This window comes from Pinus tabuliformis, chromosome 9 (genome assembly GCF_031772625.1).
Source record: "Pinus tabuliformis cultivar Carrire ecotype Pingquan chromosome 9, CPIR1, whole genome shotgun sequence".
In the NCBI taxonomy this organism is placed as follows: Eukaryota; Viridiplantae; Streptophyta; class Pinopsida; order Pinales; family Pinaceae; genus Pinus; species Pinus tabuliformis.
In genome coordinates, this window is record NC_142307.1 from 863,026,484 (window position 1) to 863,170,662 (window position 144,179).

Consider the following 144,179-nt stretch of genomic DNA (forward strand, 5'->3'; position numbering starts at 1 on the left):
TTGATGAAAAGACTTTTGGGGAAGAACAAAACCTAAAGGCATTGCAGGTTGCTAATATTCATTATACTGGAACAAGGGTAGCTTTAACCTCAGAGTCTCTCGATTTTGATATCATCAATTCCAAGAGTACTACAAGATCTATTATGGAATTATTTGGGCAAATAGTAAATGAATACATTTATAAAATACGTAGCATCCATTAGGTCAACTCATGTTACTTGAGTCACATGAAAAATTTAACATAAATAAAAGTTTCACTTCTATTCACGAACATAATCAAGTGGTGTGTCTAGGTTGAGTGTATTAAACAAGGTCTCATATCAAATGTAGCATCCATTTTATGTAGCACAAAATTTCACCCTTTTTTTAAATTAATTATTTTATGTAAACAATTCCAATATTCCACTTCACATTCGTTACATATAACCAAGAAAGTATAAACTAACATTGACAATGATATGATTTTATAGTAAATAACTTACAATACACTTCATTCCATCCATTTACATATGACAAAGAATTTATAACACAAACATTTTACAATAACATTCTGATTTTATACATAAACACCAGTCCTTAAAAAATACTCATCGAATCCAATGTCAAGTTTAAGCTAGTCAATCAGTTTAAAACATAATTCACCCTAGTGAGTGTTGAATAGTCAATATAGGCTAGTCACGATCCTCATTCCTAGCATGAAGAAAATCCAATGACCACTTCTTTCACAAATCCCAACATACTAGACTGATGTTGGTGACCTACTCTATTATCCACCCTACCAATTCCAAGGTATTTTTCTTCTATTTGGACCCCCAAGATGTAGTGGGGTTGTATGAAGGAGAAGATATCAATTTTAGTTTATAGGAGTTGGGTAAGAGCCCTGATCTCACATGATCAACAAGTTCCTATCCACCACACTATCCAACAATTAATCAACATCACAATTTCATAATCACAAGAATACAATATCACAAGTTCTGAAGAATACATAGAATGTCACTACAACCCCTCATCCAGCATTAGAGTGAAGAGAGATCATTTTGCATAAGAATGCATTCCTTTTATAGTGTCTTTTATGTAATGATTACATGTGACACTTGCTCTTACATGCAAAATAATTAATTATTTAATTCCATAAATTTGATTATTCATCAAGACATATGTCTTATCCACAATTTGGTTCTCATGTAATTTCCTCTTATTTTATTTTAAATTTGAATTTCTCTGACCCAAAAGTCACATGTTCCTAAATGTATTCCTGGTTTCTCCCTTATGTCCCTTTATCCTTTCTTAATTTTTGCAATTTGTTTTATTAAAATCATTGTTACCTACCATAGGTCCATGTCAGTTTTAATTACTTCCATAAATTTCTCCATTTCAAAATTTAGTTATATTTTCTAGTATTTTTTAATTAGCTTAGGTTTCTTGATTTTAATTACTTTGCATTATCTATTTAAATAAATCAATTATTTTAATGAGATACATATCCAAATCAAGAGATAGAATGCAATTCTCTACTAGGTTTTCTACAAACCCTGCAACCCTTCTAAGTACCTTCTGATTTTGGCAGAGCCAATGCGATAGCTATAGGCCTTGATGGCAGGGATGAGCACTCACGTTGGGGGGGGGGAAGGGGCACTCCTAAAAAAACGTTACAGAAGGTGAAATAGGCATGCAAGGAGAATCAACAATGAGAAACAGTGGAAACGGTGGAGTCAATGGAATACCAATACTGCGGGTTTAGTGGCAGAAGAGATTCAGAGGACAATGCATGCCCAAAGTTGTTAAGAAACCTATATTTGTAATCTCGAATAACAAAATAGAAACATATTGGAATTATATCAAATACCACGCCTTAATATACAAGTTCAATGTGGTATGGCCTTTAGAAAAGGATTTGGTGAAATGGATACAACAAAAATGACATCTGAAAGGACATAGAGATGTAAAGTTAGGGACTAGAAGCTTCTTTATAGTGATATTCACCAGCCTTGAAGACAAGGAAAGGATATGTTGTAGATTATATTGTGTTTAATCTTATTTATCACTTTTATCACAATGTGTGGTCTAAAAATCATTGCAGGGGTTCAACCTTAATGAAGCTCTCTTATTTTATTTACATCTGCAAAGTCTAAGGGAAATGAAGTATTTTGTTTACTATACATTGAAATCGCAAAAGAAAGAATTGTAAAAGAATCGGCCCCGATGTAGCCAAGGTTGATATACGAACAAATCAAATCACAATATAAATGGTTATATGGAGCTAGACCCGATATATATATATCTATATATATATATATGTGTGTGTGTGTGTGTGTGTGTGTGTGTGTGTGTGTGTGATAGCTGCATATTGAAACAAGAAACAAACAAAGTAATATATCGGATTCGCAAAAGAAACAAGTGTTAAAGTGTTTAAGATATAGACCTAAAATATATATATATATATATATTGTGTTTTATAAAGTTCGGCGGGTTCACAATGTTATGAATGATTAGTTCCGCTGATAGCACCGATTGCAAATTGCGATTGTGGGCCAAACTTGAAACATATATATATTATGTTTAAAAGCTCGGCAGGTCAGATGTATCCCATAGCACCTCAGCTTTCACCAATTGCGATTCACGATAGCCAGACCCAAAACATATATACATTGTGTTTAAAAGTCTCGGCAGGTCCACTGTATCGAAAATCCCTTCATATACATGTATATGGGTTCCGCCGATTGCAATTTGTGAGGTCGGACCTGCGATAAAGTTTCTGGACCCGATAGTCTATATATTATGTTTTATAACTCCGACGCGTCTGTCTTGTCTTAGTTTATTAAGGATTGGGTTGATATGACAATGGAAACCGCCGATTGCGATTTGCGATAGGAAGTCAACTGAGCACTAAACAGGCGGATTTGATATATTTATTAAACAGGGTTAATTCCTTTCAGTTCCACTTTGCATGTTTTGCGTCAATTTTGTTGTGTAAAGGGAAAAACCAGTATTAGAGCCGAATTTGAAGAGGAAGGCAATTGGTGTTGTTTCCTTTGTATTTTGGCTAATCAAAACGCCTGATACATACATAAGCCTAGATTTATGCACGGCTAACACAGTTTATCACGACTAAAATGGATTAATCATTATTTAATCATATACAGAAGAACTCAGCAGTGGATTAATAGAGCAAGCCAGAAGTTATCGTCCTCTTCTAAATTCAATTCTTTTCCTATTATTTCATGTTCTTTGAGGTTTCTTTTACCCTCCGTACAATTTTTTAATAGTTTTACTTCAGATAGTTAGGTAAGCAGTTAAATAATTTGATAGTTTTAGAAATCAACAACTATTCCACAACGTATAAAAGGATGAAATTTTACAAAGAAGGGGTTAGTGGTTCAAATTTTGGAGAACTCGGAGACTAGACCACTATATTCCTGATATAACTGTTGATTAATGAATGAATCAGAAGTTTCCATGAATTGTTGGGTATAATTTTGTAACCTTCTCTGTCATGTGTCATCTTATGTTTTCTTCTTTCAAGTATAGTAATGAAGCTGCAAGTGTTTATTTTCTTATGTAGATAAAGTTAAAATCCCTTAAAAGAGTGCTCCTATACTTGAAGTTTTCATATTCCTTTCTAAGTTATAGATAATAGAAGTTTTCATCTTCCTTTCTAAGTTATATATAATAGTTTCTGTGTAAGGCAACATATTATCTTTAACTTCTCCAAGGGTCATAGATAATAGTTTCTGTGTCAAGTTGAATATTGTCTATGATTCAGTTCTCATTTTCATAATTCTTCTAAGTGACAGATAGTAGGTTCTATGTTAAGCAGCACAATATCTTTAACTTCTACTTCAAGCTTTCTTCATTCATCATTTATATCTAGCAATAAATGGCATTCTGAGATGTTCTGGTCATACATGTATTAAGGGTTAAAGACCAAGTTTTCTAGGTCCTTCATTTGAGAATACAACAAACAATAAAGTGACAAATAAGTGACAACAAACAATAATCATTAATGTATTAAGCACAATTTCTCCACAGCCAGGAAATTGGTTTCTTAAGGTACAACATTAATTGGCGTCGTTGCCGAGGAGAGAAGACAAAACCACTTTTCCCTGGGTTTTCAATATTTTCCTCTGGTTGTTTAGTGAGGATGAAATGTTTGGCTATTTTGAATAAAAGCAATTGAATAAGAGCACTTTTTCTTGGGCTTATTAAGTTTTAAGCTGATAATGACAAGTTTCGGCAGTGGGTTGTACATTCACACCTGTGATTTTCACTTACAACATTGATTGGCAACTCCACTGCACTTTGAAGTTTTCTTTTCTAGGTTTTAATGGCTCTCCCTTCATTTTTAGCCATAAATTTGATCCATTTGATTTTACTTGGATCACCGGATATCCTCATGATATGCTTGCATTTTATGTCCGGAATTAGTATCTTCCAAAATTTAGTAGAAAACAATATGAAGATCCAGCTCAGCACCTCCAAGAGTTTCATGAATGCATGGAGCAGTAGGGTGTCATTCATGAATATGTGAAGATGAAGTTGTTTTTTCTTTCTTTGGACCTAGAAGCTAGGGTTTGGTTCAGGTCTCTGCCTCGTTCAAGCATTTCATCTTTGAAAGATTTCCATTCAGTATTCAATTCTTATTGTAGAACTTATTATCCACACAAGTTTCTTTTTGAAGGTTTTTGTGAATATTATGATGCTAAAGAAACTTTAAAGGCTCAAGATAATGTTTTTGATGAAACTAATGATTTTGTTGGTAATATATCAAGCATTTAGAGAGGTTATAGCCAAATTAATCAGATCCAAACAAATGCATTATAGATAGAAACAAATCTAGTGGTTGCAAGAAAAGCACTAGAGACACAACCTATCCAAGACAAGGGAAAGGAAAAGATGGAATCCTCTCAAAGTCAAACATTGGAGGATATGTGTAATGTAATTAAAACTTTGTCAGATAAGTTGAATAAGTTAGAGTTAGAAAATAAGAATTCTTAGAGACCAATGTTATATCCAGTAGATGAATATGAACTTGGTATCGAAGGAGAAGAGTATGAATATGATGAAACAGATGCCATTCATGATGAAAATAAAATTGATGAATATTGGAAGCAATTCTCTGATTTTATGCAGACTGAAGTACATAAGAAATATGACTTGAGATTGAGGAAAAGATCAAGAAGTCAAGAAAATGAAAGTGAGCAGCAAGTTTCAACTTCCTCACCAAAGGAAACTCCACAAGAATCTCAGCCTACGAAACAAGTGAATAAAGGAAATCAAGAGAGTATTCAGATGGAGGAAAATTCAAACATGCATCAAGAATTTTTGCTCAGCAATCGAGAAGAGGAAGAAATAATTAAGTTGCAAATAAATCCTCAGAGTTCCTATTTTGTTAAATTTGATGATCCTCCTATCTATAATGAAAATGGTTTAAATGGGGAATAGGACAAAGCTCTTCAAGTTCATCAGTTGGGTGTTGAACCTACAGGAAGAAACCAACAAGTGGAATATGTTGGACAACAATATATTGAGCCATCTATCATAGCAAAAGAGGCTATCTTATGTGAAAAGAAACTTGATAAAGAGATTGTATATCATTGCATTGAAGAACATAAGGATGCCCATGGATTAGAGGTAAAAAATCTATTTGAAGTTGATCATATGTCATATAGTAATGTGAAAAAAATTATTTTTCTTCCTGAGGTTAGAATTACAAATTATTTTCAATCAAAGCTTAGAGATGAAAAGCAGAGATATGAAAGTGACCTAGATCATTTTCTTAAAGACGTTACTGATTGTTCTGTTGAGAATATTATCCCAACAGAAGGTTTATTCGAGCAAGAACCTTCATACATAGAGAATTTATTTTTTGGAGCTGATCAAGAACATATTTTTTCTTATACTTTTGAAGATCCTGTGGTAGATTACATGGAAGAATTTATCAGCAGTCTACACATATCATTTTGTCGGTATACTCCTAATTTTTTTTCGTGAGTTTCTTTTATCCATAATTTTTTTTTTTGTTCAGGATGAATTGCAATTTCAAGATTCACTGGAAAAATGGTTCTAGATTAAGCACCCAAATGCTAACCTGGTACCATTGGAAGATTGAATTCACTTGATGGAGATCAATCATGTACATATGTAAGAAATTGTGCATAAATAAGCTCAAGTGTTGAGCATTTGGTTTCCAGTTGCAGTTCTTCAATTTAATCTTAATTGATGAATAAGGGTGACTTTCAAACTAGTTTGCAAAGCTTACAGACTTCAAGATTGTTAGGTTCCAGTTTGTCAAATTTCAAGGTTTTCATAGTTTTTGACTCCATGCCCGACTAAGGCTACTTATCTACGATTCTCAATATTTTTCTATCAAAGTGCAAGCATCTTATCACTGCAGATATTGGTGTGGGTTCGTTGTACAAATTTTCACACAATTAAGCTTGGCGAAGCAATATATGACTCCATGCCCAATGGATAAGGCACTAATCTACGATTCTTAGTGCTTTTGTGGCAAAAGCACTATCCCCAGTTGGAGCCAGATGTTGTAGCTTATATTGTGTTTAAGCTTATTTATCACTTTTATCACAATGTGTGGTCTAAAAATCATTGCAGGGGTTCAACCTTAATGAAGCTCTCTTATTTTCTTTTCATTCGTAAAGTCTAATGAAAATGAAGTATTTTGTTTGTTATACATTGAAATCGCAAAACAAAGAATTGTAAAAGAATCGACCCCGGTGTAGCCAAGGTTGATATATGAACAAATCAAATCGCTATATAAATGGTTATATGGAGCTAGACCCGAGATATGTGTGTGTGTGTGTGTGTCTGATAGCTGCATATTGAAACAAGAAACAAACAAAGTAATATATCGAATTTTCAAAAGAAACAAGTGTTAAAGTGTTTAAGATCTCGACTTGAGATATATATGTATATTGTGTTTTATAAAGTGCGGCGGATCCACAATTTTATGGATGATTGGTGTTGCTGATAGCGCCGATTGCGATTTGCGATTGTGGGTCGGACCCAAAACATATATATATTATGTTTAAAAACCTGGTCGGTCTGACGTATCCCATAGCACCTCAGCTTCTGTCAATTGTGATTCACGATAGTCGGACCAAAAACATATATACATTGTGTTTAAAAGTCTCGGTGGGTCTGCTATATCGAAAAGCCCTTCATATACATGTATATGGGTTCCGCCGATTGTGATTTATGATGGCGGACCCAAAAAACTATATATTGTGTTTTATAATTCTGGTGGGTCTGCAAGGTGTCTTATGCATATGTGTTAGTTCATTCAAAGATTGCGATCTGCGATAAAGTTTCCAGACCCGATAGTCTATATATTATGTTTTATAACTTCGACGTGGCTGTCTTGTTGCAATTTATTAAGGATTGGGTTGACATAGAAATGGAAAGCACCGGTTGCGATTTGCGATGGGATGTCAATGGAGCGTTGAACAGGCGGATTCGATAGATTTATTAAACAAGGTTAATTCCTTTCAGTTCTACTTTGCGTGTTTTGCGTCAATTTTGTTGTGTAAAGGGAAAAACCAATATTAAAGCTGAATTTGAAGAGGAAGGCTAACATAATTTATCACGACTAAAATGGATTAATCATTATTTAAGCATATACATAAGAACTTAGTAGCGGATTAATAGAGCAAGCCAACAGTTATCGTCCTCTTCTAAATTCAGTTATTTTTCTATTATTTCATGTTCTTTGAGGTGCCTTTTACCCTTTGTAAAATTTTGTAATACTTTTACTTCAGATAGTTAGAAAAGCAGATAAATAATTTGACAGTTTCAGAAATCAACAACTATTCCACAATGTATAAAAGGATGAAAATTTATAGAGAAGGGGTTGGTGGTTTGAATTTTGGAGAACCCGGAGACTAGGCCACTGTATCCCTGATATAATTGTTGATTAGTGAAAGAATCAGAAGTTTCCATGAATTGTTGGGTATAATTTTGTAACCTTCTTTGTCATGTTTCATCTTATGTTTTATTCTTTCAAGTATAGTAATGAAGTTGCAGGTCTTTATTTGCTTATGTAGATAAAGTTAAAATCCCTTACAAGAGCGCTCCTATACTTGAATTTTTCATCTTCCTTTCTAAGTTATAGATAATTGAAGTTTTCATCTTCCTTTCTAAGTTATAGATAATAGTTTCTCTGTAAGGTAGCATATTATATTTAACTTCTCCAATGGTCACAAATAATAGTTTTTGTGTCAAGCAGCATGTTAACGCTTGAAATTTCACCTCAGGCTGAGAAAGGTAAACCTCAAGGCAACATCAAACCATTTAGCCTCGTAGCTAGCCCTACGGGGCAGGAGAAGGCTCTCTTCGGTCTATCTCGTGAAATCTTCAATAGATGAGATGACCAATAAGGTAACACTGATATTAGGCTAGTAAACTTATCAAAAAGTTTGATTTGGGGTTTTTTGGGTTTTTGGTGGCAAATTGAGGAGAGGGCAATTTTGGGTGTGGGGATTGGACACAGTTTCTACAGGGGGTTCCTTGGGGCGAGATAGGAGACAGTGTTGATGCCTTTAACTGAGGTGGATGGTTAGGAATGAAAGATGAAGAGCTAAAGAGAGCAAACAATAACTTTGAATTCTCTTTAGACAGAAGAAAACATTGAAATTAAACAAACTTAAAAGCAGAGCATGGCAGGCATGAATTCTTACTTTAACACTTCATTCGTTTAATGTGCAGAAGTAAAATAAAGGAAATGAATCACATAACAAGCTTACAAGTACATTGAGAAACACACCATCAACACATGAGTCCACAAGAATCCCAAAGAGGACTGCAAAACCCTGGTCTTCCTTAGCCAAAAATTGCAGAGATACAGTGAATAATACAATGAAAGCTTATCCCTCAAGAGTCCAACCATGAAAATGAGCAACAAAGTACATAATATAGATGATCTAACCTCTTTCCTTGCCTCCATGGGTCGAGATCACTATCCTAGGAGCTGTTTCAACCACTTCTAAACTAAGCACTACAAACTAGGCAGTCAAAACAACTTGCCTCTATAAGCTAGGAAACCAATTCATTCATTTAATTTTCACCTTTTTCATGAATGAATCTTCTAGAAGAGGTAGATAAGTGTAAAAGTGTCATAAAAGTACATTAATTACATCAAAGAAGATAATAATCCACCCCAAAAAGTCAAGCAGGGTCAAACTGCGTTTTTCTGAGCTGTACACTGAAATTTGGAGAAGTTTGCCTGACGGGTCGCGCGCCTCTGCCTGACGGGTCGCGCGCCTTTGGGACCACATTTGGGGCACTTCCCGGTGTCCAAATTGAGCAAGCGTAGGCTTGTTGGAAAGGTCTATGAATCGACTTTCCAACCCAACTGGAATTTTTGAATTTGGAGTTCATTTGCCCCTCCAAAATTGCAATCTCCCAAGACTGCTTTCTGTGTCTCAAAAATGTGGCAGAAAGTCATTTTTTGCTCCTTTTTTGACTTTCTGGAGGCTCAAAACTTCATAAAATCTCAAGTTCATTGATGAGCATATGTAACTTCTCATGAAAAATCTATAAATGCTGAGTTTTTGCAAAATGGAGTTTCCAAGATGAAGGGTCGCGCGGGGGGTGAGACCCGTTAATGGACAAAACCTGTAAATTGCACAAAAAATTCACAAATGACAAAATTTTCTCCAAGTTTCTTGAAATTTGGGCTGGGAGTCCCCAATCAAGTACCATGCTCAGTTAAAGAGGCTTTGACCAAAATTTGGAGTGGATCGGGCCTTTTCCGTCGTTTTAGTGCCTTGGCCAACCTCCTTGGATCCGACGATTGTAATGTTGACATTTCTCTAAAACCATGACACCTGTGCAAGAAGTGAAGGAGGTTTTTCTTCTTTGGCATGTTGTGGACAAAAACCTCTCTCAGTTTTGCAAAATTCATATTTGATTTCTCTGAAACATCATTTGAGTGAAACTTGCCCCGATGTGTGAAACAAGGAATTTTGTCGAAATGGAGCGAAATGAAGGGGATAGGGGGCTTCTAAATTCTTGGGGAAATTTTTGAGAGTGGGGAGGGATGTTAGGAAGCAGGGGAAAGTGGAATCTCAGAGATTGAGTGAGGGGAAGGGGTCCAAAAGGGCAAAACACAGGCCAAACCTAGAAAATTGCCAGGTTGTAGCTAGAAACTAGGGTTTGTGCAAAAATGAGGAATTTGGCGGAACTAAGGGATGGGAAGTGTTTAATAAGGTACATGAAGGATAGGGGAAGGTGTATGAACATTTGGATACAAGTTTTGCTAATGATTTGACCGTCCAAGAGAAATTAGCTTTCAAAACCCTAGGAGAGGGAAATGACCTTGCCTAGGTGCAACTGAAGCATGAACAAGGTGTAAAATGACTCATTAGACACTGACATGATAATGACAACCCTATGAATGATGATAGACTCAGCTGAATAGTGAAATAGATTGGCATTTGGGCAATTTTGAAAGGAGTGAAAGCAAACCCTAGACCTAATGCCTAGTGACCAAATTTTGCTTGAAAACTCTTTGAAATGACAAAATTTGACTTGGAAACTCTGAGACCACTTTGTAAGAGCATATTTGATCACTGGAGGAAGGCTGGAAATACTGACACTAACATTGGCTCCAATGGGGATGGTAGCTCCTTGGAGGTGCCAAGAACCTCAGACCTCTGGGAGAGCAGACCAGTGCTTCCAACCATTGGGCGATGGAGTCATTATTTCGGCAAACGACACAAGACTTTGACTCATTTATTTACTGAAACTTGACTGAAAGCTAACTGAAACTTAATTGGAACTTGACTCAAACCGACTCGATGGCAAACTGAAATAACTTGAAAAACTCACTCAACAGACCAAACACAAATGACTCATGACTGACTTAAATAAAACAAGAACTTACAAAGCTTATTGAAGGGCAGTAGTCCATCAAGATTTGAAATCATGATGACCACCACCTGTGTTTCTAACAAGACAATATACATCAAACTATATCAAAATGCCAATGCAACCAATCAAGCAGATGCCTTCTTGATTGATTCTCCCAATCAGATCTCATGATCAACAATAGATACTGGTAACTGGGTATCCAAAAACATAGCTGACCATAATCTCCTTCATCACTGAATACTGCAATAATCACCTTCACTGTTGACTGCAACAAATCTACCATTGGATCCTGGAAAACATGAAGACTTGACATTGCCACCTCCTGCCGAAAGAACAAGGTATCCTTTGTTTCAAAAGCTGATCCACCTTCATCATGTGCTTCAGAAAGAGTATGTTCATGGGCTTCAAAAAACTCTGAACAAGTAGATGAGCAGATCTCCTCTTGAAATAACATTTCAAAACATGAGACATATGAGGAAGAATCTGAAATGGAATCCTAAATGGTCTGATCTTTTGTAGTTTGAATATATGGTAAGTCATCCTCATATGATATGATAACTAGATTCTCATTACATTCATCAATCATGAGAAAAGAAATTTCAGATGTTTCGTGAAACCCAACACTAATATTTCTATCAGCTATCATAGATTCATCCAGAGAGACCTTTTCACTTACTTGAGCAAAGTTCTCACCTTGCTGTTCATGAGCTGACTGAATGACCTCCTCATGAAGACTCGGTTCTATTGACACACTGCCAGCACAACTGAGAACATTTGAATCCATACTGCTGTCTATGATCTCAACAACAAAATTCTCCTTTTCAGGATTCAGCACAAGGTATTCTTGGTCATCATGATCTGAATGTTGATCTGAAGTAGCTGTCCTAACCTTATCACACTCTGCAATTTGATCTCCTTCTGTGGGCAGATCTGAAACAAGCTCTTCTCTTTCATCATCTTCCACTATATGACCATCTTCAGCCTGTTGATCTTGATTCTGCTGCAAAATTTCCTGATCATCTTGATGGGTATCCACTAGGTTCTCTTCATGTTGCTGAAATGGATTCTCATACAGAGCCTCCATGATCTCAACATCCATAAAATTATCATCTTCATAATATTTCTCAAGGCTTTCAATAAAACTATAAGCATGCTTGCAACAGTCTTGAACTAAATTTAATGATGGATAAGATGCTTGATATCTTTCAATGAACATAGCATGAAAATCCTTTAAACAGTAAATACAAGCAGGCGGCAAACTTTCATACCATGATTGGGCTTTACCTTCCAGAGTGGCCAAGAATATCTTCATCAAGCAATCTTCAGGAAAATCCACCTTCAACTTGCGAATATGCATATGAAATCTAACTAGATGAAGAGCAGCATCCTTCTTACCATCATCATTAAATGTAGGCAAATTCCTTGACCAATCTACCTTCGGAATTTTATTTGGAAAACCTGGAATGTGATCTCGGCTCAAGGGAGCATATCTTCTTGTGATTCGGTCCATCTTGAAAATCTCAAAGCTACTGATCTCTCTGCAGTGAAGTCACCATGAAGCATTGATCTCTGGAGTTTTCAGTGATGGAGTCGCCATTGAATGATTTCAGCCTTGTCAGTGTCTGATCGTTGTCCACTATCAACAATCAGATCTGAACTTGATACATGTGCTGGGGTAAAATGCAATCGAAGTGTTGTTTTCACAAGCTCACGGAGATTGACTGAAGCAGCGTTTATCTACTTCCGCTTATGCAAAGCAAAAGCGTTTCGAAGGCTACCTGGCGTAACTTCAGGCTCCGTCTAAGACTTATGAAGAAAACACATCAATCAGCAGACAAGTTGTTCTTCCCCAGTATGGTCGCCAGTATGTTAGCGCTTGAAATTTCACCTCAGGCTGAGAAAGGTAAACCTCAAGGCAACATCAAACCATTTAGCCTCGTAGCTAGCCCTACGGGGCAGGAGAAGGCTCTCTCCGGTCTATCTCGTGAAATCTTCAATAGATGAGATGACCAATAAGGTGACACTGATATTAGGCTAGTAAACTGATCAAAAAGTTTGATTTGGGGTTTTTTGGGTTTTTGGTGGCAAATTGAGGAGAGGGCAATTTTGGGTGCGGGGATTGGACACAGTTTCTGCAAGGGGTTCCTTGGGGCGAGGTAGGAGACAGTGTTGATGCCTTTAACTGAGGTGGATGGTCAGGAATGAAATATGAAGAGCTAAAGAGAGCAAACAATAACTTTGAATTCTCTTTAGACAGAAGAAAACATTGAAATTAAACAAACTTAAAAGCAGAGCATGGCAGGCATGAATTCTTACTTTAACACTTCATTCGTTTAATGTGCAGAAGTAAAAGAAAGGAAATGAATCACATAACAAGCTTAAAAGTACATTGAGAAACACACAATCAACACATGAGTCCACAAGAATCCCAAAAAGGACTGCAAAACCCTGGTCTTCCTTAGCCAAAAATTGCAGAGATACAGTGAATAATACAATGAAAGCTTATCCCTCAAGAGTCCAACCATGAAAATGAGCAAGAAAGTACATAATATAGATGATCTAACCTCTTTCCCTGCCTCCATGGGTCGAGCTCACTATCCTAGGAGCTGTTTCAACTACTTCTAAACTAAGCACTACAAACTAGGCAGTCAAAACAACTTGCCTCTATAAGCTAGGAAACCAATTCATTCATTTAATTTTCACCTTTTTCATGAATGAATCTACTAGAAGAGGTAGATAAGTGTAAAAGTTTCATAAAAGTACATTAATTACATCAAAGAAGATAATAATCCACCCCAAAAAGTCAAACAGGGTCAAACTGCGTTTTTCTGAGCTGTACACTGAAATTTGGAGAAGTTTGCCTCATGGGTCGCGCGCCTCTGCCTGACGGGTCGCGCGCCTTTGGGACCACATTTGGGGCACTTCCTGGTGTCCAAATTGAGCAAGAGTAGGCTTGTTGGAAAGGTCTATGAGTCGACTTGCCAACACAACTAGAATTTTTGAATGTGGAGTTCATTTGCCACTCCAAAATTGCAATCTCCCAAGACTGCTTTCTGTGTCTCAAAAATGTGGCAGAAAGTCATTTTTTGCTCCTTTTTTGACTTTCTGGAGGCCCAAAACTTCATAAAATATCAATTCCATTGATGAGCATATGTAACATCTCATGAGAAATCTAGAAATGCTGAGTTTTTGCAAAATGGAGTTGCCAAGATGAAGGGTCGCGCGGGGGGTGAGACCCGTTAATGGACAAAACCTGTAAATTGCACAAAAAATTCACAAATGACAAAATTTTCTCCAAATTTCTTGAAATTTGGGCTGGGAGTCCCCAATCAAGTACCATGCTCAGTTAAAGAGGCTTTGACTAAAATTTGGAGTGGATCGGGCCTTTTCCGTCGTTTTAGTGCCTTGGGCAACCTCCTTGGATCCGGCGATTGTAATTTTGACATTTCTCTAAAACCATGACACCTGTGCAAAAAGTGAAGGAGGTTTTCCTCCTTTGGCATGTTTTGGACAAAAAAAACTCTCAGTTTTGCAAAATTCATCTTTGATTGCTCTGAAACATCATTTGAGTGAAACTTGCCCCGATGTGTGAAACAAGGAATTTTGTCGAAATGGAGCGAAATGAAGGGGATAGGGGGCTTCTAAATTCTTGGGGAAGTTTTTGGGAGTGGGGAGGGATGTTAGGAAGTAGGGGAAAGTGGAATCTCAGAGATTGAGCGAGGGGAAGGGGTCCAAAAGGGAAAAACACAGGCCAAACCTAGAAAATTGCCAGGTTGTAGCTAGAAACTAGGGTTTGTGCAAAAATGAGGAATTTGGTGGATCTAAGGGATGGGAAGTGTTTAATAAGGTACATGAAGGATAGGGGAAGGTGTATGAACATCTGGATACAAGTTTTTCTAATGATCTGACCGTCCAAGAAAAATTAGCTTTCAAAACCCTAGGAGAGGGAAATGACCTTGCCTAGGTGCAACTGAAGCATGAACAAGGTGTAAAATGACTCATTAGACACTGACATGATAATGACAACCCTATGAATGATGATAGACTCAGCTGAATAGTGACATAGATTGGCATTTGGGCAATTTTGAAAGGAGTGAAAGCAAACCCTAGACCTAATGCCTAGTGACCAAATTTTGCTTGAAAACTCTTTGAAATGACAAAATTTGACTTGGAAACTCTGAGACCACTTTGTAAGAGAATATTTGATCACTGGAGGAAGGCTGGAAAGACTGACACTAACACAGCATATTGTCTATGATTCAATTCTCATTTTCATAATTCTTCTAAGTGACGAATCGTAGCTTTTGTGTTAAGCAGCATATTATCTTTAACTTCTCCTTCAAGCTTTCTTCATTCATCATTTATATCTAGCAACAAATGGCATTCTGAGATGTTCTGGTCATACATGTATTAAGGGTTAAAGACCAAGTTTTTGAGGTCCTTCATTTGAGAATACAACAAAAAATAAAGTGACAAATAAGTGACAACAAACAATAATCATTAATGTCTTAAGCACAATTTCTCCATAGGCAGGAAATTGGTTTCTTAAGGTACAATAGGATCTTTGAGAATGGCCCATATTTATATTGCAATGTTGGACTCTTTACTACGTCACTGCGAGGAATGTTATAACCCCGATCAGGACAAGCTGATGGCCGCCCCAGTTTGGGTTAGATTGTTTGGACTTCAGGTGGATTTTTTGGATCTAGAGATACTGGAAGTCATAGGAAACCCAATAGGGAGTTTTTTGAAAGTGGCATGTTCAACCAGGAGAGGAAGATACACCTCCTACACACAAATATGTGTATACATGAATATAATAAAATCATTGTCAGAGTTTATAGAGCTAGAGTATCAAGATGAGGTATGGCAGCAAACCCTAGATTATGAACACATTTCGTTTCGACGCAGACGATATCACAAGTGTGGACACCTGTAAAAATCATGCCCTCTAAACCAAAGTGAGACGACAGATTTTTCAGAATCCAAAGACAATGGGAAAGGGAAGGAGGATAAGGAAGGATTTCAAGAGGTCCAAAAGAAGAAAAGGAACACAAAAACCCCAGTAACCTCGACACAACAACATCCAAAGAAAGGATCAAGCCAGAGAAATCAGTTCAAGGTCTTGACAGAGGAGGAAGAGGAGAGTGTTAATGAATCCAGGGGCCTGGTAAACCCTGATAACTCTTAGAAATAGTCAAAAGGAGGATAGAAATACAAAAGGAAAGCAGAAGAGGAACCCCAAGAGAAAGAAGCCCCAACAATGCAAGAGGAGCAAGAAAATATGGAAATAGATGGATCGACAGGAGAATTGAGTATAGAAGAATAGATCATGAGAATTTTATTGAATTAATGCAATAATTTAGATGAGAGATTCATTCCTGAAGAGAAGAAACAACTATATCAAGAAAAACTCCCATGTTTTAAATCTAAGTAGGGCCCTCTAACTCCAGATCTGCTAGATCATTTTGGTTCACAACTAGGACAGGGGATGGAACTAACCATAGAAGGGAAAGGAGGAAAGAAACGAGGACACAAAAACTTACAAGAATCTATTCAGATGGTGGGAGATATGTTGGTAAATTCTGGAAGGGTGGTACCACTATTAGTCGTTTTCCACCACCTCAACAAACCTTCCCAATTATTGTTACATCCTGCAATGTTCAAAGCCTCAACAATATGGGAAATCAAATGTACTTGAAAGATAAGATTCGAAAGTATCATCTGAGTATAATAATCATTCAAGAAACAATAATTTCAGAAAGTAGACTGATAGAAATTGTAAAAAGTATGAAATTGCAATATGAAGTGGTGGCTCAAGACTCTAATTGGAGCACGGGTATATTGGTTATCCTTTGGAACCTGATGGAGGTGATGTTTGATGAATGGTTGAGATTTCCAAGGATACTATCAGGCAATTTTCATCACATTGGATCCAGAGTTTGGGCTTCGCTGTCAGGGATTTATGGGCCTCATATTCGAGGAGAAAAAGTGGTTTTCCTACAAAATTTAGGAAAACTAAAAAGACTATATGAGGAGGATTTATGGATTCCATGAGGGTATTTTAATGTTATCACCTCGCTCAAGGAAAATAAGGAATGAATCCGCAAGATGGATGCAGATATGGAGGCGTTCAAGTACACAATAGAGGGCCTACATCTAGTGGATATACCCACAACCAATGGTTCTTTCACTTTGAACAACAAGAGGGGAGGAGCACAACAAGTAGCATCAAGACTAGACTGGTTCCTGTTGTCTAAATAGGTCCTAATTCATGACATATTTTTAGAAGCCTTTATCCTTCCACACATGGGATTGGATCATTGGACGATCAGGATGGAGCTAGATCTAAAAGTAGGCCCAAAAAACTGACCCTTTCACTTTGAAACCTTTTGGTTACAGGACTCGCTATTTATGAAAAAAGTGGAGGGTTGGTGGAATGGAAGTGAGGTGTAGGGGCACAATCACATGCATACCTTTCAACTCAAGCTAAACGACCTCAAAATCCAAATCAAGAAATGGAACCAGGAAGAGTTTGGGAACATTTAGAAAGAACAAAAGAAACTAGAAGAGAGCATGAAAGACGTGAAACAAAGAATCATATTAGAAGGTAGATCAGAAAGTCTAGTAGATATTGAAGATTGATTGCTAAACCAGCTAGAAGAAATAAGGAAGCAAGAAGAAATCTTTTGGAAATAGAAATCCTACATCAAATTGCTTCGGGAGGGAGAATGCAATACACGGTTTTTCCATAAGGCAATGATGGAGAATAGAAAACATAACTTCGTATTCTCACTCGAGAACAAGGCGAGGAATCGACTAGTATAGCATGAAGAGATGGAAGAGCCAGTGGTCAATCATTTCTAGAACCTACTCTTGGAACCATACTAGGAGAGATCAAATTCCATTACATGAGTCACATGACACATCCCTCAGCTAGTCTCCTAAGTACAGAACATGTCCCTGATGTGGGCAGTGACGCTGGAAAAAGTAGAGAGGTTGTCAAAGGAATGGCAAAGAATAAATCTCCAGGACCAGATGGGTTCACGGTGGAATTATACCAACCTGCATGGAAATTTATCGGTAAAGATATTTTGGAAGAGGTGAAGTAATCACGAAGAGATCAGAAGGTATGTCCGAGTCTTAATTCTAAGTTCATTTCTTTAGCTCCTAAATAGACCAAATCCAAAAGACTCCTGGGGGTTTAGACCGATTGTGTTATGTAATGTCATCTATAAAACTTTCTCTACTATGATTGTCAAACACCTGAAACATCTACATTCAACCTTGATTTCCCCAGAGAAATCGAGCTTTGTGAAAGGCTGCCAAACCCTAGATGGTATCATTACCTCTCAAGAAATGGTTCACCCCCTAAATCATATCAAACCACCTGGTATGATTATTAATCTTGAACTTTCCAAAGCCTATGACTATCTGAGTTGGTCTTACCTAACAAGGGTTGTGACATCCGTCAGTTTCGAGCGTCAATGGGTAAACTGGATTTTATCTCTAGTGTCAGCCCGAGTGTGTTCCATTATGCTCAATGGCTCCCTATCTAGAACCTTTAATCCTGCTTGGGGCCTTCGACAAGGGGACTCAGTCTCTCCATTCCTTTTCATTTTAGCTATTGAGGGATTGGGAAGATTCTTGAAAGCAATGGTTTGCTCCTCCCACCTAAAGAATCTTAGACCTTGGGATTCTAATTTACCCATCACCCATCAACAATTTGTGAAAGGCATCATGCTTTTCTGCCATGTTTCTTTAAGGGAAGCCCGGAAGATCAAGGATATTCTCCAGGAGTTTATGATGGCTTCTTGCACACTGATTAACATTGAGAAATCGAGAATTTTTCTTTTTAATACCCCTAGATCTACTCAACCTTTTCTGGACCACTTGATGAGGTTTTGCATAGGGAGAATTCCTATGAAATATCCGAGTATGCCTTTAGTGTTTATTTCCCTAAAGACCTCCTAGTGGCAGGACCTCTTTGTTAAAATCCAATCGAAGTTGAGTGGATGGGCATTCTGTGCTCTCAACATAGTGGGTTCAACTGTGCTGCTAAAATTTGACCTTCAATCTATCCTGATCTACTATCTATCTGTTATGGTGGCCCCTAAAACCTATTGTTCTATCATGGTTGATATTTTCAGGAAATTTTTATGGAAAGGGGCTCAAAAGGTAAGGAAATGTGCCTTGGTATCTTGGAACACATTAACCTTCCCTAAGATGGCTAGAGGCATAAGTCTCAAAGACCCGTACATATTAAACCAAGTTATGGGATCTAAGGTATGGTGGAGATGGATAAAATGTGGCCCAAACTTATGGAAACGAATATGGACCCAAAAATATGTAATCTCGATCCAACCTAAATATATCCTTAGATATATGGATCCTCCTTAAGGATCAGCCACCTAGAACTTAGTAGTAAGGAAAAAGTACCTGATTAATCAACACTTCTTCTGGGACATTAGAAATGGTAACACAACCTACTTCTGGAAGGAAGCTTGGCAGCAAAGAGAAAATTGTTGATTCGACAGGATCTTGGAGATATTTTCTTGTATACAACTAGCAAGAATTACTATACAGCAGAACGGTTATGGAAAACCCCTCCTCAAAGTGCAGGCTGGCATAAATGAAAGGTAGTAGGAGACTGGCTAAACCCCCCACCCTTGAGCAATGGAAAATCATGAATCAGAAACTCCAATCAAGGAAAATAACATACCAAGAGGGGGAAGAACTTCTGTGATGGGGATACATGACTAAAGGAACCTTCAGCATTAAGGAAGCTTATAAGAATAGAGTGGAGGAACCCAAAAACCTTCAGTTCCCTCTATGGAAGAAGATCTAGATGAGAAAATTCTGGCAAAAAATTATGCAATTCCTATGGCTTGTATGTCACAGGAGAATCCTCACATGGGACTAGGTTCAGAAATAAGGCCAGCAAGGCCCCTCCTGGTGTGTTATTTGTGGCCAACACAATGAAAATCTGGAACATTTATTGAACACCTACCCCTTTGCAATCCAAAAATGGAGCCATCTCAAGAATGTGTTTGGCCATTTAGATAGAGACCCCCTAAGCATCAAAGAAACTATAATCAAATGGAATAAAGGGATCTTCTCAAGCCTCGTCGTATATAGAGAATGGAATTTAGCCGTGGGGTTTATAGTATGGGCCATATGGAAGGAAATAAATAATAGATTCTTCAAATATAGAGAGACTATCCTATTAGAAAAATGGTACTTGAATGACTGGAAAGTCGCTACATCAGAAGTAAGAATCCTGAAACTGTTGAATTTATTAGCAAGCATGATAGCACCAAGATCATGGAAAGTCTTTCATTCCCCCACATCATCAACACTCCATTTCACGAGCACCCCATAAGGTTTTATTAAATTAATCTTTTACAAGGCTTTGAAAGGAAACCTAGGAAATGTTGACTTTGGTGGCCTATTTAGGGATTATAAAATGAAAACCAGACCGATCTTTGCAGCAAACCAAGGGTATGCTAGTAACAATGAGGCAGATTTCACTGTTGTCAAACAAGGCTAGATTTTAGCACAGAAAATGGGGTTCAAAATATTGGTGATAGAGGGGGCTTCACAATTGGTGGTGGACACAATTAAGAAGCTAATTCAAGGTCCCCATTGAGAAAAACTAAGTCATAGTTGAATCATAGCTAATTTAGTGAAGGAGGTTGGAGAAATCCTTCCATCTAGGAAGTACGATAGAAATGGCATGGCCACCAAACTCTTTGGAGAATGATCTGATTCCACTCCAAGGTATCCTAGAGAAATATGAGAAAGAACTACCGTCCCCAATCGAGGTGCGAGTCGGACCTAGTTGGCTTGTATGAGCCTAGAGATTAATGTGGCTCACTAAGAGCGTCACGACCACCCTTCACATGCAGCCATCACTTGGAGTGGTGGTGGTAATCATGTGAGGTTTAATGCATGAGGGTCGCAAAGTGTTAAGGATAGTTGGAGAGGGAAATTGTTTTTTTGGATTGTTGAGGAGAGTAGTGTGGGCGCTCAAACACCTGTGGAACTGGTGTGTGAGGGGAATTCGAGACAGACAAAGACAACCAACATCCTCAATAATTGGTAGTGATTCTTGGTATGTTATCGACCTTCACCCTGTAATTTTAGTTAGAATGGAAAAATGTATTCAGCCTCAAGTCAGGGAATTGAATGTGTCTGGGATATGGGGAGATAAGTTCTAGAAGGGCCAGAGGCATGGCCTTGCTGCGTTCTAGGTCTTCTCTATGTCCATAGTTCTGCTCATCCCAATGTTAGTAGAGTTCAGGATATGTCTTCTCTATGTCCATAGTTCTACTCATCCCAATGTCAGTAGAGTTCGGGATATGTTTATCACCCATGGGTGCATGGAAGGTCTAGATGGTAGAGAGTAGGGTATGTGGAAATTCCCCTGTCACGGGTCTGGAAGAGCAGATAGGGGGTTTGGTCTGTGGATAATTTGAGGGGGATCTAAATTTCCTCGACATAGAGAGAACCAGGGGTTCAAGGAACTCCAGATATACCCTCTGGTGGCAGAGGGGCGAAGGTAGAGAATCCATGTTGGTTAGTTTATGGGTCATTCCAGTCTTTTGGACTCAAATATCTTGGGTCGAGAGCCTCTGCTTGGATGGAATTCATCTCGGGTATCGGTGGTGGGTATGGATTGACGCTGAGCAATTGAAGCTAGTTATGGACAAAGGGTTCTCGATTCCCACAACCTGGGCACTCTGTATGGGGTCGTTTAGCAAAGGGTTCTATGGGCGATTTGTTCAGTCCGCAGACAGCTTGAATCCCCTTTGAATTCCTGTTACTATGTTTAGTTGATGAAGTAAATTATTGTTGGAAATTGTTGCTATACTACTTATGGCCTGGTAAGAGTTAGCATGGCCAGTTCATTCATACTTTTCACTGGGCAGAGGAAGGCATGTAAAAACAATGGCACTATAATCCTGCATTGGCATACAATTACTCACAGTCAGTGGAGTGAGTTCCTTACTCAGGTGGTGTCATTTGAATTTGAAGTAGGTATATAGTGTGGCACGACCTCTGCAATGTCGAGCACCCAAATTGCAAACCTCGGCTAGTGGAAATATAGGGATGAGGGAAAAAGAAAAGAAAATGATAGGTAGCAACAACATAATGGATCGAGCGAAGGGAGCAAATAATAATGGTGATGGAAGGTGAGGATGAGTGAGGCAGATAAAGGCAACTCCATCACCAAGAAGCCAACCCAACTCTTCCAGTGGGGTGGGTGGGACAAGACTAGGGTATAAGACAACCTCACGTTTAGTTGATGAAGCAACCCAAGCTTACTATGCCAGTAAATTTAACCTGGTTAGGTAGCTAATAGTAGAGTAGGAAGAAGAAATCTGATAGATCATGGAATACTTTGATTTGGACATGGATGAGTGGCAAGCAGTGGCCCCAGATCGAGGCCATACTCATGGAAGAGTAACCCAATACAAGCAAAAAGTGTGCCTATTCTGGATGATGAAGAGAATTATGGCAAAATATCTAGAACAGTTTCCTTCTAACATGCATGCAGCCCCTCAGGGGCATTCTGACTTCACCAAAGAACTGCAAAAGTTTTAGTTCCAACTGCAACAATAGATTGGTCAGCTGAGACGAATTGAGAAGCACATCCCTTGCATACCCCACTCATAGTTTCCTGGTTCTACTATGAAGTACCCCACTCAAGTGGATTCTGTTGATGATGAAGAATGATAGTGCACCCATGTTTTTCATTTTGAATGCTTCGGTCCTATAGTTTTAGAATTATTACCAGTTATGTTTATCAATATTTGGAGAACAAGAAGTATAAATACTCTTAGTTATATATAGCATGGCTGGATAGACTTATTATTTTTTTCTTATGGATGCCATATTTTATAGTTAGGTGGCCAACAGACCTGGTTTCCCATTGGGAAGGTTGAGTCCACTTAAGTTGCTCTCAAGCATATGGATGTAACCTACTTTATTTCCTGAAATTAATAGAAAGGTACCACCAAGCTTATAAAAAAAATAACTCAATTATTGTACTTGTCTATTTAGATTTGTGTTTTCATAAGCTTGCATCTATTTAAATTCAAATTAATTCCTCTTTTAAACATTATATATAACATAAAACTTCCTTTTTAAATATTATTTTACTAACATTAGCCAAGCCATTTCTTTCAATTATTATGTTTTTCATATTAAGTTTAGTTTTCAAGATTGACACTTATTTAATTTTAGATTATCTTGATACTCAAAAAATTTCTAAGTTTTTCTCTTTAATCATCCATAACATATCAATCCTTAAGGATTTATGAATTAACCACAATCATGTATTTCATTATCTTCCATTTGATGCCAAGGGTGCCAATCCTCAAGCCCTTCAAGAACATCATGTTCCATGGGTGCCACAGGTTTTTCTTCAAACACCTATTATCTACACAGCGGAAGGAAATCTTGGTAGAATAGAAACTCAATAGTCTCCTTGTCTCCCTTGTTGATAGTTTCATGGTGATTTAGGATCAAGAATCCACTTGATGTGCAACCCTCAATAGTACATCGTGAGTAACCATATCCATGGTATAACCCTCACAACATCATGCAACTCTAACAATAAGTACCCCTTGTACTTCATCCTAAAGCAAGGGTGAAGTGCTATCAAGTATGTTGAGGGACACTAATCATATACCTCCAAGTATTTCTTGCTTCCATCGACAATTCTACTAATCATATGTGGGTCATCCAGCTAATATTTATCTATGCATAAAAAAATGTAAGAACTTCCATTAGTATAATCCATATAAGAATACCCACTATCTACATCAATATAAAATATCAAAACATAAACATAAATTACAATGTGACTTAAACTGTTATGGTGTGGGTTGCATCCATAGTCCTCTTTTCCTACCACAGTCAGAAAATAATTAGTAAAAGTTGATAAAGATGACATAACTATCATCCAATAAGCATCATAAATGACCACTTATAAATTTCATAATCAACATCATCACAATGATATCATAATATCATTAAATACATGTCTTACCAAAATACATAAAATGTTTGGATCATCATAATGGATGTCCTCAATGAATAATGTATAGATCAACTAATCTATCAAACTCAAGATACTGTAAATCTCATGTCAACTAGATCGGGGAACTACAAAAATGGTGTTTGAAAGAGGGTAAACATGAGGTTCTTCTCTTATCATAAACTAAACCCAATTGTTTTGTTTCTTTTCCCTTATTGTGATATTATTATCTTACCTAGCAAGCCAAACTCAAATGAATGTAGAAAATTAAGATTGGGTTCACAATGTCATGTGATTGATAAAACAATAAGTTCAACTAAGAGCTACTAGTTGGGAAATGAAAGCAAAAAGTGACATCTAAATTCATAGGTTTCTTTTAACATCTCCTCACCAATTTTATACAAAATATAAAGATACACAAGAATAACATAATTTGATTATGTCTTATTTTTCGAATAAAAGAAACTAATAACCTTTTTATGTTACATTATTGTTACTTCAAATAAACCCTTTAAATATAAATTCTAACTTTATATTATGCAATTTATTTCTTATACAAACGTTTGCATAAGAGGGGAATAAAGGTAAGAGTGTGAAACCATTGTAATGTAGAAAATTCTCACCAAATATGAATTCTTAAATTTATGATATTTATTAAAAGTTTTTATAGTTATATATGATATTCTAAATTGGAGTATTTGTAAATTTGTTACAGTAATGATAAATTGTAAAATTGTTTTTAAATTATAAGTATTCATTTGCATTGCATATTATTTTCTTTTGTTTTTCAAGTTGTTTGTGTTTTCTTAGGTTTGATATGTGGCTTGAGAAACGTAACCCATGGGCATTTAAGTCGTCAAAGTCCCTCAAAGATCGCACCCAGCATGGGCTACACGAGCCCTAAGCTGACTGAATTTTAGTGTGTCTCCTCCCCCTAACACGGGCGCAACAATTGTTAGGTCCCTATACTACTAGTGTAACCCCTTATTGTTATTAGTACAATTGCCTTATTATATTGTTGTTCCCATGTAGTCCCCATATTGTTATTATTGTGCCCCATAAAAGCCCACTATTGTTATTATTATGCCCTTACATTATTATTGTTATGTCGACTTTGATTATATTATGACCCCTTAGACTCCTATATATGGAAAGGAGGTCTTGTCATTTATATCATCTAAGAATTGTTCATTTGTGTAATGTAAAGGAGGTTTCCCCCTCGAAGAGGCTGATTTATAAGGCATTCATCTATCTTTTCTATCTTTTTGTGAGCTGGTTTCATAACATTTGGTATCAAAGCTTTGGATTCTATGGTTTCACTGCTCCAAATAGGTCATCGTGGAATTTTCAATATAAATTTTTTGCTATGAAGTTTCAGAAGCTAAAAAAAAAAACCATTTTAGAAGAAATCAGCCTGAGACTCAGGTCCAAATTTAAGATCTTGTCTCACTATATTTTCGACGCTATGATTTGAGGAAGTTAGGTTTTTGCAAGCTCCAGAATTTCATCTCAAATAGGTCATCGTGGAAGTTTCACTATAATTTTGTTTCTACGAAGGCTCAGACTATGAGTTTAAAACCCATTTGAGCCGAAATCATTTTGAAGCTTGGGTCTGAATTTCAGATCTTGTCTCGCTATAATTTTGAAGATATAATCTGAGGAAGTTAGGGTTTTTGTAGACTCTTGAATTACATTCTAAACAGGTGACCTTGGGAAAGTAGTCATAAGTTTCTCTCTAAGCATCAGATTGAAATTTAGTAAGAAGATACAGAAAACAGATGGACTGTAGTTGTCTTTTTATCAGTTTCAGGTCCTAAGGTTGAAACAGGGACACGTGGAACTTAGTAGAAGTTTGCTCTACTGAACTAGTCTATAATCAAGTCATTGTGGGAGATCTGACATAACTCTTCCTTGTAGAATCCAATATTGATTAGACTTGCGGGGTTATAAAGAGGATGCAGAGGGCTACTGCAGGAAACAATTTCAGAACTTGAATATTTGAAAATGTGATATGAGGATGTTTGATGGCAAGGATCCAGTAAATTGGATACTACAGATGGAGCAATATTTTGATCTACATGAGGTGCAACTGTTACAAAAGGTACGTATTGCATCTTCATATTTAGAACTAGATCAATTTTTATGGTATAAAGGGCTTTGTTCTCATAAACCACTTCTTATGTGATCAATTTTCATAGAGGAAATGATAGCACATTATGAGGATACAAAGAGAAACACCTTCTTTAGCCAATTGATAAATATCAAAAAAAGTGTTCAATGGAAAAGCACATTGAGGAATTTCAAGAATTGAATATAAGGATAAATGATATTCCAGAGAAGCAAGGGATTGATGTCTTCATAGGGACTTTAAAGGATAACATTCAACATGAGGTTTGTCTTTGGGAACCTGATTCATTAGAGAAGGCATTCAGGTTGGCAAGAAAAATTGAAAGAGAAATTATGGAAACAAAGAATCACACCACTCACGACTATAATTACGGAAGTGTCTTTTCTCCTAGCCTTCCACAACCTACAAGGTTTACACCACAAAAATTAGAAGAAAAAAGAGAAAAATGGTTTTGTTACAATCATGATAGCAAATACACTAAAGGTCATAAGTGTGCTGAGAAGAAATTATTTTAAATAGATTATGAAGAGGAGGAAGAAAATGATCAAGAAACATCAAAAGAAGAAGATATACACCAGGAACCAACCCCAGAGAAAGAAGAAATGTGTTGGGTCCCTATAATACTAGTGATTACCCCATTACTATTGTAGTTACACCCCTTATTAATATTGTTGTGCCCCTATTGCCCCCATATTTTTATTACTGTGCCCCATAGAATCCCTCTATTGTTATTTTTGTGGCTTTATATTATTATTGTTAGGTCGGCTGGATTATATTGTGACTCCTTAGACTCCTATATATAGAAAGGAGGATGCCCATGGGGCTTTGGATTGACGGTGAATGGGTGCGCTGTTAAGGCACTCCTTGCGATAGGTCACTGGTTCAATTCCCCGTGGGTACTTAGTTTAGTCTTAACCTAGAAAAAAAAATATATAGAAAGGAGGTTTTGTCATTTGGATCATCAAAGAATTGTTCATTTATCTAATATAAAGGAGGTTTCCCCCTCGAAGAGGCTGAATTCTAAGGCGTTGATCTATCATTTCTATTTTTTCTTGAGCTAGTTTCATAACATTTGGTATCAGAGCTTTGGATTCTAGGGTTTTGCTGCTCCAAACAGGTCATCGTGGCATTTTCGCTATAACTTTTTTCTGTGATGTTTCAGAAGTCACAAAAAAAACCCATTTGAGAAGAAATCGTGTTGAACCTTGAGTCCGAATTTCAGATATTTTCGCGCTATATTTGTGGAGATATGATCTGCGGAAGTTGGTCTTTTTGCAGACTCCTGAATTACATTCTAAACAGGTGACCTGGGGAAAATTGTCATAACTTTCTCTCTGAAGATCGGATTGAAATTTCATAAGAAGGTATAGAAAGAGGACGGACTGTAGTTTCTTGTATGCATATTTCATATCCATAGGTCGAAACAGTGACTTGTGGCACGTCGTACAAGTTTGCTCTACTGAACTAGTCTAAAATCAAGTCACTGTGGGAGATTTCGCATAACTCTTCCTTGGAGAATCCAATTTGGGTCAGACTTGAGGCATTGGAAAGAGGATGCAGAAGGCTACTACAGATCGCAATTTCAGAACTGGATGATCTGAAATTACAGAGATACATCATATTCAATATCGGGCTTCTACAAAGTGAAAAAAGGTGTGTATTTTTTTTTAAATTTTTGCGTAAGCTTGGTTTGAAGGAATTCAAAGGGCATAGTAAAGCATTATTATCAGTAACTAATGCCCCGAGGAAAGAAAATGCAAACACCTAGTAAGGAACCTGAAAGCTCTAGCATGACTCATGAAGAAGAGGAAGAAATGCTACATGATATATCAAAATTACAAGAACAAGTGCAACAAATGTCACGCTCACAAAAGCTAACAGAAGCTAAGATAAATGGCGTGGAATCTAAGTTAAAGGGCATGGAAGCTAAGATGGATGATTCAAAGATAGATTTGAAGAGAGACATGGCAGATTTGAAGACAGATTTGAAGACAGACATTGACGAATTGAAGATAAATATGAATAAGTTGCTACAAGAAATGGGCACTAAGGGTGAAAGGGTACTAAAGGAAACTCATGATGAGAATAAGAGAAATGTTAATCATGATTCCATAGACACTAATGTTGGACCGAAGACTCACCATATTCCAAAAATCGATATGAGGAAGTTTGATGGCAAGGATCCTGCCACATGGACATTACAGATGGAGCAATTCTTCGATCTCAATAATGTGCAAAACACACAAAAGGTACGTATGGAAACTTTATATTTGGAACCAAATCAGTTTGTATGGTATCAATGGCTTTGCTCTCGTAAAAAATTTATCACTTGGGCAATTCTTACGGAAGAATTGGTAGCACATTATGAGGATACAAAAAGCAACACTTTTTTTAGCCAATTGATAAGTCTCAAACAAAAGGGTTCAATAATGGAGCACATTGAGGAGTTCCAAAAATTGAACATAAGGGTAAAAGATATTCCAGAGGAGCATAGGATTGATTTGTTCATAGGGTCTTTAAAGGATAATATCCAACATGATGTTCGCCTTTGGGAACATGATTCATTAGAGAAGGCATTCAGGTTAGAAAGAAAAATGGAAAGCAAAATTATGGCAACCAGGAAGCATACCACTCACAACTATAAAGATGGAAGTGTTGTTGCCCCTAGTCTTCCACAACCTATAAGGTTGACACCACAAAAATTGGAAGAAAAAAGAGCAAAAGGGCTTTGTTACAGTTGTGATAACAAATACACTAAAGGTCATAAGTGTGCTGAGAAGAAATTATTCTACATAGATTGTGAAGAGGAAGAAGAAAGGGAGCAAGAAAGGTCAAAAGAAGAGGATATACTCCAGGAACAAAGCCTAGATGAAGAACAAATAAATCCAACCATATCTTGTAATGCATTAGCGGGAATTACCACTCCTCAAACCATCAAGATAGAAGGAAAAATCAAGAAGAAAAGTTAATAGTTTTGATTGATTCAGGAAGCACCCACAATTTTATTCATTGTAAGGTAGCAAAAGAATTGAATTGCTTCCTATATCCAGCACCAGAGTGTCAAGTAATGATTGCAAATGGAGGAACAATAACTTGCTCTGGAAAGTGCCATAATATCAAGCTATCCATGGGAGAATATGTATTGACTAGCCCAATGCTTTCTATTCCAATGGGAGGTGCTGAGTTGTACTAGGATTCCAATGGCTACAATCCCTGGGTACAATAGCTTTTAATTTTCAATAACTTTTAATGAAATTTTCTACGGAAGGAAAGGAAGTTGAATTAAGGGGTATTGCAAGGAAACCAGGAAAAATAATCAGCTCTAATGGTATGACAAAGCTTCTAAAAAAGGAGCAAAGAGGTGTAATTGCACAATTATGCTCGCTAGATGTTTCCACATTGGAATCATCTATTTTTCAGATCTCCAAAAAATCTTGGACAATCATTCCAAGGTATTTGAGACTCCCAAAGGTCTCCCACCTATGCATGATCATGATCATGCTATTCATTTGATTCCAGGAAGTGTTCCTCCAAACATCAGGCCATACAAATATCCCTATGTCCAAAAGAGTGAAATTGAACATATGGTTGCAGAAATGCTAGAGGCTGGTATAATTCAACCGAGTCAAAGTTCTTTCTCTGCTCCAGTAGTATTAGTGCACAAGAAGGATGGATCATGGTGCATGTGTCCAGATTATAGGGAGCTCAACAAGCTCACTATTAAAGATAAGTTCCCCATTCCTATCATTGATGAATTACTGGATGAATTGCATGGATCAATTTACTTCACCAAGTTGAATCTTCGTTTAGGTTATCATCAAATTAGAATGAAGATTGAAGACATTCCGAAAACAGCATTTAGAACTCATGAGGGTCATTATGAATTTTTGGTCATGCCTTTTGGCCTTACCAATGCACCTTCAACATTTCAAGGTTTGATGAATTCAATTTTCAAACCATTCCTTAGAAAATTTGTGTTAGTATTTTTTGATGATATACTAATCTACAACAAGTCTTGGAAGGATCATGTTGAACATGTTGACAAGGTGCTACAACTATTGAAGGAGAAACAATTATATGCAAAAAGATCCAAATGTTTCTTTGGAGTCCAGGAGGTGGAATATTTGGGTCATATTGTATCTCATGAAGGAGTTAAGGTAGACCCTAGCAAAATTAAAGCCATTAAGGAATGGAAAATCCCCACATCCATAAAGCATCTACAAGGATTTCTCGGGTTGACAGGGTATTATCGCAAGTTTGTTAAGAATTATGGGAGAATAGCAGCACCTCTAACAACATTATTGAAGAAAGATGCATTTCATGGACTCCGAAAGCAACAAAGGCCTTTGAACATCTTAAAAAGGCAATGTGCCAAGCACCAGTCTTAGCTACACCGAACTTCACGAAAACCTTTATTGTGGAATGTGATGCTTCAGGAAATGGAATTGGTGCTGTTCTAATGAAAGATGAAAGACCCATTGCTTTTGAAAGTCGTCCAATCAAGGGAAAGTTTTTAAGCAAAGCTATTTATGAGAAGGAAATGTTGGCAATACTCCATGCACTTAAGAAATGGCGACCCTACCTAATGGGAAGACACTTCAAGGTAAAAACGGATCATGATAGCCTTAAATACTTTTTAGAACAAAGATTATCCTCTGAAGAGCAACAAAAGTGGGTCACAAAGATGTTGGGTTATGACTTTAAAATCATCTACAAAAAAGGGAAGCAAAATGTGGTGGCAAATGCACTCTCAAGAAAGGATGAGGATGTGGAAGCATTTTTGTGCGCCATTTCTATTATCCAACCAGATTGGATAAACGAAGCAAGGGAGGAATCGAAGAATGACGAAGAAGTGTGGGCACTTATTTGAAAGTTACAACAAGATTCCAGTACGTCTGATACATTTAGCTGGCAAAATGATTCGTTATGGTACAAAGATCGCTTATACCTCTGTAAGAATTCTCAGCTAAAACAAAAGATTCTTATGGAATTGAACACTTCATCCATAGGAGGGCACTCAGGATTTTTAAAAACTTACCACAGGGTTAAGAAGGAATTTTTTTGGGATGGCCTTAAATTAGATATTCAAAAGTTTGTGGCGGAATGTTTGGTTTGCCAACAAAATAAAGTTGAAACAATTAAGACACTGGGTCTATTACAACCTTTATCCATTCCAAGCCAACGTTGGGAGGAGGTTTCAATGGATTTTATCATAGGTTTACCCAAGTCTGATGGAAAGAGTGTCATCATGGTGGTAGTTGACAGACTTACCAAGTATGCACACTTTTGTGCATTATCACATCCATTTAAAGCCAGTACAGTTTCTACTGCATTTATGGAAACAATTAAAAAGCTACATGGAAACCCAAAGATTATTATAAGTGACAGAGATCCCATTTTCACTGGAAATTTTTGGACAGAATTATTTTCTTGTCTCGGTACTCAGTTAGCTCATAGCTCATCTTATCATCCTCAATCTGATGGGCAAACTGAGATAGTAAATAAATGTTTGGAAGGATATCTTCATTGCTTTGTATCTGATAAACAGACACAATGGGTCAAATGGTTGCCTCTGGCTGAATGGTGGTATAACACTTCCTTCCATACAGCAACAAAAATGACCCCATTATGGCACTTTATGGGTATCAACCACCATCCATCACATCATATTTAAGAGAAAATTCTAAGGTTTAGGCAGTGGAACATCACATCGAACATCAACAACAACTCCTCCAACTCGTAAAGGATAACCTCGTGTTGGCACAGAATAGAATGAAACAACAGGCAGATCAACATTGTAGTGAAAGAAGTTTTGATGTAGGTGATTGGGTATTCGTACAGCTACAACCATATAAGCAAATGTCCCTCAAGCAAGCTAAGAAGGATAATAAATTATCACCAAAGTATTATGGTCCGTACAAGGTGTTGCAAAAGATTGGTACTATGGCATACAAATTGGAGCTTCCTGGAGTTTCTCGATTGCACCCAGTTTTCCATGTTTCATGTTTAAAGAAGGTTATAGGCGACAAGCTCCCAGTTCAAACAATATTTCCAGAACTTGACGAGGAAGGAAAAATTATATTGGAACCGGAAGCAGTCACAGAAACAAGAACTCGACAGCTACGAAATCGTTCAATCTCAGAGTATCTTATCAAGTGGAAGAACTTACCCGCTGAAGATTCCACATGGGAGGATGAGAATTTTATGCAGAAGTATCCAGAACTACTCAAGCATTGAGGACAACACTTTTTTGAAGGAGAGGGGCATGTTGGGTCCCTATAATACTAGTGATTACCCCATTACTATTGTAATTATACCCCTTATTAATATTGTTGTGCCCCTATTGCCCCCATATTGTTATTACTGTGCCCCATAGAATCCCTCTATTGTTATTTTTGTGGCTTTATATTATTATTGTTAGGTCGGCTGGATTATATTGTGACTCCTTAGACTCCTATATATAGAAAGGAGGTTTTTTCATTTGAATCATCAAAGAATTGTTCATTTATGTAATGTAAAGGAGGTTGCCCCCTCGAAGAGGCTGAATTCTAAGGCGTTGATCTATCTTTTCTCTCTTTTCTTGAGCTAGTTTCATAACAAAATGAATATGACCATATCTTGTAAACCATTGGCAAGAATTAGCACTCCTCAAACTCTCAAGATAGAAGGACGTTTCAAGAAGAAAATGGTTCAAGAAGTGAAAGATCACATCGAGAAAGAAGAAATGAATCCGACCATATCTTGTAATGCATTGGCCGAAATTACCACTCCTCAAACTATCAAGATAGAAGGACATATCAAGAAGAAAAATATTCAAGAAGTGAAATATCACATCGAGCATCAAGAAATGAATCCGACCATATCTTGTAATGCATTGGAAGAAATTACCACTCCTCAAACTCTCAAGATAGAAGGACATATCAAGAAGAAAAAGATTTAAGCGGTGAAAGATCACATCGAGCATCAACAACAAGTCCTCCAACTTTTAAAGAATAACACCACTTTGGTGCAGAATCGAATGAAACAACAAGTGGATCAACATCGCAATGAAAGAAGTTTTGATGTAGGCGATTGTGTATTTTTATGGCTACATCTCAAGCAAGCTATTTATGAGAAGGAAATGTTGGCAATACTACATGCACTTAAGAAATGATGACCTTACCTAATGGGAAGACACTTCAAGGTAAAAATGGATCATGATGGCCTTAAATACTTTTTATAACAAAGATTATCTTTAGAAAAACATAAAAAATGGGTCACAAATATGTTGGGTTATGACTTTGAAATCATCTACAAAAAAAGGGAAGCAAAATGTTGTTGCAAATGCACTCTCAAGAAAGGATGAGGATGTGGAAGCATTGTTTTGTGCTATTTCTATTATCCAACCATATTGGATAAATGAAGCAAGAGGTGAATGGAAGAAGGACGAAGAAGTGTGGCCACTCATTCAAAAGTTGCAGAAGATCCCAGTTCAAACAATATTGCCAAAACTTGATGTGGAAGGAAAAAACATATTGGAACCTAGAGTAGTCACAGAAAGAAGAACCCAACAGCTACGAAATTGATCAATTTCAGAGTATCTCATCAAGTGGAAGAACTTACCCGCTGAAGATTCCACATGGGAGGACAAGAATTTTATACAGAAGCATCAATAACTACTCAAGCATTGAGGACAACACTTTTTGAAGGAGAGGGGCATGTTAGGTCCCTAGACGACTAGTGTAACCCCTTATCGTTATTAGTACAACTTCCTTATTATATTGTTGTGCCCATGTAGTCCCCATATTGTTATTATTATGCCCTGTAGAAGCCCACTATTATTATTATTATGCCCTTACAATATTATTGTTATGTCGGATCTGATTATATTATGACCCCTTAGACTCCTATATATAGAAAGTATGTCTTGTCATTTGTATCATCTAAGAATTGTTCATTTGTGTAATGTAAAGGAGGTTGCCTCCTCGAAGAGGCTGATTTATAAGGCATTCATCTATCTTTTCTACATTTTTGTGAACTAGTTTCATAACAAGAGCCTTCATGAAGTTTGATTGTGAGCCACCTTGCTAATAAGACCCATCCTCAATCGATTGTATAAAACTATTTTCCAAATAAATATTATTTTAAAATATTAATATAAAAAACTAATATATTATTAAAATTTAAAAACACAATTTAATATATAAACATAACCCATATTGTAATTACTAATCATAACCTAAACTAAAATTTTGAATAACATTTTATAATTTCTTTTAAGTATTTTCAAAAATATATATAATTAAATCTTAAAAATACCATTACATTATTACTTAAAAACACAATCAAATTTCTTTATGATATCTTGAATTACATTTTAAAATTTCTTTTAAGTGTTCTCAATAATACATCTAATTAATTCTTAAAAATACCATTACTTATTACTTAAAAACACAATCAATGTGTGCTTTCATAAAACAATAATCATTTCATAGCTTATCTACCTTATTATATCATGTTCCATTTACCTTTCCTTATTAGAGAAGGATTTAATTCTTTTATATTGTTGTATGTCAATGATTTTTGTTTTATAATATTTTTTGTCACTGATTTTTTTTAATTATTGAGATTTATTTTTAATGATATATTTAAAATAAATATCTAATAAATATATAAGTATCAATTTATAATAGGTATGAAAATATTTATTTTATCATACATTTTAAAATATCAAATTAAAAATATTATAAAATTAATTAAATTATAATTTATTATTATTAATTAGGAAAAATTAATATATGAATTAAATAGAATCTATCTTATTTTACCATGGAGATTCTTAATCTGTAAATAAACCTATTACAATACTATGCGCCAATATTATGATTCATCAATACTACATATTTATAAAAATCATAATTCTTTAATATTCATATAACATATTTTTTAAGTAACTAATTTAATTAAAAAAACATAAAAGAAATAAATCATTTTGATTTTTACAAATTAAAAATATTTTAAAATATTAAATAAAAATAAACCCCTAATATTTTTTAAATTAAATATTAAAAAATATATTCCAAATTAAATAGCCTTATCATATTATCCACATATTAAACATCATTTTAATGTATTTCTTATTTAATTCTTTCTCATTATTACTTTGCAATTAATAAATTTTGTATTTCCTGATCCTTTTTCACGTGTCTAGGGTGAGATCACTTGTACAAATACCTTCTATTGAACATCTTTATGGATCTCGATAACCAATGATTTATGGAACATCTTGATCTTAAATGAAGTTAATAAATGCTTTCATTGTTAAAATTACAAGTAATGCAATGTTATTTAATGTTATATGTCGGTCAGTTTCTGTAGTTGTCAGGTATTTTATAATCATATATTTTTTTTTTTAATTTGTTATTTTAATGGTATTCCTAATGCTCTTATTATTAATTAGTGAATACACATGCATGCTAATGCAAATTTTTGTAAACATATGTAATGGAAAATCACATATCATGGTTACATATGTAAGTCTGAATATGCAAATAAAATTAAATAATTTAAAAACTAATTCAATTTACAACATAAATAACATTAATTTAACATGGTCATAAACAAATAATGAACCCTTACTTTTTTAGAATTAACCGTCGATTCGTGGTAAAAGAATGATAATCTACTCAACAATTGGCTTCTTACAATAAAGATCACTTATGAGATAAGACTCGATTCATAGGGATGAATGTAATATTCCAATTAGGAAATAATAATAATAATCAAGAACATGCAGTAAGTTATAGCAAATGTATAATAAGTGGTTTAATAAATAGGGTAAGGAAATTTAGTCATTTTATTAATGGTAAGTTATGCAAAACCTAGCTAAGAAAGTGATGGCTCAGGTGTTGGAAATGTCTCCCTTAAATATCTATGCACTACTTAGAAAATATTGTTGATGTTGCCTGAGAAGAATTAGGATTTCTGCCCTCAACACTGCTTAGAAAAATTTGCAAAATTAACCTGGAGCTCCTCACAACAAATCCACAAAAACCTAGAAAATTCTCGGACTAATTCTAGCAGACTTAGACAACCCCAAAAAGTGTGAACTACCCAAAATTCCCAACTCTGCTCTCTACAAGAGAATCACTGTTGAGTGTAGCACAAATCCTTCGCTAAATTGCATATGAAATCATTGCAAAATTTCTCCCAGAATTCACTCTCTTCTTTAGGCCCCAAATCTAGCAATCATTGTTGCTCCTAACCCCTGTGCAATCTTTGCTCAATAGGCTCTGTGAAAACCTAGAAATAGTGAAATTCGTCCTAGCTAAAACCCTCCACTTTAGCGATGCAAAATGGTACTAATCTTCGCCTTCACCCAAGGGAAATACTCCTGCAAATGCCCATAATCTCCAAACAAAGGAAGTTGCTCCAATCAGCTAATGTGAATTGCCTTCTACACCCAAGAGAACATGTAGAATTGGAGGAAACTTCCACAATCAACTCAAGGGAAGCCCTGGATTTGACTCCAAAATTCCTCACGAGGGAGACACTTGGAGTTCTCTGAAATAAGGGTGGAATTTCTGCTTGGAATTATTATGCTAAGAAACACTCCCCTTCTTGTGCTCAATAGCTCTAAGAAAGTTCGATCTCATGAGATAGATAAGGAAAAGGACTCAAAATCGAGGCCTCCTTATGATATTTACAAGTTTTGGTCCTCTCTCCCTTACTGGGCCCCAATATCCACTAGTTCGAACATTCTCTTCTCTTTCATGTCTCCTCTAATTTGAATTTCCTCGTGGTTCAAAATCCTCCCTTGTGGTCCCCACATTCCACTAACAATTTTTGTTTTTCCCTTTTTCTCTAATGTGCATGGCCTATTTAGTGTCCAAAAATCACATGGGGTCTACTTAACCCACTTTTTCTAAGTCTCTACACATCAAAATTTCCTCCTAATGTAAAAATTTCAAAAATGGGAATATGCTTAGCAAAATTATTTAGTGGGGATATCATATTCCTCCCCCCGAAAATTTTTCTTGTCCTTAAGAAACTACAATTCTGGATATTGTAATACCTACTCACCCTCCCATGTGGCATCCTCCTCTAGTAAGTCCTTCCATATTATGAGAAATTATTTGGTAACTCTATTTTTAAGTTTCTTGCCTCTCACCTTTGAAATAGACTCTAGAACCAAAACCAAATGCCCCTCATCATCCAAGGGTGGTAACTCTGTGGCAGTTGTGACATGTTGTCCTAAGGCATTTTTCAGGTAAGACACATGGAACACATTGTGTATCTTGCTCCCTGGTGGAAGTTCCAACTCATACGCTACCTATCTTATATGTTTGATCACCTTTTACAACCCACAAAAGTGGGGCTTAAGCTTCTTGACCCCCTTCTTCTTGAGCATAGACTACCTGTATGGTTGGAGGCATAAGAAGACCAAGTCCCCAACCTCAAAATGCCTCTCAACTCTGCCCCTACCTTCATATATCTTCTATTGATTTTTATTAGTCTGTAGGTTATCCTTGAGATCCCTCACGATCTCTTGGATCTCCTATATCCAATCTTTGGCCCCTAGGGCTATGCTATCTCCAAAAACAATGTCATCAAAAGGAAAAGCATCATAACCATAAATAACACGGAAAGGTGACATACCAATCGACATGTGGTAGGTGGCATTGTAGTAGTACTCCCCGAGATGCAACCACTTCACCCATGCATGTTGTTACCCTGTCACATAGTTCCTCAAGTAGCCTTCTTGCCACTTGTTCACTATCTCCCCACTGGGTGTGAGCTTAGTCCCCACCAATCGAAAAATATCCTGCCAAAATCCTCCGATGAATATGTTGTCTCTATCACTAATAATGGTCTTAGGAATACCATGCAACCTGACCACCTATCTGAAGAATAACTCGACTACCTGAGAAGATGAGTACCTAGCTAGAATGGATAAAAAGTGAGTGAATTTGGTTAATATTTCCACCATTACGTATATGCAATCATACCACTTGACTACTGGAAGTGTAGTAATGAAGTCCATAGAAATAATATCCCACTCCCTCTTGGGAATAGGGAGAGGTTGGAGCAACTCGGTTGGATGTGTCTATTCACCCTTGCTCCTCTGTAAAGTACTACACTCCTAAACATGTCTCAAGACTTCCTCCTTGAGGGTTCTCTAAGTGAAATTATCCCTCATAGTTGGATACCTCTTGAGGAACCCTTAATATCCTGCCATATGAGAATCATTGGCCGCATGCATGATATTCTCCCATAGCTATGATCCTGACACAAAGTAAATCCTATCCTTATAGTAAATTACCTCATTCATCACCTTGTACCTATCATCCACAAATGTTCCATCCAAGATCTCACATATCTGTTGATTCCTGGAGTACTCCACTAACAACTGTGCTCTCCTATCTTGGGTGATGTCCATGAGTGAGAATGTTGCGACTCTCCTGGAGAGTGCATCTTCAACTACATTATGTTGCCCCTTGAAATACTCTATCTCAAAATCATACACCTAGATCATACTGACCCACTTATGTTGTCTCTCGTTAAGCTCCTTTTGTCATTGCTACAACACCCTCCAAAATGTTGGCCTACGGCCAAATTTCGGAGCCTACCTCAATCTTGCATTTTGTCATCGCAAACATTGAGACTTATTGCATGTGTTTTCTCTAAGAGTTTTGCTCTCATTTGCAAGAAAATCAAAGTTTTGTCTTTTTGCATGTCAAGTGTTGCGTGGTGTATATATGTTGGTTTTTGTGGTTTCAAGGGGTTATAATTGTGTAAATGAGTTGTTCCTACTATGTAAAAATCCATCACACTCATATCCAAAGTTTTAAGAACTGTCGCACAAGTGTCAACACAGTCGTCGCAAAGTCCATCTTTGGTGTCGCACTTGACTTCACAAAGTTTTCGCACCAAGGGAAGCTTGTTGTTCATGTGATATGGATGATCTATGTTGTGTTGTCAAGCGTTCTAAGTGTGTTATCATAGTCATAGTCAAGCCTTATCATTGTTCACATCAGCTTCATCGATCCCACACTTATCCAAATTTAGAAAAACTTCTGACCAAGAAACATAGCCTCATATGACCCTCTTGAATTATGCATTATGCAGTATCAACCCTCAAATTGCAACCTTGCATCTTGGCACTGCACAATGCACAGTTCCTGCCTCTCAAGATTATGCACTACACAGTCATAGTGCTCAAGCTTAGCCTCTGACCCCTAAAAATGTGTAATTTCTCTCTCCTGCCCAGTCAATATTGTGCATTGCACAATTACAAGGCTCATCAGCCCTTGAAATGCGCAATCATTTGGCCTCCTCTGCCTTCTAGAACTGCACAATGAGAAAAATCAATGCCCAAGCTGTCAGGCTAGCTCCCTAAGCTCTCCAACTATGCAATCTTCTTGCTCGGCACAGCCTGAACTGTGCATTACATAGTCTCAAGGCTCAAGAATTACCCCCGAATTCTTGATCTATGAAATTGCGTAGTCACTCATTTTCTCCCTCGATGTTCCACCCGGTTCCGTCTCAGTCATTGGATTGTCATGCAACATGTTAGACTAGTGGTTTATCGAATTGATGTCTTGTCATGAGTGAATTGTAGTTGCAAGTACTCTAGCATACCATGGCAGGATGATGAAGAAAGATATGGATAAGGGGAACATGCAAGAAGAAACCTTTGTAGCTGGATATGAAAGCAATTCAATCAGAAGAAAGCAAAGGGATACAAGTTTGTGACTGCTGCTCAAGATTGGAAATCACTGAAGACTCCTCATATATAAGCCATATGGAGGTCGACAGAGAGCATTATTAAGAATATTGATAACAAGAGGCAACAATAATGACTTAAAATTACCATGTCATCATGTAGTCCATGTCATCAATGTCATGTCATGTGATTTCATGGGTCATCATGTGCCACATCACTTTTGTGGATTATGTAAATTCCTATTCAAAATATATTGTAAAGTGGAAGTCCAAAGGACATGTACGAAATATGAAGAGTCATGTAAAGTCAAAAACTCATAGGAAGTCAAAAAGTCATGAGGGCAGTTAAAGAGTCATAAGGGAGGTGAAGCATCACCCCATTGGTTATATATACACCCTCATTGTATGAGCAAAGGACTTTTGACCTTAGCTCCTCCTACAAGGCATCCGAGAGACAAGCTAGTTCTTTTGGGGAGCAAGTAGTGGCTCAAACACTCCACTATTGGAGCTAGTGGTGTTCGTTGTATACATGTGCCTTGGGGCTTTTACTTAATATATGAAGCCTGATGACCAGCACATTGTTCATGCATGGATTATTAATGTTTGTAAGATTTTTATGTGAATGTTTATGATTTATGTTTTTTTCACCTGTACCAAAGTAGTTGAACTATTTTTGTTATTTTAGTGATTATCATATTGAGAATGTGTTGTAGTGCTTGCAATGCCCGTCACATATTTGTGGACTATTCCACTAGATGTTAGACTCATATATCTCATTGTGTGTGTTTCTTCGAGAGTGGTTCTATTACCCCTCTCCTAGAGTCTCACTTTCTTTTCCCTCCACAATAGAAGAATCTTGACACACCTACAATCAAACACTCACCAGACACACTTACTTTCTTTTCGAAGGCACACATTCATTCCTCTCTCTTGCTGACAGTTAGAACCAAGGAAAATGTTTAAGAAAATAGAAACCAGGATGTATTATGGATGGGGCTCCTATCCCAAATGGTGTGAGGTCTAGTTGGGACCACATATCGGGGAAACCCCTTGAATGTTGGTAGGCCCAACACTGTCAACATTTCTAGTGATAGAAGGATGGAAATCATATTTTTATGGCTGATAACCTCACCCACCTTCAACATACTTATTTCGGTCAAGGTAGTGATATTCCCAGCACCTCCCCCTCTCATATTCTTGAATTATGCGGATCTTCTTAGCCTGATATTGAACAAACTTGTGAAATATATTATGACCACATCCATGCCATCCAACCTATAACCCGTAAGTTTGAAAAAGCTATTGGATTGATCCCTAGAACACACAATCTTCCTTATTTTACAAGGAAAAAATAAACCACTCCTATCGGGATAGTGTTTTCAACAGTAAAATATCTAGTTCAGGCCACCCTTGAAGAGCTAGTAGAGATTGTAGGAATCATAAAGAAACCAAAGAAACCTCCATCATTTAACGAAGGTGACATAGAAAACATTGTACTCTCAGATGATAATTTCCATGGGTTAGGTGGTGAAGAAGAAGAGGAAGAAGATCCATTAGATTCTAGAGAAGAATAGTAAGATCCATCAGATTCTTATGAAGAGGAAGAGCACAAAGACAAAGATGTGGCATACTAAGATTTGGATTGGATGACTCAAGGCCACTTCCTCTGCAGAAAGTTTTACACAATATATCGAGGCATCCGGACAAAGCAGTGGAGGAGGAGGACCACTTGGACAACTTCTACTTGCATCTATAAATGCTTTAGGTACATTATGATGATATTTCATGTAAACTTTTCCATTGTATCTTAGATGGCATAGCAGATGTATGATATCACAGTCTCCCTCTAAACTCAATAAATAATTGGAAGGGCTTTAAGAAGTTGTTTCTTGAAAAATTTGTTGATGACATAACCCCTACCATGTTATTCAAATAGTTGGGTAATAGGAAGATGTAGCAGAAAGATAAGGTTAAGGATTTTAATCAAAGGTTCAATCATATATTGAATAGATTCCCTACATATATGAAACCTCATAACTCCTTCACTATTGATTATTATAATTTTTCCTTACTAACAAGCATCATGCAGTTCGTGAAGAGAACTTTGAAAGAAACTCTTGCAAAGAATTATGAAGAAGAAATCACAGTTGAAAAGGAGTCACATGTGATTGGAGTCATCATGGATGATGAATCATCGAAAGAATCCAAATACATGGGAAAAATGTCTCATCCCTCCTTAGGTAAGGCAAAAGAAAAAGAAGTTACCGATCTTGAGAGATTGACTCGCATCCTCGGGTATCTGTCCAATGAGCTGGCAGAGTTAAAAAAGAGGTCAAGGGAGACCACCATAAGCAACAAGCCTCCTAAATTTCAACTCTTTAAGAAGGGTTTCCAACTCTGGCAGTAGCAGAAATCATCCATCCAAGTATGTGTAAATATTGAATGTCGTCTTGAATGTTGAGAGCATGGGCATGGATCAATATTGTTTATTTCATCAAGAATATAACTCATAAAATACATGCTTGTAATGGAATCATATCATGAATGCTCTAGTTGCAAATTTCATTGATACATTACTTCTAGATGAGAAGACTGAGCCTGCAGAAGAAATTGTTGCAACTGAAGAAACTGCGAGTGTTGGGAACACAATAAACACACTCAATTGTGTATACACAACTAAAAAGGAAAGTGTTGAAAATAAGCCATTGAGTGAGGACCTAGATGTTAGGATATTCCGACCCATAGGAAATAGTTAAGTACAACTTGGTCTAGTATAGAGTTAGGTAAAGTGTGTTTCTTTACCTTGTACATTTTGTAACTTACAATCCGACGGTCACGATATGTAGTGATCCGACGGTTGATTCTCTCCTCGGTATTACCGATACTTGATCCGTGGCTTGACACCCGATTGGTCCATGATTTCTATTTAAAGCGCATGGAGGGTCATTTGTAGGGTAATCCGTCTATGAGAGAAGCGTATGTAAATTTTCATTCTTTTATTAATAAATTGCCTGAAGTGGCCGCGTTGGCTCAGGCCGTGGACTGTTTCCCTCTTTGAGGGTTTTAACCACGTCAAAAATACTGGTGTGTTGATCTGCGATCTGGTTGTGAGCAGTGTCCTTTGGTGTTCTATTTGAGGAACTTACCCTGTAAATTCCTACATGTATCAGAGCTATTTGAGGGCCGCGTCCGTTGGTGATCCAAATCTGAAGCCGGTAGAACTGCATCCGACTGCCGTTTCCTAGATCTACTGTTTCTGACTGCTTTCGGGCCGAGAGGACTGCTCTGTTGTGTTGGGAGCATCTATTCCAGTGAGGAACCCCTTTCGTTTCACGCGAAAAGGTTTCCAGTAGCCCTAGCTGCGTCATTTTTAAGATCTGGAGGTATATAGTGTTTATTTGCAGTTTACAGTTATTTTCTCTCTGTTTATTTCGGTTTCGGTTTATTTAGCCTTTTTTATTACTGGATCTATACCTTTCATTTCTGCGTATGCTTTTTGCCCTGCGACTCTGTGCGATCTGGGCAAATCAGAAATAGAAAGGAAGGATTTTTCTCATGCGTATGCTCTTTTCCCTGCGCCTTAGTGTGATCTCAGAAAATCAGAAACATTGAGGAAAATATTTAGTTTCCGGCTAAAGCTAACTTTGAGCCGCAAGGTTCATTTTTGAAAATATTTAGTTTTTCGGCTAAAGCTAACTTCGAGCCGCAAGGTTCGTTTTTTTTTGTATGTCCGTGTTGGGTTTTGTGTTTTTTGTTTGTAGGGAAAAAGAGCCTTCTCAAAGCAAGCACGCAACCCAAAGCATCAACCCCCCCCCCCCTCTCTCTCTCTCTCTCTCTCAAATTTTTTGTATAGCTCAATTGGTTCAAAGCTATTTTAAGAGAGTAGAGGTCTTGGGTTCAAATCTCCTTTTTGTGAGGGAGGATTTTTCATTTCCGCACATTCCCGCACTTCGTCAGCATCTTCAACAACTTTTTTTCAAAAGCCATAACTTCTTCATCCAGAAGCCATTTTCAGAGCCGTTTTTTTAAACCAGCCTAATTTTTCGAGATCTATCCATTGGAACACTTAGTTTCAACATCTTTAGCTTCAGTTTCCGTTGAAATGGAAAGTCAATACCAAGTTACCCTTGACAGCACCAACTACTTCCAATGGTTGTCCTACATTGAGGATTTACTTAGAAGTAAAGGTCTCTACAGAATAGCCTCAGGCCAAGAAAAGAAACCGAAGGATGAAGATAAGGCTGCTAAATGGGAAAATAGGCAAGATCAAGCACGTGGATTGATAGGGATGTCTATTTCTCCAGATCTTAGATTCCATATTGCAGAACTTGATACTCCTGATGAAGCAATGAAACAAATCAATAAAGTTTTTGGGATTAAAAATGAACTTAGAGCCCATCAACTTGAAAATGAGTTGCTTACATTGGACCCTAATAATTTTTCTTGCATTGAAGATTTCTTGTCCAAGTTCAAGACCCTTAGATATCTCTTGGAAGGTGTTAAAGTTAAGAAAGAAGATAGTAACCTTATCTGTTCCATTCTTACTAAGTTGGGACCAGCCTACTCTGTGTTTGTTTCCACCTTCCATTCTACAATAGAAGCCTTCATTTCTCAAGGAACAGACTACAAGTCCCCTTCCTTTGACTCTTTTTATGATTCTTTAATAAGAGAACAAGAAAAACTCTTACACCTTGGTCTTCTTAATCTTGGAAACTCTTCCAAGAAAGCATTAGCCGCCCAGTAGCAACCAAATTCAAAGAATCCTAAGAAGTCATATCCTAAAAAGAATGGTCCTAAACCAAACAAGGGTCCTAAGCAATCTCAGCCTCAAAATGAAAAATCATTTCAACAAAATGATAAGACAAATAAAAACAAATGGAAGAAGACTGATAGACATTGCAACTTTTGTAATCGAGATGGCCACTTAGAATCCAAATGCTTTAAGAAGATGGAAGCCTTGGAAGCAGCGATGAAGAAACATAACATCCATTTGGAGCAATCTTCAACTTCAACTTCATCTTCAGGAATGGCACTGTCTGCATGTGGTTGTCAAGCATCTCGGTCTGGCTATGCACTAAATGTATCTTCTTCTTCTCATTCTCATGAGTGGCTCATTGACTCTGGAGCTTCTTATCACATGGCCAAAAACAAAGCCATGTTTTATTCTTTAAATGATTGTAACACCAAAAATATATATGTTGGTGATGATAGATCTCTTAGTGTTGTAGGGACTGGAACTGTTCATCTAGACAATGGTCAGTTTAATGATGTATTATGTGTTCCAACCTTATCCTGCAGCCTTCTATCTGTATATCAGATAACTCATTCAGGTGAAGGTAAAATCGTTGAATTTTCACCTCATGATGTTGTAATCAAGGACCTAAGAGATCCTAAATAAATTTTAGCTATTGGCATTGCTAATGATTCTACAAGGTTGTATAAGTTTCACAACTTTGGGTCATCAAATCTTCCCTCAGTATTTGTTGCTCATAACGATGAAGTGAGCAAACTTTGGCATGAGCGATTTGGTCACTTAAACTATCACTCCCTTCAACATCTATGTAAAGAAAATATGGTGACAAGTCTTCCTATGGTATCTTGCAGAGATGGTGTTTGTTCCGGATGTGTACTCGGAAAACATCATCGGGACAGTTTTGAAAAACGTGCCTCTTGGCACGCCTCAGCCCCTTTACAGCTTGTGCATAGTGATTTATGTGGTCCACTTCCAGTTGTTTCATTCTCTGGCTGCAAGTATTTCTTAACATTCATTGATTATTTCTCCAGACGCACATGGGTATACTTCTTAAAACTCAAGAGTGAAGTATTTAACACATTTTTGGCCTTCAAGGCCTTTGTTGAAAAACAATCTGGACATCAAATTCTTAAGCTAAGATCTGATAATGGGGGAGAATATGTTAAAAACACATTCATCAACTTTTGCACTGAGAATGGAATTCAAATGCAACATACTGTTCCATATACTCCACAACAAAATGGTGTAGCTGAAAGGAAGAATCGCACCTTAAAGGAAATGGCTAATTGTATGCTACAATCTAAAGGACTTGGTCTTAGTTTTTGGGCAGAAGTAATTAACTGTGCAAATTACATAATAAATCACACTCCTACTAAGGCTTTAAAGAATATCACTCTAGAAGAAGCATGGAGCTCAATCAAACCAAATGTAAGTCACTTTCGTGTTTTTTGGAAGTGAAGCATGGGCCCATATTCCAGATGAAAAGCATAAAGCTTTAGAACCTAAGAGTGAAAAATGCACTTTTGTTGGATATTCTGAAGATTTCAAAGGCTATAGACTTATTCCATTTAAGTCCAAAAATGTTATCATTAGAAGAGATGTAAAATTTGATGAAAATATATCGGCCTGCGAGCCTAGTCCGGCGGATGTGCCACCTCTCCCTATCTCTTCTACTTTTGAAAACATTTCTTCTTCAGATGATGAAAGTGAGAATGACAATCCTCCCCCACCATCTCAGGATCCTATTTCAGCCCCTCAGCTTCCAAAATGGGTTCGTGCTACTCAAGATGCAGCAGGTGATCTTGCCGGTGATCCTACAGATCAGCGACGCACACGTTCTCAGTTTGATAGAGCCTCTTCTTTACTGGCTCAAGCTCCAGTAAATTATGATCCTGACACCTTTGCAGAAGCTTCAGGCCATCCAGATTGGGAAGCAGCTATGAATGAAGAATATCATTCATTATTGGCAAATGATACATGGGATCTTGTTCCTCTACCAAAGGGACGAAAACTTGTTAGATGCAAATGGGTTTACAGAACCAAGTATGGACCAGATGGGAAAGTTGATAAACATAAAGCTTGTCTTGTTGCTAAAGGTTTTTTACAGGTTGAAGGCATTGACTACACTGAAACCTTCTCCCCTGTTGCCAAAATGAACTCTATCCTCCTTGTTCTTTCCCTTGCTACCTCGTTCAAATGGGAAGTCCATCAGATGGATGTTAAATCTGCCTTCTTGCATGGGGACTTGCATGAAGAAATCTACATGGAACAACCCATTGGCTTCATAAAAACAGACTCCAGCCTTGTATGTCGGCTTAATAAATCCCTTTATGGTCTTAAGCAAGCTCCTCAAGCTTGGTATGCCAAAATGGATAGCTTTCTTTTAGAATCTGGCTTTTCTAGGTGTCATTCTGACAATACTGTCTACACCAAGAAAGTGGGCAAGTCTCTTATCATTCTTGTTCTTTATGTTGATGATCTTATCCTTACCGGTAGTGATCCCAACCTTATAAACCATGTGAAGTCCAGCCTTAAAAAGAAATTTGAAATGACAGACTTAGGACACTTACATTATTTTCTCGGTCTTCAAGTCTTGCAATCCAAGGAGGGTATTTCCCTTTCCCAATCCATGTATGCCTGTGATATTCTATGCCATTTTCAATGGAAGACTGTAAGCCAGCCCCTTCTCCCTTCCAGTCTGGAGTCAAACTTTCAGTCACTTGTACTTCTCCTGAAGTTGATGCTACCTTATACCGTCAACTTGTAGGAAAACTTTTGTATCTAACCCATACTCGTCCTGACCTTTCCTTTGTTGTTGGCCTTGTTGCTTGGTTTATGCAAAACCCACGTGAAAGTCATTGGAAAGCAGCTAAAAGAATACTTCGTTATGTTCGAGGTACAATTCAGTTTGGGATTCATTACAGCGCCGAAGCAGCTCCTCTATTGGTTGGTTTTCACTTATTCCGATTGGGCTGGTGACCCTGATGATCAGAAGTCTACTGCCGGTTATGTGTTCACTCTTGGTTCAGGACCTATTACATGGGCTTGCAAGAAACAAGGTGCCATTTCTCTTTCTTCAGCAGAAGCATAATATCGTGGTGCCGTAGAAGCTAGTAAGGAAGCCTTGTGGCTTCGTCAAATCCTGTCAGAGTTTGGCTTTCAGCAGCAGCATCCGACTACACTTTGGTGTGATAATCAAAGTGCCATTCAGCTATGCAAAGATCCAGTCCAACATTAGCGCAGCAAACACATTGAACTGCACATGCACTTCATCAGAAAGCTCATCCATGACCATGTTCTTGAAGTGCAATATTGTTCAACAGATGATCAAGTTGCAGACATCTTTACAAAGGCTCTCACAGAGGCGAAGTTCACTAAAATTCGATTTATGGTTGGAGTTCAAGAAGTTGTCACTAAGGGGGGATAGGCTCTAGTGCCTCCTTCCTTCTCCTATTGTGTCATATTTGTAAATCCTTCAATCCTATCCCAAGTTGTTCTTAAGGGGGGATGTTAGGATATTCCGACACATAGGAAATAGTTAAGTACAACTTGGTCTAGTATAGAGTTAGGTATAGAGTTAGGTAAAGTGTGTTTCTTTACCTTGTACATTTTGTAACTTACAATCCGACAGTCACGATATGTAGTGATCCAATGGTTCATTCTCTCCTCGGTATTACCGACACTTGATATGTGGCTTGACACCCGATTGGTCCATGATTTCTATTTAAAGCGCATGGAGGGTCATTTGTAGGGTAATCCGTCTATGAGAGAAGCTTATGTAAATTTTCATTCTTTTATTAATAAATTGCCTGAAGTGGCCGCGTTGGCTCAAGCCATGGACTGTTTCCCTCTTTAAGGGTTTTAACCACGTCAAAAATACTGGTGTATTGATCTGCGATCTAGTTGTGAGCGGTGTCCTTTGGTGTTCTGTCTGAGGAACTTACCCTGTAAATTCCTACACTAGATCAAAGGTAGAATGGTCGATATAACTTGAGAATCTAAGGTTTGGTTTCCGAACCATAGTTAACAAGGCAAAAACTAAAAGAAATTTTTTAAAGAAAGATCACATCACCTATCAACTCAACGGAAAACACTCAGACCAAGTCTAGAAACACCGTTACAGCGAAGTATAATTTTGCCAATGGTAAAAGCAATTCCATTGCTTTGGAAGTATTAGATCAAGTTACTCCTCCAAACACTTTGGTGATTCCCAATGCGCTTGATTATAATATAGTCAAAGACATGAAGAAAAATTGCACTAACATTTGACTCTTTGAAATTATAAGGATTGTGAGCCAGCCAAAACTTCTTATTTGCGCTCTTGAATAGACCGTCTCAAGTAAAAACGCTTCTTCACAGAAGGGATCTAGTAAGTTTTCTAGTCCCTTGGAATATGTACTTAATGCATTAACATTAGAAGCTAACACACTCTTCCCTCTGTTTTTGTTAACATTTGAAATTTTTAATTACAATGTACAAAATTTCTTAGTTTATTTTGGTGCATATGTAAACGTAATTCCATTATCTGTAGCCAAGAAAATCAATCCAAGATGGGATAAAATAGATGAAAAAATCATTTAGTTGGACAAGAATCTTGTCCATGCTATCAGTGAACTCAAAAATGTGCTTATCTTCTTGTCATCCGATCAATGAGTTCACTAGTGTATAAATATAGTAATTATGTACATTCCAGAAGCATATGGTGTATTCTTGAGTAGATACTAATTATCTAACAAATTACGTGGGTGTTTTTCTACCGACTAGTCACATTTATGGCTTTCGTACAAGGGAAGAAATAACCAAATCCAGGTGAACTAAAATCCTTACATGAAGCATACTATCACACCCATGTTGAAGGGAATGGTATCATTGGAAAATTTGTATCACTTGCATAATTTCTTTAGAGGGCCAGTAAACGTAAAAATCCATAGTTCAAGGTTGTTGCATGAATAGAGAAATATTGGAACAAAGAAAGAATCAAAGTTTGTCAATCTTGGTATTTTTTGTACACCACGAGAGAAATAGGCCTTCATCCACTTATTCAAGCAGTACCGAGATCTTTTCTCATGGACATATGTCGAGCTCAAAACTTATGACACATGGATAATCCATCATGTTATCCCAATCAAGGAAGGGGGCAATCCTTTTCAGCAAAAGTTATGAAAGGTACATCTAACACTTGAGTGCTAGATTCAAAAAGAGTTGAGAAATATGTTGGATTCTTGGATCATTTATAAAGTGTGACATTCAACCTAGGTATAAAATCTAGTCCCAGTAAGAAAGAATTCCTCGGAAATCTGCTTGCGTGTTAAGTTTTTAAACTTGAATCACACCTCAGATAAAGACAACTACCCTGTGCTATCTATGGAATAGAAACTACTGACAGTATCAAGTTTAGAGATGTTTTCCTTTCTTGATGGTTATTCAAGCTACAACTAGGTTCTAGTCTCAAAGCATGATAGACTAATCCCAAGAAGAGTCTTTTTAGAGTGTATAAGGAAAACCTCTTGGGCCACATTATCGTGAAAAATGGGATTAAGGCAGACCCAGAAAGGGTCAAATCTATAATGCATATTTCCTTCCCAATGACTAAGAAATCTATGTAGTCCTTCTTGGGTAAGATCAACTTTCTCCCCAATTTCATCTCCAATTACGCTCAAATTGTCAAACCTATGCAGGAGATGGTAAGGAAGGATTCAATATACAAGTGGGATAAAAGGGAAAAGGACATGTTTTCATGTATCATGCAAGTGATCGAAGAAGCACCAGCCTTATACACCCATATTTCAACAAATATTTTATGCTCTACACCTTCGCTTCTGATACTTCTCTTTCCTTTGTTATTTCCTAGAAAGATGATCATAACAACGAGTTTCCAATATCTTTTATGAGTGCCAGCCTACAAGGACCTAAACTTAACTATCCCACCATTGATAAATATGTGTATATAGTCTATAAGGTGGTAAAGAACCTTTGTCCCTATCTCTTCAAGAATCGTTGCATTATCTTTGTTCTAAACCCAACAGTTAGATCATTGTGTGTCCAACAAAGAGTTGGGTGAGAGAAGAGCGAAATGGATGATCGATATGCAAGAATATGGCTTAGAATTCAAACCAATTCACACCATCAAGGGCCATGGTATATGTTGGATAGCAGAAAAAGTGGTGGATGTAAAGGAAGATGATCTATGTGGTTGGGAGCAAGAAATCAAAATGTATAATGTTGAGCGAGTGCACCCCACCCTCCCCCCCGCACCCCCCCCCCCCCCCCCCCAACTTCTACCTCTAGCTCTTAGTACGCAGATGTGTGTCAGTATCTCGAGCATGGCACTTTTCCCTCTCACTTATCCACATGAAAGAAGAGGGAAGTTAGATTAAAAGAATTATCTTACCAGTTGGTGCATGGGGTGTTTTTCATAAAGCACCATAACAAAGTATTTTTTAGATGCTTAGAAGCACACGATTCAGAGAAAGTATTACGTGATCTCCACGATGAACCAACCAAGGGACACTTTGCTGGTGACAAAAAAACACACAAGGCTATGCGGGCCAGTTTTTACTAGCCCACATTATTCAAATATGCTCATGCATATTCCCATAAGTGTCCAATATATTAGAAATGTGTCAACAGAGGAAAGAAGCCAGTCATCCTGTTGCAGCCTATCATTGTGGAAGAACCATTTCAACAATGAGGCCTAGATGTTATTGGTGACATTTTTCTACACTCATCAAGGTAGCAGTGATACATTCTCACTGTCACAGACTAATTCACGTGATGGGCAAAAGTAGTGCCACTCAAGTAGGTGAATGATCAGGAAGTCATCGATTTCCTTAAGAAAAATATCATTTCTATGTCCAGAATTCTTATTTCACTTGTTTTTGACAATGCAACGTACTTTTCATCATTAAGATTATATTATTTTACATTGGAAAATGGAATTGTATTGAAACATTCAACTAATTACTATTTGCAGGGAAATGGTCTTGCTAAGTCCAGTAGTAAGAACCTTATCTGCATTATCAAGAAGATCATTTTCTCTGAATGGAGGAACTCGCACTCCGCTTTGGTGAATGCCTTATGGATTGTCTGATTAAAACCAAAAAATTCTCTAAATATGTCTCCCTACTTCCTAGTGCATGGAAAACAATCCATCCTACCCTCGAAAATCTATTTTTCTACCCTTCAAATTTAACAAGAATCCCAGGGAAAGCCATGCTTATTGGTTTATACTAGGATAGACACTCTCTACAAGTTGTAGGAAGAAAGAAAGAAAGAGAAAGAAATATTTTATCTTCACCAGAGTTGTATCAAGAGGTGGTTCGATAAGAATTCTGTAGGGAAATATGAATTCAGTGTGGTGACCTAGTCTTGAAGTGGGACAAAGCCCACAAGGACAAATGAAATTACACTAAGATTCAATCCTTGTTGAACGTACCATTCACTGTCTGCGAAAATCTTGGCCAAAACACATATCATCTTAAATATCTAGATGGGAATATTGACTCTCTTCCTATTAATGGCCATTATTTAAAACAATATTTCCAATGATGATCTGGGGCTATACCCTTCCCTATGTACATAATTTGTTTTCTTGTCTACTAGGTTTTGAGTTTGTTTTCATTTATGTAAATAAGCGTCATGTGTGAACCTATTTTCCAGCTTCTTTGTGTGTGGCTGATTTGAAACAAGTATTTTGACACTACAACATTTGGTTAACCTTTGGTCTTCCTTATTTGTATTGGTTACATCTTTGGTCGATGATGTTCTGACGTAAAATATGATCTGTCTATAAGGAGAGTTTTGTGTTGAACCATGATAACTGTGTCTATTTTGGAAACCTTATGCCCACACTCAGCTTCTTATGTTTCAGTCTTTTCATGCTTATCTAATCAATAAAGGAGGAAAAGGGGAAAAAACCCAAACAAGAAAACCTAAATCATAGGTCTCTAATAATTCTCTAAAGGAATAACCTCTCATGCTCTTAATAAGTCGGGATCCCTCTTCTACCCATAAAATGAATAAGCACATATGCATATTCCTATATAAATATATAAATAAAGGCGAAAGAAGAGAAAGGCTTCCTGCGTGGAGAGGTGAAGCAAGCAAATTCGATGAGGTACTATCAAGGCTCACTAGAAGTGAATCAATGTTTGTGTTCCTATAGTGACTCCATCGGGGTGCTTTCCAGGCCTTCTCGTAGTGGAGAAACACTAGAGATTAAAAACTATACTCTAAAAATCTAGAGCTCACAAACTATACTACCCTTTTCAATTCAAAACATTGCAATATGATTGATCTTATGTTTGTGTTCAATCGAGATTGCGCAAAGGAGACCATGTTTATTCACTGGGTAAGTGGGAAGCCAAAGTGATATACATGATGAACCAATACTCCCTGAAGAACTGAGACAGTGCACAAAAGAGTCAGCCAAGACAAGAAGATGGAATTATAAAAATATGTTGCCAATTGTTGTCGCTACTACAACACCCTAAAAAATTTTGGCCTACACCCAGATTTCGGAGCCTGCCTCGATCTTTCATACTTTCATTGCAAACATTAAGACACATTGCATGTGTTTTCTCTAAGTGTTTTTCTCCCATTTGTAAGAAAATCAAAGTTTCATATTTTTGCATGTGAAGTGTTGCACAATGTATATAAATTTTTTTTGGTGGTTTGATGGGGTTATATTTGTGTAAATGAGTTTTTCTTACTATGTAAACATTTGTGGCACTCATTTCTAAAGTTTTAAATATTGTTGCATAAGTGTTTTCATGGTCATCCCAAAGTGCATCTTTGGTGTCACACTTATCATCACATATTTATCACACTGATGGAAGTTTTTTGGTCATGTGTTCTGGATGATCTATGTTGTGTCGTCAAGTGTTCTAATTGTGTGATCATAGTAAAGTCTTATCATTGTTCACATCAGGTTCATCTATCCCACACTTAGCCAAATTCAGAAAAACTTCTGACCAAGAAATTTAACCTCATTCAACCCTCTTGAACTTCACTTTGTGTAGTCTCAGACCTCAAGCTACAACCTTTCCTCTTGGTACTGCACAATGCATAGTTCCTGCCTCCCAGGACTATACAATGTGCAATCCCAGTGCTCAAGTTCAGCCTTTGACCCAAAAACCTGCACAATTTCTCCCTCCTTCCTAGTCAGTATTGCGCATTTCACAATCATAAGGCTCAAGCCTCAACCTTGAGCCCTTGAAATGTGAAACTATGCAAGAATCTAGGCTTCTCTTCCTTCTGGAGCTGTGTAGTGGAAAAAATCAATGTCCAAGCCCTTAGCCTGGCTCCCTAAGCTCCCTAACTATGCAATCTTCTTGCACAGTCCACCTGAACTATGCATTGAAAAGTCTCAAGGATCAAGCTTGACCCCTTTATACCTAAGCTACACAATTTCACAGCCACTGGGTCTGCCACCCAGTTCCGGCCCAGTCAGTGGATTGTCATGTAGCATGTTAGACTAGGGGTTTATCAGACTAATTTCTTCTTGTCATGATTGAATTAAAGATGAAGGTACTCTACCATACCATGGAATGATGATGAAGAAGGATATCGAGAAGGGGAATGCAAGAAGACACGTTTTTAGCTGAATATGCAAGCTGATCAATAAAAAGAAAGAAAAGGGACTCCAATTTGTGACCACTACTCAAGATCAGATGTCACTGAAGACTCCTCATCTCTAGACGATATGGAGGTGGTCATAAGATAATTCTCAAGAAGACACAAAGCAAGAAGTAGCAAGAATGCGTTGACATTTCCATGTCATCAGTTTCATGTCATGTCATGTCATGGGTCACCATGTGCCACATCACTTTTGTGGATTATGTAATTTCTTATTCAAAATGTATTGTAAAGTAGAAGTCCAAATGACATGTACAAAATATGAAGAGTCATGTAATGTTGAAAAGTCATAGGAAGTCAAATTGTTATGAGGGTAGTCAAAGATTCATAAGCGAGGTGAAGCATAACCCCATTGGTTTTATATACACCCTCATTGTATGAGAAAAGGAATTCTCACCTTGGCTCCTCCCGCAAGGCATCAAAGAGACAAGCTAACTCTTTTGGGGAGCAAGTAGTGGCTCTAACGCTCCACTATTGGAGCTATTGGTGCTCGTTGTATACATGTGTCTTGGGATTTTTACTTAATATATCAAGCCTGATGGCCAACACGTTCTTCATGCATGGATTATGAATTCTTGTAAGATTTTTCTGTGAATGTTTATGATGCATGTTTGTTTTCACCTATACTAAAGTAGTTGAATTATTTTGATTATTTTACTTCTTATCTTATTGGGAATGTGTTGTAGTGGTTGCAATGCCCGTCACATCTTTGCAGAATATTCTGCTGGATGGTAGACGAATATCTCTGGTTGTGTGTGTTTCTTCGAAAGTGGTACTATTACCCCTCTCTTAGAGACTCGCTTCCTTTTTCCCTCTGCACTAGAAGAACCTTGAAACTGTAGAAGTTCCCACCTATCGATCACCTGATAATGCAATATTCTAAAGCAAAATACTTGATCTAATTCTACAACCAATTTAGTGGAAGTTTAATCGAACATGAGCAACATCAATTGAACACATACAACTGATAAGAAGGAATCAATCACTCATAACACAGAAGAAATATCCAGGGGAAGGCACCACCCTAAAACCCCATCTCTGTATTATCATACAAGTGGAAATATAACCAATATTACAAAAAGAATCAACGCAAAAGATATCCTACTCTCTCTGTAATACCCCTACTACTCATAGATAGTCAAAGGCCTCTATCCAACCTCTGGTCTGCCCTCCAAGCCTCCTATTTCTTTGCACACTTCTGATTGGGGTCCAGTGCAGCCACTTGTGTGAATTGGCCTCTTCACACACTCACCAACCTCTGATCCAACTGCGCAGTCTTGAAGGAGGTAAATCCTCATCCATGGATGAGCTTCCTTTACAGGAAAAATATTCATCCAACTGATAGTACATTGTCCCTTCTTTGATCTCAACTGGGTCTCTCTCTGAACTGACATGCATGAGTTATTCATGAGAGAATCTTCAGTTATCTGAAGTGCAACAATTATATGCAAGCATGCATTAACTAACTGAACTCACATTAATTTAAACAAACGGTTTTTATCAATCTAACTGAACTTGACTCAGTTAACTGAGCCAACTAATTACAACTCAAATTAGAACTCATCCTTATCTCTTTAATTGATGGATAAATTCCTCAATTAATAGATAAATTGTTGCATGTCCTCACATAGACTTCATGTTTATTTTTTCACAACTAATTAACTCATGGAGAATTAATTAATTTATTTTCAAACAGCTGTTAAGTTCAAATTCAAATTTTACTTCCTATTTTTAGTCCAAGGACTGACTAAAATAGGAATCCATCTCAAACTACTAAAAATAGAATTTTATTTTTAGCACTTCCATTTTTCATTCCCTGTTGCCCAATCCAACACCGGTACCCAAACTACTATTTTTAGCAGTGCTATTTTTAGCACTTTTATTTTTAGCATTTCTTGTTGTCATTTTCAATAGAAACACATAGAAATCAAACACTCACCAGGTACAATTACTTGTTTTTCGAAGGCACACATGTGTTCCTCTCTCTTTTGGACAATTAGAGCCAAGGAAAATCTTTAAGAAAATGGTGATGAGGTCATATTCTGGATGGGGCTCATATTCCAAATGGTGTGAGGTCTAATTGGGACCACATATCAGGGAGACCCCTTAAATGTTGGTAGGTCCATCACTGTCAATAAATCCTTCTTCTCCAAGAAAAACCAAATATTTTTATGATCAATATTCACTCTGAGGCTATTACCCACCATATACTCTCAGAACTTGACTGAGGCATGCATTACGGCCAAGATCTCTTTATCATATATAGAATATAACCTCTTGTACTCATGAAGTTTTTGGCTCTTAAAGGCTATAGAATGTCACCGCTACATCAATACTGCTCTGATGCCCTCTCAAGATGCATCATGCTCGAACACAAAAGTTTTTAAAAATTCAGTCAAATCCAACATAGGACAACTACTCATAACTCTATTGAGGCACTCAAACACCTCCTATTCCACATTTGTCCACTAAAAATCCTCTTTCTTTATCAAATCTATGAGGGGGGTCTTGCCGCTATGACAAAGACCCTCCAAAAATTTCCTAAGTTAAAATTTTGGAGCCTCCTTATGATCATGCCATCATTCGTTTCAAGCCACTAATGTGATGCTTAGTCATGTTTCTCAAGTGTTCAATTCATCCTTCAAGAACTCTAAGTGTCGAAGTGACCTACTTTTTCATGCTTATCTTGTGATGCTTGCATAGAAACCCTCTTATGAGCAAGCCTAGCAGTCAATGTGTATCTTTGCAGATCAAGAATTGTATGATGCCTAATCAGAATGACTATGAAGTGCCTACTGAAAGTGATTGCACAGTTCCTAGTGATAGAGATTGCACAATATGTTTGGACAATTCTTGCACAATCCTTCATGAAAATGCTTGTGTGGTCCCTAGAGAGAAATTGTGCAATCATTATGGACTGAGATAGTGTGATGGTATCCTTTGTAGACAATAATTTCACACTCTTTGTCGATAGTGAGAGTGTAATTATGGTTCCTATTTTACTAGCATGCACTAAATGCGCTCACCAATCTTAACTCCAATTTCATGTCTCCACTCCTTGTATAAAGAGTATAGTCATATTTCATCCTAATGTTCATCTTTCACTTTTTTATTTGTGCTCTATTGGATTATAAGGAGTATTCTCTCACCCATGGTTGAAAATGCCCTATTATTTGGGCAAGTTACTGAAATATTTCTTTTTCTTTCATAAGAGTCACTTTTTCTTTCTTTTGCTCTTACATGTGCCATTGTTTCTTGCTTTATCTTTTATAAGTGTATCGTTTTCCTACTTTCATTCTTGCATGTGTCACTTGTGTTTTATTTGTGTTTGCAAGTGTCATTTTCACTATTGCATGTTGTTATCAGGAAATCTAGTGTCTATGCAGAGCTGCTAGTCCCACTAAGACTGGTAGCTATCTTAGAAATAAACAAACTAAAACTACTTTCGTTTTCCTTTATGAGAAGTAGATAAGAGGGGAACAAAGGAGTGTTATAGACATTTTTGTGCCTTAAAGCTCTAAGCATGAAATGTCCATAAACCAAGGGATCCTAAGTCCCTAAAAGTGTTGTTCCTACCCCTAGAGGAACAAGGTCAACCAATTACAGCTTCTCCCAGAAGTTCTCCACCAGAAACTGCTCAGAATCAGTCAAATCAGGATCATTTCAGCTGCTCCACTAGCTAGTTGCGTTGCATAGCACCCAAGTACACTAGCTAGGTGCGTTGCAACGCACCTAAATGCACTACCAGGGTGCGCTGAGCGGGAAATGACAAATGGCAGTGTCATTCCGCGAGGTGGACAGACAATGGAAGCTTCCAGAATCTTCCCCAATGACACTTGCCTCACTGAGTTCGACCAAGGATGAGTAAGAGGCTCTCAGTCTCCAAGTGGAAGCAAGAAGTGACAGAGAGAAGCCACTAGTCAAATCATAAGCTGACTCATCCTCTTTGCATACATCTATATATGGATCCCTCATCCGAGAGATCCGGAGGCTGGAATTTTGTACATTGCAGAGAATTGTTGTTGGTTTTGAGATAGAGATCAGTGTATTGGGTGACTTATGCTTTGTTGGAGGTGAAGAGGGGATTCCTTTGCTGGGGGGTTGATGCTGGATCAGGAATCATCGGTTGTAACTCCTCCTGGACCTTCTTGTTATATCAATAAAACTATTTGAGTTTCTCCTACATGCTTGTGTATCAATGATGTTTTGTTATATTTGCATGTTTAGCTTAAATCTGATCCTGAGCTATTTATGAATATAAATCCATGTCTTTGTGTAGTTTTCTTCTTCTGTGATCTTGCAGGAACTTGGTGAAGCTGGGCAAGTAAGGGAGCAGGTAGCTGGAAGCTGTCAAAGAGGAGAGAGATTGGATCAAAGGACTAGCGCAAGACACAGGTTGGTTCATCCTATTCCTCTTCGTTTATAGTTCATAAAGAAGAATACGAAAATAGTTTTCTCTGTTTGTTTCTAAGGTACTGTCACACCTTAGTGGGATAGGGGCGTTCTGAGTAGACACTTTTCCCGTTAACAAGGAGACCAACCTCTGTCTTGCGCTTGGTTCCTTGATTGATTCCTCTCCCTTCTGATAGATCTTTGCCACTCGCTTCCTCGTTTACCCAGCTTTAAAGAGCACCTGTGGAATCAAAGCAGCATAACACTATCCAAGAACAGAGATCTACTATCATAAACAATATAGGACCAGACATATATTGACCACACAAATGCATATATCATCAATCATACAAGATTGTGGAGGAAAACTTGAATATCTTTATTAATATCAAGAATAGCAAAGAGGATTACAACCAATTGTTCTAACCCAGCGTCATCCTCTCAGCAAGAAAGCCCTTCTTCACCTCATGAAAAGCTTAGATCACCCAACACTATGATGTTACACCAAGAAACCAACAGCACTTCCTTACAAGATACAAAATTCCAGCCTTTGGATCTCTGGGATGATGGATCCATATATAGATGTTTGCAAGGGGGGTGAGTCAGCTTCTAAGATTTGATTAGTGTCCTCTCTCTGATAGTTCTTGATTCCACTTGGAGATTGATGATCTCTTACTCATCCCTGGGCGAATGCAGAGAGGCAAGTGTCACAGGAGAAGTTTCTGGAAGATTCCATGATCATCCACCTCGCAAATTGACTCTGCCATTTGTCCACTCTCGCCCATCGCACCCCATAGAAGGGTTTTTTAGTATGCATTGCACCTCCCGTGTGCATTTAGGTTGGATGCAGTGCACTTTGACCATGGAGCAGGTGAGATGGTCCAGTTTTGACCAGTTCTGAGTAGTTTTTCATGGAGAACTTCTGGGAGATGATGTAATCAGCTAACCTTGTTCTTTTAGGGGATGTAACAACACTTTTAGGGACTTATGAGTCTTTGGTTTATGGACATGTTTGATTGGGTTTGCAGTGCCCAAAAATTTCTATAACAGTTGCCCCCTAAAGCATGAGGTCCTTAATCTTTTGATGTCGGGTGAAATGCTTTATCATGAGGATCCGAAGTTTTTTCGAGCTGGAAGGTGACCTGTAATAAGATAAAATGCAGTACTTATCTTCATAATATTTTCATGATCTAGCTGAGGCGGGCATTCCCATGCTCAGCTTTATAAATTCATTTACATGTACATAAGACAGACAATCGTCTGAGTGTAGACTAATGATTCTGGTAGAGCCATCATCCCTTTGATTGGATGATTATCTGTGCAGCAATGATGTACATTTGATGTCTTTATTTTCATGAATATATATCGCAGCCCAGATGGATGAAACTAGATTCGGGGTCTTCAATCTCGTTTGATCTTCACCCAAAGTACAAGTTGATCCATGTGAGAGATGTTTTGGAGTCGAACATGGAAAGACATCGCCTGATTACCAGCCAATGATGTAAGTTGTTAATAGGCGCAAGAGGAATCACCGATAATGATGATGACCCTCAAGGTACTATAGTACAATTCACATGGTGTGAATAAGGGACTTGGCGTCAAACACCACGCGAAATCTTTCGGTCGAAGGCCATTGATGTAAACCTCTCACCGGAAGTGAGAAACTTGTCATTGAGGCATGCAAACTTCAAAGTACTGAAAGGGTTGTTCCTAGATCGACTTCTTGGATAATGAGCTGATGTCAACAAGAAGCGATCCGTCATAGGAGGGCCTAAGTGAATCCCACATCTATGACACGGAATGGAGCAAATGGTTTTAATGGAGGTGAAAGTGATCTGATGATATAAGGTTCAGGGTGGCATTCATGAAAGAATGGAGCGTAAATGTATTGCAGTGGATGAGACACAGGTGAATTCTCTGAGTGACTTCTCTTGAACATATCAGTGACACTGACATGATGGATTGGTAGTGTTAACCCCAAATGTGGATGGTGTGATGGACCAATGGTGATATGACCAGTGAACGGAACAACCCAACCCGACTCGGATGCGAAGCGAAAGTGTCATGTTCAAGAGCGACTTGCTACCAATAAAGTTTCTTCAAGTTTTCTTCCCAATTTTTCCCCAGTCATTGCTGACCAGTACCTCTTTATTTTTGTCAAGCTTGAGGAGGATAACATATGCTTGTTCTATAATTTTCCCTTTGGGCAATCCCATCGCTATGTTTTAACGAGCCTAGTGATAGTGAAACTCGTTCTTGTATGTATGGACAAGTTTGTCGCTATTTGGTTTTAACGAGTTTAACGACAAAGATAACTTGGTCCTTTTCAATTTTAGAGAGTCTGAAAGGGACATAAAGAAAACTCCAACAATCCTTTTTTGTCATATAATCTCTTAAGTCCGAAAAAGTATAAAATAATACAAAAGGGATGAATTTTCGGTAATTTTAACAAGCCGAACAAACAAGCGCTCGATCGTTTTGTGTAATAATCCCTCAGGTCCAAAAAGACTAAAATCTAAAGGAGGGATAGCACTTCCGGTCACTTTAATGAGTTGGGGAGGCCAATTACTCGGCAATCTTTTCATATTTTATGAGTCAGATGAAAAGAGCTTAAAGGAGACTCGTTTTTCGAGGAACGAGTGATAAATTTGGGTAGTAGCTAATTCCAGGTAAGGTTTGGAATTTTCCAATCATGGCAGTGTCACAAGGATGGCTAACAGGATCACTCTTCGCAGTTGTTCCTCAAAAAGGGTAAACAATCAAATGGAGGTGAATGATCGGCCAATACAGAGTGTAGGTGATGATGAGAACATGACCAAGGCTTCGAAGGCTGATGATAATGCATTCACGATGGTTATTTCCCAGAAATTGGTTCATTTTTTAATGAATGAGCTTAAACTCTGGGGGAAACATTTGCTCACTGCTTATGTTTAATTTTTAACGAGCTTCAACTCCAGATAAAAACTGCTCGATATAATGGTCATTGATTACCTTGATTTTACCATTGACAACTTTGTTCCTTCAAAGGTTGTATTGCTTATTCAATTGCTTCATCAAACTAGTTTGAAACGAATAATATATGCTTGAAAAATGAGTCAAAACACTAATATTTTACTTGAATTACGTGAAAAGTAATTTAAAAGTGGTTTTTACCTCTCATTTTACCATTTCATTTGAACTTTGGATTTTTGGAGCTTTGGAGGTGCTTTCCCCCTTGATTTTCACTAGCTGATTCTGGGAGATTCTATGGACGATTCTTGGCGCCGTTTGGACCAGGTAAGAGCTAAACCTGAGCTCTTCAGTTTCATTCTTTCCTTTTTGAATTCTGAGCATGTTTCCTGGTTTTTCTGAGCCCCTGGGGTTTGTGCAAATTCACCCTAGCTCCATCGCATCTTTCCTATATCGAAAGGTGCGATGCATGTTGGCTTGGCCATTGGCCAGTCAGCATGCATCCCACCCAGTACACTGCTGGGGGTGCGATGGGCGCAAGGAGGGAAACTTGTGCATAGTTTTTCATGGAAATTTTTTGCTTGTTTTTCACTAAATCAGGATCCTGACTCTTCTCTTGTTTGTTTTCAGAGATTCATTGGAGAAAAATTCCTGTTACATGGTGAGAACGTGAGCATGAAGAAGAGGACATGCTTGCTTTACATGATCCGGTTACAGTAAATGCACTGCGGAACTGTGGCCTGTTCAAGTTCTTCCGCATTTCTAGCATGAGGCAACAAATCAACTTGTTGCAATAGTTCCTCGATGCATGGGATCCTACCAACCAGGTGTTCTAGATTAGGGGCAAATCCATCCCTTTGACTGTCGTGCACATCTATTTTTTGATCGGCTTATCGAGTTGTGGTGCCCCTATCTCATTATCATGATCGGCCCGTGGGGGCGAATCCATGAGAGATTATATTCGTCGGTACTGTAGAGAGGGATCTCAGCCGAGTAAGGACGACAAGATCAATATCCGAGATGTCACTGACAGGTCTTTGAGGACCATTCTATTCACTTTTGCTAGACTGGCTGGTAGTGCGGCTCTTCATGTGGCCAACAGGTCTTATATGCACTATGCCTTGGAATGCCTTGAACCAAAGATGTTCAACTGGTGTGATGCAGTACTCTCTGCGATGAAAGAACAACTGACCAAGGTAAAAAACGGAAGATTGAAGAACTTTGGATATGGTTCTATTTTGACCGCTTTTGCCTTGGAAAAGATCCCGCTGATGCAGCCGCAGTATGTTTCACTTGGTTTACCTCCACCGACTGAGCCACGAATGTAGAGATGGGTCGACATTATGGCCAGACATGCTGGTTAGTCCCAGGTTTCCTTTTCCGATACCTTCTTCGAGTGGTTCAATCGTCAGGATATGGTTTTTCCAAGTATCCATATGCTGGTATGGATTTCCGAGGTGACCCAGATTTGGTGCTACCGGCTGGCGAGCAGTGGGGTGTCATCGGTAAATTCTTTGACCATATCTCTGTTTATCGTTTCTTTTTATAATGTTCTTGTGCTTTCTTCTATTAGGACTAATCAAAACTCATGTGCTCATGTAGATGTTGGGCCAGTTTGGCCAGTAGTACGCCTAAGAGTGTCAGCTGCCGCTCCAGCAGGAGAGCCTGTGGGAAGGGCTATCCTTCATGATCTTGATGTGGCCGAGACTCTTTCAGCATTGCAGGATCAAGTCGAGGGCCTCACTCTTGGTATTCCGGATGTGAGGATTGAGGACTGCCTCTGAGGTTGCAGCGACATACTACCGGCGTGCCGAGTCGATGGACTAGGCTTTTACGCATGATTTCACAAGCGGTGACTTGTTATCACCAGCATCATTAGACTAGGGTGCCCCCTAGCATTCTGAGTTTTGGGTCATCTAACCAATTTTGTCTTGGTTACAGAACATTATGTGTAAACCATAAACAGTTACATATATTTTTGATTTTCGGAGTTTTATTTTGGTTAAGTTACATGATCCTGATGAAAATATTGATGAAATGCTTCTTTTTATAAATGTTGCAAATGTCTATCTAACACATAATTTGCCAATGAGTCTGTTAATGTGTTTAAGTTTCTAGAAATATGCTGATATTGAATAAAATCAAATTGCCTTTCCAAAATCTTGACCCTTAGGAACATGCGATAGATAGCTGGATTTCGGACGGAGTAGATACCAGTGAGTTGTAGGATGGCGAGTTGTGAGTCTAGCCTGATGACAAGTTGGCGTATGCCATGTGTGATGGCATCAGAGAGAAGTTCTATCAAAGTGTTATATTCAGCGATGTTATTTGTTGACCGACCAATGCATACCCCTCTGAAACTTATTAACTCGCCGCTTGGATCAAAAATGGCTCGGGCCGCAAAAGATAGGTTCCGCGAACTACGACTCGCTCCATCAGCATATCCAAAAAATGATTCCAATAGGTTTGACATCTGCAACAAATGTAAAAAGTGGATTACTTGACCAAAACAATTACCCTTAGCGAAAACAAAAATGTAACAAAATCATAGGGGTTACTACACTGAATCATGCGTAGTAACGCTTAAGGTACAACCCATTACGGGGTTGTGCCAGTGGAATCCAGTCATAATCCACTAACTCGTAGGCCCCTTTTGCTAATACACGTTTAACAATATAGGGGCCCATCCACAAAGACTTAAATTTACCTGCTCCCAATTTATCAGATTCCTGGTCGTAAAGCAAGACCAAGTCACCTTCTGAGAAGACACGGGGTTTGACATTCTTGTCGAACTGTGCCTTGACTCGTTTCTTATGGGCTTCATTAGCCAAAGCAGCATCACGATGGGTTTCATCCAATTGGATTAGTTCCAAGAAACGAGCCTCCTCTTCTGAAGTTCCAGGGAGAAGGTCGACTGCGAGTTTGAGGGATGAGATCTCACACTGAACTGGTAAGATTGCTTCTAGGCCATACACTAGTTGAAAGGGTGTAAACCCGGTTGCATTCCTTACTGACGTTCGGTATGCCCACAAGGCTGAGTACAGGATCAGGTTCCAACTCCTTTTGTGGACTCCAATCATCCTTTGCAGCATCCGCTTAAGGACTTTGTTGATTTCTTCAAATGGGTAATATGGAGTAGAGCTATCGTGGGACAACCCCAATTTGGCAGCCAATTCAACCATCATGTGATTGTGAAAATGTGATCCATGATCTATAACTATGGCCTGTGGAACGCCGAATCTGGCGACTACATGATTGAAAAAGAAAAGGGCAGCTGTTTCACTGATGTTGTTTAATGTAGGCATTTCCTCGGCCCATTTGGTAAAATAGTCTGCCGCGACTATGATATACCCATGCCCCACGGACGAGGTGGGGTTACATGTCATGAAATCTATGCCCCATTTGGCGAATGGCCCAATAGAAACTATTGGTTGCAGGGGTGTGGGTGGTCTTCTGGTTTTGCTATCAAAAATTTGACATGCATGGCAACTTCTGACTGCGGTTATGCAATCTTTGAACATTGTTGGCCAAAAGTATCCTGCTCATAAAAAAATTTGCGCAGTAGCGTAACCAGATTGATGCCCTCCACACGCGCCTGAATGGCAATCATTCAGGACTTTTTCGGCCTCCTCATGGGTGAGGCACCTCCTCAGAACTATATCGACACCATGACGGTAAATCATATCACTGACGATCATGTAGTCTTTTGATTGGTATCGAATACATTTTTGTTTCGAGCGAGAGGTATTAGACCTATATTTTTGGGTTTGGAGATAGATGATTATATCTCCATACCACGGGTTGCTTGAAGATATCAGAAACAAAGATTCATCCACGATGGTTTCTTCGGATGTTTCATCATTGGACGACAATGGGAGATCGCATAGTAATTCCACGAAAACCAGGGATTTCTTCGATTTGGATTTTACAAATTCCAGATCAAACTCTTGAAGAATTGATATCCATTTTGAATATTTTCCCCCCAGCAACTGTCGCGACAATATATAAGTCACGGGGTCGCAATCTGACAAAATGGTAGTTTTTCGAAAGAGGACATAGTGTTGAAATCTCTGTATCACTTGAACAGCTGCGAGAGCCAGCTTTTCAACATAAGAATACTTGCTTTCTGTATCATTTAAGTTTCTACTCAAATAATATATGGGATGTTCAATTCCATTGTCTTCTTGAACTAAAACCATTGCGATGGTTGTATCCGCTGCAGCCAGATACAGGTTAAAGTCTTTTTGATAATCAGGAGCATACATTAATGATGCTTTCATTAGGGATTCCTTTAAAGCATCAAAGGAAGCTTGTGTGACCTGATCCCAGATGAGGGGTACTTCTTTTTTCAATAGACGTGTATAACCTTTAGCAATTTCTGTGTAATTTGGAATGAACCTCCTCAAAAAGTTTGCTTTCCCTTGGAGTTTCTGAATCTGAAGCAAATTTGAAGGTGGAGGCAAATTTATGATTTCCTGAACCTTACATGGGTTGAGACGAATCTCGTCCTTTGAGACTACAAAGCCAAGAAAACGACCAGAACTGACACAGAACACACATTTGTGTGGATTGAGTTGTATCTTGTAGTATCTGCAACGTAGAAATATCGCTCTCAAATGCTGTGGATGATCGGTCTGCTTTCGCGAATGAGCCAGAGGATCGTCGAGATATGGTTGAATGATGTTTTTGATGTCATGGAAGGCATAACTCATTTCCCTCTGAAATGTTGCCCCTGCGTTCTTTAAACCAAAGGGTAACTTGCAATATGCAAATGTGCCCCACGGACAAATAAATGCAGTCTTTGACTGGTCCTATGGGCGGATATTTATTTGATTATACCCGAAGAATCCATCCATAAATGAAAAGACTTCATATCCAGTGCATTCATCAATTATATGGTGAATAAAGGGTGTAGGGTAGTTGTCTTTTGGACAAGCTTGATTTACATCCCTATAATCGACGCACACTCTAATTGTTCCTTGTTTTTTCATTACAGGGACAATGTTTGATACCCAATCGGTTAGAGGAACCGGGTAAATAAAACCAGCATGGAGAAGTTTTTCAACTTCTGCATTAATGGCAGTGGCTTTCTTGGGGTGCACCTACCGTAGCCGTTGTCATACTGGTTTGACATCTGGATACATCTTTATTTCATGTTCAACTATACTCGAGTCAATGCCTGGCATTTCATCATATGACCAAGCAAAGACATCTCTGAATTCGTGAAAAAGAACTTTGTATATTTCCAGTTCTGAAGGAGAACAACATTTGCCAACATAAATATTCTCTACAACATTTGTTTTGGTCGAGATATTTATGGCGATAGTCTCTTCGATATTGGACAAGTTTCGCTCGGAATCCATCGTGTTTACAGTATTTGATAGGAAATCAAAAACTGAAGGATGATGAAGGTCATCAGGAGTATCTTATTGACAATCCGGAAGATGGGAACGATGGTGGTAATCTTCCCATGGCGTCCCGTCAATTATCATTGACTGAACAATTCCTTCGTCGGTGTAATGCACTTGCGACCAAGGATCTGAAGGGGTGTCATATTCCTTAGACCTATCTATCCAAACGCTTGATGAGTGTTGATTTGGGTTTGCCTCCCATGCCAAAAACATTGATTGCTACAATATTTCTATTGGGCTTGGAGGCAACACTTGTAGATGATCCATGCTAATATCATTTTATGAGATCTTTTGAATAGAAGATATCATATTGCAGGTTCTTACTGTCGCCACTTCTGCCAGATTGATTGGAGGTGGGAGGGAAAAATTCCCCATTAATATAGGGTCTTTTAGTAGGCCTACTCCGATATTTTGAAGCGAATGGGGACTTCCATGGATCATCAAAATGCTTCCAATAACTTGGGAACTATTGGGGAGAAATGTTTGTTGTTTGACGATTGTAATTCCTCCTTGAAAGGGAAATGCAATCTTCATAAAGTAGGTCGACACAATGGCAGCCATAGCATATATCCAGGGCCTTCCCAGTAGGATGTTGTAATCGAGGTTTCTGTTGATTACTTCCACATCTATTTCTACTATTTCCCCCCTCATTCAACTTGCAAGTTACTTAAAATCCCATATGGGGTATATGTTCGTCCATCAAATGCTTTTAATGTCGTCGAAGATCGTGACAAGGTTGGAGATCATAAAGTTTTCCAAAAACTCATCGACATAATACATGTAGATGCCCCCTCATCAATAATTGTTCGATGAACAGTTTTGTTGAGGGCTGTCACTTGAATGAGGAAAGCTAGTTGAGCTGGTAACCGAGGATCATATCCTTTGTGATTAAAGGACACAAGATTAGAATCCTTTGGGTCAATCCCACCTATTGCTGATAATAAAGCCTGCTTTTGGGAGGGGCAATTTTGCAGTACCTCAAGTGTCGACATAGCGGATGGCGATTGGGCCAGATATTCCACTATATTATAATGTTGTGCTGCTCTGGCACGAGGATTAAATGTCGACTTGTGTACTACTCCCTTTGGCAGTTTTATTGTTAGCTCTGGAATGATGGGCGGCGCAACTTCTGTCGAAGTTGTTGTCAAACTACTAGGTTGATCTTTATCCTTGTTGTTCGACAACTGTGGATTCCCGTAATCTTTATTCCTTGTCGTTATCAAAGCATCATTTTGTTGTTTCGAAACCGACAAGATCAACACTTGGGACGGGGAAGCATTATCACTGGCAACCAGATTTGTTCCTGGATTTGGAAACGGACCAGTTAATACCGCTGAGGTTTTCAAATTCTTGAAGAATTTTTTAAGCTCAGCTTTATATGGACAATCTTTTACCCAATGATCCTCATCACATATAAGACATGGACAATTTGATTTCTTATCTCCAGAAGGGTTTGCAGAAGATTTTTCAGGTGATGATTCCTCGTTTTTCTTCTTCTTCCCTTTATTTTTCTTCTTGCCTCCTGGTTGCTTGGTTTCTTTGCCTTTGTCTGTTGAGATGGCATTTACTTCCAAGGCGAGAAGTTCTTCTTTTGCATTTTGACTAGAAATCTTACGGGCCTTTTTAGATGTAGTGTTTGTTGATTTTGTGTTTGTCGTACCAATCACGCCATCGCCGGCATGAGAGTCATTGTTCGATTTAGGAGGAGGAGGAATAGAAAATTCCGGTCTGGGAGCATCAGGGATTTTATCATAGAGTGTGCCAAACTGAGTATAAATGAAGTCCAAATATTGCGCACGAGCAATAACTTGCTCTTCAGTGATGACTCCTCCCTTTGCCAAATCTTCTGTAATGGAAGGTAATAATGACTTAATAAACCATTCAGCTAAAAGCTGATCAGGAACATACGTTTTTACCATTCTACGACAACGTCGCCACTCATGAATATGATCGGATATGTGAGTGGCCATCGTTTGCTTGAAATTGGTAAGAAGTTCTGTTCCCGTTTCGTACCTTATGGGTAGCTGAAAATGGGTTAAAAAGGTTGTGGCTAGGGTACTGAAGTTATCAAACGAAGCTCTAGGTAATTCGATATACCATTTTGCTGTCAGACTAGTTAACGTTCTCTGAAAAAGGCGAAGCCTAATCGAATCATCGTTTAGGGTGTTTGCTGAACACCACAGATGAAATGTCATCACATGATTCGATGGGTCTTCACCCGAATTTCCATTAAATTTAGGAATATCTGACGGAAGTTTATGCGGAATCGTTGTCCACCAAGGGGTGTAAGCAATTGGATCGTTCGTTAGCTGATTTAGATCCGGTAACTCTAAAGTCACCACAAAGGGTAATTGTTGATTTAGGTTTGGCGAAGCATACCCAGGATAAGATGGAATTTCCTGAGCAGTTGGTCTTTGCATACCAGCATAATGCATTTGATGCTGGTAACTTTGGTAAGGTTGATGGGCATAACCATTGTAGAATGGTTGATTTTGACCGTTTTGAATATACGGCTGCCCATTACTTGCAAAGATTTGTTGCTCAGATCCTTGGTAAACTTGTTGGAATTGCGGTTGTTGATATTGCACCAGCCATGGTTGTGAAGACGTGTTGATGTCCAATACTGGCTGTTTGACCAAGATGAGGGGTAATCATACCCGTTTGGGCCTGTTTCATTCCACTAGTTGGCGGTTGTGGTTGAATCGAAGGGATAAGAGGCTGTTGCATTACAACCTGAGAAACCTAAGGTTGGCATACAACAGGCAACTCTTGTACTTGCGACATCGTCACAATATCTAGCGTAGTTGGTATATTTGACATAGGTAAACATTGTTGCATCGAGTATACAACTCTTGGTTGTTGAGGTAGTATTGGCACCCAACCGCTAGATGTAATTCCAGCATAACCTGAATTTTGTTGTGAACTCTCGTATGGTTGTCCTCCTGGAGGAGACAATGAAAGGGTATATTTCCCCCCATACGGCGGTAATCTAGTACTTAAAGGAATGGTTTGCCCTTGAGGACCGGACTACCCAAATTGACATGGTGAAGGATCAATTTGCTGAGACTCAACATAAGAGTTCCCGGATATTATTCTGGATGAACAAATGGGAACGGACCATACTGTCAAAATAGCCCCTGATTGGGCCCCATCAAGCGATTGAGAGCTATTTGGGATAGATGGTATGCCAACGAACATTATTGGAGTGACAACAGGAAGTTCTGCCATCGCTGTGTCAGATGACACAGTCCTAGATGTCGACGGTTGTTCAGACATTTCTAGTCTATCCAAAATATGTCCTAGAGATTCTACAGGAGCTTCCGATAATGGTAGACTAATTTCTGATGAAGAAGGATATAGGGTGATCCCGACTCCAAATTGCGGTGGAGTACTAGATGGAGGATCCTGCACAATCTCTTCTATAGCAATCAAACCAGGTGGAAGAGGTAGACCGACAGGTCTGTAAAATATTTCCGGTGTTGAAGAAGGTATAGATTCTGCAGCGACAGATGTTTGGGGAATAACACCTTCTAAATCAGCTATAGATGGAGCTGGTTCAGTAATACAAGTGTTTACCTTCACACTAGGATCAGCTCTACTGTCCTTTGGTGGCTGCGGAACTTCTTCTATAAAGGTAGGGATACCAGAAATGTTTTGAGTAACCGGAGTCTCCGATGGTGTTGGAACACTTGTTCTAACTTTACCAGTGGGTTTCGAACCAGTTAAACGAGTTCGCTTCGTCCGTAACAGTTTTGATTCTGGAGACAAAGACGGTTGACTCGTAAGCCTCCGCGAACGACGGGGTTTCAATTGACTTTCTTCCATGATTTCGGATTACTCGATCAACTAAAAATCAATAGGAAATATGTTTCTGAATTAAATGAATTTTAGATGCTTTGACACAACTTGTTTTTTCAATTTTTAAGAGTCGAGAAAAAACAAAAGATGACTCTAGTCGCCTTCTATTTTTAATGAGCTTGAAGTGACAAGTGCTCAAATGGACCTTTTCCTTTAAGGAGTCTGAAAATGAATGAAAGAGACTACTCTAGAAATCTAGACAGAGGGATTACCAAACCAATCGCAAAACTGCAGAATACTTTTTACGGTACGACAGTCAATCTTCCCGAATGCTGTGTTCAGTGCATTGCGATCGATAGGGCGGCAGACTCAGCTTCCTATGGATAAAGGATATAGCCTATTGTGGTCTCCCAATATATACTCGACGGTATGTGGGAGCACAAATCCGTACTGGCACTTTTCATCTCAAAGTGGAGGAATCACCCAACCAGCAATGAAAACAACAGTTACTAGGCTTTACGACGCCGGAATACGTCTCTAGCCTAGACTTCTAAATGTTGTGCGTTAGGTTCCAAAGCATTTTTAGATTCATTAAATTTATTTTACAGTTGATCTTGCTTAAGAAATTTTCCTTTCAGGTTCACCGCGTGATGTAGATATACAATTCCTAAAATGCAATCTAAGATGATAAACAATCATTTAATCTTCTTTTTGCAATGAAAATCCTAGCTACTAAAGAAAGAGAGATGATATTCTTTCAACATAGAGCAGAGAGCACACACTATATGCATTGTCCTAAATCATACCAACAAACAGTCTAAATGCAAATGCACATGCATGTATTTGTTTTCAGCCTTCTTAATGTGTGAACGATAAAAAGAAAGCTAAGCGCAAATCTGAATTGTTTTTCAAAGTGACATTACTAACAAGCTTATTTTCAAGACAAAATGAAGACAATGACGACACTTTGCGATTTGGAATTGAAAACTTGATTTTGACACTTGAAAAACTACTAATTCAAATCAAATACAAGAGTAACAGTGTAATCGACTATCAAGAACAATGGATTCTCTTCTATGACTGAAAACGACACTTGCGACACTTCCAAATCAAGAAACGACAGTTCAATTACGCTACTTCTTTGTAAAAGAGAACTGAAAATGGCTCACAATACATAAAAACATTTACAATTCTTTGCAAAATGGAGGCAGAATAATGGCAAGGAAGGGGGTTTCCAACAGAGGTATACTGACTACAGACAGCAAAACTCCTGAATAGAGCTGAAAAGAGTGAAGAAAAACCAAAGTCTGGAGGCAAAATTAGCCTTTTCTGATCAGCGCACCTGTTACACAGGGATTCCAGTATGCATCCCACCTACAGCACATGGGAAGTGCAATGCATACTGATATCCTTGAAGGGAGGGTGTGATGGTACAATGCGAGACTTTTGATCCAGTTCTTGATCACAGTTTGCAGCACAGTTCAGGGATTTAGGCCAAGCAAGGGATAATCAGTAAATAAATCACAGGGGTAGATCTAAGGAGGTTACTAGAGCCACCACAAGGGCAATTAGAGAGTTTGTAAATCCATTGTTCAGTTCATAAACAAAACCCATAGATATACTAAAGCAGCATTGATCTACTTTGCACTTGCATAAAAAATGCAGTTCGAAGGCTAGCTGGCTTGACTTCAGGCTCCGTCTGTAAGTTTATAAAGCAAACAAATATAGGCAAACAAACAATATATTCGTTCCCTAGTGGAGTCGCCATTTTGTTATCGGGAAATCTAGTGTCTATGCAGAGCTGCTAGTCCCACTAAGACTGATAGCTATCTTAGAAACAAACAAACTAAAACTACTTTCGTTTTCCTTTATGAGAAGTAGATAAGAGGGGAACAAAGGAGACCAACCTCTATCTTGCGCTTGGTTCCTTGCTTGATTCCTCTCCCTTCTGATAGATCTTCGCCACTCGCTTCCTTGTCTACCTAGCTTTAAAGAGCACCTGTGGAATCAAAGCAGCATAACACTATCCAAGAACGGAGATCTACAATCATAAACAATATAGGACCAGATATATATTGACCACACAAATGCATATATCATCAATCATACAAGAATGTGGAGGAAAACTTGAATAGCTTTATTAGTATCAAGAATAGCAAAGAGGATTACAACCAATTGTTCTGACCCAGCGTCATCCTCTCAGCAAGAAAGCCCTTCTTCACCTCATGAAAAGCTTAGATCACCCAACACTATGATGTTACACCAAGAAACTAGCAGCACTTCCTTACAAGATACAAAATTCTAGCCTTTGGATCTCTGGGATGAGGGATCCATATATAGATGTTTGCAAGGGGGGTGAGTTAGCTTCTGAGATTTGATTAGTGTCCTCTCTCTGATAGTTCTTGATTCCACTTGGAGATTGATGATCTCCTACTCATCCCTGGGCGAATGCAGAGAGGCAAGTGTCACAGGAGAAGTTTCTGGAAGATTCCATGATCATCCACCTCGCAAATTGACTCTGCCATTTGTCCACTCTCGCCCATCGCACCACATAGAAGGGTTTTTCAGTATGCATCGCACCTCCCATGTGCATTTAGGTGGGATGCAACGCACTTTGACCATGGAGCAGGTGAGATGGTCCAGTTTTGACCAGTTCTGAGTAGTTTTTCATGGACAACTTCTGGGAGATGATGTAATCAGCTGACCTTGTTCTTTTAGGGGATGGAACAACACTTTTAGGGACTTAGGAGCCCTTGTTTTATGGACATGTTTGATTGGGGTTGCAGTGCCCAAAAATGTCTATAACACATGTGTTACTTTTACTTATTTTCACACATCTTAAGAGCACTATGGGGCACCTTTTAAAGGTGGCTCCAATGCATTCTCTTGCACCAGATAATGGTATTCATCACTATAATATGTGTTGGTAACTTTCCTATGGCATATCATACCTTTTTGTTGTAGTCAACACTTGTCTTGTCACTTGTATTTCAAGAGTCGCAGTCTTACATTTCAACTATGACACTTAGAAAAAAGTGTCGCTTTGTTGTCATTTCAATATATATGTGTCAGTGTTTGTTACTATATATCTTTTTACCTTTTATTTGATGGTATACTTGTGTGTGATATTTATTTGGCACCTATTTGGATGTATTTCTCTCTCTTGTTCCATTTATCCCACACTTAGCCATTTTGGAGCTCCTTATGATCCTCCCATCAGTCGCAAGTTATAGAATCTCTAATCCTTCACTAGGTGACGAGGATTGTGCTTTCACAAGCCTCAGTGATGAAACTCTTACCTTCTGAACTTGTGAAATGATCCTTTCTTGAGGACAACTCCCATTATTGTGCATTAAGTACCTTCAGATTATAGTCACTAGACCCTTTTTGTTAGTATTGGTTCACTGCACAAAGACTTGATTAGCTCTTCCTTATATTACACTTTGTGAACTTCTAATTAACAATGAGACTTATTTATCTCCTTGTAGTGACAAACTATTGTTGTCATTATGATACAAGTATTGTCCTTGATGACAACCCTACAGGTCAACTTAGATTTGATAAGAGGCTAACAGGAATATTCAGAGGCAATAGGGCAGTGGTACAGAGGATCATGACTATTGATCAGAATAAAGAAGTTGAAGGAAGAAGATGATGTAAGAGCAGTTTAAGAGATACACGCAGGTTCACTTAGTCCAATCAATGTATACACGCAGGTATTCAGAACAGAAAAAGTGTATAATGTACACACGCACTCCCACAGAAGGCAATGCGCGTACATGTTGAAAACCATGGTTTTGGTTCGAGGTATTTGGTCCAAGGTATCTTTGGACCATGGTATTGACCCTAGGTATTTAGTCCGAGGTATTCCATCCGTGGTATTTGATCCAAGGTATTGGTCCTAAGTGGATTTGGTCCATGGTATTTAGAAAGGCCAAAAACTACATAAAGAAGAGAGGATCATAAGGCTAGTGTGCAAGAGAATAAGATTCTAAGAAATACTTCTATCTTAAGTATATTTTATGTTGCAAGGTTATGTTTGGGACTAGATCAAAAATATTTATGTGCACCTTGATTTCAATATTGGATCAGGATCATGAGACTTGAAATGACTTATTCTTGAATGATCTGATATTGGTTGAGGCTAGATCTGATGTTTTGCACCTGTTTTATTCGTTATCTATCATAATCTGGGTTTGTCTAAAGTCTAGAATTGCAACAAAGTTCTGAGACAATATTTGCAAATTTGTATGTAGGTTTGTCTCGACCAAAGAGCATATACACGCATGTTCTGTTCTTTCAAGTAACGTATACAAAAGAAAGGCTTGATGTTTAGAGTTGACTAATCTATCACACTAGCATTATTGATTGATTGCTACTGCTATTTTACTGTTGTTTGCCAATGAAGTCTTCTTAGATCTGAATGTAAATCTGAATGCATAAGGAGGTTGATATTTGATTGATTGTATAAGTGAGAAGAAGTGTTTTCTGTTGCTTGCCTGTGTAAAGTTATGTAAGTTGACAGTATATGTTCAGTATATTGCTGGTTGGTACAACTTGTGATTCAGAGATTTTATGATTTAGAATCTTTAGAGGTATATACAGGTTGGGCTGAAGGAAGTAGCGTATACAGTTTGACACATCAATTTTTGAGGTTTCAGTTGGTTCTAAATGTTGATGCAGGTTTCTGGGTTCAGCACAGTGTTTTGATGACAGTGATCTGATTGTTTCAGATTAACTGCATGTTGGTTGATGAAGTTTGAGTTTCTAAATTTCTGATGGGTTATTGATGAGTTAAGGTCTTCATATGTTTTGATATATGCTAGGAGCATCGAGTCTAAAAATTTATTAAACGTGGTCCCTGGTGGAAGAGTGGAGTTTTCTGTAGGCTGGAACCTATGTACTAGTAAACATATTGGCTAGTACAAGAGCTAGGGGGTTGTAGCTCCCTTCCAGTAGAAGCTGGAGAACGAGAGAAGGTTGTAACCTTTTGCAGGTAGAAGCCTGCGTACTAGTATGAGTCTGCACCAACACAAGATTGTAAACAGATTTTCTTATTATTAAAAGAAGACAAAGATGACAGTAGTAGGTGGTTTTCACCCACATTGGGTTGCCACCTTAAATATTGGTGTTCATGTGTGTTTCTTATGTGTGATGGTTTATTATGTTTATACTACACATAGTTAATGTTTAATGATTGATGAAGTATTGATGCACTGATTAAAAATCAACATATGATGAAATAACTGAATCATAAGTTTACTACATAAATGTTGGTTGCCTTAAAGATAGTTGTGTGTACACGTTAGTTCCCCTCTATGAAGTAGCGTATATAAATTTGATTATGAAAAATAAAAATTCTTGATCTGATAATACTGATTCACCCCCCCTCTCAGTATTATTTCCAATAATTGGTATCAGAGCAGGTCCTTCAGAAGAAGCTTGATTTCTTGAAGGAAGATCCATCAAGATGAATAATCATGAAAGCATGGGATCCATTAGACCACCAATCTTTGATGGGAGAAACATTGTTTACTGGAAAATAGTAACCACAACCTATCTACAATATCTTGGAATAGATGTCTAGGAAATTGTGGAAGGAGGATATAATTTTCCAATAGCAATTTCCACAGACACGGCAGGTAAATCGCAATATGAAACCAATTCCAAAGTTGTCAATACTTTATTGGGAAGTTTGTCACAATCATAGTTTTTCAAAGTCATGTAGCTCAAACCAGCCAAGAGATATGGGACAAAATCGTTCAGAGCTACGAAGGAGACTTTCAGGTAAAACGTGGCAAGCTTCAAATTCTCAAAATTCAGTATGAAACTCTTAAGATGCATAGTGATGAGAGTATAGCTAGTTACTTCTTATGTATAGATGAGGTTTTTAATTTTATGAAGAATCTGGGTGAAGAAATAAAGGAAGTTACCTTAGTTGAGAAAATTTTGAGATCCTTGTCTGCTAAATTTGAATCAAAAGTGTCTGCCATAGAAGAAAACTAGGATATGTAGAATATCATTGTGACACAGCTTCACGGAATCCTAACTACTTTTGAGATGAGAAAAGGAGGTCCATCACATATGAGAGAATTTGCATTTAAAGCTTCAGCAAAAGGAAAAGAAAAGGAAGAACACAATGAATCAGGACACATTTCAGAAGAAGAAGATGAGGTCAATTTTGTCAAGAAGCTTCAACAAGGTTCTGGAAGGTTCAGAGGTAAGCTACCTTTCAAATGATTTGCTTGTGGTAGAGTCGGTCATTATGCTGCTAAGTGTTCTCATAAAGATAAATATGAAAAAGGAAAGGAATATGAAAAAGGGAATAGCAAAAAAGTTGTGAATAGAAGGAGTTACGATACTCATGAAGATAGCGATGGTTTATCTAATAGTGATGAAGATGAAACTAGACAAGATTACAGACTTCTCATGACTTATGATAGCGATGATTTTTGGGATAGTTTAGAAGAGGATAGTGATGGTTTATCTAATAGTGATGATTATATACTTCTCCTGGCTTATGAAAATGATGATTTTTAGGATGCTTTAGAAGAGGAAAACTTTCATGAAGAAATCTCTAAACTCAAAATCTGTTTATAAGAAAATAATATGATCATAGATACCTTGACATACCAACTTGTTGAAAAAGAAAAATACAATGAAAAACTAGAATGTGAAATTGTGGGTCTAAGAAAAGATCTTGAGAAAACAAAATCTCTCAATCTTAGATTTGCTAAAGGATCAAAAACTTTAAATGAAATTATCAAAGTTCAGTGTTCTCCTCTGATAAAGACAAGTCTTGGATATACTGAAGAAGCATCTCAATCATAGAAGTTTTCAACCTCCACCAAAAGCTATCTTGATGCAGCAAAGACGAGTGAATAGTATGACAATCATCAGCAAAGGCATAAAGATGATCACTAGGTAAATCATACTCAATTTGCTCCAAGGATGAATATCAATAGATGCCACAACCAACATCACACAAATCATACTCAATTTTCTCCAAAGATAAATATCAATAGAAACTACAATGAACAGGTAAATAGATTTGATAGTCGCAGAAACTTCTTTATTGGGTAATGTTTTTCATGTCATAATTTTGGGCACAAAGCTACTCAATGCGTTGCTTACAAAACCATCATGACTAGAGAAGCACGAAATCAAAGGGATGTAACAGGGATCAAGAGAAGTTCCTATACTAACTTTTCTCCTCTTGAAAATGAAATAGAATGCTCAATCTGTAACAACTTTGGTCATGAAGAATCTGAATGCAGGAGAAAATTTCGGCAAACACCTCAAAAGGAGCAAAAACCATTAAATCCCAAGATATGGATAAGGAAAGCATCTCAAACAGAAATATGTGGTATAGCCTTGTATGCAGAAGGACAAGAAAATCAGTGGCACATCGATAGTGGATGCTCCAAACACGTGACAGGTGACAAAGAGAAACTTCCCTCATATAATGCCTTAGAAAAGGAAAAGAATGTCTCATTTGGAAATGACACTCCAACTATCATAAAAGGTAAAGGTTTTGTTTTATTGAAAGAAAAGGTTAAACCTCAAAATGTTATGTATGTATATGGTTTAAAGCATAACTTGTTGAGTGTCAGTCAAATGTGTGATCAAGGAAATGAAGTGGTGTTTCGATCAAACGAATGTGTTGTTCGTGAGCTTGATACAGGAGAGACCGTGATCATAGGTACAAGAACTCCAAACAACTTATACATACTCAAAGGAGGACAACACAGTGCTATCTAAGAAAAAATGATGAAAATTGGCTATGGCATAGAAGATTGGGACATCTAAGCTTTTCTCAAATAAGAAAAGCATGCAGACTCAAGGTTGTTCATGATCTTCCATATATCAGCATCCTAGAAAATAAAATATGCAAACCATGTCAAATTGGTAAGAAAACTAGAGTTCACTTCATGGAAAAGGAAGGGTCAGCTAGTAAGCCTCTTGAAATTATCCATACTGATTTATGTGGACCAACAAGGGAAAAGTCACCTTGTGGACAAGAATACTTTATTTTGTTCATTGATGATTTTTCCAGAATGTGTTGGATAGGTCTTCTAAAGCATAAAGATGAAGCATTTGAAAAGTTCCAAGCCTTCAAATCTTTGGCTAAAAATGAATCAGATCGAAAAATCAAATGCCTCAGATCTGATCGAGGAGGGGAATTTATATCGGATGAATTCTTTGACTTTTATGAACAACATGGAATAAAAAGGGAATTCTCCACTGCAAGAACACCTCAAGAAAATGGTGTAATAGAAAGGATGAATAGAACAGTTCAACAAATGGCTTGAGCCAAGCTAGATGAATCTATAACTCTTGCAACCTTCTGGGGTGAAACTGCAGTCGCTCCATGACTATTCTCAACAAAGCAAATGTTCGGGTAAATAGCACTCAAACTCCACATGAACTTTGGTATGGTAAGACTCCTACTATAAAATACTTTAAAGTTTTTGGAAGCAAATGTTTTATCAAAAATACTGATGAAAAACTTGGTAAGTTTGAACCCAAAGCAGATGAAGGTATTCTTCTTGCTTATTATTCCAGAAGTAAAGGATATAAATGTTTTAATAAAAGAATTGGGAAAATTGTTGAAAGCATTGATGTTGTAGTTGATGAAGCATGCATTAATCCAAAACAGATAAAATCAACAGAAGATTATGACACTGAGGAAGATGGGGATTAATTTCCCACTTCAAATCAAAATTATATTGAATAAGAAACCAATGAAGCACCAGAAGAAGATATAATGATACAAGAAAAGAATCCGTCCAGGTATGTTCAAAAAAATCATCCAGAAACTAAAATTTTAGGGGAAAAGGAGGCTGGTGTACAAACAAGAAGAACTATTACAGGGACCTCAAGCTATCTAGCATTACTATCCTCCACCAAACCTAAAAATGTAAATGGAGCATGCAAAGATGAATGTTGGGTCAAGGCCATGGATGAAGAACTTGAGCAAATTGAAAAGAATGATACTTGGGAATTAGTTCCTAGACCTTATGATAAAAATATTATAGGAACTAAATGGATATTCAAGAACAAGCTGAATGAAAATGGAGAAGTCATTAGGAACAAGGCCAAACTTGTTTGTAAAGGGTATGCTCAACAAGCAGGTATAGATTTTGAAGAAAATTTTGCACCTGTTGCTAGACTTGAAGCCATAAGGATGTTTCTTGTTCTTTCGAGTTTTCAGAAATTCAAAGTATACCAAATGGATGTAAAATCAACCTTCCTTAATGGAGATTTAGAAGAAGAAGTTTATATTGAATAGCCAGAAGGATTCATTCTTGGAAATGATGCAAAACTTGTATGTAGACTCAAAAAGGCTCTCTATGGTCTGAAACAAGCTCCAAGGGCCTGGTATTATCGCCTTGACAAATATATACACCAACAAAGTTTTACAAAAGGTTCCGCAGATAGAAATTTATATACAAAGATTGAAAATGATAAATTTCTAATTATTATTGTTTATGTTGATGATTTCATTTTTGGTAGCAATGAAGAATCCATGAGTTAGAATTTTGCTTTAGTAATGCAACAAGAATTTGAAATGTCTTTGCTTGGTGAACTTACCTATTTTCTTGGTCTACAAGTTCAACAAACTAAAGATGGTATTTTTATTTCACAAACCAAATATCTCAAACAGATCTTGAAAAGGTACAGAATGGAAGATTGTAAACCTGTATGTACCCTAATGGTAATAGGATGCAGTCTCAACTCAAATGATGAATCAGCAGTAGTACATCAACCAACTTATAGATCCATGATTGGCAGTCTACTTTATCTAATAGGTACCCAACCTAACATCATGCATGCAGTAGGAATAGTTGGAAGATTCCAAGCAAATACAAAGGAATCACACCTTCAAGCAGTCAAATATCTTCAAGGAAATCATGACTTTGGACTATGGTATCCTAGAGATGCAGATCTTACTCTTCATGCATATACAGATGCAGATTGGGGATGAAGTGTTGATGATATAAAAAGCACTAGTGGTGGTGCATTCTATATGGGTTCTAGGTTAGTGTCTTGGTTCAGCAAGAAACAAAGTTCAATTGCTTTATCTACACCTGAAGCAGAATATGTGGTTGTTGCATCTTGCTGCACCCAACTACTTTGGATGATGCAAACTTTGCAAGACATTCAGATCACATGTACTCCACCCATCTCCATTCTATGTGATAATACAAGTGCCATCAATATTTCAAAGAATCTAGTCATGCATTCCAAGACCAGCACATACCCATCAAGTACCATTTTCTATGAGAACAACTTCTTGAACAAAAGGTCAAATTGGAGTATCTCCCCTCCAAAGAATAGGTTTCTGATATATTCACTAAACCACTGCCCAGAGAAACATTTGAATATCTCAAATAAAAGCTGGGAGTTGTTGCTGCATCATCCTGCTATTAAATCCAGTTTTTCAGAGGAAGTTTACTACACGCTTGTTTCATGAAGTATATGTGCAAGTACACACAGGTTGCCTTGGCTGAAAGCGCGTATATGTTTTTCTAACAAAAAAACAGTGGTTCAAAGTCTATGCTCTGTCTGATTTTTTATGACTACAATCTGTTGATATACTTTGCTCATTAAATTCTTATTTTCTAACAAAGATGCTTTGATGAATAACTTGCTGGAAATGCACAAGTAGCACAGGTTCAGGGGAGTGTTCCCATTCCACGTTGTTGGCATTATGGTTGTTGAACTCAACTATTTCTTATTTGCATCAGTCATGGTCTATATTTCAATGAGCTCTATTGGTCATATGATGTAATTTCCCCAAATATCCTTGGGATGGATGATGTAATAATTGTTGTATTTCTGTCATCTATAAACTTTGGTATATCCGCACTTGATTTGGAAAATGAGTCAAATATGGTGTATACCCACTTGGTTGGGTGATTGATGTATGTATGAGTTCGTGGTCATAGGGAGGTTGTACTCACTTTGTTGAGTTATAGTGTCATGTTATTATATTGAATCATCTCTTGCAGACACGACATGTACTCAGGGGGAGTATGGATAGCATCATGCAAAGGAGGAGAGTAGAGTGGTCTTCCCTTTGCCCTTGGTGATCCAGGTCGATGTTGGTGGCCACCCACCTATCCCATTTGGACCCCCACAATTGTCTCTTTCAGTTTTTCAGTTTCCTAAATTGTAGCACAGTTTACTATTTTTAGTAGTTTTTCGGGCCTTGAACTTCCGGAGTCGTTTTGAGGCCCTAAACGATGTTTTTTGGGAAATCTAGGAGCAACATGGGTCCATAGACTGATGTTTCTCTTCCCAAACTTGTAGTGCTCAGATAGATCTTTCTAACGACCTATTGTACGCGTCAAACGGAGATCGCATGCCAAATTTACGACCCCAGGAAATTGATGTACCAATTTACCCAAGCGGGGCCCACAATTTGGTGTTTCATCTTCTAGGGTTAGGTTTTGGGATGTTAAGGGTTTTCCATTGTTTCTCAACAATAAATAGGCCTTCGATCCTCATTGTAACATAGTTCAAAGGCATGTAGCTACCACATCTCTTCTCAGAGATAAGCTACCATCGCCCTAGTAGGTTTATTTTAAATTCTGTGTAAGCATATTTCAGTATTTTACATTAATGAAATGAAGTATTATTTCCACTGAATCTTTGTGTTTATGGTTATCTCTTTAATTTGTTGCGTTCCTATTTAAATCCGGATCAGTGGTATCAGAGCGGTCTGCTTTTTCTTTGTTTTTCTTTGCATGTCCCCAACAAGGTTGGGATATAAGGAGTTAGGGATTGAACTGGTTGAACCTTTGCAAGACCAGAGTCGCAAATCCCGACGGCCTCCCATGGCAGATGAGAAGAAAGATGAGGAGACAGGAGATCCTATCAAAATCTTGCTCTAAGAAGCCCTCGAACGACAAAGGAACGCGATGATGGACATCTTTGCGTAGACCCTTCAACAGCTACCTAGAGGCAACGCATCGGCTTTCACAAACTACCTTGGAAACGCCACACCATTTAAGGTACAAGTTAATTTTTAAATCCCCATCTTTGAGGGTTAGATAGATGCAGATGCCGTAGATAAATGCTTAAATCTTCTAGAAGGGTATTTTTCTGTTCATGAATCTTCGAGTCGGGAAAAGATTATATTTTCTCTTCTTAAAGAAGCCCCCCACATCAAGGACTGGTGGGAAACCTACTGCGAGCAGAAGAATGAAAGTATGAGCTCACTATTTTCAGCCGCACCCACTTGCGATTCATTCTGGGATGCCGTCAAGGAGCAGTACTACCCTACCAAAAGCTATGAGGAGAAATACATCTAATGGACCACACTGTAGCAAGGAAGGGACCAAGCTGTGCCGGAGTTCACAAACATTTTTCATACCCTTCACACATAGTTGGGTATCAAGGACTTTGAGCTATATTTGGTACTCAAATACCATGGATGCCTACATAGATACATCTAGGAAGAGATGGAGTTCCGAAACATCTCCTCACTCGGCACAGCGTACCGATACGCTGTCAAAATCAAGAAAAAGTTCAAACAGAAGAAGCGAGACTTTGGATCTGCAAATCCGAAGACCAAAGTACAAAGCCAAGGTGGGATGACCCAAGACAACCCGTCGAAGCCGTAAGAAGATAACAACACCACGAAGTCGAATAAGGACACAAGAAAGTGGTGTGAGTTCCACAAGAGCCCCACTCACAACACAAGTGAGTGTCAGACCAAGTAGTCATTAGTGGCCGAGTTGAAGGCATCCGAATCAGATGCATGTTCTGACCCTAAGACAAAACCCGACAAGGGGAATGGAAAAGGGAAGCAAATCATTGATGTGGAGCCAGCATCATTGTTGCCACTGCCAAGATCCAGAAGAATGAGCCCAAAGATCCGAAGGAGGGGTAGTAAAGTTTTCACTCTCAAATGCGGGTGAAGGGTTCGATGCTGCAATTCATTGTTGATAGTGGGAGCCAAAAGAACCTCATTTCAGCAGAGGTTGTGAAGCGGTTGGGCCTACTAACTACACCACACCCACAGCCGTACAATATCGGGTGGCTTCATGAAGGACGAGATCTCAAAGTTCGCCAATGATGCCACCTTCCCTACAGCATCAAGCCCTTCATATACAAGGTACTGTGTGATGTTACACCTCTAGATGTTTGTGATGTACTATTAGGCCAGCCATACTTGTGGAGGCGACAGGTTGTGTATGAGTCAAGGCCTCGTGCTGTCATTATTTCCTTGTGTAATTCATTATACAGGATACTGGAGGTAGCCCCACCTGCCGCCACCTCTTTGATCACTACCAAGAAAGGCAACAAGCTCATCTCCCAAAACTAGGAAATTCATCTGTCTGGTTCTCTCCCAAAGAAAGGGGAAGATTGTCACCACATCCATGACCCCCGTGAAGGGTTCCTCCACGCAGCAGTAGCAGCGACAGAGGGATACGATCATGAAAGAACCCAGGAACAACTTCTCCTCACCCACAGGGGTACCACACAAATTTCAGGTGGGCAACAAAGTTTGGTTGCATTGATAGAAAGAACACCTTAACAGAACCCATGAGAAGCTTAGACCACTCCAACATGGGCCTTACACCATTAACAAGGCTATGGGAAATAATTCTTTAGAGCACAACATTCCTCCATTCCTTCGCCTGCACCAAGTGTTCAATGTGTGTCACCCTCGACCATGCTTCCCACCATTACTGGACACATTAAAGATTGCAAAGCAACTCACCAGGGACCAAGTTCAACAGCAGCTTCCTCATCTCATGGAGGAACTCAACGCAATGGGGACCATTGCTTCCTAAGGGGGGAGGAATGATCCAGATGGATGTTGGTGGCCACCCACCTATCCCATTTGGACCCCCACAACTATCTCTTTCAGTTTTTCAATTTCCTAAATTGTAGCACAATTTACTATTTTTAGCAGTTTTTCGGGTCCTAAACTTCTGGAGCCGTTTTGAAACCCTAAACGACGTTTTTGGGAAATCTGGGAGCAACATGGGTCCATGGACTGATGTTGCTCTTCCAAAAGTTGTAGTGCTCGGATAGATCTTTTCAATGACCTATTGTATGCATCAAACGAAGATCACATGCCAAAGTTACGACCTCGGTAAATTGATGTACCAATTTACCCAAGCGGGGCCCACAATTTGGCGTTTCATCTTCTAGGGTTAGGTTTTGGTATGTTAAGGGTTTTCCATTATTTCTCAACAATAAATAGGCCTTCGAGCCTCATTGTAACACAATTCAGAGGCATGTAGCCACCACATCTCTTCTCAGAGATAAGATATCGTCGCCCTAGCTGGTTTATTTCCAATTCTTTTTGTAAGTATATTTCAGTATTTTACATTAATGAAATAAATTATTATTTGCACTGCATCTTTGTGTTTATGGTTATCTCTGTAATTTGTTTCGTTCTTGTTTAAATCCGGATCACTTGATGTTAAAGGGAGAGAGTATTTTGGCATTTTGGTGTTGTATGGTATCTCTAGCAGTCTTTACAACTTGCAACAGTCAACACCGTCATGGTTTCCATCAAGTCCAAACGGGGATATTATTGGAATTATGATACAAGTATTGTCCTTGATGAATACTCTGCAGGTCAACTCAATTTTGATAAGAGGCTAACGGTAATATTCAGAGGCAATAGGACAGTGGTACAAAGGATCAGGACTATTGATCAGAATAAAGAAGTTGAAGGAAGAAGATGATGTAAGATCAGTTTAAGAGATACACGCAAGTTTACTTAGTTTAAGCAACGTATACACGCAGGTATTCAAAACAAAAAAAGCATATAACGTAAACACGCACTTCCATAGAAGGAAAAGTGCGTACATGTTGAAAACCATGGTTTTGGTCCAAGGTATCTTTGGAGCATGGTATTGACCCTAGGTATTTAGTCCGAGGTATTTCAGTCCGTGGTATTTGATCCAAGGTATTGGTCCTAAGTGGATTTGGTCCATGGTATTGAGAAAGGCCAAAAACTATATAAAGAAGATAGGATCATAAGGCCAGTGTGCAAGAGAATAGTATTCTAAGGAATACTTCTATCTGAAGTATATTTTATGTTGTAGGGTTATGTTTGGAACTAGATATGAAATATTCATGTGCACTTTGAGTTCAATATTGGATCAGGATCATGAGACCTGGAATGACTTATTCTTGAATGATCTGATATTTGTTGAGAATAGATCTGATGTTTTGCGCCTGTTTTATTCGTTATCTATCATGATCTGGGTTTGTCTGAAGTCTAGAATTGCAGCAAAGTTCTGAGTCAATATTCGTAGACCTGTACGCAAGTTTGTCTCGGCCAAAGAGCGTATACACGTAGGTTCTATTCTTTCAAGTAGCGTATACAAAAGAAAGGCTTGATGTTCAGAAATGACTGATCTATCAGATCAGTATTGCTGATTTATTGTTGCTGCTATTTTACTGTTGTCTGTCAATGAAGTATTCTTAGATCTTAAAGTAAATTTGAATGCATAAGGAGGCTGATATTTGATTGATTGTATATGTGAGAATAAGTGTTTTTTGTTTCCTACCTGTGTAAAGTTCTGTAAGTTGATAGTAGATGTTCAGTATACTGCTGGTTGGTATAGTTTGTGATTTAGAGATTTTATGATTCAGAATCTTTAGAGGTATAAGCAGGTTGGGCTGAAGGAAGTAGCGTATACATGCAGTGTTTCTTCATTGAAGTAGCGTATACAGTCTGACACATGAATTTTTTAGGTTTCAATTAGTTCTGAATGTTGATGCAGGTTTTTGGGTTCCACACAGTGTTCTGATGGCAGTGATCTGATTGTTTCAGATTAATTACGTGTTGGTTGATGAAGTTTGAGTTTCTAAATTTCTAATGGGTTATTGATGAGTCAAGGTCTTCATATGTTTTGACATGTGCGAGGAGCATCCAGTCTGAAAATTCATGAAACGTGGTCCCTGGTGGAAGAGTGGAGTTTTCTATAGGCTGGCATCTACGTACTAGTAAACATATTGTCTAGTACAAGAGCTAGGGGGTTGTAGCTCCCTTCCAGTAGAAGCTGGAGAACGAGAGAAGGTTGTAACCTTCTGCAAGTAGAAGCTTGCGTACTAGTATGAGTCTACTCCAGTACAAGATTGTAAACAGATTTTCTTATTATTAAAAGAAGACAGAGACAATAGTAGTAGGTGGTTTTCACCCACATTGGGTTTCCACCTTAAATCTTGGTGTTCATGTGTGTTTCTTATGTGTGATAGTTTATTATGTTTATACTTCACATGGTTATTGTTTAATGATTGATAAAGTACTGATGGACTGATTAAAAATCAACATATGATGAATTAACTTAATCATAAGTTTACTACATAAACGTTGGTTGCCTTAAAGACAGTTGTGTTTACATGCTAGTTCCCCTCTATGAAGTAGCGTATGTAAATCTGATTATGAAAAAGAAAAATTCCTGATCTAATAATACTGATTCATGCCCCTCTTAGTATTATTTCCAACAACTATGCAATACAAAGGATTTCTTCCAATCATTTTGTAGTAGGCGTCCCCATGGTACAGTGACATAACCTTCTACTTCTTATCTCAATCCTTTGTGAAATCCTTTCACCAAGTGTGCCTCCTATTATGAATTGCATAGTTTTATTGGATAGTATATCCACCTCTAGGTCATTGTTGAGCTCAACTGCACAAGCACTGAAGTCCTCTCCTCAATCACTACACATTGTGCAGTTGCAGTTTCTAGTCTTGTCATTATTACTGACTGAACCTGCCTACTATGAAGTACCTTGTCCTTTCTTGCCTCCTACTATACATTTTGTAGTTCTATTAGATAGTGGGGTCATACTGCAATCCTTGTTGAGATCAACTATGCAGTCCCTGCTTCCTCTTCCTTGAGAACTACACATTATGCATCCTCAGTGAGCAAGCTCATCATCCTTGTATCCCAGAATTTCCCACTGTGTAGGACCTTGATACACCTTCCCTAATTGCACATTACATGGTTCCAAAGAGTAGTGTGGTCATCCCTTAGTCACTAAAGTGCTCAACTTCTGCAATTCCTAGTCCCTTTCTCTCAAAATCAATCCACCTTTCCCCATCACTGTTAGTATGTTACATGAACAAACATAGATAGCATATATGATTATGGGACTATTGTTGTCTTGTCATTAGTAAACTTTTACTGCAAGTACTATCGCCCTATCATGGCAAGATGATGATCAAAGAGGTTATTAGTATGAATTTTTGTAGAAAGTGTACCAAAAAGTTTCACTTAAGCTACTAGTGACAAATAGCCCTAACAACAAAAGATGGTTTTCAATGTTCTTCATATCTGCAATAAAAATATTACAAAATCCTGCAAAAACAACATGTAATTGTAAAGAAACATATAACGAAAAAATATCATATATAAGCCAATGGAACAAGGTTAATTTTATTATTAAAATTGAAACAACTTACAAAAGTGAGGAGAATATGTAGAATTGGATATGCAAATCTCCCTTTTTGTGATGGGTGCTTGAATACCCTACACTTCATCTTCAGTTCTCTCTCCTAATGGTTGCAATGGGAAAATGGTGCTAATGGTGGCTTGAACTCGATAATGGGAGCTCAAATCTCACAAGACAATAATGAGGACCATGAGAATGGTCATGTGTAGAATGAGGAGAAAACCCCTCTATTTATAACAAAATATTAGGATATATCTATATCTAGAAAATTAATAAAAATGTTGGACTAAATCAAGATCTAGCCATTAGGAATATTTTATTATAATTTAGAGAGGGAAAGATTATTTCAAATAGTCAAATATAATTATTTAGAAAATGGTTAAATTAATTAACAAATAAAATTTATTTATTAATTGCTTTATGGAGATAAAGTCAAAGATGAATTATACATGTTTGATGAATAATTATTTAATAATTATTTCATGAGAGAAATAGGGGGGTAAATATGTAATAATAAATATAGAATAATAAATATCTCATTGCATACACTTACAAATGATGAATTTGAAGTACTCAATAAAGACATTGGGTTCATTATTGCCCCAAAACGGATTCCCTTTGAAGGCAACATATGTAGTGTGGAGGATGGTATCTAAGGAATAAGTGGTGTGGATAAAGAAATGATTTGCCAAGATTGTGCCATGATTATGAGGAAATCCAAACCTATGAACTCTAATATAAATAATAATAAAATATTAATGGCACTCAAAAGCTTGAGAATAATGATAATATTGTTATTTTAAAAGTTGACAAAGGGGGGGGCATAGTAATTATGGACAAGGAGGATTATAACTCTAAAATGAGAGATCACCTCTCTAAAAGTGGTAGTTACAATAAACTACAACAAAATCCAATTTCTCGCATTGTTAAGGAGGTCAAGCAAGCCATTAAGTAATTTAACCTCGATGATCATCCTAAAAAGAAGATAACATTGTGCAGTGAGATCACCCCAAGGATCTATGGTCTCCCTAAAATATAGAAATAAGGTATTCCCTTGATACCCATTGTGAATATGATTGGATCTCCCACATATATGCTCACAAAATACGTAGCTGACATCTTCAGACCTCTAGTTGGTAACACAAATTCTTCATTAAGGATTCTAATAATTTTGTTGTTCTTATAAAAAATTAAAAATGTGGCACTAAGGTTTTAATAGTGAGCTTTGATGTTGTCTCATTATTTACCAAATCCCCCTTAATGAAGCAATTGAGGTTTTCAAAGGTGTTACTGACCCCCAAACTATAATATTTGCTGAAATCTGCCTTAGGTCAACATTTTTCAGTTTCCAAGGAGAATTCTTTGAAAAAACCACTAGTGTGGCCATGGGCTCCCCTTTATCCCCCATTGTCGCCAATATTTACATGGAGATGTTTGAGAAGAAGGCCATCAACACTTACTCTTTAAAACAAAAAGATGGAAGAGATATGTGGATGACACTAATGTTAATTGGCCCCATGGAAAATTATAACTAGACAAGTTCTTGGAACATCTAAATGGAATTTCCAATGATATCAAATTTACCATGGAGCTTGAGGATAACAATGCCATTCCCTTTCTTGATTTCCTTCTCACTAGAAAATAAAATGGAAACATAGGTCATCATGTGTATAGGAAGAAAATACACACTGAAAACTATCTTCATGTAAATTCTCACCAGCATCCTGCTAAGAAAATGATATCCTCAATACACTAATCACTAGAGCCTCAAGATTATCTAATAATGATCATTTTCATAATGATATCAACCACCTTAATAAAGTATTTCTTGATATTTCCTACAATTACAAATACATTAGTAGAGCTATTAGAAGAGCCAAAAGGAGCCCCCCTTCTCCTAATTCTTCCCCCCCTAAAGGAAAAGAATTTCTCCCATACATTTGTGGTACCACTGATAAAATTTCCAATGTCCTTAAATGAAATGTATTGTTACATCTTTCAAACCCTTAGAGACCATCTATCAAAATATGAGATTTGTTAAATACAAAGTTGACCAATTTCAGTTTAAAGGAGTTTACATAATTAAATTCTCTTGTGGGAAGTGCTACATTGGAGAGACCAGAAGTTCATTAAAAATAAGGCTCAAGGAACATGGGGTAGACATAAAGAAAGAAAGGACTCACTCCTCTTCCCTTGCTAAGAATTCTTCCAAACTAAACACCATTTATGCCTTTGAAGATACAAAAATCATCATGGGAGAAGACCATTATTTCAAAAGCAAGTTTAGAGAAGCTTTAGAAATCATTAAACATCCCAACAACCTGAACAGGGATGGGGCCATTGATGTGAGTAATAGCTGGATTCCTTTGCTCTCTCAAATCTAACTTTTTTCCTCTCTTCTTGCTTCTCCTTCCTTATACTTTCCTTTTTCCTCTTCTGCTTTCGACTCTTCCTTCCTTACTCTGTTCCCCCTCTCTCTCTCTTTTTGTTTTTCTTTTTCTTTCTTCCCCTCCCCCTTTTATAAAATTTGATCCTTCTTCTTTACTTATTTATTTTCCTATGTTCCCCTTCCCTTCCCTCATTCCTTACCCTATTTTTAATATTCCCTTATAATTAAAATTCTATTATTTGATTTCAATCTCAGCTTTAATTTTAATTGCTTTTCTTGTTTTTATTACTTTTATTATTATTTATTTACTTTATTTTATTTTTGTTTTTGTTTTACTTTTATTTTCATTTCATGTTATTTTATTTTTTATTATATTTTACATTTTCATTATTTTACCTTATTTTTATTTTTAATTGTGTCTCTGGATTTATTTATTATTGTTATTATTTCTATTTATTTGTTCCTTTTATTCATTACTCTTGTTTGATTTATTTATTATTTATGGCATTGTATTTTATTTACAGCCTTTTATAGTTTTATTATTTTATTGTTTCATTTTAGTTATTTTTCTATTTTCTAATTTATTGAAATTGTTATTACTAGTTATCTTTTCTTTATTCTACTTTTTCCATTGTTCCTTTTATTTATTTTATTATTTTTGGACATCTCCCTTATTTCCTTTATGCTCCTTTTCTTTTATTTTTTTGGAATTCTTCTTACTATTTCTCACACCTTACCTCATTTTTTGGTTGCGAACATATCTATTCTTCCTTTTTTCTCTCTCTTTTATTATTTTATTTTTTATTTCTTATTTATTCATTCATTTGTCTTTCACTTATTTCTCTTCACAAGCATGTCCTAATGATGAGTCATGTTTGTGACTCGAAACATTGACTTAAAATGACACCTGTGCTGATGAGTTTCGATATTGCAACAATAATGTTGCAACTCCTAAGACTACCGACTTTAATTATCAACCCAGGATTTATACAAACTTAAGAGGTATCGGCACTATATTTGCAACATACAATGTGTCATTTCTTTGATCTCATGATGTAATGGAGTGCATGTACTGAAGTCAAATCCTAAACTAATTTGAAGAAAATGGAATGCTCGAAATGGAAACCTTAACCTATTGCAAGAAATAAAGTACAAGGAAATTAACCTATTATAATTGCATAAAGATCATGAAATAAATGTAAACCATTACATTTAAAAGAGTTTAGATCCATTAACATAGTTCATTGTAGGTGGCAATCAGGAAAATCATCAATCCATAAATCTGTCAATTAAACCAAATTGCTGAAATGTTTTGCATGGGTAAAGAGGCGAGTCCTAAGTGGCATTTAGTCTTCCCTGGTCATTTATTTAGAGCCTAGTAGTCTTTATTCAACACTAATGGATAATAACCGAGCTTCTTGAGCGGAACTGGACAAGTAGATGCATGTTGGAAGGCTACTACAGGAAACTACAGGATGTTATAGATTTACTATAGGAAGTTATAATTCATCGAATGACCCAACAAATAAAATCCAAATTGAATGGGACAATTTTTTTTATTGACTAGGATGTCTTAGGTCTCCATTCCAAGTGGAATCACTCAAAAATACCTTTATTAATCAATGCCAAAAGATAGCAGAAAATTACTAGTCTAAAATCTAGAAATTCGAGAACCAATGAGCTAGTAAATCTATCAAATGCCTAAACTAATCAAGCACAAATGAAATGGGGTAAATTTTTTTATTAACTAGAATTTTTTTGTGATCTAATTAAAGTGGAACCAACTCGATTGAAGCTCCTTAGCATGATCTAAAAAATAGCAGAAATTTATTGTTCTTTGCCACAAAGGAGTTCAATAAATATAGATTTGGGAATAAGCAAACTAATACAAGTAGCTCAATGATTAATATGACCTTCCAATTCTGTTACAAAGATTAAATGATGCTTATGATCCTACAAAATAACTTACTTCAACCATTTAACCCAATCCTACAACAAGAAATCATTAACACTAAATGCAGAAATAGAAAAAAGATAAGAACACGAGATGCATGTGAATAAGAAGTGAAAAGAAGAAAAGTAAATGACACAGAAGGGCTCTGAGGCTCTTGGGATAGCCAAGCCCAAGGAAACTCAGATTCCTATGGAGGAGACCAAGATTTAGAAGCTGAACATGGCACCAATATTTATTATTTCCATTAATATAATTACATCCCTACAAGAAATGACAATGGAGCTGGAAAAATACGAGTTCTCTCCACAAGAAGACTAATAAAAATCTACTCCTAGAGGAAAATTCGACTTGGTAATTACAAAATGATTGGGAATCATTCCCCATGAAAGGAGGAATCCTTCCCTAGAAAAATACCTTTATTAGTGGATCTGGTTCCCAATACTAGGAATCTGCATTAAATGGAAAGGAACACATTGCTAGATTTTATCAATCCTTGGAGCTCCACAATCTGTGCCATAATTCCATAATATATTGTTGATTTATTATTTAATATTGATCCTGGTGTAGTAGGGAGAAAGTTCCTAAATTATATCCTCCTCCAAATCTTCATAATCTGCCCAATATTCTCACAGTATTCCACAAAAATAAATAATATTAGGCACAAATATGGAATTATTCATAAACCTTCCTAATGAACATATTAAATTTAAAAATACATTATCTAATGCAAAAAGAGAGGTTTAATGTGCTGAAGGATGGTCATATGGGCCTTAATTTATGTTTAATTTAGAGGCATGGGCCTTAATTTATGTCGAATTTAGAGGCTCATCATGTGGATTTTCCGAACCATCACTCTTCAAATAAACACTATTTTATTTAATTATTCCTGAGTGGTTAAGTCTGAAATGGTTAGAAATAATTATTAAATAATTATTTATTTAATTATTCTCATGGGCTCTTTTGGATTTTAATGGGAAATAATTTAGGAAAGTGGTTCACTAAATTATTTCTTAAGGTGAAAAATGGGTTTTAATGTGTAAAAACCCTTCCTACATGGTGTATTTCGATCAACCTAGCAGTAGATGGATAGGTGATCATTTTTTGGGTCATAACAGATTTAACCCCAATGTATGAGTGTCAGGAGCAAATCGTATGGCTGAAATACATTGTAGGTTCACTTTCCCAAGACACCAAAGTGGAGTCATAGAGAGAGATAGCATTGAAGCAATGAAGGGAAGGAGTGAAACTGGAGGGGGAAAGAAATACTTGTCAAATGGAAGTATCCTTTTATGATGAGTACAAGATCTCAATGCGGCGAGGGAGGCATACCCATACCTGCCAATATCACTGAGTACAAATGATAATGATATTCCCAACAATGTGGGTCAAAGAAATAGAGTACTTGATACATGATATGTTGGCATCAATTGGTTTAGAAAGTGAAACAATGATATAATGAGTCCCATATACATCAGTTACCTGGAAGACAGAGGCCATGATTGATAAAATGAAATCTTTTAAATGGAGTACATAGGACATAATTCCCTTAAAATGATGTGAGGGGGAGATCACAACCAAAGAAGATTTGTTGAGCAAGAAAGGGCTATCAAGATATGAATGGACCATCTAAACTAGAGGTGCATTTTGTGGGCTCTGTGATCTGTAGAAACCAAGCTAGTAAAATCGATAGAGCTGCATATAATGCTAGATTATGATCTAATTACATTTGGGCATGTGTGGGAATAGTTGAAGGGACACCCCCTCATAAGGTTTTAAATATCTCACACACACCCAAGAAACATTGTGACAATCTCTTGGATCATTAAACCATCAACTGTATAATTCTCGAACGTGTGACCATGAGCTGGCACCTAGCATGTGAGGAACGACCAAGTTAAAGGAAAATGGTGATTCCCTTTGCTTGATCCTAGGTACCAAAAAATGATGAAGTCTAGAACCAAGGTACACCAACCTCTAGACTACTCTCTTAGAATAGATGTGCTAAATTCGACAAAAGAGGGTCTATGAGATTTGAGGCAATGAGGAGTCCTCAGCAAAGGCGCAAGGATCAAAGTAATGTGATTGATAGATACTAACACTAGGGATGATGATGGGGAATAAGGGGTCTGGTGGACTTATGACTTCCCTTTCCAGTGCATAATATTCAAGGTTAACCTGGCAGTGACTGAAAATATTCTAGAGGGGATGGTCAATTACTCAGACATAGGATTTTCAAAGACATATCAGGATAGCTGGAGGCCAAATATGAGAAAAGTGGGATGAATGCAACATAAAGAGTGATAATATTCGATAATAGTCACAATGGGACATTGAACAAACTTCGTGGATATAAGGGTGACTCATCTCTAATGCTCTAAACATGGGTGACTCGATGATGTTGCCACGTAGGAAATGCCCAAAGGAGATCATGAAAACATGAGTAAATGGTGGTTACTCATGAAAAAACTCCAAATAGAAGTCAACATATGCCAAGACAAATTAATGCGAGAGTACCAACGACTCATATGGAGAGATTCAATTTTAATAGGAGGCAAAGTTAGACCTCATATAAAAAAAGGCTTCCATGCAAAGTTTCAAATTACCAAAAACAAAGAGAGACCCATTATACAACTCGGTGAGATATTTCAAACAGTGGATACTGTTCATCAAACCAAGGTATGGTTTTCTTGTAATGTCTAAGGGAAAAATTAGGGTTTTTCTTATAAAATGCTTCTTGCCCCTTATTCCAATTCATTTGCACATTGATTTTTTTGTGAATTTGGAGAGGAGGATGCCCTAAATCTTGGCGATCTCATAATAGACAAACCAACCATTGCATTTTGGATCTCTGACTTCATGTAGGTGGCCTCACCCTACTCATCATTTTTTTATTGGATTTATATATTAGGGTTTTATTAAGTTAATGGAAGCCCTTATTCTTCCACAGGGTTGTAGAACAACTATTTTTCCATTTATTGCACTAGCCAATACATAAAAAAGGCCAAAATTTGTGCCCGAACGGAGGTTTTGAGGGAAAAACTACACTGGGGACTCAATGGTGAGATGAAGGTGGGGGTCTCTTGGAATCTAACCCTTAAGTATAGAAATGTGTTTTGGTATTTTGTAACTAACATAATATGATGAAAATTTTTAGGTATGGTAGAACAAAAAGTATTATGGTTTGAAAAATACTTTGATGACCTGCACTCTGAGGTTCAGGGGAAGCAATCTATCAGAGGGGATTGTGTACAATGTGGGTTATTGTAGTTTTTTTAGAACCTACTGATGAGAGCTAGTGAGCCATTATTATCCTAGATAATGAGCTATTTGGATGCAGACCAAGAGGAATTTGTGATATAGGGTCAAGAAATCAAAATAACTATCTAGGAAATTTACTTCTTAATAGGATTTCCACCCTTGGTGGTGGTTAGTGAGATACATCTAGTGTTGCCTCATGGGAGGTATGTGGAGGAGTTTCTGGATTGCCATTTTGTGTCGAGTACTCAAATAAAGGATTGTATCTAGATACAAGACTTATATCAATTGGAGACACAAGCTGCAACTGTAGCAGCGGTGCACATATTGGGTAGCCTTCTTTCCACCAAGTCACTAGAGGGCATATGATTCTAGTGGAGAGGGTTCTCGCAGGGACCTACTAAGGGTGGGCCCAGATGTTATTGATGTCATTAAAACATCAACTGAGTATATGGAGGAGAGTTACCAATGGGAACTATTCGTTTGGGATAGTGTTATGCTTATTATTCTTTGAGAGGGTCCCCACCTTTCGACCAAACGTGCAGATCCATGATTGGGGCCCATAGGATCCTAGGTTGCGTCATTGGGGACAAATAATATGACCAGTCAGAGGAGGGGGAGTAGGAAATGTGTTCCAACCTAATTTTTTCACCCATTGGGATCAACTACCTATCTACATAGATTATTATCCATTCTCTGCTATGAACTTCCAGGGAGATCCTAAGCTACCACTTCCACCAGAACAAGCATGGGGACTAGATGGTAAACGATATATGCTATATTTTTCTTGCATTCATAGGTTATAATATGTGTGTGTGTGTGCGTGCGCATGTGTGTGTCTATATATGTATATGTATATGTATGTATGTGTATCTATATCTATATATATATATATCTATATATATATATATATATCTATATATATATATCTATATATATATATATATATATATATATATATATATATATATTGTATTAATTTTAAATTGTGTGGCATGCAAAAGCACCGGTGAGTCTGGAAGAATATATGGGGCGAGTTGCAACACATGGGGCTACAAATCAATGCAATTCAAATTCTCATCAACGGTTAGAGAGTGATGAATTGTTGGAGGAACTTAAGTGCAGGACCAACATGGTATTGAGTAGTGTGACACAACATGGATGGCATGAGATGGACTATTAGTACATAGATGCATGTGTGAATATTCCCTCTAGTTGGTAAGCTATTGTGAGGCACGCAGTTATGGCCATTCAAGCTATCAGAGACCTACGAGCTCAAGGAGTAGCCCCACTGGCTTGAGATCCTCTAGAGGATAGCGATTAGACAAAGGGGCATAGATTCCCACAATTTTGTATATATGGATGTAGCATGATATGGACATGCTGGATGTATTTATAATAGTGGAATATAAACACTTGTTATGGATAATATGATTATGTAATGTTTTACAATGTTGTCGCCATTTATTTTTCATGGTTTCCTTATTGTATAGGCATGTAATAAATGTCAATCTAGAATATTATTTTCAACGGTATCTACATAGTTATTTTGCTCTCTAAGAACATGATGGAATGAAAGTATCTAAGAACATGATTGAATGAAATGGATTCAAATTCACATACCAAAATATTAACTCGTAGATGTTTTATAAATAGTACAGGGTTACGCACATGATAAACACCATTCAATTGCATGACAAGCAACATGGAATCAAGACAAACATGAAGGTGAAGGATGTGATGATCAAGGTCATCAACTAACAAACCTATACTCCATCACATTCAGCCTAATTGTTGGTGGCAGATCTGATGCACATGTTGTTGAAGTGGACTAGCGAATGCAAAGGGGAGAAAATGGCCCAAGTTATTGAGTCTATATTACTAGAGAAGTGAAACACACCATCAACATATACAATATATAGTGTGGATGATGGATCCATCTAAAAGGTTCAATAGGAAAACCGATGAGATGATGAAGGATGCAACCTACCTAAATGAATCTGAAAAGAAAAAAGAAAATATACTTTCTAGTAGGAACCACTACAGGTATAATTTTTCAGGCAGATTGCATTACGAGGGTTGGGAAGGATCTCTCCCTCTGCGCCTTCTAAAAGGTATTCCTCCTTTCCCAAACATCTATGAATGATATAGAGACCATGCCATAATGATACAAATTTTCCATGTCCCAAGACATGATAGACTTCATCATAAACAAGAAGGAGATCACCTTCATTGTAGGTATGATGGTGGAATTTATGATGATAGTAGGATTTGTTGTGCTTTTTAGTAGCTTCTATGGTTTGCAAAGCAACTAGGTGGTTTTTGTTGCCACATTCCAGCATGATGAGTCTATGCTTAAAAGGTTGGATATCTGGGAGGAGTTTGGCGGCAAGGTGAAGGGAGGGAATTTGACACTCAATTGGTAAGAATTCCTCCTCTACATGAACAAGGTGGAAAGGAATGAACCTAATGGAGGTTTTAACAGAAGTTCTATAGGCCCAAAATCTAGGGAAGAGCATTAAATGTTAGTTGGTTTTATGTTTATTCACTGTCCGTTGAAGCATAGTTTTAAGGATTTTGTTGATGGCTTCAACTTGTCCATTCCCTTGGGGGTAATAAGACGTTGAATATTGATTTTCAAAACCCAACAATGCGGATATCTCATGCCATATCTCATCTTCAAAGTGTGGGCCATGGTCATAAACCAATTATTTTAGATTCCCAAATAGAACGATGAAATGGTTAAAAAAGAACAGGGCCACTGTAACTATGGTGTTATTGAACATAGTCATGGCTTTAGCCCATTCGATGAAATAGTAAATAGCCACAATAATGTATTTATGGCCATCAGCATAGATGGTTCAACACTCCATGAATCAATGGCCCATTTGCAAAAAGGACTAGCTGCAATAACATGGTGAAGAGGAATGGGTGGAGTTCATGCCTTTGGGGTGTATAATTGGAAATTGGGACAATGTTTGAATGCCTCAATGCAATCACTAAAGAGAGAAGGAAAAAAGTATCCAGCATGCATGATTTTCTGATAAGTGGCCATTCCAAAGAGATGACACCCACAAGCACTACCATGACAAGTAGTGATTACTTTCTCATCTTCAACATGGTTGAGACAATGATGAAGGATAATGTCGACAACAAGATGATAAAGATCATCACCTATGAGAAGGTAGCAAGGGGCATGATTTTAAATGTGTTTCCAATCATCACGAGTGAGGTGGACGGAGAATTTATGGGTTTTAAAATAAGTGAGGATGTTTCCATACCATGAGTTTTCAGGAGATATGGTGAACAAGTGTTCATCTAGAAGGTCATCATTTACCAATGAACCTTGCACACCAGTAGGAAAGTCGGATATGAATTCAATGAGGGTTAATCCTTTCTTACTCTTAGGTGTTACAAATTCCAAGTCAAATTCCTTGAGGATAACTATCCAGTGGGCATACTTCCCATTAATTATCCTTCAACTCAATAAGAAGGCCATGGGGTTGTAATTAGTAACGACCTTGGTGGTACATGTGAGGATATAATGACGAAGTTTCTAGACAGAGAAAATGATACCCAAAGCCAATTTTTTTTCATGGGAATGGGACACAGGAGTTTCCCTAATGTTCTTTCTAACATAATAGATGACATGCTCATTCTTGGTTTCATCTTCTTATACTAAGACCCCGATAACGCATAGGTGGAGGTCGAGATGTACAAGATGAAATAATTCTCAAAGTTAGGTGGACTAATCAAGGGAGTGGAAGTAAGATCATACTTGAGGGCATAAAAATAATTTTGAGCCTATTCATCCCAAACAAATGAAATCTTAGATCGTAAGAGTCTAAGAAACCCATGAGAGGTGGCGGTATAGTCAGGGACAAATCTATGCAAAAAGTTGGATTTTCCTTGAAGGCTCTGCAATTGGCGAAGTTTGCGAAAAGGAGGAATTTCAAGAATGGCTCGAACTTTAAGAGGGTCTATGGAGATCGTAGCTTTGGACACAACAAAGCCCAAACTCAAACTAGTAGGAATAAAAAAGACACACTTAAGAGGATTAAGGTGAATTTTGTACTTGTAACATCGTAGGAAGATGGTACATAAATCATCAATGTGTTGCAACTAAAAACTGGAGTGAGTAGTGAGGTCATTGAGATAGATAAGGATAATTTAAATTAGGTCATGAAAAAAATATGACATGGAACACTAAAAAGTGGCCCCATTGCTCTTTAAACTGAAAGGTGTGACCTTATAAGTCAAAGTCCCCCATAGACAAGTAAAAGAAATTTTATGTTCATCTCTAAAGCAAATATGAATCTGATTGTATCTCGAGAATCCATCCATGAAGGAGAGGACCTCATTCCTCACACACTCGTAAATGTTTTGCTCGATGAACGGTGTCAGGAAATTGTAATTAGGATAAGCTTTGTTTAGATCACAAATGTTCATGCAGACACGAATGGTGCCTTGTTTTTTTCAAAACAGGAATAAGGTTGGAAACCCATGAGGTGTACTATACTAGGTAAATGAATCAAACCTGCTTGAGCTTATCAATTTTAGCTTTAATGGCATCATTATTAGAAGGATGGATATGTTGCTATTTATAATGGAAAAGAATGGCATCAAGCCACATGTTGATATTATTTTCAAAAATGTCGATGTCAAGTATGGGCATCTCAAAATAAGACCAAGAAAAAACATCATGGAATTCTTTAAATAACTTAGTGTAAGCCTCCATTTCTTTCACGGTGCATTCTGCCCCCAACATGATGTTTTATTAGATACCTATTTTATTTAAGATGTTAAACTTTTTAGTTGGTGAAATGTTGGTTATGTTACCTTCTTTGAAAGCATCTAGTGCAGGAATAGGATTTTCAAACTAGTCAACTTCACCATGGATGAAGTCCTTCAACTCCACATTATATTGATCATGTGAATCTTGCGAAAGTAAATATGTACGATGGTGCATATCATCCTAAGGATAATTAGGCGTGGTCATGGCTTCCATGACATCTTCATCAGAATGAAATATGGGGGGACAGGAGGAATATAGACCAATTGATGATGTTGAAATTCTTGATGCATCATTATGGGAGACAAGGTTCACATACACATTGTCAAAAAGAGTGGATGGGTGACTCGTGGATACAAAATCCACCATTGTTGACACCAAAGAGTCCTCATAAGATGGTTATGAAGAAGCACATTTAAAAACTCCCAAGGATTCTGAAGAAGTCAATCCCATAGATGATTACAGGTAGAAAATGGGTGCTAAATTATCTATCATTTCGACGTCAAGAGGGGGAATCACAATAGTGGGTTGAGAATCCTCTTGTCCTAACGAAGAATTGGTACCAACACCTAGAGGTAGAGAAGGAGGAGAATCACTACGAGAAAATCTAATTCATGAATAAAATGTAGCATATTGCGAAAATATTTTAGACGAGGATTCTTGTCAGCCTATTTTTCTCCCTGGGTTTAGTTCCTCTAAGACATCTTGCTAACTAACTTTTACCTAGGCCTTAGACCTTATTTTTTCATTCATGACACCCAGTCACATGGATGATGACCTTGTGAGAGCGATTGGATCCTTCGAGTCACTCACGTCATGACCTCATGGGAGTGACTGTAGTCTTTTCCTCTCTGTTATGTGCTTGCAAATGGAGAATCCTTATAGAGTTTCATGGTTCCTAAGAGATCAGTTTGACTCATCACTTTCAAGTTGGTCAGGGCTTATCATTGATAATCTTCTATAAATTCTCTTCACCTTGAGCATCCACATTCAACCTCTTAGGAGCTCTCTTCATCTTATTTATATTGGACAACTTTACAGGGTGAAGCTAGCTAGAGCCAAAGTCTTAAGTATACAAAGTTTATTCTTGAACATCAGATTCCTGTGGAGAGATACAAAGTCTATGAGGGTCATGTTATTGGATTCTATATTTTTCCTATTGTAGTGGGGAGACTCTGTCAAATTTTGTAAAGGTGAATTGATCACAGGTATACATTTATTATAATTTCATTTTGGATTAATAGAATTCATGTTCCTTCCCTATATCTACATGTTTGCAGTAATTACATATATTGATTCTATGATGTTTTGAGTTGACAATCTTCTGAGGAAGATCACTTGTCGTCCTTGAGTGTTTTTGGTTGTGTGTAGGTGTTGAGATTGAGTGTAGATGAAGTAGATCACTTGAGTGGAGTGTGACAGGGATTCTGCTACGAATTCAAAACCCTTCACCGACCTACAAGGAAACAAGGTGAATGCTCTTTCCCTTATATCATCTAGAACTATTTTCTTGCTGTGTGTTTGAGCATTGGGTTGGGATTTGATTTTCTATCTATTGGTCATTTTTTCTCTTGTTTACTGGTGATCTTATTTAGGCATAAGAGCACAGAGAAATAGCTTCTTCCATAATTCATCACAACGGAACTGGTGCTTTCAATGAGAGAATTATTGTTCTTGTCTACATTTCCTTGGGTTTTTGAGGATTTCCCTCATTTGCCAGTTTACTAAGCTTCTCTGAATTTTTCTACTCTTTGCGATTGTTTTTAGGGCTTAATTTCCTGAATATTCAGTATTTTTCTCTCTATGTACACAATTTTTTGGAAATTTTAGGTTTTTCCCCTAGTCATGGGCATAGCAATGCATCCAAGCAACTGTAACTTTCTAGCCATTGGATTTCCTTACATCAAAACAACTCACCTTCTAGCCCTGAAAATTTGAGATTTGTGCTCTGAATTTTTTTTCTTTTCTTTGGATTTGAGTTGGCTTTTTGTCTGCTTATTGGTTTTGGCCCAGATAGGTCTTCTAGTGTTTGATTTGATTTACTTGGGTTTGCCTTATTTTAGGCAAGTTTTTTGCGTGTTTTAAGCTTTGATTCTTTTATCTTTTTCTATCTATTGGATATTTGTTGGGTCTGTAGTTTTATGTTGTTAATTAGCTACTATTTCTATCTGATTTGATCCATCTTTGATTATTTCATTTGAGGTCTTCCATAGCTAGTGTCTTTCAATGGTTCTTGAAGATATTTTGGGTGCTTTGGTTTAGGATTGAATTTTTCCTCTAGATCTCTTTTTTGATCTATTTTTCTACTTTCACTGACTGATTAGACCTGTGCCATATCCTACTCTTGGATATTTTTGACCTTTCGGTGGTTTTGTCACTTGTTTTTAAGTGAAATCTTTCTTCTCTTGTTTATTTTTGTCATAATTGGTGGTGTTGTGATTGGTTGTGTAGTTTTCAACTAGGAAAGTTCATGTGAGCATGTTTCAATTACTTTTTATCACTCTCATATGATCTTGTTTAGGCCTTCCTACCTCTATCATCTGGTTTTGAACTTTGTAGAACATTGGCCCTTTTTGCGCCAATGTGCTACAACCCTAGCTTGTTGACATTGCCTTCCTTTTTCACTTTTGGCTTTCTTTTTTATCACTTAAGTGTGTTTCCTTCTTTGGTTTTTTTCCTAGCTTTAACGGTTTTGAAGTGCTTGATGTTCTAGCCTGGGGACGTTTCTTTGGTCTCTTTTCATTTATTTTCTCTATTTGGTTTTATTTTTGGGTCAACATATTTGTAAATTCGGGGTATTTGCATTCAAAAATTTAGTGAGAGGTGCATTATTTTAGGCATTGGAGTGTAGTGAAAAACTCTTTCCCTCCTGTAGTTAGCATTCATTAAAGTGTAAAGGAGAATTTGCATATAACTGTATTAGGGTTACTAACAAGAGTCATTCACACCATCTAAGTCTCACGCCACATCCCAATTGTGTAAACAACCTATTAAAGTTAATTTGATAATAAAGGAAACTAGACTCGTCTTTTTCTTTTACTGGTAGTACACCAACACTAGCTTAGGATAGGGTCTTGGATATAGGTGCGTGAGTTAACTACTCCAAGACTACAAAACAAACTTAGCATCTTAAGGTAGGGAGATAAAACCACTTGCAGCAATTCCTTCTAGGAAGCCCTTCTAACAATAGGGTTAAGAACAAGGTCACACTTGGGCTAGGTGAGGTGAAATGCCCCATTTTTTTTAGTTTCAGGTGGCGTGATATAGCCGAATTTGCACACATACAAACTATGTTATTAGTGTTTTTTGTAGCACTTGGGGTCCACTTGGGACGTAATCTCAAGGGGGTTTTGGTCTTAGCTCTTTGGGCTAAGTTTCCTACCCTCGCGTGTGGATTTGGCCTGTGATTGCCCCCCAGGACATGTTATTTTCAATGGTAACCTTAGTGGCCTATCTTTTAGGGCTCATACACAAGTGCAAGGTTGGGGTAGTCTTCTCTATACTTGGGATAGATATCAGTCATACTCTCTCAATCCTCTCGTGGGGTGCTCCATGGTCGGTGAGGTAACTTGGACTGAGTCCGCAGCTAAAAGGGTTGGGAACAAGGTTGCTAGTATAATTGTTCCACCGCTAGCTTATTTGTATTTTGGTTTATGTGTGACTATCTTTTAGGAATTTTCTAGTGTGTGTTGTTTGATCTAAGTCAGTAGCTTTGGCCTTAGGGTGTTTTTACTAATGTAATTGTATTAATTTATAATTTTTCACCTTGGCTGAATTTACTCGCCATCAATCAGATCGTCTTCACGGTTTGCCTCCTATACGAGGTGGACTTGTCACTCCTATAGAAAGAGTTCCTATCGGTGTTCAAGACTCAGATACATATAATTTTGGCATTCATACATGGTCCATCTGGTATTGATCTTATTTTTATTGAAACTTTGGTAGGCAATTCTACTGCTCCTGCCAATTCCACTAGGACCAGAGTTATTTCAGTTGAACCCTAACGGTTCCACACCCACTTATGCCTTTTTTCCATTGTCATTTTTATCCTATGGCAGAGTCTAAGACCTCTTTACCTTCTTAATCGATAGTGTCAGATGTCGTGTCATCATTGTCGCCTCTTAGTGAGGCCATATATACTCCTTCATGTACACCTCTCAAATATTCTTGGGGCATCCCACTAGTTTCATCTACAAATCCCAAAAATTTGTTGAATGCTTCCATGCCTACTCCATATTCTATGTCGACCATAGTTATTCCTCCTAGTCAGCTAGTAGGGCTATGTGTCATTTCACCGAACTTTGCTCAACCAACAATTCATATTCCTCAGTTAGGATTGGTTACTTCTAAAAATGTATGGGGAGGGTCATCATTTGTTCCTAGTTAGCCTGAGGCAAACGTTTCTTCTAGCATGTCACAATCTTGGTATAGTTAACTATTTGGAGGGATGCCACCTACCATTACTTTCCCTGGAGGGGCTAGTTTACGTAGGGGCAAACCTATTACTAGTTTTGTCAGCCATACAGGTTATTCTACTATGCTGGCTCTACTGCACAAGTTGTTCTACCTTATCCTCCTTGCTACAACCCTCTGAGAAGTCATGTTCTTGGGGGCCCATTACTCTCTGGGGGCACGTACCTTGGGGGTAAAAATCCTTTCACTAGTCATTCCAGCCCACAACAGTCATATGTTGAGGAAATCCCATACCTTCACCAACAATCCACGCATCATAATCCCTATATGGGGGGGCTGCAAGGTTTGTCAAGGGTTGCTTCTACCTATGATCCATTTAACCAACTTCATAATCAATTTTTATATTCTCTTGATCTACCGTATTTGGCTAAGTTAACTAATGACCCCATCAAACATGAGCCTTGGTGGCCACATATGCCGGAAAAATTGCCTTCTAATATAACCAAATTTCAAGGAAAGCCTAGGGAAAATCCTTCTACATACATTACCACTTATCACCTATGGTGTTCATCCAACTCTTTAGTAGATGATTCCATTAAACTTTGCTTGTTCCAAGGAACTTTAACCGGGGATGCCACAAAATGGTACATTGAATTGGATACAACATCCTATGGTGATTTTTTCTCTTTATCTCATACATTCTTGGCACACTTCTAGCTACCCAAAAGGTACGATATCAATTCTGATCTCTTGTCAAACTTTAAACAAGATGATGACACCCTGATTTCTAACCATATTCATGAGTGGCATAATCACAAGAGGTTAGTTAGGACCAATCTTCGTGATGATATTTTACGCAAATGGTTCATTTTATGTTTAAGACCTCAGATTGCCAAGGATGTGTCTATGTTTCGAGCTATTATTGAGGAGCAAGCTATTCTAGCTTTTCAAAAACTGGATTTGATTTATTCATAGTTGCACATTATTTATGAAGTATTTCCTAATTCCCCTAGGCCCTCCATTGACCCACCGAAACCTACTTCTGACCCACATGTTGATGGTGTGATTGGGTCTATTTCCAATTCTATGAGCCAACTTTCTACTCAACTTGGGCACTTGATCAGTACATCGCAAGCCCTCACAAGTGCATTTGGATCTACTAAAGAACCTTCTTTTGAGCACTCCACTGATTTTCTTACAGTGAATTCCACACAAAATAAAAAAAACCAACAATATGGCAGTAAAAAGAATAATAAGAAGAACAAACAAAAAAATCAAACTACTCTAGAAACTCAACTAAACCCTTAGAATCAGGGAGGGGACACTAGTGAGTGTTGTCGAGAGATTAAATTCCCTTGTAAAATATTCAAGGTGAACATCTTACTCATGAATTCCCTTGGATGGATGAAGTTCATAGGCTCCTTGCATCATTGCAATCTACCCAATATCTTGTTGTTTTAATTCATCCATTTCCTGAACAAGCGCAACAACAAATGGTTGGCTAGCCTCCTCCACCTATGCAAAGGGGCAACAACAGGCCACTTTACCATCCTCTTAACAGTTCCTCCATATTTATGTGCAAAGAAGATGTGAATGTGACCACAAGAAATAAGTCATATGATGTTCTTGAGTCAATTTATTCTTCTAAGGACTCACCCACTCCACCTCCTTCCACTATAACTCTCACATTAGATAAGCATTTGGAACTTGTCTATCGCCCACCTAAGGGTGTCATTCATAAGACAACACACAATCCATCTGCTCGGGCCCCTTAGCACTACAATGTTGTTGAAGCTATTTCCCAGGCTCCTTGTGCCATGTCTACCTTGGATGTTTTTCAAAGTTGTCCCCAATAGCACAAGGCCTTATTGTCTGTAATTGGTGGACTAGATCCTTCTGACTTGAACCTGATTACATTCAATGTTGAAAAGGATACCTTCCAACTTTCCCAATAGATATCCTTTTAGATTACCGTGTGTACTTTCCATAAGAATATTCATCACACTTTGGTGGATGAAGGCTCTTCCACTTGTGTCATGTCAGCATCATGCTAGAAGTCTCTCGTCCCTCTAGCACTCGTTAAGTCTAACACCACTCTACAAGCATTTGATGGACACAATTTTTTAACTAAGGGGGTTCTTCCCAAGTTCTCCATTAATATAGGAGGTAAAACTACTCATGTTGATGTTGAAGTTGATGATGATCCCTTGGACTAAAACCTACTCCTTGGTCTTAGTTGGTTCTATGTCATGACCACAGTTGTCTCATCCTAATTTTGTGTCCCTTGATTTCCTCATGAAGGCATGATTATCGCTATTGACCAACTTGACTATTGTGTGGCATCATCCTGACTTACCAGTACGGGTAACTCAATCCCATTTATTGGAAATCACCCTAGTCAATATCATAGTGTTGGCGTTGGCTTGTTTAAAATCTCATCTATTATTGGGATATTTCCCTAGTTATTGACGCCTGACATTCCTTCCTCCTCTTCTAAAGATCCTATCCATATGATCCCTTCTCACACCTATGGACCACATAAACCTCCTGGTCCTTGGGAGGTGTCTCCTAATCCTATATAAGTTGATCAATCTACGAGCACCCTTTTCCACCTGTTGTGGAATATATTTCCTCTCCGACAGTCCCTTCAGTACCTCCTAACATTGGTCAGAAACTCCATCCCAATATGGAATATGACTAGGTTATTTTTCCCACAGAGGCCACCCCTCCACCTATTCCACATAAATCCTTGGATGAAAAAACTCCCTAGCTATTCAACTTGGAGGTCATGGGTCTTCCTAGTGATAATCCTAAGGAGATTGTGCCTCATGATGTCCCTAGTCTCCCCAAATTGAAAAAGCTAGAGGTTGGAAACCAAAAACTTGAATCAACATAGGGGGCATCTCCTCGACCCTCATTGGAAGTGCCACCCATGGACTGAGTCAAGTCTTGGGCTTCTACTACCAAACTTTCCAATGAATTACCACCCATCGACGAGTGTCCTGTAGCCCCTTCATGTCTTGATCCTCCCTTATGTTCGCAATATAATTTTGAGAGCATGACTATGTAAGAATTTCCTTAGCATGGTCAACCTTTCCAGATTAAGCAGTTTGACTTCCTTTGGCATGGCCCCACATTGGTGAGGCATATGGTCCCCTTAACCTCCATGAGTTCATGTACAGAAACCCTTGGCCTGTGCTTGGTTGTGGGTACACATTAGCGTGAATTACTGGATTAGGTTTCACTTGTACATATTGTACATAGGAGTGTGATGCTTTATGTCTTTCTTGGTTTGGTGTGTGACGAGAGTATTTGTCATGCCTTATTTATGCCAAAAATCCAAAAAAAATTACAAAATTCACAAAATCAAAATATATGGTCCTATTTTTACCTCATCTATGTTTATTTCTTTCATTATGTGATTTAACAATGGGTCTAGTATTCCTATATGGCTTTCAAAGGATAGGATGGAATTTTTAATGTGATATCCATTGGGCCTGACATATGTTTCCTCTTACTGGCATATAGGGGTAGGTCATATATCACTGTCTCCATTGCATTTTTTATTGTTAGTGCCATTTATAATGCCTTAGGTCCAATCCCATCAAGTTGTGACCATAGCCATTCTCCTTTATGAACGTCATATCTTAGCAATAGATCTTACCTGGTCGTGGATACCTTAGCTAGCACCTCTTTGTGCTCCTATTTTCCATGCAGTCATTTTTTATTACCTTTTGGAATCCCTCCTTTTGACCCGCCATGACCTAGAATTTGAGCCTCATGTCCTCTTCTTCATCATATTTCTGGCTATAAACTAGCAAGATTCCATAATTTTATCCCTTGTGATTGCCACTTTTTATTAGCCTATTTTTGTAGTTTGCACCTTGGTTTCTCTCTTCCATCATCAACATCTACTTGGCCTATCATCTACTTTCACTTGGTGTTCTACCCTTTCTTGGAGGAACTTCTATGATGAGTGGTCTTATTAGTTGACCTCTTTTCCTCATTACGTCATGAGAAATTCCATCATTACCGGAACTATTTTTTATCCTTTATACGACTTGTTCCCCCATGATGAGTTTTCTTTAAGCTCTTTTCAGACTCCTTAATTTAGAAAATGTTGTCAAGTGAACTTGTCTCATTCATTCTCGTTAAAGTACTTGAAGGGCCATCTAGCTAGTATAATTTTAACCCTTTTCTAGACTAGGATAGAATAGTTACAAAAAAGGAATACCCTAGTCTACTGTGGCTAGGAGGTTCTCCCTTGTATACTTTTATCTCTTTTTCAGGCTTGGGGGGAAAATTTACAAAAAAGTAACTTATAAAAGGAGAAGGGAGGGAACATTTATTTCTATTAATCATCAAATGGAAGCATCCTTTGTGTCACCATTGAACATGGTACCTTTCTATTTCATTATATCACAATTGTGTTTTAGCTTGCCTAGGAGTTGTACCATACATATGACTTTATCTACTTCTCTGGTTGGTTACCCTTCCAGTCATATGGAGCGTGCCTCGATTCCTTTGGCATCACTACATGATATCACATGGTGTTCATTAGTCATTCTACTAAATCACTCTTGTTTCATGTCGTTGTGCATTTAAGGGAAATCTTCGCCTATGTCAACCATCTATAGTAGCTTGTTGACGTTTTTGAGTTGGTCATCCTTATGTCAGTTGTACTTCATCACTTCATGACTTCATTCATACATCGTATCATCCTAGTTTGTTCTGAGTCGATTGATGGGGGATACATCAAGGCCCTCCTTCGATAGATATTCTTCTTTCGACTTAAACTCATTATCTAGGAGCTTGATCTAGGAACCAATATTACCTTGGAGCCTGTAGACCTTAGCGGCAGGCTTCCTTGCGATCGACAATGGGCTTACATCACTAGCTCCTAATTGGTCAAGTTCACTGGTGTTCAACATCATCTCATATATTCACACTTAGTGGACTATACTAGGTACCTTGGGGTCCCTCGCATTTGTTGTTGGTTTACCTCATTGGCCAGTAATCAAGCGGTTTCTACCATACTCAACATCATCTTATCTATTCACATGATGTATATTCATACCATTGGGGTTATTTTGAAGACCCTGGGTTAGGTACATCACACTCTTATATGGAATATTTCCCAAGTTGCATTGGAGTTATGTATCATTCATGCATTTCGAGGACTATCTTGAGACACTTCTCTGTCTATCATGTGTTCATGGTCCTACTGATGTATATTCTGACCTAGACACACATTGTATTTGCCGGTGGCTATGCTCTATCTATTGAATCACATGGATCCACTATGTATGTCTTTGTGGCCATGTTCTATCATTTCATGTCATGGATTCTAAGCATATGACGACCATTTTCAATATCATCTTATCACCAAGCATGAGTATGCCCACCTCGAGGATTCTATCAACATAGATGAGACTTTATCTCTACTGTCTTCTGAGATGAATTCATGCCCTTGTCACCTCAATCCTTCTTTGACTTCTGAGCTTTGTCATAATGTATTTCAACCATCATCTTGTCTTTTGACCCCATACATTAGGTGGAATTTGTTATCATCCTATTTTTCTCCCTACGGTTAGTGCCTCTGAGACATCATGTTGATCAACCTTTTACCTGGGCCTCAAAACTTATTTTTCCAACCATGACACCCAGTCACATGGATGATGACCTTGCGAGAGTGACTCGAGGCTTCGTGTCACACTCATCATGACCTTATGGGAGCGACTACAATATTTTACTATCTGTGTTGTGCCTATGACTGGGGAATATTTCTAGAGTCTCATGGTTCCTAGGATATCAATTATAATCATGACTTATTCAAGCTATCCAGGGCTTATCATTGAGAAGCTTCCATAACTTCTTGTTGTCCTTATTGCCACCCACTGCAAAATATGTTTCCAGTTGTCAAAAGAGTAAAAAAGAGTAAATAATTTTGCAGTCACCCTCCAAGGCACAAAAGGACACAAAGTCTAAATTAGACCCTCTCAATTGGAAATATCTTTGAACAAGCTTTCCGACAATATGTGGAAGTCCAAAAATGGACTCCTGGATCAAAAGTTATGGTCTTCTGAAGTTCAAAGATTAAAGCATATGGAAAGAAGGAAAATCGGAGGTCCAATATAAGAGATCGTATATCGGAGGTAATGAAATCGTGGCACATCGACACCTCGAATGTCAGAGGTGCGATGTCAAAGATTGAAATCATAGGTCCCACTAACACAACATGTTGGTGCATCAAATATCAGAGCTCTACTATATTGGAGGTCCAACAACATAACACATCAATGTAACGAATACCAAAAGTATAATATATTAGCAATCACAAATGTAGGAGGTAGTATCAGAGATCAGTGGTCGAAACATCACAACATCAAGAATATTGGCACATCGGCGATTGGACGATCGCAACTCTTGAATGTGTGAACCTTGAAAATGTGTCCATAATGTAAAATTGTCGAGGGACGCAAAAATAAATTTACAAAGGATTTCCCCACAAAACCAAGGGTGGACGGACCCCTTTCTCTCTCCTCAAGCAAGACATGTGGCAGCATTTGGTTAGTCCCGATAATTTACCCATGGTGGCACAGGATTGACTCTGTTAGTGACGCATCGTAGCACATGAATTTATATGATAAGGACACATGCTAGATGATGTCAGCATGAAATGGCAGTACGGAAGTACATATGTCATTCAGTTTTGGAATTTTGAGGGGGCCTATGGGGTCATATCTAGGTGACATGTATCACCACCCAGGAAGTGACATGTGGTAGTGAAGATGTCACATCAACAATTGCATATCAGAGGTTGATGGATATAATCACTTTACAGTAGTGGACACTTGAAAAACATTGATAAAGGGGTTGCAATACAGGGTTGGCGCACAATTGCAAGAAGAGTAAAAGTACCAAAGGCGCACAGTTGGAGTAAAGCATATAGGGCTATCAACAATTGGAGAAACGTGAATATTGTGACTCCAGAGTAAAAACCTCGATTGCAAATCGCCGATATATTGGGCTTGTGGGTGGTGGCTAGAGAAACTTAAAGGAAACGAGCGCTAAGCTATTTACAAAGGAAAAAGGCCCTAGTGCCTTAAGGCGAAGCCTTTGGTCATGACCCTCGGTCCTATGGAGGAAAATGAAGAAAGGAGCTAAAACAAAGGGGGCCAAAGGATCTCAGAACTCGCCTATTTTGTAATGTTTTTAAGTATAAAGTGCCAATACGGAGAATCTCTAATATAGCATTATGACAGTGTTATTGGGTATATCAAGCTTTGAGAGTGTTATATAGGAAGTTTAGAGGGATGGATGAGTCAGTAGCTTCGATTCCAGAATAGCATAGAGGCCATCACCATTGATTACTCCCAGCTCCAGAAAATGGGAAATTCATTCAGTTCAGGTAGAAAGCGACAGGGGGACTGAATGAGTAATAGAAAGAGGACCATTATGGAAGATACATGGCTTGATCAGAGGCCATCACAGGAAGTGGCATGGAGATATTTTGGCTATAGTCATCATTCATTTCTTTCCCATGTTTTGTATATTGTTTTTTTTTTTAATTCTATTATGCTTTATTTGAGCGACATAGCCTTAAGACGCTAACAAAGCTAGTCGATCATACAACTGGACCTCAAACTAAAGAGATTTTTCCAACAATTTTCAATGCTTCTCCTCTCCTTATAAAAATAGGGAAGAAATAATTAAGAAAGGTTCTTGAATTTTGAAAGCAAGAGGCTCGAATTTCGTGGTTCCATATTGGTTCTACTTACCTGTTCATGAGGGATTTGAGGGATAAATGCTGAATTTATACGGACTGGTGATTTGGAATGGTCTTGGAGGATTAATAAAACTATTCTATTGATTCCTATCAGATAAATAAGAAGTATGTTTTCCACTTTGTATTTCACTTCATTTTTGTTTTTCTTCTCCTGAAATTGTGTAAAGACTTTACAGGTTTCACTCTCTTATGGTTATATGTATGTTGCTGAGGAGTAATAGTCCCTATGTTAATTAAATATTTACATGAGTTATTTGATAGATTATAGTACCTTTATGATCCCAGATTTACTTATGTTGATGAATGACAAGTGTGTCCATGAGGTATAGAGTATGAGATCTTAAATTGAACTCCACAATTTCTACCAATTCACCTCCTCATTCTTTCATACTTTTGTTGGAGCTTGATGCTTAGGATTCTATGTTGTATCCAACCCTCTACATCAAATTCCCTTCTTTCATTTCTCCTCTTCATGTTACTATGACGTCAACATTAAGGCTGCCTATTATTGTGTGTCGACCACCAGAATTAGTCATTTCTCTTTGAGATTAACTAGATCTACCCTCTATGTATGAAGATCCATGTATTTTCTTGAGTCTACCTTAATGAAAGACTATTGAACCAAGCCCCCCTTATTATATTTTTCAAACTACGTGAAAATTGGAGTGCAACAAAAATCCCTATTCATAATATTCACATACACTGATCTCTTAAGATGCCCTAGGCGCTGGTCTAAAATCAACCATGAGGCTATCTCTAGGAGGTTTCTATATTTCCTAAAGCACTTGTGTAACAGGTGACAAAAAAATCTACAACATCTTTTTGGCATCATTATCGAGGAATGGATTAGATAATTTTTCCCATGAGTACAAAAAATATTTACATTCCCTCTATTAGGTGAGAAATGGAAGTGTGGGTTTAATATCTCTCACTCTGCTATCTGAATTTTATTATAAACATCTTGGCAAATCCACTAATAAAATCATAAGTTCACCATCCTGGATTTTAATAGGCCCCATACATATTCAGATACCTCTCAGCAAAGAACGCCACCTCTATCTAACCTAGAAAGAATCATATTCAAAAGGATTTTGAAGGAAAAAAATCCAAATACTAGTGCTACTATCTCTCCATTTCCTGAAGCATCCTCATCCAACTCACAGAATGCCATAATTCATTTCTTTGGTTTTCCTCCTATAATTCAGGTATATCCTTCAGAAAGTGATCAACTAATCAATACTACCTCCCTAGAGGTTAAAGAAGAAGAAGTTTTAGTCAACACTCCTTCCCTCTCATTTTCTCTCCTCCTTGAAGTCGAGGGGGTAAAAGATATACTCCATAATAGCCCTACCTATAGTCTAAACAATTTCTCATTCCACGATCAATAAATTATCTCACAATTGGTCATACCTCAAAGACCTCTAATAAATCAAGCACCCCTTGATCCAAATGGTTGTCTCGGGCTTCTTGTGAAATAAATATGCTCCACTAGACCTGCCTCAACCTTTAAATGCTATGCCGGAGGACTATCTAAATCTCATACCAACTATAATGAAGAAGTTGACATATCGGCACAGAGACACATAGAAATTTTTTGTGCCTTTGCAGAAAATTTGAATGTTGAGCACCAGGATGTAGTTTTGAGGATTTTCGTCCAATCTTTGGATGGGGAAGTCAGGAAATGGTTCAAATCCTTGTTGAATGATTCTATTACCACTTGGGAAGAAATGGAGAATTCCTTTTTACAGAAATGGGGAGAGAAGAGAGACCATGGATACATTCTTATTGAGTTTAATGCTATGAAGAAGAAGCCTGATGAGGATATCTTGGATTTTATAAAAAGGTTTAATAAATTGTACAATAATCTACCTGCTGAGATTAAACCTCCATAGGTTGCCACCTAAGTAGTTTTTGTTGGGGCCTTTGAATCAGATTTTGGCTTCACACTCAGAGAGAGGAAGTCTCATTCCTTAGACCAGATTCAAACTGATGCTCTCGAGGTAGAAGAAAATTTTACCTCAACCGGGAAGTCAAGAGGCAGATCTAACCCCAGAGAGAAGAAAAAGGGAAAATAGGAGGCAAATTCCTCAAGTCAAGGAAGAGAATCCCAAGAATAGAGGATAGAGGAGATGGACAAGTTGATAAATAAATCATCAAATAAATTGACAAAAATAGATCTAGAAATAAAATCCTTCAACGACAAAACTTTTTGTTTGCCAATCTGGGTTTCAATCCTAAATACATAAGGCCTCCCATACAAATAATGCAAAGGAAGATGAAATAGCAACAATATCACATTCATCCTCCACTATATATAGAAGATGATCTAGAGGAACAAACACCAGATGCTAATGAAGTTCAGGGGAACTTGTATTCCTCTTTCTTCAATGAAGAACAAGAACTCATAACATATGAAGAAGAGGAGGAGGAGCTTGAGGCAACGCTGAACAATGATGAGATCAATGACTACTACAAGTAGTTCATTGATTTCATGTAGGCTCAGCTACACAAGAAATACAATCTGCAATCATCTAGAAAGAGATCGAGAGGGAAAGACCAAAATGAAGGTACTTCTTCCCTAGAGCCTCCTAAGAAAACTGACAAGGGGAAGGGGATTTTAGAGCCGATTATTCAAAAGAAGAAGGGGTCCTCAGACCCAAACTTCCATAAGCCCGAAGCCCTCCAAGAAGAGAAATCACCTCCCCCTTCCAAACCCATCTATGAAAAAGAAAAGGATTCGGTAGAAGTTAGCACAACAGAAAAGGGCCCTGCCATCTTCAATCTTCAAAAAGAGCTTGAGAAATTCAAGATCTCAGTCCCGTTATTTGAACTCCTGAAACAACCCACCTATAAGGCCCAAGTTTCTTAGTTCATGTTTCCATCTTCTTCAGTCCAACCTTCTAATAGTTTAAACCTCCAAGAAGAAAGGCCAATGGTCGTCTTTGGACCCCATGTCGAAGAACAAGATCCCTCCACACCACCTTTCTATGTTACTCTAGTGGTACATGACCTCCTACTCCATAATTGTATGTTGGACTTAGGTGCTTCTCATAATTTGATGCCACTGTCAGTAATGGAGCAACTAGGTTTGGAGATAATCAAACCATATAAAGATCTCTACTCTTTTGACTCCAAGAGGGTAAGTTGCTTGGGTATGATAAAGGACTTGGTGGTGAATTTGGCCCAAATCCCAGTGAAAAGTGTAGTGATGGACATTGTAGTAGTTGATATCCCTACAAGGTTCGGTATGATTTTGTCCAGATCTTGGGGATCAAATATTGGAGGTTCCATCAAACTAGATCTTACTTATGCTACCATCCCTATCTTTGGTGGAGAAGAAAGGTGACTATACAGGGAATCAAGATTCGTTAAAATAGTCACGAGAGTTTATTTCCCAAACAATGCTCCAGTGTATGGGAATGAGAGGGATCTACTTAATGCTAGAAGAAGATGATTTCATTTTAGAAGAAACACAGGTACAACCTACAACCAGAATATATGAAAATATCATAGATTGTAGAAAATTCTTGAAGTTGTATTTCAATGGTGAAAATTCTAAAGAAGGAAATGGAGCATGTTTTTTTTTATATATCTAGAGGGTAACCTAATTCCCCTCTCATTAAAAATGAAATTCGAGATAACAAATAATTTGGTAGAGTATGAGGCATTGCTACTAGGCCTGCAAGTAGCAAGGAATTTGAACATTGAATGCCTAACTATGTTTGAATACTCAGAACTGGTGGTGAAGCAAATCAAAGACCAATGTCAAACTAAGCATCCCCAGCTAAGGGCTTACAAAAATGAGGCTTGGGATTTAATTGACAAATTATTCTTAGAATTTAATGTCCAATTCTTACCCATAGAAGGAAATTGAATATTTGATTCCTTGGCTATAACTACTAGTAATTTCAATCCACCACAAAATCCACTCCTCAAATATGAAATTGAAATTAGGTATAGACCTTCAGTGCCTGACAATGTGAAACACTAGAAGGTGTTTGAAGATGATGAACAAATCAGGTGTTTCATGGAAGTCATTGGGGAATTCTCAAATTTGGTGATTGACCAAGAAGAAGAAGAAGAAGTAACAAAGGAACAACCAGCATCTTGGGGGGAAATTGTCGCAAGGCACAAAGTTCTATAGTGAAAGGGAAATGTCATTCCCCATGATCTAGTTCCTTTGGAGAGGATATTCAAATCCGACGACATGGCTTCATAACCTGTTGAACGGGAAGTTGATGAACAAGTGGAGGATTGCAACATCAAATCAGAGAACAAACCCCAGATGATCAAGTTTTCAAAAGGGATCCCCCAGCAATATAAACAAAGGTACTTAAATCTCTTTAAAACTTATAAATATGTATTTTCTTGGTCATATGAAGATTTAAAGACTTTTGATACCAATTTTATTCAACATAAGATTCCCTTAAATAATGGTATGAAGTTTTGTAAGAAGAAAATCATATAGATCAATCCCCTTTTACTCCCATCCATCGAGAAGGAAGTGAGGAAGTTGCTTCAAGCCAAGATCATTGTACCATTGAGGTACTCAAAGTGGGTGGCCAACCTGGTTCCTGCCAGGAAGAAGAATGGAGAGATAAGACTATGTGTGGATTTCAGAAACCTCAACAGAGCTTCATTGAAAGGAAATTACGCATTTTCGAAAATGGATTATATATTACAAAAGGTAATTGGCTCAGCTCGAATGCCCATGGTGGATGGATTTTTAGCGTATAATCAGGTAGTAGTCCATCATGGTGATCAGAAGAAAATTGCATTCACTACACCTTGGGGGACCTTCATGTATGTAAGAATGTCATTCGGCCTTATAAATGCAGGAGCAACCTTCCAGAGGGAAATGGATATAGCTTTCATGGGAGAGCAGGATAAATTCGTAGTGGTCTACCTAGATGATATCATTGTTTTCTCTAAAACAAATGAGGAGCATATTGAACATTTGAAACTTACTTTTGATAAATGTTGCATGTATGAGGTGTCTTTAAATCCAAAGAAATTCTAGTTCCCTCTGAGAAAAGGAAAATTATTGGGGTATATAGTAGCACAGGAGGGGTGAAGATCGATCTTAAGCACATAGAAGCCATCAGTCACATTTTCCTACCAAGAAATAAAAAGGAGGTCCAAGTGCTCTTGGGAAGGATTAACTTCTCTAGAATATTTATACCTAATTATGCAGATATAGTGAAAGGAATCATGAAGATGTTGAGGAAGGAGAACAAAGTAAAGTGGAGCCCGGATTCCCGAGAATCATTTTCTAGGATCAAGAGATTTTTTGCAGAAGCCCCTGTGCTAGTCAGCCCGGGTTATTCCTTTTTCCTCCCCTCATACTATAGCCATTGTGTTATTACAGAAGAATAATGAAGGTCACAAGCAACCCATAACATTTTTCAGCCAGGGGCTGCGGTAGGTTGAACTGAAATATAACATATTGGAAAAACAAGCTTATGCCCTGGTCAAAGCTTTGAAGGCCTTTAGGGTTTATGTTTTACACTCTAGAATTATGGCTTATGTTCCAACAATTATTGTTAACGACATCTTGGTGCAAGGGGATAGTGATAGAAAAAGAGGTAAATGGATTGAAAAACTCTAAGAGTATGACATGGATATCAAGCTCACTAAACTCATCAAAGGACACGGATTGGCCAAAATCTTATCAGAGTCCAATTACCGGGCCTTAGGGATTAACCTGTTGATAAAATAAGATGAAGAGGGGACAAAACAACCACTGATAAAGATATCAATCCAAACGATTCATATCAAGTATAAAACATCTTCTTGGTATAAGGATGTCATCTACTATCTTCTATTCTTGAGGCGCCCAATGAACATGGATAAATCAAAGTATAGATCATTAAGATTACAAGCCTATAAGTTTATCATATCAAATGGGAAACTATACTAGAAAGACTTGGTGGGAATTCTTCTTCTGTGTTTGGCAGAAACAGAGACTCAAAGGGTGATTGATGATTTCTATAGTGGTGCTTATGGGGGACACTATAACTGAAAGACCACCACACATAAGATATTGAAAGCATGATTCTATTGGCCTAAACTATTCGGGTAAGTTCACTCTTATGTTCATGTCTGCCAACGGTGTCAAGTGTTCACTGAGAAAATTTTTTTATCTCCACTCCCCTTAATCCTTGTTTGTATAGAAGAGCCTTTCAGACAATGGGGCCTAGACTGTATCGGAGAGATACACCCCCCTTCCAGCAACCAACACAAGTGGATACTCAAAACCAAAGAATAATTCACAAAATGGGTGGAAGAAATCCTAGCCCAAAATGCAATTGACACTGTGGTCATAAAATGTTTGGTGGAAAATATCCTAGCCAAGTTTGGGTGTCCTATGAAAATTGTGACTGATAATGCTCAGGCCTTTAAGTCTGCAAAATTTACCGACTTTTGTCAGAAATTCAATATTATAGTTGGCCACTCTACTACCTACTATCCTAAAGGAAATGGACTAGTTGAGTCTTCCAACAAAACAGTAGTGAGGATCCTGAAGAAAAGAATTGTAGAAAGCTAGATAGATTTGGACTCCCAAGTAAAAATTTCCCTATGGGCTAGCAAGGTCACTCCAAAAATATCTATGGGGAAATCTCTTTTTGAATTGGTCTATGGGAAATGTTGGGGAAATTATATGTGTTATAATTCCAACATTAAATTATCAATATGGGGTTGTAAGACTTAGAGGCACAAGTGCAGGTAACACAGGATCAAAGCATCTAACCTAAATTAATATCAAATTCCTATTTCTGAATTAAGTAGAGATTGGAAATAAACAATTTCAATCTAAATCAATCAAACTTAATTCAATGCAAGTAAAATTTAACTACAATCAAACCACACTGACATGTTAACTATGAAATGTTGTGAAGCTAATCATAGAATTAAAACTATGCTTAATGAAAATAGAATTCATTGAATACACTTTGATGCTAATCGAAAACATAGAATCCTATGCTAAAAGCATGCACACTAAATCTAAATCCTCGGTCCCACAAATCTACTACTTTACTTAATCATCAAAAGACTAAATTACTGCAATGACCATTTCAAGACTAAATTACTTCAATTGCAATGCCAATTCAAACCTAGACTAATCCTAATTGAAATCGAAATACTTTAACTACAAGATTCAGATTTCATCTATTACTCTAATCGAAATCGAAATGTTGAGCTATAAGATTCAGATTGCACTCATGAAAACATTCATTAATGAAAATCACTCTGCAAATATAATCCCTATGATTGGAATGAGCTACATAACTTGCATTCAGGTGGTGGTGGGCTCTCACCACTCCTGGAGCAAGTTAGATTAACTTAATGGAAATGAAATTCAAAACACAATTATAATACTTATAAAGAATTTAGAGATGAAACAAAATTCAATTAAGATTCAATTATTATTACAAAAGAGCTTCATTCCATCCTTCATTCCTTCCATGCTTCTCTTACTTTTACGAAATTCGAAAACTTACAATACAAACCATTAGTCATTTTATAAAATTTACACGGTGAATTAGTCATTTTCCTCAATATGGAAAATTGAACAATTTTAACAAACTGACCCCAAAGATATTGACATGTCTTCCTAACCATTGAAATCTTTAGAAAAATTATTGGAGGGAACCTAACCTGTTATATTTTCAACAAAAAACTCTCTTGTATTTTTCTCATTCAAATCCATATCCTCGTAGATTGTGCCCAAAGTTGGTTGTCTAGCTCTTTTTGCAAGATTCTAGAACTCTGGAAAAACAGTGATTATTTATAGAACTTCCTCCAAGACCGCTTATAACTTTTAGAAAAATTTGAATCTAGAGAAACTATTTTGTATATAGATAATTGGTTATATGTTGAACAAACTCATTTGCTCATATTTTCCATATTCACCTCCAGCGGCACATAAATCAAGGTCAAACTTGTCAGTTTGGAAACTGTGCACATTTTGAGTAGATTTGTTAATTAGCTCCTAGGGACCCACATGTGTGACCTGGTTGCAATCCAACACATGGAAAGGTATTAAAACATTATTTTGGACAATAACCTCCCTCGGTTTTCCCCGAAAGCATGCCAAAATGTCGAAACCCCAAATTGGATATTCTTGTACTCTACTTGTACCAACTAGTTCAACTGACTTGTGAAGAATTTCGGCGATGGAACCCTGTGACAAATGAACTTAGAAAAACTGTCATTAGTAAATCATGGAAAAATCATCTTTAATTGTATAAAATATAAGAAAACTAAAGATAATCAACCATGAGGCATAAGGTGTGAATTGACTACAAGTGATGGAATTATGGTGTGAAATGGGTTAAAAATACATGAATTTAGGGTATGAATAATGGTATTTGTACGGTTGAAAAAATGGGCATATTCAAGGCCCAAAATCCCCCCATGCATGAGGATTTTCATGTTGTCATGTAAACAAGGACTTTTCTCATATATATATATATATATATATATATTTTATGGCATCGTGGCTTTGGGCAAGGTTGGCTTTTGTGGAGCAACACTACATGAAGATTTGAGGGTGTTGGTTCTTGTGGAGGAACACCATTCTTATTTGACTGCCATATATTTGATTTTTAGAGCAATACAAATTGAGGATAAACAATATATGTGGTAGGAGGAAATGATAAATGAGATTATAGGTGGCATTGGAAATGGTGGATGAGAGGAGGTGGTGATGGAGATGGTAAAATAGGTGCTTTCATACTCGGTTTTTGTGAGGCCAATTCTTATGGATTGTTCCTTTATGAAATGCAGCAATGACTTCATCCTCTATTGGATACATTTAACTGACAATATATGTGAATGTAGGAGGGGAAGGTACTATAGTTACTACTTTGTTTACATGAACCAATATGCTTTTCTTTTCATGATTATGACCTTATTAGAGTAGCATGTATTCTATCATGAATGAGGAGTTTGCAAATGGAGGGTATATGGAAAACAAAATATATGGAATATATGGTGGCTAATCATCAAAGCTTTCTTAACTCTCTAATGAATTAAAGAATCTTAAGCCAACTTTACCTCAAGTTTTACCTTTATCGTGATGATAACTGCAAGCTGAAGTAGAGGATGGAATCACCGGAGCTGATGTGACTCTTGATTTGACCTATTGAAGAAGGAAAAATGCTGAACCAAAGAGCAGAAGGATGAACTCAAGGTCCCCTTCTCATGCCCTTCTCCCCCATTCCCGAGGAGTTGTATATCCCTAAACTCTAAGGAAAGGTGACCGCTGCTGCAAATGACAATGGAAATGTTGATACAAAGAACCAAATTGTTGCAAATTTGTGTTGAGATCACAAAACCATATAGTCTTCAACTGCTACACATCTGTGTGAAATGTTTCATATGTGAATAAATGGTGTCGATGTCGAACATAAGCAAGAATTATTACAGTACTGACCATTGAGGAAGTTGCTAACCAATGCTAGATATCCCACCTTTGATGTCAATAGGAATCAATGCACTAGGTACATTCTACTAGCCATGAATGGATTTGTTGAAGTCAAATGGACTACAAAATTCATCTACCAAGAAACATTTATCTATTTCCTCAGTAGATGACAAGGATACCAATGCTCAATGTAATCCTGGATTGTGATCTGGAACCAATGCTCGATGTAATCCTAGTGGTATTGGTCCATTTCTTCATTTGGGCCACTCTAAAAGTCCTCCTCGGTCATGCCAGGCAAAATTGGATAATTGGTCTCCGGAATGCATACAAGGCTTGCTGCTGGGCATGGTGAAATTTCTTCGATCTCAGGTTTAGCTAGATGCTCACCATCAGATTTGGTACATGATTTCTAATTCTCCTTGGTAAATAGGCAAGAGGAATCAAGGGAGATTTCCAAATCCTCTTTTGGTTGTGGTGAGACAAATAATTTCTTGAATGTGGTGAAGATGAACTCTTCCTGAGAGGTAGATATCCCAGCTAATGCTAGGATTTGAGAAAGTACTTCAAGGGACATTCTTCAAGCTCTCGATCATTCTTTGAATTCTTCCTGTTGTTTTATGATCCCTGTCTCACAACATGGATTAGTACAAAGGGGTTCTTACAACACCCCAAAAATGTTTTATCTTTAAAGAGCTCTGAAATTTTAACCTAAATGAATTAAAAACTACTAATTGCAATAAAACTCATCAAACTTGCTTATTTGGACAACCAAACTTTGGAGCAACCCCACAATAGTGGATGTGTGGTTCTTCACTCACATCTTACCATACACTCTCTGCCCTCTGATTGCCCTGCAATTAAGATCACACAAAAACCTTGTGAAAGAAACTAAGCTCTAATCCATTTTTCACCTCCCCAACAACGACACCAAAAATGTTAGGGAAATTATATGTGTTATAATTCCAACATTAAATTATCAATCAGGGGTCGTAATACTTAGAGGCACAAGCACAGGTAACACAAAATCAGAGCATCTAACCTAAATTAATATCAAATTCCTATTTCTAAATTAAGTACGGAATGAAAATAAACAATTTCAATCTAAATCAATCAAAATTAATTTCAATGCAAGTAAAATTTAACTACAATCAAAACACACTAACATGTTAACTATGAAATGTTGAGAAGCTAATTACAGAATTAAAACTATGCTTAATGAAAGCAGAATTCATTTAACACACTTTTATGCTAATCGAAAATAGAGAATCCTATTCTAAAAGCATGCACACTAAATCTAAATCCTGAGTCTCACAAATCTACTACTTTGCTTAATCATCAAAAGACTAAATTACTGGATGACCATTTCAAGACTAAATTAATTCAAGTGAAATGCCAATTCAAGCCTAGACTACTCCTAATTGAAATCAAAATACTTTAACTACAAGATTCAGATTGCATCTAATGGAAAACAAAATTACTCTAATTGAAATCAAAATATTGAACTATAAGATTCAAATTGCACTCATGAAAACATTCGTTAATGAAAATCACTCTACAAATATAATCCCTATGATTGGAATGAACTACATAACTTACTTCTAGGTGGTGGTGGGCCCTCACCACTCCTGGAGCAAGTTAGATTAACTCAATGGAGATAAAATTCAAAACACAGTCATAATACTTGTTGGGCAATTTATTGGGCTTAAATTGCTGCATAAATTATTGACCAGGGAAACTCGTAAGCTTGTGATGATGCCAGCACAATATATGCAGGAGTAGGCAACTAACCTATGTCTAACTAAATTATTTATGATTCAATATAATGTGCAAGGGAAGAGGCTCCTAACTAAGGAGGTCCTGGTTGTCCTTCCCTACAGTATCATAGAGAAATCATTCCTAAAACCAGAAACTTGAAATCAAGACAAGAGAATGAACTTAGTTATTGTTTAGATTCAAGTAGAGAGAGAGACTAACTTAGTCTCTTGATTGTCCTCTCATGTACTAATCCAAACTAAACTAAGATTCATTCATAAGCATAAGAAATGAAATGACTTGAAATTTAAAAACAAAAGAATGAATTTCAATTACCATATAAATCATTGGAGAGAGAGCCTAACTTAGACTCTTGGTATCTCCTCATATGATACTTGAAACATAAAAGCAAAAGAATGAATTCCAATTATCATACAAATCAAATAGAGAGAGAGCCTAACTTAGACCCTTAGTTGTCCTCTCATATGCTGATTACATTCTAATTTAAAACTCATTCATCAATCAAATCCTTAAACATCTAAACAATGAAATGAAATAAAATCTAATATGAAATAACATGTTTCTCTCATCCTTTTAGAGTGAGCTCAATTCTCCTAAGAACAAGACAAATTATTCCATATACTACATTAAGCAAACCTATATCTAAAAAACTACATAATGGAAATGTATGCAAAATGAAGCTTTATTCTATTCCATCATCAATTGGATACAATGCTCTAAGAGTCCTCCCCTTTGGAATGGAGGAGGTGCTCCTATTTATACAAAAACTATGATAACAACCTCATAAATGTAGACCCACTATTCTCTCCTTTGACCCACATATTTCTCAACCAATGATGACACATAACCCTATCCTCCATGATCTCCTCCATGAAGCTTATCTTTTCAAATTCGAATTTGATCATTCATGGCCACATAAAGATGCCTTGGAAGCTTCCTTGGAACCTACACATGTCACCAAAACAACCCACTTTCCATATATAAAGTAAAATATATTATTTTCTAATATTTAATCAAGAATTTCTCTCAAAAATGCTTAAAAATAAACAATATTTGGAAAATATAAATGAGACCCATTAATGGTGAATAGTAGGGAAAATGGAGTGACAAGGTGATGAATAGTGAGCGAAATAATGGAAGCATAAGTGAAAAATGTATGGTAATGAGTGCCATTTTTGGAGCCCAACAATACTTACAAAAAATTTAGAGATGAAGCAAAATTCAATTAAGATTCAATTATTATTACAAAAGAGATTCAATCCATCCTTTATTCCTTCTATGCTTCTCTTCCTTTTATAAAATTCAAAACTTACCATGGCTGACCCATTTATAAGATTTACAAGGCAAATTAGTCATTTTCCTCAATATGGAAAATTGAACAATTTTAACAAACTAAACCCAACGATATTAGCATATCTTCAAATCCAGATCTTCGGAAATCCTGCAAAAAGTTGGTTGTCTGGCTCTTTTGCAAGATTCTAAAACTCTGGAAAAATAGTCATTTTTTATAAAATTGCCTCCAAGACCCGCTTATAAATTTTATAAAAATTCGAATAGGGAGAAACAGTTTTGGATATAGATAATTAGTTATATCGTTAACAAACCCATTTTCTCATATTGTCGAGATTCACCTCCATTGGCATGTAAATCGAGCTCAAACTTGGCAATTTGTAAACTGTGCACATTTTGAGTAGATTTGTTAATTAGTTCCCAGGGCCCCACATGTGCGACTTGGTTGAAATAAAACACATGAAATTGTATTAAAACATTATTTTGGACAATAACCTCCCTTGGTTTTCCCCAGAAACACGCCAAAATGTCAAAACCCCAAATTGGATATTCTCGTACTCTACTTGTACCAACTAGTTCAATTGACTCGTGAAGAATTTTGGTGATGGAACCCTGTGACAAATGAACATAGAAAAATTTTCATTAGTAAATCATGGAAAAATCATCTTTAATCATCGAAAATATAATAAAACTAATGATAATCAACCATGAGGCGTAAGACGTGAATTGGCAACAAGTGATGGAATTATGGTGTGAAATGGGTTTAAAATACATGAATTTAGAGTATGAATAATGATATTTGTATGGTGGAAAAACTGGGCATATTTGAGGCCCAACAAGAAAGCAGCCATATTCCCTATACATCTCACTAGGTTAGTTTCAAAGATGATACAAGATGTGGAAGAAGAACCAAACTCCCTAACTCGAAGGATTAATCAACTAGTGGAGCTCTAGGAGAACAGAGAGTAGGGAAATCACTTGTTAATCAGTTATTAGCAGAAGATGAAAACTATGTTTGATAAGAAGGCTAAAGATAGACCTATCGAGCCGGGAGATTTAGTTTTGAGGTGGCATGTGAGAAGAGAATACAAAGGGAAACATGCCAAATTTGATCCCTTATGGTTTGGACCCTTCAAGATTGCTAAGACAAAGGGAAACAATACATTTTTGTTGGAAAACTTGGAGGACGAAATGCCTGAATTGCCTGTAAATGGGAAATTCCTCAAGCTTTACTTCCAACATTAAGAGGTCCATTTCTCACCCATTGTACATATTGATGAGCCATTGTAAGATATCATTAATACTTTCAGTTCCTTATGTTTCTGTTTTTTTTTTTATATACTTGAATAAAATGACTCCATGCCCAATGTAGAGAAGGCTACTAGTGTGTAGGTTCTTACCCCCTTGCTAGCAAGGCACTGTCCCCAAGTGGAGCCAATGTTGTCACCTACTGCAAAATATGTTTTCAGCTATCAAAAAAGTACAAAAGAGAATATAAGTTTGCGGTCATATTCTAAGCCTCAGAAGGAATCAAAGTCTAAATAGTACCCTCTCCATTAGAAATTTATCTAAGCAAGATTTCCAACGATATGTGGAAGTCCAAAAATGGACTTGTGGATCAAAATTTATGGTCTTCTAAAGTTCAAGTATTAAAGACTAAGGAAAGAAGGAAAATCGGATGTCCGATATCGGAGATCGTATATCGAAGGTAATTCAATTGTTGCACATCAACACCTCACATGCTAGAGGTGTGATATCGTAAATCTCAATTAGAGGTCACAGCAACATGGCATATCAGCGCATCAAATATCATAGCTCTGATATATTGGAGGTCTATCAGCATAGCACATTGGCGTATCACATGTCAAAAGTCTGATATATCAACAATCACAAATGGAGCAAGCAGTATCAGAGATCAGTGGTTGGCACATCGCAACGTCAAGAAGATTGGCGCATCGGTGATTGAAGGATCACAACTCTTAACCGCGTGAACCTTGAAAATGTATCGATAGTGTAAAATCATTAGGGAACCCAAAAATAAATTTCCAAAGTATTTTCCCGCAAAACCAAGGGTGGATATGCCTTTTTCTCTCTCCTCCAGCAGGATGCATGGCAACATCTCATTAGCCTTGACAAGTTACCCATGGCAGCATAGGATTGGCTCTGATAGTGACACATGGTAGCACAAGATTCACTCTGATAAGGACACGTGGTAGATTACGTCAGCATGATGTGGCAGCATGGAAGCAAAAGTGTCATGCCGTTTTGGCATTTTGAGGGGGCCTATGGGGGAATATCCAAGTGACATGTGTCATCACTCAAGAAGTTCCATGTGGTAGTGATGATATCACATCAACAATCACATATCATAGGTTGATGGATATCAGCACTTTATAGCAGTGGACACTTGAAAAACATCGATAAAAGGGCCCTGATACAGGGTTGGCACACAGTCACAAGAAGAGTCAAATAACCAAAGGCATGGGGTTGGAGCAAAGCATAAAGGGCTATCAGTGATCGGATAAGCCTACATATCGTCATTCCAGAGTAAAATACCTTATTGGAAACTCCCGATAAGGGGGCACCAATATATTGGGCTAGCACATGGTCGCTAGAGAAACTTAAGGGAAAGGGGCACTAAGTTATTTACAAAGGAAAAGGGCCCCCAATAATAACAAAAGGCCCTAGAGCCTTGAGGCCAAGCCTTCAGTCATGGAACTTGGTCCTATGGAGGAAAATTTAGAAAAGAGTTAAAAAAAGAGGGCCCAAAGGATCCTGGCACATGCCTGTTTTGTAATGTTTTTAAGTATAAAGTGCCAATACAAAGAATATTCGATATAGAATTACGATAGTGTTTTTAGGTATATTAGGTTCTGAGAGTGTCATACAAGAGGTTTAGAGGGATGGATGAGTCGACAGATTTGATTCCCGAACAACATAGAGGGAATCACCATTGATCGCTCCTAGCTCCAGAAAATGGGAAATTCATTCAGTTCAGGCGAAAAGCAACAGGGGGATCGACCTAGTAACAGAAAGAGGCACATTATGGAAAATACGTGGCTTGATCAAAGGCCATCACAGGATGTGACGTGGATATATTTTGGCTATAGTCATCATTCAATTGATTCCCATGGTTTATATTCTGTTTTTTTGTTATTCTGTTATGATAAATTTTAAAGAAAGCAATCATTTTGTTGTAATGATTTGGGCGACGGAGCCTTAACACGCTGAGATGGCTAGTCAATCAAACAGTTGGAGCTCAGGCTAAAGATATTTTTGTAACCATTTTCAAGCTTCCCCTCTCCTTATAAAAAGAGCGAAGAAACAAGTAAGAAAGGTTCCTGAATTTTGAAAGAAAAAGGCTCAAATTATGTGGTTCCACATTGATTCTACTTGCCTCTTCATGAGAGATTTGAGCAATAAGGTGTGAATGTATATGGACTGGTGATTTGGAATGGTCTTGGAGGATTAATGAAACTATATTTCTTATTCCTATCAGAGAAATAGGCAGTATGTTTTCCTCTTTGTATTTCATTTCATGTATGATGTTCTTCTCCTTAAATTGTGTAAAGAAGCTATAGGTTTCACTCTCTCATGGTTATATGTATGCTACTGAGTAATAATCCCTGTGTTAATTAAATATTTACATGAGTTATTTGATAGCTTACAGTACCTTTATGATCACATATTTACTTATGCTGATTAGTGACAAGTGTGTCCATGTGGTATAGAGTATGAGATCTTAAATTGCACTCCAAGATTTCTATCAATTCACCTCCTCATTCTTTCATACTTCTATTGGAGCTTGATGCTCAAGATTCTGTGTTATATCCATCCCTTTGCATCGAATTCCCTTCTTTCATTTCTCCTCTTCATGTTACTACAATGTCAATATTAAGGCTACATATTGTTCTGTGTCAGCCACCACAATTAGTCATTTCTCTTTGAGATTAACTAGATCCACCCCTTGTGTATTCAGATCCATGTATTTGCTTGGATCTACCTTAATGAAAGACTATTGAACCAAGCCCCCCTTACTATATTTTTCAAACTACGTGACAACTGGAGTGCAGCAGAAAGCCCTATTCACAATATTCACATGCACTCATCTCTTAAGATGTCCTAGGCACTAGTCTACAATCAACCGAGAGGTTGTCTCAAGAGGTTTTTATATTTCCTGAGCATCCAAATTTATCCTCTTAGGAGCTCTCTTCATCATATTTACACTGGATCACTTGGGAGGGTCAAGCTAGCCAGAGCTAGAGTTAGAGCGAGATTCTTGAGTATATAAAGTTTATGCTTCAACATCAGATTCCTGTGGAGAGAGACAGAGTTTGTGAGGGTCATGTTGTTGGAGTCTATATTTTTCTTGTTGTAGTGGGGATATTTTGTCAGATTTTGGAGAGGCGATTTGAGCGAAGGTATAAATGTTTTATAATTTCGTTTTAGATTAATAGAATTCATGTTTCTTCCTTGTATCTACATGTGTGCAATAGTTACATATATTGATTCTATGATGTTTTTAGTTGGAAATCTTTAGAGGAAGACCACTTTTCGTCCTTGAGTGTTTGTGGTTGTGTGTAGGTGTTGAGATCGAGTGAATATGAAGTAGATCACTTGAGTGGAGTGCGAAGATACTGCTATGAATTGAAAACCCTTCATCGACCCACGAGGACGCCAAGTGCACACTCTTTCCTTTATAACATCTAGAACCATTTGCTTGTTGCATGTTTTAGCATTGCACTGGGATTCGATTGCCTATCTATTGGCCATTTTTTCTCTTGTTATTTGGGGATCTTATTGGAGCAAAAAATCATGAAGAAATAGCTCCTTGCAAAATTCATGGAAACAAGGACAGTGATGAGAATAATGTTCATAGGTATTGCACAAAGCACAATGGTGGTTCATTCATAATGGTTTATTCTTCTTGGAAGACTTGGGCAAGGTGACTGGCACCTCAGGAATATTAGGGTTGGGTTGAATATCGGATTTTAAAACCATGCTCTTAACATAAGGAAGATTAGGTAAATTGTTAGTGGCATGACCATGAACATCACATAAAGCACATGAAGGAGTAGGCTTTAGTGGTTTAGTGGGAATGGTTGTTGCTTGGGTTACCTTGTCCTTGCCCCCCATTTTTTGCGCCTTTCTCCCCGCGCTAGATGCTTTTATAATAGGAATATATTCTTGTTGAGGTTGCTGTCAAACTAAAGAAAAGGAAGGCATGGTAGGAATGGGTTGTACTAAATTGAAATCCATGTAAGTTTTCATTTGGTTAGAAGGGGTTTTTATAGGAGTATCGATGTACCAAACTGGGACCCCCAAATTCATGTTATGAATATTCAATGTAGCCATTACATGAGTAGAAAAGATTCTTGGTGGTGGGAATAAGAAAGGCATCTGACCAAAGGGATAATGACCTAGAGGAGCTCCTTCTGAGGGAGGATGGTTCAGAGGAAATCCTCCTAAAGGGAAATGACATGGAAGAATTCTTCCTACGGGACAAGTTGAGTTTTGAGCAGTGGATTGCGAGGAAGCTTGTTGTTGGGAAGACATACCAGATTTATTATTGGAGGCCCATGACACTTGAAGCATGTAAACACTTGAAGAGCTAGGCTTAGCGGAAATAGAAAGTGGGCCATAATAAGCCCCAAGCAGAGTGGAATTGTAACACCCTCCTCCCACATTTACCCAAGTTAACTGATCCGCTGGGGTAAATATGTGAAGAGAGGATACTAGGATCTTATTCAAACCCCCATGTATAATTAAGGAATTGGAATCAACAAAACATAGCTAATCTGACCTTCTACACATATTATAGAACCTTCAAGAGCCAACTAGCCCTTCTACTAACTTGACATTTTACTAACCTAGAGCCTCAATCGCTCCCATTATATGGGAATACATGCAACTAGCACCCTCCAGTCACTCCCAGAATAAGGGCATGCAAGCGAGTGGGGACCTTTTCAGCTAGATCTGAACCAGCGAGCCCAGATTTTGTGGCACTTTTTCTAGGCCAAGACTTAGGCGAGACCCAAAAATTCATGATGCTTCAAGAAATGAAAAATAACATCGAAAAAACAATACTAATTCAAATACTTGATCAATGAATTAATTGGACCCCTACTAGCCATGACAGGCATTTCATCAATCATGTCACAAATATGCAATCTACAAGTCAAATTGACATGTTTGAGCATAGGGGTCTCACATTTATCTAAGAATTGCTTAGAAGCATTGATGCCTTATCATATTAGCTGCATTATCATCTATTATTTCATATATTAATTTCTCATTCATTTAGAAATAAAAATGATGAGAGCCATACATCATCACCGTCATAGAACATGCTCATTACTAGCATATAACCAACAAAAATAACAAGGATATAACAACCATAAAACCACATATAAACAAATATATTTACCCATAAAATAAAAGAGGAAAGAAGCTCTTATTAACATATGAAAAATGCAACTAGGTCCAAGACTTCCATGAACCACCTGACCATAGACTAGGCTGAACCAAATCTCTCTTTCAGCTAGTCACCCCCATGCCATATTCCAAGCATGAATGTGGGATATCATGGAACACATCTAGAAAAACCAAACCATGTATTACAGAGGCCAAACCATCTCAATCCTCAACCATTGATTCCACCTCATGGACGGACATCACTAACCATCACCATATTGGTCTCTACCCAGGTTGTCCTGGGCTCCACAACGTTTGTTCCAACGAGGGCTTCCAAGACTAGTAACTCAACCCACAACTATTGTCAAGCTTCCAGATCATTTGTCCAACCAGGGGTTCCAAGACTAGTAACTCAACCCACCAAGGACTTCCTGAGAATTTTTCCAAACGAGGCTTCAAAGACTAGTAACTCAACCCAATCTATTACAGGGCTTCCAGAGTGTTTGTCCAACCAAGGCTTCTAGGAACTAGTAACTCAACCCATAGCCAAAGGAACATGAAAACAAACCAGAAAACAAAAGGAAAGACACCAACAACACCATGGATATCAAGGAAATTGTTGGATTGGGTTGTGTTATATTCTTTCCACGTAGTTAATAGGGGGTTTCAAGGGCACTCGTAACCCCACTTTATGAGGTCTGGGGCAGTGCCCCGGAAAATATTGGTTTTGGACCCTATGTTAGGTTGGGCGGACCCACCTATGGTTTTGTGCATGATTTTGTTGGGTCCCTATAATACTAGTGATTACCCCATTACTATTGTAGTTATACCCCTTATTTATATTGTTGTGCCCCTATTACTCCCATGTTGTTATTTATGTGCCCCATAGAATCCCTCTATTGTTATTTTTGTGGCTTTATTTATTATTGTTAGGTCGGTTGGATTATATTGTGACTCCTTAGACTCCTATATATAGAAAGGAGGTTTTATCATTTGTATCATCAAAGAATTGCTCATTTATGTAATGTAAAGGAGGTTTCCCCCTCGAAGAGGCTTAATTCTAAGGAGTTGATCTATCTTTTCTATCTTTTCTTGAGCTGGTTTCATAACATTTGGTATCAGAGCTTTGGATTCTAGGGTTTTGTTGCTCCAAACAGGTCATCGTGGCATTTTCGCTATAAATTTTTTTCTGTGATGTTTCAGAAGTCGCAAAAAAAAACCCATTGTAAAGAAATCACGCTGAACCTTGGGTCCGAATTTCAGAGCTTTTCACGCGATATTTGCGGAGATATGATCTGAGGAAGTTGGTCTTTTTGCAGACTCCTGAATTACATTCAAAACAGGTGACCTGGGGAAAATCGTCATAAAGTTCTCTCTAGGGATCGGATTGAAATTTCATAAGAAGGTACAGAAAGAGGGCAGACTGTAGTTTCTTGTATGTGTGTTTCAGATTCAAAGGTTGAAACAGTGACTCGTGGTACGTCGTACAAGTTCACTCTACTGAACTAGTATAAAAGCAAGTCACTGTGGGAGATTTCACATAAATCTTCCTTGGAGAATCCAATTTGGGTCAGACTTGTGGCATTGGAAAAAGGATTCAGAAGGATACTATAGGTCGCAATTTCATAACTGGATGATCCGAAATTATAGAGATACATCAGATTCAATACCAGGCTTCTATAAAGTGAAAAAAGGTGTGTAGTTTTTTTTTTAATTTTTGTGTAAGCTTGGTTTAACGGAATTCAAAGGGCATAGTAAAGCATTATTATCGGTAACTGATGCCCCGAGGAAAGAAAATGCAAACACCTAGTAAGAAACCTGAAAGCTCTAGCATGACTCATGAAGAAGAGGAAGAAATGCTACATGATATATCAAAATTACAAGAACAAGTGCAACAAATGTCACGCTCACAAAAGCTAACAGAAGCTAAGATAAGTGGCGTGGAATCTAAGATAAATGGCGTGGAATCTAAGATAAATGGCATGGAAGCTAAGATGGATGATTTGAAGACAGATTTGAGGACTGATTTGAAGACAGACATGGCAGATTTGAAGACAGATTTGACAAATTTTCTACAAGAAATACTTACTAATGGTGAAAAGGTTGTAAAGGAAACTCCTGATGTGAACAAAATTAATGTTAATCATGATTCCATAGATGCTAATGTTGGATCGAAGACCCACCATATTCCAAAAATCGATATGAGGAAGTTTGATGGCAAGGATCCCGCCACATGGATATTACAGATGGAGCAGTTCTTCGATCTCAATAATGTGCAAAACACACAAAAGGTACGTATGGCAACTGTATATTTGGAACCAAATCAGTTTGTATGGTATCAATGGCTTTACTCTCGTAAAAACTTTATCACTTGGGCAATTTTTACGGAAGAATTGATAGCACATTATGAAGATACAAAAAGCAACACTTTTTTTAGCCAATTGATAAGTCTCAAACAAAAGGGTTCAGTAATGGAGCACATTGAGGAGTTCCAAAAATTGAACATAAGGGTAAAAGATATTCCATAGGAGCATAGGATTGATGTGTTCATAGGGTCTTTAAAGGATAATATCCAACATGATGTTCGCCTTTGGGAACCTAATTCATTAGAGAAGGCATTCAGGTTAGCAAGAAAAATGGAAAGCAAAATTATGGCAACCAGGAAGCATACCACTCACAACTATAAAGACAGAAGTGTTGTTGCCCCTAGTCTTCCACAACCTATAAGGTTGACACCACAACAATTGGAAGAAAAAAGAGCAAAAGGGCTTTGTTACAGTTGTGATAGCAAATACACTAAAGGTCATAAGTGTGCTGAGAAGAAATTATTCTACATAGATTGTGAAGAGGAAGAAGAAAAGGAGAAAGAAAGGTCAAAAGAAGAAGATATACTCCAGGAACAAAGCCTAGATGAAGAACAAATAAATCTGACCATATCTTGTAATGCATTGGCGGGAATTACCACTCCTCAAACCATCAAGATAGAAGGACAAATCAAGAAGAAAAGGGTAATAGTGTTGATTGATTCAGGAAGCACCCACAATTTTATTCATTGTAGGGTAGCAAAAGAATTGAATTGCTTCCTATATCCAGCACCAGAGTGTCAAGTGATGATTGCAAATGGAGGAACAATAAATTTCTCTGGAAGGTGCCATAATATCAAGCTATCCATGGGAGAATATGTATTGACTAGCCCAATGCTTTCCATTCCAATGGGAGGTGCTGATGTTGTACTAGGAGTCCAATGGCTACAATCCTTGGGTACAATATCTTTTAATTTTCAAGAACTTTTCATCAAATTTTCTACGGAAGGAAAGGAATTTGAATTAAGGGGTATTGTAGGGAAACCAGGAAAGATAATCAGCTCTAATGGTATGACAAAGCTTCTAAAAAAGGAGCAAAGAGGTGTAATTGCACAATTATGTTCGCTAGATGTTTCCACATCGGAATCATCTATTTCTCCAGATCTCCAAAAAGTCCTGGACAATCAATCCAAGGTATTTGAGACTCCAAAAGGTCTCCCACCTATGTGTGATCATGATCATGCTATTCTTCTGATTCCAGGAAGTGTTCCTCCAAACATCAGGCCGTACAGATATCCCTATGTCCAAAAAAGTGGAATTGAACGTATGGTTGCAGAAATGCTAGAGGCTGGTATAATTCAACCAAGTCAAAGTTCTTTCTCTACTCCAACAGTATTGGTGCACAAGAGGGATGGATCATGGCGCATGTGTCCGAATTATAGGGAGCTCAACAAGCTCACTATTAAAGATAAGTTCCCCATTCCTGTCATTGATGAATTACTGGATGAATTGCATGGATCAATTTACTTCACCAAGTTGGATCTTCGTTCGGGATATCATCAAATCAGAATGAAGATTGAAGACATTCTGAAAACGGCATTTAGAACTCATGAGGGTCATTATGAATTTTTGGTCATGCCTTTTGGCCTTACTAATGCACCTTCAACATTTCGAGGTTTGATGAATTCAATTTTCAAACCATTCCTTAGAAAATTTGTGTTAGTATTTTTTGATGATATACTAATCTACAGCAAGACTTGGAAGGATCATGTTGAACATGTTGACAGGGTGCTACAACTATTGGAGGAGAAACAATTATATGCAAAAAGATCCAAATGTTTCTTTGGAGTCCAAGAGGTGGAATATTTGGGTCATATTGTATCTCATGAAGGAGTTAAGGTAGACCCTAGCAAAATTAAAGCCATTAAGGAATGGAAAATCCCCACATCCATAAAGCATCTGCGAGGATTTCTTGAGTTGACAGGGTATTATCGCAAGTTTGTTAAGAAGTATGGGAGAATAGCAGCACCTCTAACAACATTATTGAAGAAAGATGCATTTTAATGGACTCCGGAAGCAACAAAGGCCTTTGAACATCTTAAAGAGGCAATGTGCCAAGCACTGGTCTTAGCTACACCGGACTTCACAAAAACCTTTATTGTGGAATGTGATGCTTCAGGAAATGGAATTGGTGTTGTTCTAATGCAAGATGAAAGACCCATTGCTTTTGAAAGTTGTCCAATCAAGGGAAAGTTTTTAAGCAAAGCTATTTATGAGAAGGAAATGTTGGCAATACTCCATGCACTTAAGAAATGGCGACCCTACCTAATGGGAAGACACTTCAAGGTAAAAACGGATCATGATAGCCTTAAATACTTTTTAGAACAAAGATTATCCTCTGAAGAGCAACAAAAGTGGGTCACAAAGATGTTGGGTTATGACTTTGAAATCATCTACAAAAAAGGGAAGCAAAATGTGGTGTCAGATGCACTCTCAAGAAAGGATGAGGATGTGGAAGCATTGTTGTGCGCCATTTCTATTATCCAACCAGATTAGATAAACGAAGCAAGGGAGGAATGGAAGAATGATGAAGAAGTGTGGGCACTTATTCGAAAGTTGCAACAAGATTCCAGTACGTCTGATACATTTAGCTGGAAAAATGATTCATTATGGTACAAATATCGCTTATACCTCTGTAAGAATTCCCAGCTAAAACAAAAGATTCTTATGGAATTGCACACTTCTCCCTTAGGAGGGCACTCGGGATTTTTAAAAACTTACCACAGGGTTAAGAAGGAATTTTTTTGGGATGGCCTTAAATCAGATATTCAAAATTTTGTGGTGGAATGTTTGGTTTTCCAACAAAATAAAGTTGAAACAATTAAGACACCGGGTCTATTACAACCTTTATCCATTCCAAGCCAACGTTGGGAGGAGGTTTCAATGGATTTTATCACAGGTTTACCCAAGTCTGAGGGAAAGAGTGTCATCATGGTGGTAGTTGACAGACATACCAAGTATGCACATTTTTGTGCATTATCACATCCATTTAAAGCCAGTACAGTTTCTACTGCATTTATGGAAACAATTCAGAAGCTACATGGAAACCCAAAGATTATTGTAAGTGACAGAGATCCCATTTTCACTGGAAATTTTTGGACAGAATCATTTTCTTGTCTTGGTACTCAGTTAGCTCATAGCTCATCTTATCATCCTCAATCTGATGGGCAAACTGAGATAGTAAACAAATGTTTGGAAGGATATCTTCGTTGCTTTGTATCTGATAAACAGACACAATGGGTCAAATGGTTGCCTCTGGCTGAATGGTGGTATAACACTTCCTTCCATACAGCAACAAAAATGACCCCATTTATGGCACTTTATGGGTATCAACCACCATCCATCACATCATATTTAAGAGAAAATTCTAAGGTTCAGGCAGTGGAACATCACATCGAACATCAACAACAAGTCCTCCAACTCTTAAAGGATAACCTCGTGTTGGCACAAAATAGAATGAAACAACAGGCAGATCAACATCGCAGTGAAAGAAGTTTTGATGTAGGTGATTGGGTATTCCTACTGCTACAACTATATAAGAAAATGTCCCTAAAGCAAGCTAAGAAGGATAATAAATTATCACCAAAGTATTATGGTCCGTACAAGGTGTTGCAAAAGATTGGTACTATGGCATACAAATTGGAGCTTCCTGCAGCTTCTCGATTGCACCCAGTTTTCCATGTTTCATGTTTAAAGAAGGTTATAGGCGACAAGCTCCTAGTGCAAACAATATTGCCAGAACTTGATGAGGAAGGAAAAATTATATTGGAACCGGAAGCGGTCACAGAAACAAGAACTCGACAGCTACGAAATCGGTCAATTTCAGAGTATCTTATCAAGTGGAAGAATTTATCCGCTGAAGATTCCACATGGGAGGATGAGAATTTTATGCAGAAGTATCCAGAACTACTCAAGCGTTGACGACAACACTTTTTTGAAGGAGAGGGGCATGTTGGGTCCCTATAATACTAGTGATTACCCCATTACTATTGTAGTTATACCACTTATTTATATTGTTGTGCCCCTATTACCCCCATGCTGTTATTTATGTGCCCCATAGAATCCCTCTATTGTTATTTTTGTGGCTTTATATTATTATTGTTAGGTCAGCTGGATTATATTGTGACTCCTATATATAGAAAGGAGGTTTTGTCATTTGTATCATCAAAGAATTGTTCATTTATGTAATGTAAAGGAGGTTGCCCCCTCGAAGAGGCTAAATTCTAAGGAGTTGATCTATCTTTTCTATCTTTTCTTGAGCTGGTTTCATAACAGATTTTTGCACATCTTTTTTGGACGCAATGGTTTTCGGTCCATGGTATTAGATGCAATGGTTTTTGGTCCATGGTATTGGATTCGATGGTTTTTTGTCCATGGTATTGGTTGCTTCGGCATGTCTAAATATGTATTGTAACATTGAAAGGAACATAATGAAAAATCAAGCTGGTAGTCCCGGTTTTGGGATCCAAGGGAAAATATCTGTGTATATGTGTTTTATGTGTTATGCTCTCGCATTATTTATTTTCTGTGTTTTAGAATTCGTATGCAGGTAATTTCTGTACAGGGTTAAAACCTACAGAAATGGAAAGGCTAAGTAAATCCATTGTTAATCCAGGAATTCCTCCATGCCAATGACAAATCATAACCGAGAAACCAGATGCATATGCCATGCATGCCAAAAATAGCAAGGAAATCATACATGTAACTCGGTACCTACAAGCAAAACATGTTGTAGTTGTTGATCCCGATGTCCTCTTGCACCTTCCTACTCTTCCTTTTCCTTCTTTCTCCAAAACTCCAAGTATGCCACACTCCTCCAAGGGTGATCCAAGAAACTCTATGTGTCCAATAGTATAAGAGAGAGATTAGAATAGAGAGCTCCAAGCTAAAACTACCAAAAGTCTACAAACTCATCCTCATAAGCCTTTTTATTAATGAGGCCTATAATTTCTTCATTTTTCCATTATTTTCCTTCATTTTCCTCCTCACATGTAACTTGTGACCTTTCACCTTTCTTTTCTCCTAATTTTCATTATTTTCATAAATAAAATACCAATAATGTCTCATGCCTTTCCAAATCCTTTGCCATTTCCTTTGCCAATTTCCAGAGCCATTAATTAATCATAAGTTGTCCCCATCACTATGTTTTTGCCCAACATTCAGCTTGGAATACATGTCCCATGACTTTGATTATTATTTTTCCTTTAGTAACTTTATTACATGGATTTTGGACTAGGGATGTTACAGAACCCTCCCCCTTGGTGGAACACTATCCTCGGTATTCAATGATACCTATTATAAAAAAGACTATTCAACAACAAAATATGTTTCCCATGGAGCTTTATAACTTAGCTCATTGTAGTATTTACAATGATCAACCTGTTGAAAATAAAACCAACATGACAACATAACAAAATGAAAAATATAATGACATGACACCCATATCGCTTATTGGAGCTTTATAATAGAGCTCATGGTGGTATTTACCTCCATATACATATACCAAAAAAATCACACCAAAACAAATAACAAAAACATTCACTCAACCAACGAATAGAGAAGGCTACATAGCCCACATCTGATCCACCATCTACCATGTAGCTTCATCGGGCTCAAAGTGCTTCCATTGCACTTTAACCTTCTCAATTTCTTGGTTCTAGAGCATGAGCATCTTTTTCTACAATATGCACTCAAGTTCCGCCTAGAATTATCCTTCTGGCTCCACCTGCAATACAGACCAGTCAATTACATGATCGACATCTTTAACATACTTCTTAAGGACACATGGAAAACATCATGGACTTTCACTATCGGAGGTAGTGCAAGTCGATAGGATACTGGTCCAATCCTTTCAAGACTCTTGAAAGGTCCACAAAGCCGAGGTGCTAGCTTGGCACATGATCCAATCCTCAAGGAACTATTCTTGGGCTTCGTACACAAGTAGAAATATTCCCTAACCTGAAACACCTTAAACATCTAGTTCTAATATGCATAACTCTTCTTTCTATCATGTGATGCCTTCAGGTTCTTCTTGATTACCTACATTTTGTGTTCCATCTCTGCCAATATGTATTGTACAATCAACACCCTGTTCACTGGAACACTCCAAGTTACGAGATTATTACAACTTCAGCCATACAGTGCCTTAAACAAACTCATCCTCAAATATTATGGGTATCGATTATTGTACGTGAACTCAACCAATGGAAGATACTCTTCCCACTTTCATTGTTGATGCATGACGTACATTCTAAACATATCCTCCAAAATATTGTTGAACCTCTTTGCCTATCCATCTATTTGTGGACGATAAGTTGTAGGAAAGGCCAACTCTGTACCCAAACCCGCAAATAACTTTTTCCATAACCTTGAATTGAACTTGGCATCCCTTTTTGATACGATCTTATTTCGTACACCATGCAACCTCACTATATCTCTGATGAATACATGTGCTACATCATTAGCTGAATATGTAGACTTCACTGGAATAAAGTGTGCTACCTTAGTCAACCTATCCACAACAACCATGATAGAATCATGTTGTCTAGATGTCCTCAACAAACCTGTAATTAAATCCATGGATATGATGGCCTCCCACTTCCACTCTGGAATGTGAATACGTTGAAGTAATCCACATAGATACTTACACTCTGCTTGTACCTATTGAAAATCAAAGCACCCAGCCACAAACTCTGCCACTTATTTCTTCAATTTCAGGAAATAGTAGAACTTATTCACCACTTCCAATGTCTTTTGATATTCTAGGTTACCTAAATATGGATTAACATGAAGTTCCCTCAACATAAGCTTATTAATATCACTTTCGTCTGACACATACATCTTGTCGCTAAATTTGACCAAGCCATATATTGTAAGACAATAGCCCACATCCTAATCACCTATACCCAATTGTAACATGTTCATAATCTACGTATACTTATTATCCTATTTTCATGCCTGCAAGATTTTATTTTGTAGATTTGTCCTGTAGGATCTCATAGCTTCTATGTGATTTACCTGTATCCACCTACTAAGAGCATCTGCAACCCTGTTCTATTTTCCTTTAATATACCTATTCTCAAATTTGAACTCACTGATGATGGCCAACCATCTAGCTTGCATGGAATTCATATTCAGTTGGTAAAACAAGTATCTCAATCCATTGTGATCACTCATCAATACAAACTGCCTGCCAAGAATACAGTCCCTCCACATCTTCAAAGCGTGGTTGATCACTGCCAACTCAAGATGGTGTGTTGGAAAATTTTGTTCGTGCTCATTAAGTTTTCTTTATTCATAGAATACTACCTGTCCTCCCTACATCAAGATTCTACCAAGTCCTCTCTTGCAATAATTTGTACATACCACAAACTCTTTATTTGGATTTACAATGTTTAACACTGGAGCATTTGTCAACAACTAGTTTAACTACTCAAAAATGGCTACACATTCCTCTATCCATTCAAACTTCTTGCCTTTCCTTTTCAATAATGTAATAGGAAAAGAAATTTGTGATAAGTTCCTAATGAACCTCCTATAATAACATGCTAACCCCATGAATGATATTACCTCTTCCACATTTATAGGAGCTTCCCACTCCATGATAACCCTTATGTTTTCTAGATCTACTACTATGAATTCCTTGGAAACCACATGCCCCAAGTAGTGTACCTCTGTCTAAAAGAAATTATATTTTCTAAGCTTGGCACACAAATGATGCTCTCTTAACAATTTCAATATTTTTGTGAAGTGTTCAACATGTTCTTCCTGATTTTTACAATATACCAATATATCATAAATGAATACAATAACAAACTTGTATAGATAAGGACACAACACACTTTTCATCAAACACATAAAATTAGTTGTAGCATTAGTCAAAACAATGGAATTACAACAAACTCATAATGCCCATACTTGGTCCGTAAAGAAATATTTTAGATGTCCTCTTCTTTAATGCATACTTGATGATATCCTAATCTCATATCAATCTTCGAGAAAAATGTTTATCCCTTCAACTAATCAAACTTTGTTCAATTGTTTGTAATCAATACATAACCTGAGAGTACCATCCTTCTTCTTCACAAATAATATTGTTGAACCCCAAGGTGATACACTTGGCCTAATGTATCCCTTGTCAAGCATTTCCTTCAACTATAACTTCAACTCTACTAAATTTGGTATGCTCATCCTGTAACGTGCCTTTGATGCTAGTGCTACCCCTAGTACCAACTAAATAGAAAAGTACACTTCCATGTGACGAAGAAACTCTGAAATCTGCTGGAAATAGATCCTGAAACTGTTGTAGGACTAGGTACCTTCTCAAGGCATATGTATCCTCAACTTCCTTACCTTTGGCACTGGAAATATGCACTACAAATAACACACACCATTTCCTATGACTACTCTTCGCCTACATAGTTGTAACCATTCTGACGGATGTTACCTTCTTCTTACCCTGTAACACTCTTTGTTCACCATTGTCATCCAAACACTTAATGGCTTTGTCATAACAATCCACCTTGGTCCTATGAAGATATAACCAGTCCATACCCAACAATATATTGTATGATCCCAACGGAAATACATTTAAATGTGTTGAAGTAGGCATACCATTGAACTCAAATACACAGGCTCTTACCCAATGATGTTATCTTCTTTGTACATGTAAGAAAATGCACTAACCAAGATTCTGCATGAACTTCTTTATTCAAACTAAACTTATCCACCAGGCCAGTACTAACATAAATATAACTAGATCCTCAAAATAGAAACAACCTGATCACAAATCTTACCGTCCATCTCGATAAGAGGCATCTGGTGATTTTCCTGCTTGTCCTCTAATTCTACATAAATCCATGGAGTACTTTGTCCAACATATCCCACTGTCGGTGCCTCTTGTGCATTATATATATGTGTTCTACCACCTTGATGTTGTGGAAAATCTCTCCTAATATTCTCTCCTCCACAAGTCCAACACTGCAAAGGCTTCTAACCATCACCCTTGTTTTGTTCCTCAGTCCAAAATCCCTGTCCTCTATCAGATGCATTGAGTTTCTTATGCAGGGCCATGGGGGCTTCACTGGGGTAGCAATACCGTAACATGTGGGTTCATATTGGGGGATATATATATATATTGAGGAAATATTGACATAATATATTGAGTAAATAATAGGGGGTAAAGAGTTTTTATATTGGCGAGTATAAAAAATGGAGCTCAAAGTTAATGAAAAAATATAAAGCGGTATAAAAAATATTAATGAAAGTAGAGGTTTTTTTAATTGGGAAGGTTTTTTAGGTTCATATTGGTAGGGGGTTAAATAATGTGATTTATAGAGGTATTTTCCAATATGTAATCAAATTAATGGTATTGTTTAGTATCCCATGAACACACGTGATATGTCAGAGGTTCATCGAGTGAAGCCCCTATGTGTAGGGCTACATTCTCTTTGTTACTTGTATCTTGAGGTCTTGTTTTCTTCTTGTCCCATTTTCATTTATTCTTTGCATTACCTTTCCAATCTAGCTGCAATACCTTTCCAATGTAGCTTAGTCTCAAATCTACACTTTGAATGCTTAAAATAATGTTTTAGCTTCTGGTTCACCTCATCTAATGTTCTACTCTCATCAAACTCAATCCTTTTTGTGAATGCTACCAACACCCCACTAATGAATCTCTGAATCTTGGCCTTCTCCTCCTTGAGCTAAGGCACATACCTTAATAACACCAAGAATTTTCTAGTGTACTCCTCATTGGTCATAGATCCCATCTTCAACTCATAGAATTATTTTTCCCTGTCATAATAGTATCTATGGGATAGATATTTGTCCCTGAATAGTCTCTCAAACTCACTCTAGGTCAACTCCTCTTCCTAAATACCTCTAAAATTATTTACATTTTCCCACCATATATCTTCTTTACCTTTAAGACTTAATGTAGCTATTATGGACTTCATGTTTTCTGAGTGATCATGCAACTTGAATAACCTATTCATACCAAGAAACCATGATTCTACATCCTATGATTCTTCATTTCCCCATTTAATGTAGGTGGATTTTCTTTCTTGAACTCATCCTAAAACTATCCCCTATCACTCCTCCTCTAAGGGTGATAATGATGACAATCATAGTGCCTGTCAGAACCATAACTAGAATAATAAATGTGTCCATCACCTCTC